The sequence below is a fragment of the Saccostrea echinata genome, unplaced genomic scaffold, assembly GCF_033153115.1.
Source record: "Saccostrea echinata isolate AGI-Se365-2 ecotype Australia unplaced genomic scaffold, CSIRO_AGI_Sech_v1 ptg000056l, whole genome shotgun sequence".
NCBI lineage: Eukaryota > Metazoa > Mollusca > Bivalvia > Ostreida > Ostreidae > Saccostrea > Saccostrea echinata.
Window position 1 is genome coordinate 19,760,152 of NW_026889805.1, and position 120,463 is coordinate 19,880,614.

The 120,463-nt window shown below is 33.6% G+C and overlaps 3 protein-coding genes across 3 annotated transcripts; 1 reads left to right on the forward strand and 2 right to left on the reverse strand.

Moving 5' to 3' along the window:
- Positions 1-418: 418 nt before the first annotated feature.
- On the reverse strand, positions 419-30,620 carry LOC133172876 (telomerase reverse transcriptase-like). The gene is made up of 31 exons (XM_061307709.1): positions 30,514-30,620; positions 27,984-28,101; positions 27,656-27,706; positions 24,834-24,946; positions 24,559-24,644; positions 18,728-18,781; positions 18,309-18,516; positions 17,079-17,146; positions 16,028-16,199; positions 15,799-15,934; positions 15,129-15,216; positions 14,882-14,952; positions 14,558-14,668; positions 12,253-12,349; positions 11,273-11,310; positions 10,977-11,105; positions 10,760-10,816; positions 10,441-10,541; positions 9,246-9,342; positions 8,011-8,190; positions 6,397-6,471; positions 5,722-5,929; positions 4,283-4,381; positions 3,326-3,406; positions 2,850-2,919; positions 2,686-2,728; positions 2,376-2,505; positions 2,161-2,222; positions 2,000-2,046; positions 1,160-1,274; positions 419-1,046 (listed from the first exon to the last, which is right to left on the reverse strand). Exons 1-31 carry the CDS (start codon positions 30,606-30,608, stop codon positions 972-974), a joined length of 3,075 nt encoding a protein of 1,024 aa, XP_061163693.1. The 5' UTR covers positions 30,609-30,620; the 3' UTR covers positions 419-971.
- A 16,738-nt stretch (positions 30,621-47,358) lies between these two features.
- On the forward strand, positions 47,359-54,793 carry LOC133172929 (epidermal growth factor-like protein 8). The gene is made up of 8 exons (XM_061307781.1): positions 47,359-47,548; positions 52,434-52,556; positions 52,665-52,783; positions 52,913-53,008; positions 53,111-53,230; positions 53,316-53,404; positions 53,534-53,726; positions 54,098-54,793. The coding sequence occupies exons 1-8, from the start codon at positions 47,463-47,465 to the stop codon at positions 54,145-54,147; spliced, it is 876 nt and encodes a 291-aa protein (XP_061163765.1). The 5' UTR covers positions 47,359-47,462; the 3' UTR covers positions 54,148-54,793.
- LOC133173938 (uncharacterized protein K04H4.2-like) lies at positions 54,707-106,516 on the reverse strand. Its single transcript, XM_061309004.1, has 45 exons — positions 106,441-106,516; positions 97,923-98,045; positions 97,563-97,691; positions 95,674-95,790; positions 95,374-95,490; positions 80,907-81,023; positions 80,607-80,723; positions 80,326-80,442; positions 76,094-76,213; positions 75,103-75,228; positions 74,000-74,155; positions 73,661-73,751; positions 73,314-73,441; positions 71,869-72,024; positions 71,190-71,216; positions 69,357-69,482; positions 68,923-69,042; positions 68,170-68,298; positions 67,760-67,888; positions 66,374-66,517; positions 66,072-66,206; positions 65,730-65,885; positions 65,380-65,535; positions 64,374-64,511; positions 64,123-64,257; positions 63,861-64,001; positions 63,391-63,549; positions 63,117-63,257; positions 62,796-62,939; positions 62,373-62,552; positions 61,877-62,047; positions 61,644-61,675; positions 59,417-59,480; positions 59,098-59,265; positions 58,970-59,011; positions 58,569-58,724; positions 58,189-58,371; positions 57,872-58,030; positions 57,332-57,568; positions 56,965-57,055; positions 56,589-56,652; positions 56,356-56,457; positions 55,939-56,145; positions 55,781-55,834; positions 54,707-55,667 (listed from the first exon to the last, which is right to left on the reverse strand). The coding sequence occupies exons 1-45, from the start codon at positions 106,499-106,501 to the stop codon at positions 55,599-55,601; spliced, it is 5,634 nt and encodes a 1,877-aa protein (XP_061164988.1). The 5' UTR covers positions 106,502-106,516; the 3' UTR covers positions 54,707-55,598.
- Between the last annotated feature and the right edge of the window lie 13,947 nt (positions 106,517-120,463).

Genomic DNA, 120,463 nt, shown 5'->3' on the forward strand with positions numbered 1-120,463 from the left:
AAGAAATTACTAACATTTTCATTGAATCTGAATCTTTCACAGCAACATCTGTAACACTGATTTGCTGTGAATACACATAATGAACACATTGTTGGTTTACAGTGTTACAGTTGTACCGAGCTCATATCATCTTCTCAAAATAAACTAGGTCATATAGAAATAAACAAGGAAATTTACAATAACCCCCGTTTTACTTAAATAAAAGATTCAGATGAGTATATGAACTGTAGAATTTATGAAATATCCAACCCGTTAATTACCTTACAAACTGTTTTTCGTAATATTTAGTTTTCTCCTTTGTTTTGGGTTGACACAAATCAAATTCTCCTTAAGTTGTGAATATTATTTGAATTTCGATCCCGACCGTATATAATTTCGCTGTCTCCAGTAGAGCTACTTACAATAGCTGGCAGCTGGTTATAATCAAGAATACTTACATATATTTTGGTATTATTAATATTTTTTTATAATGTGTACTTGGTCAATGTTTTTTTCCCTTGTCCATAAATTAACAATTTGTTAATGCGATAATATTCAAAACAAGTACAATACCAATGGGTGTACCTAGAACAGAAAATAATCATCATTGTTCTTTAAAAATAAAATGCAATACCTGCACACATGCAGTATTCAGTATAAAAGAATTGACCAGTGAATATAGTGCAATACCACTCATTCAGACTTCCATGTAAAAGGATTGGCCAATGAATATAGTGCATTTCCACACGTTGTCTTTCCATGTAAAAGGATTGACTAATGGATATAGTTCAACGCCACACATTATGTCTTCCATGTAAAAGGACTGACCAGTGAAAATAGTGCAATACCACACATACAGTCTTCCATGTAAAAAGATTGACTAATGAATATAGTTCAATACCACACATGCAGACTTCCGTGTAAAAGGATTGATCAGTAAATATAGAGCAATACTAGGATTGACCATCAAAGTCATTAAAATGTCTCAAAATTTAATTCCCAAATATCTTCAACTCCACAGGAATTTGTCCACACAATCTTCTGAGAGCAACACAGGCATGCTTATCCTAAAAATATAATTAAAATCTTTACAAACATTTGTAATGCTGTAGGTACCCATAAATAAACTTTTAATTATACTCAAACTTTATCAAAATCAAATGTCTCAAAGAAATTGTACCTCTGCATGAAGCAATTTTTCTGTACGCTTCAAAGACTTATTTATCATTTGAATCAATTCCTTGTAGCTTGATGAGTGACATTTCATCTTCATTAAAAATGCATACCAACATAACCTTCAATGGAAAACATCTACTAACAATAAAAATTATAGATCCTTAATTAAAATTAGAAGAAAAAAAATTCACGAATAAAGCTGTGCAAGTGTATTATATCTTCCAGTTTCAATTATTTTCCGTTGATAAAAAGTTGAAAAAACAAGTTGTGTCTGTGAAACACTGATGACGCCGTATGGCAGAGATAAAAGTTTTGCAAAGTTGTTCAAACTCCACAGTCAAGGTAATGAGATCAAAAATGTTGCTACCAAAAGAACGGTCTTGTCACAAGGAATAAATATGTGAAATATGAAAGTCCTAGCACTAACCATTCAGATGTTATGAGCAAGGTTAAAGTTTTTAAAAAATGAGTCAAATTTGAAGTTGATCAGCAGAACATAATGAAAGGTAATATATGAGTTCATATATTTATTTTAAGAAATATTATAAATTAATAAATAAAATGAAATTTGATTTTTTTTAACCATGAAAATTCCAAAATTTTATCACAAAATTGGGAAAATTGGTCACTTTTTGTCAATGGGAATGGGTCCGATATTCGGTGTAAATATGAGGGAAGTGCCAGCCCTTCATAAGGAATACACTTGAAATACGAAAGCCCTAACACTAACCACTCAAAAGTTATGGGCAAGGTTAAAGTTTTTGTGGACAAACAGACAGACAGATCAAGAACTATATGCTCCTGAATTTTTGATTACGTGGGCATAAAAAATTTAAAATTTTACCATTCCATTACTCTTTTAGGAACATCAAAAATGAAACTGTCTCTAAACTGTAGAAAGAAAAGTTACTGATCTTTAACAGACATGACTTTAAAATAAGTCGTTCACTTCTCACAATATTTTTAGTTTTGCAAGGTAAGCACGTCAAATTTTATTTGACAAACCTTTCTTTTACATTGCAGTGCTGCCTGAGAACAGATATAGGAACCTATATCATTGATCATGGCTGAAAAGGAAAGAAAGAGAATTTTTTTCCTCTAAAATTTATACTTGACAAGATAATTCAAAATAAAACTACAAGCATTTACAGATGGTTACAAAATCTACTTGTACAAAATCTACTTGGATATTTGTACTTATGTACTGCATGATTACGCACCATGGAAGAAGCCTGGATTATCAGTGACCCTTTGTTTCTCTGGCAGACAAGAAGCATAGCAATGGAACTTAAAGGCAGTCAGCAACAAAAGTCTGTAGCTGTTTGACAGGCAAACCTCCAGAGAATTTAACTGTGAAAATATGTCACAAAATTAAAACTAATTCATTCCATAGAGATCAAGTTTCTTAAAGTGGATATTTGGATTCTGTCACACTTTTGAAAAAAAGTTTTTGATGCATATTTGCCCCATTTTATTTTTGACAAAATGATTTTTGTTGATTTTAAATTTAATCAATCATAAGATATCTACCTCAGTATCAAGGAAAATTGCATGACATTTTGGTCGTAGGGACCTAAAAATAAAGAATATTTACCAGGTAATCTAGTTTTAATATATTTACAATCTAAATACAAGGGACTGAAAATGAGAACTCCTATTTAAAAAAAAAGACAATGCTGAATGTGAATCCTTACATCAATAATTTTCTTTTCATTGTAAGGCCTGGAGATGAAGAAACATCAACTGTCAGTGTATATCTCATTCCTATTGAAAGACATAGGTAAAAAAAGAACCCGGTAATTAAATCGGATTCAATAAAACAGCATTTACTGCAACCAATATAGAATCTAGACATTTATTGTGAGGTAAATCTGAGAAAAAATTCTTTGACTTAATGACTTTGCTCAGAAAATGACTAAAAAACTGAAATAGTACAAGATTAGAAGTTCATACTACATGTAGATGATAAGTGCAGACTGCACATCTTTTCATTCAGAGACATCTACTCACAGATGTACAGCCAAAAGAGAATAATTTTCACATCTTCAGCAATATTGCGAACATATGGTATGACTCCAAAGACAAAAAGATGGAAGTTATTTACAATGTATGTGTATCCATAGTGCCTTTAATGTAACACAACAATCAAACAGATGACAATAAGACATACTTATTCCTTCGTATCTTGTGAGATCATTGCCAACTTCAAGTGTAGCAGTGTTTAACAGCAAACCACACCATGGAAACCATTCTAAAATTTTGGAAATTTATCTAAGGATACACATTATGAACTTAATATGTTGACAGTGCATCAACTGTTGGGGTGAGCACAGTTTTGTATAATTTATTACTGGATACCTGGATACTGGATACAATAAAGCACGCTTATGACGAACAAACTAACAAAGAATTGACACTTACAATGAGGTGATTTTCATTCCCCTTGACTTTAAAATATATTGTAAACTAAACAGATATAACGCAAATTAGGCTTATAATGAAGCAAAATTTTCCATCCCTGACAGTTCTTTATCAGCATTTTCACTGTATAGTTTCTTTTAACATAGATTCACTTCTTCATTTGGAAGGTTTAGACTGTGGCACCACATGATGTTATGTTAGTTGCATTTCTATAAAATATAGGTATATGTAGGTATATTTTTTATTTGTGAACTTTTGTTTGGTTATATCAAGAGCTTGAGAAAGAGAGCAGTACTGCACTCCTGGAAACTCTATTTGTGGTGCATCGTGGATACATATTAGGTTTACCGAGGAAAAGAATTCTGTTAGATCAATATGCAATAATACGAATTTTCTCTTCAAAAAGGAATTGTCATAAGAGCTCACGGCGCATCGCTTCATGCCACTCGGTAAAATATATATATATATGTAGTACAGTAAAACTTGTCTAATCCAAAATCTTGCCCATTATGATGAAAACTTTCAGTCCCTTTTGGTAAATTCATTGTTTAAATGTAGTCTAATCAGGATTGTTGTCTTATTCAACCATTTTCTATGGAACCAGTGGTTTCCAGATAAGGTAAGTTTTACTGTACCAGTTTTATTAATAAATAAAATATAAATGTATACAATGTATAATTATCCTGAGATAGAAAAGTATATGTACCTCCAACATTTCTTTTCATAATTCCACAAGATTCATGTTCGTACACAAAGTTGACAAGGACCTTGTCTGTATTGATTGAGAAATTGTACTCAGTGTTTCCTAAATGAACCAATAAAAAGTATCTGTTAAAAATATTGTAAATTCATTTTAATACCATAAAATGTGCTAAAATGCTGTCATAAATTTTTATCTTTGTTGATGAACAAACATGTACGTATTCTATAAAAATACGGTCTTGGGGATTAAACATACTTCCCCTGTATCATACAGTCTTAGGTAATAAAGAAGCTTCCCCTGAATCATACAGTCTAAGGCAATAAACAAACTTCCACTGTATCATACAGCCTTGGGCAATAAACAAACTTCCCTTGTATCATATAGTCTAAGGCAATAAACAATCTTCCCCTGTATCATACAGCTTTAGGCAATAAACAAACTTACCCTGTATCATATAGTCTTAGGTAATGAACTAACTTACCCTGTATCATACAGCCTTGGGCAATAAAAAGACTTATCCTGTATCATACAGCCTTAGGTAATAAACAGACTTACCCATTACCATACAGCCTAAGGCAATAAACAAACTTCCCCTGTATCATACAGCCTTGGGCAATAAAAAGACTTACCCTGTACCATACAGTCTTAGGCAATAAACTAACTTACCCTGTATCATACAGTCTTAGGTAATAAACTAACTTACCCCATATCATACAGTCTTAGGCAATAAAAAGACTTACCCTGTATTAAACAGTCTTGGGTAATAAAAAGACTTACCTGTATCATACAGTCTTAGGCAATAAACAGACTTACCCTGTATCATATAGCCTTGGGCAATAAAAAGACTTACCCTGTATCATACAGTCTTGGGCAATAAAAAGACTTACCCTGTATCATACAGTCTTGGGCAATAAAAAGACTAACCCTGTATCATACAATCTTGGGCAATAAAAAGACTTACCCTATATCATACAGCCTTCAACCGAAAACAGACTTACCCTGTATCATACAGTCTTGGGCAATAAAAAGACTTACCCTGTATCATACATCCTTCGGCAAAAAACAGACTTACCCTGTATCATATAGTCTTGGGCAATAAAAAGACTTACCCTGTATCATACAGTCTTAGGTAATAAACTGACTTACTCTGTATCATACAGTCTTAGGCAATAAAAAGACTTACCCTGTATCATACAGCTTTAGGCAATAAAAAGACTTACCCTGTATCATACAGCCTTAGGCAATAAAAAGACTTACCCTGTATCATACAGCCTTAGGTAATAAACAGACTTACCCTGTATCATACAGTCTTAGGCAATAAACAGACTTACCCTGTATCATACAGTCTTGGGCAATAAAAAGACTTACCCTGTATCATACAGTCTTAGGCAATAAACAGATTTACCCTGTATCATACAGCCTTAGGTAATAAACAACCTTACCCTGTATCATTTTACATAGAAACATCTCTGCCCTCTCCCTAGAGGGTGTGACAAATAAAGAATCATCCACCATTCTCATTAAGAGTTCTTCTTTCTGTGGAGGTAAAAATGTTCTCTCCATGTGTCCATAATAGAGGTTACAAAGTAAGGTGGAGAGAACAGACCCCTGGCTGATTCCTGTTGTCTGCTTAAAGTACTGTCTCCCAATCTATGGGTTATTAAAAGGATACCTTAATTCATTAACTCTTCATCTTTTGAAGTAAAGTGAAAGTTATACATGTGCTCACACAATACATTTAAGGGGGAATTCTTGTCTGGTTTCTGACTAGATAAATATTCAAAATATATTTGCTTTTATGTTTTATAAGTTTAGAAATAAGGTATTTAAAAAGACCATATTTTTCTTTCCTCCTCATGATTGTACAGCTTAAATCAGAAATGGGAAGCTGAGTTTGAAATCTAGCAGGGCTTATATTTTTGGCGGAATGGCAACGTATGAAAATATCTCCTTTTCTGCTTCTCAAAATTACTACAGAACAATTTATGTAGAAAATCATAAAAAAGGACTCTCCTGATACTTGGTTCTGTTTTTTTTTTCCTCCCATATGCCGACAAAAGAAAATAATTATCTATTTTAAAAATAATCAATGACTGATTCTTATTTCCAAAACATACCTTGATAATATTGTTCAGTATGTGACACTTCAACTTTTCAAAGGTCTCTTCTAGATGCATCTGTTGGTTTATCATCTGCAAAATATGAGTAAAACAGGTAATCAAAGATTGCAAAGCTCACCTCAACAAATGCTATCTTTCAGTAAGGCAAAGTCCCACACAAAACTAAAAATCTAGTTGTGTGCATCCCTAGATGCAACATTTATTCAATTTTGGTCCAGGTAGGACTTGCAGTTACTTGGGAATGGACTTCTGAAAACTTTAAACTAGTCACTCATCCAGAAAATGCAGGTCAAATCTAGCATACAAAGCAAGTCTGTTAGTGTGCATCCCTTGATGAATCATCCATTCATGTTTGGTCCATATAAGCCTTAGAGTTATAGTTGTACTTGGGAATGGACCTGCTCAAAAAACTTTAACCTGGTCACAAATTCCGAAAGCATTGGTCAGATCCATCTTCTGAAGCAAGTCTGAGAATGTTCATCCCTTGAAGCATCACCATGCAAATTTGGTCTAAGTAGGGCTTAAAGTTACACTGGTATGAACCTGCTCCAAAAACTTAGTCACAACATACATGTTTGGCCCAGGGAAGACATAGTACTTGGGAATGGACCAATCCAGCATCCAAAGCAAGTCCAATAGCATTAAATAAAAATTCCATGCATGTCTGGTACAGAGAGGGCTTGGAAGTTACATTGGATTAAGCCTGCTCAAAAAAGTTTAAACTGGTCATTCATCTGGAAAATATAACTCAAATTCAGCATCCAAAGCAAGTCCGATGGTGTGCACCCCTAAATGCAAATTCCATGCATTGGTCCAGCTAGGGTGTGCAGTTACACTGGATCGAGTCTTCTCCAAAAACCTTAAGCCAATCACTCATCTGGAAAATGCAGGTCAAATCCAGCATCTGAAGCAACTCTGGTTGTTTGCATTCCTTGATGCATCATCCATTCAAGTTTGGTTCAGGTGGGCCTTGTAGTTTCTTGATAAGGGGCCTGCTCCAAAAACTTTAACCTAGTCATTTATCCGAAAAATACAGAAAGTCAAATCCAGCATCTGAAGTAAGTCTGGTAGTGTATCATCCATGCAAGTTTGGTCAAGTTATTATAGTTGCTTTAGAATAAACCTGCTCCAAAAACTTTAACCTGGTTACTCAACTGGAAAATGTAGATCAGATCCAGCATCCAAAGCAAGCCTTGTAGTGTGCATTCTTAGATGTATCATCCCTGCAAGTTTGGTCAATATAGGGCTTATAGTTACTTGGGAATGAGACCTGCTTTAAAAACATTAATCTGCTCCAAAAACATTAACCTGGTCTCCATTTCAGATCAAAATAGAGCAAAGAAGAACTTGAAAAGAAATCTGCTTCAAAAACTTTAACCTTGGGTGCCAACGGTATTAACACCATAGAGGAGAGCTAAAGACTAAAGGCCCGTTTGACAATGTTTAAAAAATTACAGATTTAATGTGCAAAAAATAAGCACTTTCAAAACTAATATAACCAGTCTGTCCACATCAGCCCCCACCCCCTCCCAATCTCTACCACACATGCACTATCCAACAGACAAAGCTAGCTTTAAGTTTGTTCTAATCTATAACAACAATTCTACATACCTGATTAACAAACACCATGTTACTGAGCTTACTGTCTTCTGCAAATTTTTTGACAAATTTTTCAAAGTCAGGAATATATTCCCCAAAGCTGGACGCAATCTTCTTAAACTTGCACACAACTTTCCCATCTGACACGTAGTGAGACACAAATTTTCTGATGATTACATCTTCATCTGGAGCCTATGTAAACCAGAAAAACTCTGATGAGACTGTAGCTCTACTGGTTTTTAATTTAACAAAAGTAGAACCAAGTTATATTAAAATCGTACTGAAACTGTAGGAGGAGTAGCATTTTGAAAGAATTTCAAAGTCATTTCTATTTTTGGTAGCTGTGGCAACAGTTCAACAAAATCAAAAACCAATAAACAGCATTATGATCTTAATAAAGTCTACTTGTGTACCAAATTATTCAGAAATTGGACTGAAACTGTAGGAGGAATAGCTTAACGAAAGAATTTCACAGAAAATTATTTTTTTAGTAACCATGGTAACATTGTTCATAGAAATGAAAAACCCATGTACAGAAATAAGTATCTCAGTGAAGTCTACTTGTGTACCAAGTTATATTAAAATTAACTAAAACTGTAGAAGGAGCAGCATTTTGAAAGAATTTCACAGAAAATTCTATTTTTAGTAACCATGGCAACATCGTTCATCGAAATTAAAAAAAAAAACCAATGTACAGAAGTATGTATCTTAATGTAGTCTACTTGTGTTCCAAGATATATTGAAATTGGACTGAAAATGTAGGAGGAATAGCATTTTGAAAGAATTTCACAGAAAATTCTATTATTAGTAACCACTGCAACAAAATTAAAAACCGATACACAGCATTATGTATCTTAATAAAGTCTAAAGTTATTCAGAAATCCAACTGAAACTGTAGGAGGAGTAGCGTTTTTAAAGAATTTCACAGAAAATTCAATTTTTAGTAACCATGGCAACACTGTTTATCAAAAGGAGAAACAGATTCACAGAATTATGTACCTTAGTGAAGTCTACTTGTGTGCCAAGTTATCTTGAAATCGAACCAAAAAAATGTAGGAGGAATAGCATTTTGAAAAAATTGTTTACAGACAGACAGACATTTATACAGCTTCAGACGACAGACACTTTACAATCGCATAAGCTCTTCTGGTTTCTGACCAGTAGAGCAAAAAATGGGCTGAAATATGCAAGATTTACAGGTATTTGTTTTAAAACTCACATCAGTACTTCATAAATTCACAAACTACCTTTGAAAGCATATTGTCCAAAATGCATAGCAGTTTTTCTTGTGAAATACCATCAAAGCAACTACTGATGTCCATTTTGACAAAATATAATGATTTCCTACAATGAAACAAAATTACAGAGTTTATATAATGACAATAAAAAAATTCACGAACATTTACATTATGTCAGAAATTTAAGCAAAATTTTTACATATACAGTTGAACTTTGATATCTCGAACATGGATGCCTCGAATACAATGGATATGTTGAAGTAATTTGGAAGACTTAACCACATATTTCTTAGGTATTTTACCCTCGACATCTCATACCCTCGGATATCTCAAAGTTTTTTGCTTGTCCCATCGACTTCGAAATAATGAGGTTTAACTGTATATAAATATATATATATATATATATATATATATATATATATATATATATATATATATATATATATATATATATATATAGAGCACTAAAAATGACCAACGACATAAACAATAATAATTGTCAAATTTTCGGGACGACGTGTCCCTTCCTCAGGACAAAGAAAAAAGTTAAAAAGTCATAAAAACAAAGGAAATAGAGAAGCAAAAACAACTAGCACTACTACTAAACTACCAAACAAATAAGACAATGTACGATTTACTGTTGGTCGTAATTAATTAGCGATAATTAATTCGTTCAATTATGTAAATCACACTTCACCAGAGTACACCCGATAGACCGGATGCAATTCATAGCGCTCCGGATTTCTTTGTTCACAACTGTTTATAAACTCCAAATTAAACATGTAACATTGTAAATATTTAGTGTTTGGTAGTTTAGTAGTAGTGCTAGTTGTTTTTGCTTCTCTATTTCCTTTGTTTTTATGACTTCTTAACTTTTTTCTTTGTCCTGAGGAAGGGACAGGTCGTCCCGAAAATTTGACAATTATTATTGTTCGTGTCGTTGGTCATTTTTAGTGCTTTATATAAATTTCCATCCGTGACCTTGTATCTACTTAGTAGATCCGACACTTATGATATACAGTGTTGTTGGTTTTTAGTGCTTTATATATATATATATATATATATATATATATATATATATATATATATATATATATATATATATATATATATATATATATATATAGATATATATATATATATATATAGTTAAGAGAAGGCATTCCAGTAACAAAGTTAATCAAAATAAATAAATCATGCAAACCTTTTGGGATTCCTTTTCCAGTCCATAACATAGTGTTTCCAAGCAGAAAAAATGTCATCTGTCCCAAATGCAGCAGATCCTAGGCTGGAAGGATCACACGACTGAAGAGGGAAACAAATGTGACACAATATTCTGAAAATTAGGATTTGTCTACTGTTCATAGACAACCTGCATATGAAGTTTGCTAATTAGCTAGACTTCTCAGTAGGAGATCATTCAGTGCACCACCATCCTAAACACATTTTGATTTACATTCTTAATTTGAAGCTAATTATGATACTGGTACATAATTTCTTTGTCAAAGAAATAAAACACTCACTGTAAGATAGGATAAGACAGTCAATACATTCATAAGTTGCTTGTTAATTGGTAAAGTCTGAAATTAAAAAGTATTATATCACCCCTTGCATTAATGTGCATGAAATCTCACAGTAACATCTCTAATCATCTCTGTAACGTTCAGAAATACTCAATTTATGCAGATGATACTTTATAAAACAACTATAGACTGTGGACCAAAATTCAGCAGAGCTTACAGATTTTGCAATGGTTGGTGGTTGTCTTCCTAAATTTGCAATAGGACGAAGTGACCTCAGTTTGGGTAGAAATCTTATTGTTGCCTCCCCTAGACAATCTCCTCTCTGTAATGCTGCTATAACTTCAGACTGCCAAAAAATATGGACTGATTTTTTCTATTGCAAAAATAGCCAGTTTTTCTCCTATAGTACACTAACACTACTATATTATCTCATGTGAGAGAATCACAGAAACAAGCAAAAAGAAATTACATTTGTAAATAAAATAACTTTGTGACACAGAAATGAAACACTACCTTTTTAATGCTAGACAGTATTCCTCTCCTCTTCAAATCTACAAGATCATAAAAATGAGTCCTCTTACAATACAAAAAATGATTACAAATATGTTTATGTCCCCCATTTCTCATATGTCCTTTCAATAAGGATTTGCTACTTGTCAGAGCCATCTGAATGCAGTTTGATGACTTGCAAGCAAATTACAGAATATCATGTCACAAAATTTGTTGCAGGTAGAGCAGAACATGCATCTCATTTTACATTTTTGTCTCTGACCAGTAGATCTCATTTCTTTTACATATTATTTAGCTTGGGTATAAAGTTTGAGGATTATCAAGCAAAGGGTTCTGAATATATTGGCTAGAAACCATTGGTCAATAAACTGATAGGTGTAAAGCAAGGGATGGCATGAAATATATCAATACACAATTCTTCAAATCAATCATCTCTTTATGCCAAAATATACATATACCATATATACTCCCCTTTAAGTCAGATTTTGGGGTGTTAAATTTTGGTCGAAACTCTATGTCTCAATGATAAGCAAGTCCTAGAAAATTTGCTATCTTTCTGAAAGAGGAAATCGGTAATTTTGTAACAACTCAAATGACGATCATTTATAAAGGTTTTTTATTTTAAAGAACTTGATCTTACGCAGAAAAGGGAGATCTAATGTTACCATATACATAAAACAAATGGGTTGCAGGTTTTTAATGATCTTATATTCGTTTAAATAGGAAATAAAAGATCAAATATTCATGTCATACTCCCAAAACATTCTTTGAAACACAGGTATATAAAACAGAGATTATTAATCTGAAATTGGCAACATATTTTGGCCAAAAACCGGGTCAATGGTAGATTCCTGCAAAATAATCTTTAAAAAAATACAACCTACTTATAAGCAAACTGACTTACAGGCGAGTATGTACGGTAGTTACTTTTTTCCACATTACAATCTGTTTTCACTGCTTGTGTTACTGTGGTAAAGATTTACCTTGTATACCATTATTATGTAATTTGGACCATACTTTCTTTCTGTAGAAGAACCGCTGATTTCTGTACACTGCTGTTTCAGTTACGTAAAAGAAAGCCTGCAATAACAAATCAGGTTCTAATCTTAACAATCACTCATAGCTTGTTTACAAAACAAGAGGCCCATGGGCCACATTGCTCACCTGAGTACATTGGCTAGGCAAAAGCACAAATCAGTTCAGTATTGAAAAGATTGGGGGGGGGGCTTGAATTTTAAACTACCTTCCATGTCAATATAACAAATGGCTTTGTTGTACTTGAAAAGCTTTAGAAAAAAATTTCCCATATATTCCTTTGTAAAAATTTGATCCCCCATTGTGGCTCCTCCCTATCCCAGGGTCATCATTTGAACAAACTTGAATCTACACTATCTGAGGATGCTTCCATATCAATATGACTAAACATAGTTTTTCTGTTCTTGAGAAGAAATATTTTTTTCTATATGTTCTTATGTAAAACTTTCGATCCCCCATTGGGTCCCACCCTACCCCCGCAAAGACAGATCCAGGGCCAGTGCGCCGTGCATGCTCCCCCCGTTTGAATTTTTTTCATGTAGAACTTATATGTCCATTATCCTAAAATCAATGAAAAACATCTCTTCTTTGTAAGAATTCGTCAGCTTCCCAGACCCCCACCAAGGCCTTGCTCTAGACCCACTTGGGCTTCAATGCAGCCCCGAGACCCACTGCCTCTACTCCCCCCCCCCCCCTCCATTACGAAATTCCTGGATCCGCCACTGCCCCCAGGGGTCATCATTTGAACAAAATTGAATTCACACTACCAGAGGATGCTTCCGTATATCAAAATGACTGAACATGATTTTCAGTTCTTCAGAAGAAGATATTTTTCTGTATGTTCCTATGTAAAATTTTCAATCCCCCATTGGGCCCCACCCTATCCCGGGGGTCATCATTTTAACAAAATTTAATTTACACTACCTGAGGATGCTTCCATATCAAAATGACTTATCATGGCTTTGCAGTTCTTCAGAAGAAGATATTTTCCTATACATTTCTATTTAAGACTTTGATCTTCCATTGTGGCCCAGCCCTACCCCCCCCCCCCCCATGATTTGAACAAACTTGAATCTACACTACCTGAGGATGCTTCCATGGCTTTGCTGTTCTTAAGAAGAAGATTTTTAAAGGTTTTTCCTATATATTTCTATGTAAAACTTTGATCCTCCACTGTGGCCCCGCCCTACCCTCGAGTGTCATGGTTTGGACAAATTTGAATCTACACTACCTGAGGATGCTTCCACATGAGTTTCATCTTTGCTGACCCTGTGGTTCTTGAGAAGAGGATTTTTAAAAGATGCTATTTATTTTTCACCAATTCTCTATTATCTCCCCTTGAAAGAGGGCATGGCTCTTCATTTGAACAAACTTTAATCCCCTTCACCCATGGATGCTTTGTGGCAAGTTTGGTTGAAATTGGCTCAGTGGTTCTGGAAAAGAAGATGAAAATGTGAAAAGTTTACAACGCCGACGACGACAACGCCAACGACAGACAACGGACAAATTTCGGCTCAGGTGAGCTAAAAAAAAAAGGTACGTCTCCCAGATAGACTATTCTTTTCCCTCCTGGAAACTTGTCTTTGTGTAATATTTGATCAGATTCATGACACATTTTTAGCCTTCAATCATTTTTTATGCATGTTGCTACCAATATATCAGAATTTCAATATTTATTGTACATTTTTAACCAGTGATCTCTAACCGACTGACTTGAATCAATGTAAACACACAATCTGGCACACGAACTGGTAACATAACTTTGCTTGATTTTATGTCATCACTATATATTTATACTGTTTATAGTGATCAGGTAAAACCAGACCCCTGTGAGGACTGTAATCAATATTTGAACATAGTTTCCAATCCATGAAATATAGCCTGATTTCACATGCATCTCTTTTTGCCTACCAGTGACTTTCAACTTGTTAAAATGACCTTTGGTCAACTTCAAAAGACATCTTCTGGTCAAAAGAAATCTTGAAGTCAAAAATATGAGCCTGTATTGTTCATTTATTACAATCTTATGGCCTAGACAAATTTGCCCTCACAGACAGACATGATTACTTACACCTCCCTAAAGTTTGTTTATGTAGGGAATAGCCATGATAAAATTGATGAATTTGATTGCAACATGCAACATTTTCAGTTTTTCCCTCAAAAGAAGGGGAGACAAAAATGGGAGACTTTACAAAGGGAGATAATAGAAATATCTTCTTAAGAAAAAAAAATGTCAGCCACAGAGATACTTACCTTAATAAGAGTTATGATGAAAGTATTCATCAACCAATACACTAGAGTAGACAGCAAATTAAGCTTCAAGCAATGTTGAGAATCCTTGGGCAACCATGATACTGACTTTGTCTAAGAGGAAAAATAAGAGTTTAAATTGAGTCAGAACATAAAAATCTTTAAGCAAATATAATACTACATAATTCCATTTAGAAAATCATAAGATTAATGTAGAAATTTTGATAATAATGAGAAATTAAATTTGTTTCAATTCCAAAAGCAAAAAAGCAAAATAAAAAAGAAAAAAAGAAAAAAAAGAAGTGAATATATTGTTTTATATTTCACCTTTATTCCTTTCATGATCTCCCCCAAGCAGATTTTCTCATACCTCCCTAAGTATATCAATTTCTTAACAGCTGTAAATATACAAGAAAATCATCAATAATTATTAAACATTAACATCTACCAGTGATTCTTAATAAAAGGTGATGTGTGAAACATAATACAATTGACAGCAGTTTCTTAACAACACTTTATCAGGTGATACACATACAGTGTACATTAAGTTCTGGAGAGTGATCTGTGATATTACATTTTAAGAAACAGTTCCTGTTCTGTTTACAACCAAGAAGCTTCTCAGGAATAACTGTGATGAAAACTTTCCTCAAAAAGATGTACACCTGTTCAACATACAAAAATACATCGTAAGATGAACACCTGTTCAACATACAAAAATACATGTAAGATGAACACCTGTTCAACATACAAAAATATTATACTTTCATGTAAATTAGTTGAATCTGATTCGTCGAGAAACATTTGTTAAAAATCACTATTACTCGCTGAATAATGAAGCCACGCCCTCCAGCGTAGCAACAGTTAACATTGCTTGACGACGGGTGATATTCTAAAAAAAATAGTGACTGCACAGAATATATGTGCACAAGGTTCACTGTTATATGTATTTGTATAAAACATTCAGTAATATATATTGCATGTAGTTGAGTGTAACATTGAAAATTTTCACCCCTCGAAAAACACTGTCATTTTCTTGGGGTGAAAATTTTCATTGTTACACTCAACTACATGCAATATTTATATAATACATCGTAAGATGTACACCTGTTTAACATACAAAATACATTGTAAGACGTGTGTACATGTACATAAAATTAATCTTGCCTATAAATTCAATTCTATACTTAGCTAGCTGGTAATTTTGTATATTGATGAATAGCTAATCAAATAAAGCAGCTGCTAACTTTTTGAGGAGGAGCATAGTCTTGGAGGAGAACATGCGTCGGGGTGCTTCGGTTTCTTCTCCCCGTTTTCTGGACTCTCTTTTTTGCTGAGGAAACTGGACAGCAGGTGTGCAGGAAAGCTAGATACCTACAGCTTCTAAAGAAGCATGGAACAAATATAGTATGATGCCATGGCAAATACTGGAGTCATTATATATAGACTTATAAATATAAGAAGTGTGTGATTTACTTGTGATTATCATGCATTCTTCCCAGCAGTTCCTCTAAAGATGGAAGAGGGGGAATGTCCATAGGCGTCATGGCCGTCTGCCCTTTGTTAGGAAGTGATACTTTAGGATCATCCCTAACATCCACTGAATAAATCTCTTTATACAGACATGGATCAGGATTTGACAGAGGATCTATGGAGGAATTTTAGTATAAAGCAGGGGTGTGCAATTAGCATCGCCCGACGCCCGGGGCTACCATTTTTTTGGGTCGGGCTAGTAGTTTTCTGCACAGAGGTAGCCCATTGGGCTAGTAAAAATTAAAACTACCATTGTAATACATGAAAATTACTATCGGTATTTTCACTCACTATTTGCTATTAAATTCTCAAAAAATGAAAAAAAATTTGGCAGCATGTTCCTACTCTTCGTTAATCTCCATAATCGCATCCATTTTGCAGTGCTACCTGACTTATTTACTTCCAAAAACAATCGTTTTTATCTAATCCGAATTTCCTCTATTCCTCTGCTTATGGTAAATACACTTGCATATATCTCTTTAAGTTATTTACGATCACTCAATCAACTGAAAGATAAGTGTTATGTGGTTTACATAAAATATATTTCCAGCGTATTTAATGATTAATTAAATAATCATTAAATAATCAATTAATTAAGATGAGAAAATGATTTTCATTTCGTTGTAGATAATTTATTTGAATTCATTTTTATTTTCTATCATAATTATTAATTTATACATGATTTAATCTTACTAGTGAGAATTAAACTTTAATTCTAAAAAGAATTAATGACATTAAAACCCTGATTTTTTCAACAAAAAACAGTTTTCTGTTACCCTCCTCCCCCCTTTACATTTGGGCTAGTAACTTTTTACTTGGGGCTAGTAACTTTATTGCTGCCACTAGCCCGTGGGCTAGTACTTAATTTTTTTAATTGCACACCCCTGTAAAGTATTGTGTTACTCTTTATGCAAACATGGTGGGAAATACATGTATAAGAATATGTAAATTTTTTCTGAGATTTTGATAAATAACATCATCAATGCCAACTTACGAGCTGCTGGGAATTTTTCTCTGTGATCTGCTGAGTACAGGTAGGATTGAGACATGTACAAATGATATCTGTAAGGTGAGGGAATCATTTTGAATAAGTTTTCCTACTGTATCATAAATATAATAAGTTTCACTATAAACCCTGAAGAATGCTAAATCACTTAAAAACAGCTATGTCACATGCCGGAAACAGGTATATCAACTGACGGAAAGAGTTATAACTACCGGTACCTCTCGATCACTTTCACGTGTTTCAAGATTAAATGACGTTGATTGCTAAGCAAACGTAAACAAAAGTGCGTAATTCTTAACGTCATGAAAGCTATTTTGGATTATTTGTCTAAATTTACACAATTTTAGACAATTTTTTAATTTTCAAAATGTTATATAACATTTACCACATGGCTTTTCGGGTGACTATACCCATAACACTCCAGGACTTTCCTGTCACTGAGGGGCAAACACTCTGTTATGTCACCCCTGAAGCCATGTGATATATGTATAATATGTATCTGTAGGATTGAGGGTGTGTTCCCGTTTTGCACACATTTGATAATTAGGTATAGAACAATAAGTGTGAAATATGTTTTGATAGCAATTATAGTTTGATCTCCATCTGGGATTTACCTGGTTACCTGTATTTAACCAATGCATTATAATATATATTTAAAGGAATACATTAGGAAAATTTTACTTATCCACCCGAAGATGAAGTTGATAGTTTAGACAAATATCCCTATCGCAGTTCACCCTTTTTATTTATTTCATAAAGATAAAATGAATAAGTAAATGAATTCAATCTTAATTCATGAAAAAAAATAACCCATCCAGTTAGTATCATGTGAATATAATTATAGTTTTGATTGGTATTTGTGATATTATTTTATGTTTTAAAATATTTTTTTAAAGAAATAAGTCAAAATGTCAAGTGTAAAATTAACATTTTTTCTTCCTTTTCTTTCCGTAGAATCTCTTTCTCCAAATTCACAACTATGATATAGACTATAGCAATTAAGTAATTATCTTACCTGGACAAATTCCCGTTTTGCACACATTCTTTTCAATACCTAAAATTCAAATGTGTGGAAAACGGGAACAAACCGGATTGAGACATGTACAAAGAAATCTGTCAGGCGAGGGAATCAGTGTTCAGTGTATCTGTCTTTATGTTGTTAAGAAATTGATATCTGTTAAAAATTCTTTATCTCTCTATAGAGGCATGCATACATACTTATAAGGGTTAAAACTGGGAGACTGCTCTTTCTGTTTAATTCCCTTTTCTGTTGGATTGACATATTCCTGTAATTTCACTTTCTTTGGTTTAGGAAGTTCAGAATCTTCAGTCCTCTTTCTTTTTCTGCACTGTTTCCTCTTCGTTTGCTCATCAGCTTGGGGTTCATGATGTGCTAATTTTGATTTCTTTGATTTTTCCAGACTGCCTATAAAACAAACTTGTTTATATTTATACTGTGATATCTGTTATTAATAAGAATTCATGTGTATTTTGTTTATTTATGAACCACTAAACAGGCCAAAAACCATAATTTCTTTTTTTAACTTTATTGAAAATAAAATAAACATTTGAAACATTACCCTCTAGTTTCTTACTTTTTGGAACTTTTATAGCAAACTTATTATTTCTCTTAATACCATTAGACACCAAAATTCCACCTGCAGATTTTACTTTGACAAATATTGGAATTCCTGGAAAAAAACAGCTTTGATTAGGGATCATGCAACTGATATTGCACTATTGGTTGTTGAATCATGAAATTTGTTTGAATTTTTGTGGATTGCTTAAATTTTATAGGTTCGTGGGGATGTAATTTTGTGTTTTCTCTTATACCTACAAAAGGAAATATGACTTTGTAATAAGAGTTTATTAATTCATGGAGGATGTTAATTTGTGGATGAGAGGTACCCATAAATTCCATGAAAATTGAGCTACCACGAAATCTAATGATTTCACTGTACCCTAAGGGCGTTATTATAAAAATGGTTGTCTTCCTTATGGCTTTATATGACCTTTAATCACTTAATTTGATATTAAAACTTTTAAATCCACAAAGTTGCATACCTTAATAAATTGTGCCCATTGACACTTTGAAGTTTTGCTTAAGCATTGTAAAAGAAATGAATGCTGAGCTAAACAAGAGGCCCATGGGCCTTGAATCGCTCTTCTGATAAACTGTACAACCTATCACTTCTATTTGAAGCCTCGAAGTATCCTGTATATTTACATGAACCATTGAAATTCCAATTCACACTCTGAGAACCCAAGATGATTCTAAGCCAATTAGTACCTGAGAGTTGGTCATGGTGACCTACTTATCACTTGTCATTCTCTGAGGACCCATCAACTAAGTTTGATGATTCTAAGCCAATTAATACCTAAAGTATTTTTTAAAATTATAATCATAAAATTTTATAAGTAAGTCAAAGTGACCTACTTTTCAATTGTTTTACTCCAAGGACCCAAGATGCATCAACTGACAAAGTTTGATGATTCTAAGCCAATTAGTACCCGAAATATTTGATTAAAGCCATAAATTTTCAAAAGTAGGTCACCGTGACCTACTTTTCAGTTGTTGTACTCCGAGGACCCATGACACATAAACTGACAAAGTTTTATGATTCTAAGCCAATTAGTACCCGAAATATTTTATTAAAGCCATAAATTTTCCGAAAGTAGGTCACGGTGACCTTCTTTTTAGTCGACCTACTCCAAAGACCCATGACGCATCAACTGACAAAGTTTGATGATTCTAAGCCAATTAGTACCCGAAATATTTAATTAAAGCCATAAATTTTCAAAAGTAGGTCATGTGACCTACTTTTTAGTCGATCTACTCTGAAGACCCAAGATGCATCAACTGACAAAGTTTGATGATTCTAAGCCAATTAGTACCCGAAATATTAAATTAACGCCATAAATTTTCAAAAGTAGGTCACTGTGACCTACTTTTTAGTCGACCTACTCCGAAGACCCAAGATGCATCAACTGACAAAGTTTGATGATTCTAAGCCAATTAGTACCTGAAATATTTAATTATAGTCATATAAATTGAAAAGTAGGTCACGGTGACCTACTTTTCAGTTGACCTTTTTTGAAGACCCAAGATGCATCAACTTACAAAGTTTTATGATCATAGGACTTAAAATGTCCAAATTATGCCTCTAAGACGCTTTGAAATCGAATGCCTGCAAAGTTCAAAAAGTAGGTCACTGTGACCTACTTTTTAATAAATATGTTTTATGGCCCCAAGATGCATCATCTTACAAGATTTAATGATTCTAAGCCTCCCCGTATTCGAATTAATGACCTTAATTGTTTTAAAAATGATTAGCCATAAAATTCAAAAAGTAGGTCAAGGTGACCTACTTTTTAGTTGACATACTTTGAGGACCCAAGATGCATCAACTGACAAAGTTTGATGATCATAGGCCTTAAATTTTTCAAAATATACCTCTAAATCATTTTGAAAAAGAATGGCCACAAAATTTAAAAAGTAGGTCACCGTGACCTACTTTTGAGTCAACATGATATGAGGTCCTTAGATGCACCAACTGACAAGATTTGATGATCCTAGTCCTTATAGTAAGCAAAATATCAACATTTTAATAAAATGTAATTTTTTGTCAACTTTGAAGTGACCTTGAGACCACGCCCTTTGCCCCAGGGTAAATCCCCGTGCAAATTTTAATCTACAACATATCCTCATCCTTTTGTTTAAGTTTGGTGATAATCTGCTCAGTGGTTCTTGAGAAGAAGATTTTTTAGCAACCAGTACTTTTGTTTCTATTTTCCTAATTATCTCCCCTTGTTAAAGGGTCACAACCCCAGTTTTAGTATAAAAGGAAGCCCTTGGGCCAAGGATACCCTGTGACAAATTTGACAATAATTGGCCAAGGGGTTCTTGAGTTATGGCCCATATTCTAAAAAGTTTACGCACACCGCACAAATGGCCATAGCATTAGCTCTTTGAGCCTTTGGCTCAGAAGAGCTAAAAAAGTAAACAAGAGGCCCAAGGGCCTTGAATCGCTCTTCTGATAAACTGTACAACCTATCACTTCTATTTGAAGCCTCTAAGTATCCTGTATATTTAGATAAAGCCTTGAAATTCCAAAGGTAGGTCATCATGACCTACATTAGATGAAACACTCTGAGAACCCTAGATGATTCTAAGCCAATTAGTACCTGAGAGTAGGTCATCATGACCTACTTATCACTTTTCATTCTCTGAGGACCAAAGATGCATCAACTAAGTTTGATGATTCTAAGCCAATTAATACCTAAAATATTTTTAAAAATATAACCATAAAATTTCAAAAGTAGGTCACAGTGACCTCCTTTTCAGATGACAGACTTTGAGGACCCAAGATGCATCAACTGACAAAGTTTGGTGATTCTAAGCCAATTAGAACCTAAAAATATTTAAATAAAACAATAAAATTTCAAAAGTAGGTCAGGGTGACCTACTTTTCAGTTTTTGTACTCCTAGGTCCCAAGATGCATCAACTGACAAAGTTCGATGATTCTAAGCCAATTAGTACATAAAATATCTAATTAAAACCATAAATTTTCAAAAGTAGGTCACGGTGACCTACTTTTCAGTTGACCTACTCTGAAGACCCAGCATGCATCAACTGACAAAGTTTGATGATTCGAAGCCAATTAGTACCCAAAATATTTAATTATAAATTGAAAAGTAGGTCATAGTGACCTACTTTTCAGCCGACCTACTCCGAGGACCCAAGATACATCAACTGACAAATTTTGATGATTGTAAGCCAAATAGTACCCGAAAATATTAAATACAGCCATAAAATTTCAAAAGTAGGTCAAGGTGACCTTCTTTTCAGTTGTCATATTCCAAGGACCCAGGATGCATCAACCAACAAAGTTTGATGATTCTAAGCCAATTAGTTCCTGAAATATTTAAATAAAGCCATAAAATTTCAAAAGTAGGTCAGGGTGACCTACTTTTCAGTCGACTTACTCCGAAGACCCAAGATGCATCAACTGACAAAGTGTGGAGATTCTTAGCCAATTAGTAACTTAATATTTAATTAGGTATAGTCAAATAAATTGAAAAAGTAGGTCACAGTGACCTACTTTTCAGTCGACTTACTCCAAAGACCTAAGATGCATCAACTAACAAAGTTTGATGATTCTAAGCCAATTAGTACCCGAAATATTTAATTATAGTCAGATAAATTGAAAAGTAGGTCACAATGGCCTCCTTTTCAGTCGACCTACTCTGAGGACCCAAGATACATCAACTGACAAAAATTGATGATTCTAACCCAAATAGTACCCTAAATATTTAAATATAGCCATAAAATTTCAAAAGTAGGTCACGGTGACCTACTTTTCAGTTGAAGTTTTTTGATGACCCAAGATGCATCAACTTAAAAAGTTTTATGATCATAGGCCTTAAAATGTCCAAATTATGCCTCTAAAATGCTTTGAAATCGAATGCCTGCAAAGTTCAGAAAGTAGGTCACTGTGACCTACTTTTTAATAAATATGTTTTATGGCCCCAAGATGCATCATCTTTCAAGATTTAATGATTCTAAACCTCTAAGTATTTGAATTAATGACCTTAGTTGTTTTGAAAAAGATTAGCCAAAAAATTCAAAAAGTAGGTCAAGGTGACCTACTTTTTAGTTGACATACTCCGAGGACCCAAGATACATCAACTGACAAAGTTTGATGATCATCAGCCTTAAATTGTTCAAAATATGCCTCTAGATCATTTTGAAAAAGAATGGCCACAAAATTTAAAAAGTAGGTCACCGTGACCTACCGGTACTTTTGAGTTGACATGATATGAGGTCCTTAGATGCATCAACTGACAAGATTTGATGATCCTAGTCCTTATAGTAAGCAAAATATCAACATTTTAATAAAATGTAATTCTAGGTCATCTTTGAAGTGACCTTGAGACCACGCACTTTGCCCCAGGGCAATTCCCCGTGCAAATTTTAATCTACAACATATCCTCATCCTTTTGTGTAAGTTTGGTGATAATCTGCTCAGTGGTTCTTGAGAAGAAGATTTTTTAGCAACCAGTACTTTTGTTTCTATTTTCCTAATTATCTCCCCTTGTTTAAGGGTCAAAACCCTAGTTTTAGTATGAACGGGAGCCCTTGGGCCAAGAATACCCTGTGACAAATTTGACAGTAATTGGCTGAGGGGTTCTTGAGTTATGGCCCATATTCTAAAAAGTTTACGCACACCGCACAAATGGCCATAGCATTAGCTCTTTGAGCCTTTGGCTCAGAAGAGCTAAAAATGTATTGTATGCCAATTTTAACAAAGATAAAGGTCAATTCTGAAAGTTGTTTTCAAAACATTTAAATATAAATATAACTTCTGACTGCCGGCTATATCTCTATGTCTGCCAATTCAATTCGATGTACAAATCATGTATTCCACTGTTTTCTTCTTTAAATTGGAGTAGCAGCCCTTTTAAGAAATGTTGTCAGATTTGTTGTGTCTGCAACACTTATTTGTTCAAACAAAAGGGGAAAACAATTGAAATTAAACAGCAACAAAAAGTTAAAAGTGAACAAAGGTGTCTCAAAGATTTTTCAAGATTACTTGTTTGTAAAAGATGAGATTGATAATTTTGAAGAGTTTGACTGTGTGAACTTGGACGAGACTTGAGGATCAAGACGTTTGGATACTTAATAGATTTAAATTAATGTAAAACTTTTTGTGCATGAGAACTTTATATTCATGTAATACATGAGACAACCTGCTTGCAAAAATTTTTATTCTCATGTATGTTTGTTTTGTATTGTTCAGATTATACCATTTGAAAATAACCATTATTTGTGAAAGTTTTAACTCGCTTATAAATAACAAATTGCTATATTGAGAAATTAAGGTGTGGCTTAAATTTGGTGATCTACAGTATGTTGAATTCAATAATCTTCATCATCACTTCTTGTGTCTATATCTCTCACACTATGATCCTCAAGAAAATAAATCACATACAGTTGAACTTAGATATTTCCAACACTGATATGTCGAATACCATGGATATGTACAAGTGATTTGGAAGTTCCAACCCCTTTTCTTTAAGTATTTTACCTGAATATCTCAAATCCCCAGAAATCTTGGAAGTTTTTTCTTGGTCCCATTTAATTTGAGATAACCAGGTTTAACTGTATTAGTTTTTTTACTGACTGTCTACAGAAATATATCAGGTTGATCAATTTCATAGACAGCGATGCAAAGCCAAGTAATACTAGTACACTATAATCATTAGTGGGAATATTCATTGCTACATACACGTACCACAGCTAGAAATAAAATTTACTGTTAGGCTGACAAGTATGACCAAGAATGTCTTTCTGTATGGAATAGCTTTTGAGTACAATCTAGCCAAAATTTTATCTGCAGCAGCTAATAATTATTTTGTCAAGGCTACATCAACATTGTCTAGTTTTAATTACAGGCAATAGCTTACCTGTAACTTGGATATAGCAAGATTCACTACACAATGTAAATATGGCTGTCTCTTCTAACAGAGCCCTCATCCAGACATCCCCTATACTGTACAAATATAAATCATCCATAGACTTATGAGGCTGCAGGATTTAGTACAAGGGCACTCTTGTTTGAAATAGAAATCAGAAATAAAAATTGTCACTTTGGTCTTACTATTTCATCAAATCAGATTAGATGTTAATTCAATTCATACTGAGATATTCCTATCAATTGAACACAATAGTTTAATTTTACCACTGATGTAGCCTTTTCCACACCCCTTGATGTAGTAAGTTGACACTGGAGTTAGGGTGTCTGTATTCTATGTTGGTGAAACAGGAAACCTGAGCGTCTGGGTCATCCGACATCTACCGAAAACAAACGTTATTACCGTAAATATCATATTTTCATGTAAATTTGTTGAATCTGATTCATCGAGAAACATTTGTTCATAAACACTATTACCCTCTGTATGATGAAACTTTCTGTTTTACATTGTAGTTGTATAAATACCTAGCATCATTCATTTATGAAATTTAGATTAAAAGCATGTATAATACAGTAAAACATACCAAAGCTGAATGATTCTGATTCATTATAAATGTAATTTGTTATAACTGATAAGTCTATAATATGTACGAAAACACTAGGACAGGAAAATCACTATCATAAGCGTGTTCGCTAGAACCATGTTTTTACTGCAGTATGAATCCCAGATATAACCTGAGCATTCCTACTTTAATTAGGGAATAACTGTCTTTTTGTTTGTTATTTGGAACTAGTAATGCTGATTTTGTTGAATGTGTTGATATGGGGTAATCAGCGCAATCACGAAATCAGATATGTAATTTTTAAATTTTGTTTTGACTTCATTTTATGCAAGTTTCTAAGAATTTCGACCAGAGATGTGGAGATAATAAAAGAAATAAAGCACAGTATTAAAATCTGATTACAATGACAAAATGGATTTTGACATCTAGACGGCGCAGTGAGCATCCCTAAAATTTTGTATAGCGCTGAGGAGAACTCGTGCAGACTAAACGACCTGCTAAAACGATGAAAGAAAAACTGAGCAAGCTCACATACCCCATGCTCCCCAAAAACTTGACAATTCAACACATTATGGATGGCATGGTGCATTTTAAATACACAGTATAATTCAAAAAGGGGCATTTCTTGCAAAAAATCATCACATCAAAACTTCTTGCATTTAAGAACATTCAAATCTTTAATGTTACAAATTTAATTGGGCGAAGTTTCTGGATAAATAATGGAATCAAAATTTCTTGGTAATATACAAATGTATACATTATGTCTGAAATACCTACAAAGTTTCAGGAAATTCAGTGATTTTGATTTGTTAATGAGTGTAAGTCCATGTCCAATGTATAAAAATTTACATTTAAATAATTGATGGAAACAAAATTATGATGTAGTCATATAAATTTGTTTATATGCTGTACTATGAAATTATTTAAGACAAAGCACTTATTTGAGGTTTGTGAGGGGGGAGGGGGAGGGGAGAACTTTTTGTGTACATCTATCCAAGATTTTGTGTGTATGTGTGTTGAATTATTCATATTTTGATCTAAAAAATCAATAGGGGTCTTTTAAGGTCATAAAATATTTCACATAAAATTTCATCACAAGCTAATTCCAGTGGATTTCCTTATTTTATGTAGCAGAAAAGTTTCTTCAATAATAGCCAAAATTCTAAGGCCAAAAATAATGGAATCGGAATTTCCTGGTAATATGCACATCTACACACTGTGTCCTAAATATCTGCAAAAATTGACAAAATGAAATTCTGCGCAGAGGAGTGGTGCTGACATCATCTCTGTATTCAAGATATGGCCAAAAATCTATGTTGAAAAGTGCTGAAATTCCCAGAAAAATAATGGAATCGGAATTTCCTGGTAATATGCACATCTACACACTGTGTACTAAATATCTGCAAAGTCTGACCAAATTCTGTGCAGGGTTTAAGAGGAGTTGCGCTGACAAGCTGTTCATCTCTATATTCAAGATATGGCCAAAAATCTAAGTTGAAAAGTGCCGAAATTCCCAGAACAAGAAATGTTTGTGAAACACTTATGCTTTTCCTAAGTCCAAGGGGCATAACTCTGTCAAAAATTGCTTGATCGTACCCAAAACAGAACTTGACCTAGATATTCTTATGATTAATCTGTATACCAAATTTCATTTCAATATGTGCAACTTATGCGAAGAAAATGAACGGAAACTGTTGGTGGACCGACATACAGGAGCAAAGCAATATGCCCTCCCTTCTTTGAAGGGGGGCATAAAAATAATGGAATCAGTATTTCCAGGTAATATGCACAACTACACACTGCACTGTCCTAAATATTTGCAAAGTTTGACGAAATTCTGTGCAGTGGTTTAAAAGGAGTTGTGCTGACAAAAAAACAGGACTGAGGGGTCAAAAACATCATACCTCCCGCTTGTTGCGTGGGGTACAATAACAATGCCAATAAATATGTCTAATAATGCTAAGTCAACCTGTATATGGCATTTATGTACTTCAACATTGGGGTACCAACAACAAACATTTTGTTTTATTCTTATTAAGAATCGTTTAAGAAAAGAAAAGATTGATTTCTAGAATGTTATATGTGATGACAGAGAAAGAAGAATTAATGCTTTGCACATCTGTTTTATTTGTTCTTGATAAAATGTTGCTGAATTTTTCATGAATTTATCGCTTTTTCTTTATGGAGTAGAAGTAAATGTTTCAATAATTTCCTAACAGCCGTCGTAAGTCTTCTAGAGAGTATTGGTTGTAAATACAGCATTTGAAGCCTGACTGGTACAATGAAACATACTAGAAGCATCATCCAGGCAACTCAATATAGGACACAGAGTTACTTAGAAACCTAGGATATACTGATGCTGATGGTATAGCATTAGCTTTCCCTGACTTCGTTGACTTGAGGTAAAAATGTAGGAGTAGCAATGATAAGAAACTGACATAAACAAATTGGGTTCAATAATGCATTTTTAAAGTGTATACAAGCTTTTTCATCAATGAAAATATCATCTCAGACTAAACTTCTTACCATTCCAAATCCCAGGGTTAAGACGTTAGTCTCACCTTGACGCAGCAATTTCTGAAAAATAGATATTCTCTCGTATATTTTTACATCTGTATATTAATTTTCATCCTGTATTTTAACCCTTTTGCAAAATATCAACCAACTTTCTTCTGTTACTTCTTTTTTAATTGCAACTCAAAATTATGACAATTTTATGTTGCAAATTTTATTGATTTTTCTGCCATCATTAAGTTCACAAAAGTTTTCTGCATTTAAAGGAAAGCTGGCATATCATTTTTTTCTTTAGCATCAACTTTGGAGATCCTTTAACCAATTGAAGACATATGCTAACCTCAATCACTCTCAGTACGAGTTCTTTTGTCTCTGAGGGTGGAGAGGAAGTGATTACAAGTTTGTCCCGCACATCCACATTGAAAGCTACAATGGTTGTTTCCAAATTCCGTAAATAGCTGGAAAATTAAAGAAGTATATGATGAACACCCCCACTTTTTTTCTGAATGTAAATTTTTGCTATAAATTTAGTTTAAAGGTGTTCGTTGAAAGTCTGGTTGGCCCCCAACTTTTTGATACAGTATTATATTGTAAGAAATCCACCCTAAATTAATGGACCTTTACACCCTCCCCCAAAACCAGATTTTTCAGTTAATGTATTTTTTACCCGTATAATCCCCCTTTTAAAATCGATGCTACGTGCCTGACAATTATTTTTTCTACATCGCACCAAAACAAGATTTCGAAATTTCCACATAAACTGGTTATGTTTTTTAGTCCCACTTCTCTCACTGCGTTTGCAAAGACTTCATCAAATGTAAACAAGATGGCATGGTCTGCTTAATGAGTTTTCATCATTTAATCCTTGAATCATGTAATAAAACCATTATTGCTGTTTTTTTCAGCAAGTCAATACAATGATTTAGCCATCTGAGGAGTACAATATTCCGTCGGGCTCCATGTGCAATATCCCTTCCCACTCAGTGAATGTTGTACTCCTATTTGGCTAAGGTGGCTAAATCATTGTATTGACCTCAAAAACAGCAGTAATTGTTAATTTGTATAATAATACTCTAAAAATCAAACATTGTTCATGCCCCTCTCTTCAATTTATAATATACTGAAAGGATAAAGGAACTCATATTTTTGATTGATCTACTACAATGGCATCTATAATCGTGATTAAAATAGCTAGTTTTTATTTGGACTCTAAATAATGTTCAGAAATGGGTATGTGATAGAAAATCACTAAACCATGACTCTGGCAAGCTCAACGTGAGCACAAGTAGTTTGCCTCTGGGCTTTGGGTTGAAAGTCATGTAGCTGGAATTTGGGAAGTTGAACCATTTTTGCAATCTCCGTTGATTTGAAAAAAGTCCGGTAAGAATTTGAACATATTTTGACCCTAAGAGATGCCATATCTTACTGAAATTCTAACAAGTCTGGTTATTGTCTTACTTATGCAAAGACATCATCAGAATGAAATTGCTGAGCAATTTAATGTGTCCCAATCCACTGTGTCTTTGCTAAAATAAAGATGCATGTCAGGTGGAAGTGTTAAAACTGTTCCAAGATGCAGACGTCTTCAGGGGGCAACATGAACTGGACAGAGAAATCTGTTTAATCCACCGAGGCAACCGGTTTCAAAACTGCAAATGAAACTGGTAATAACATTCCTGGATGCCACGATGCCAGAATCAGAGAGAAAACTGTAGGCAATAATCTCATACAGGCAGGCCTTGTAGTATACAGGCCATTCTTGTAAAGCCATGATCCACATGAAAGAATGCGAGTTGCTAAGGTGTGCCAAGATTTCCACATGATGATCACCTTACAGGCACCATTTAGTCACAAACCGTCTCCAGCTGAGCAATTATGGGATGAAATGGATTGATGAATTTGACTTCAATATCCTATTTTCAAATGCCACCACCGAGCTGAGGAAAGCACTTATGGAGGACTGGAGCGAAATCTTATCCCTATTTGAAGAATCAATATCTGATCAATTTATTCTCAAAATGATACCAGCTGCTGTGAATTCAGGATGATGACACAAGTGACATTGACTTTTGGAATTTGGAATTTTAAAAATTCAGACCCCTCATTTATGTATATTATTAATTTCTTTTTGTAACTATATTTCATTTCATTTATGCATTTCAAATTATTCATTCTATCCTTTATTTATTCATTTACTCATTCCTAGTCATTTTTTAAATTTATATCATAGGGCAGTATTTTGCATTTCAATACGCTTCCATCCATGTTTCCTTTCTTTCTCTTGTTAAAATTGAAAGAAAATACCTAAAGTAATTTTTTAAAAACTTTAACCTTTTTGTTTAAAAAAAAAAAAGGAATATAAAGCAATGGAAAAGGAAATTTGCAATAATAATAGAATGCTAAAAAGGGCAAACTTCGAAAAATAAATTGTAAAACTAAATATATAGAATCGCCACATAAAATTATGTACGAAATTTTATTTTTCACGCACTTTTTCACTAAAGTTAAGCACGAGGCCTCAGGCTTTTGAAAATTACCTGTGTTATCCTCCACAAATGGAGGATAACTACCCACAATGCATTGCGAATTTACCATATAAAGAAGGAAAGAATTTAGGCCTAGTTGTCATATTGAATTTTGGCTATCCTCCGAAAACGGAGGCCGCCTAGACCTGTCCAATATTAAAGTACCATGGAAATATTGGAACTCTCGAGTGTGCACACAGACACTTGTTTGATGTAGTATGCAGTAAACTATACTATATGAAACAAGTGCTTGTAAGTGTGCAGTGTACAGAGGGTCATTAAACTGTATCGCCGGGGAACGGGGTATATAATAGCCATGATGATACCCATTTAAGATCATTATACCTATTGGAATCACCTTCTGTGCATACACTTCCAAAGGATTTGAGCCATTCTTGCAATGGCAGTGCGAATGTAAACATTGACCGAATGATATCCATTACTCCGTCCAGGCCTTCCCTCCGTCCACGCTATTTGGCGCAATATTGTCACTGAGTATGGGTTCCCGTTAGAGTCATTATTAAGAAAGCGAGCGATTTTAGGGTGCTAAATAGTTTTACACTGTATAGGGACTAGGGAGGGAGTGAATCTTATCAAACAAGGAACATTCTCCCAGTGTCCAGGTTTTGTTGAAGAATAACCAACTTCAGGGCAAAATCTAAGAGATGCTGTAAACGAGGTAAATAATGTAAAAACAATTTTATAAGGAAAGCTACTGTACAGTGTGTAATTACTTTCTCCTTTTATATTTTTTTTAAGTTCAGTTTGTCTATCACTCCTAATTTTATTTTTACCGTACAATATTAGATTAGGTTCTAATAACTGTTTTTCATCACATTATTATTTTAAATTTTAATTTTCTATCGTCTTTTTATGACACCACCTTCTCGGGTGCTCCTTATATATAGGAGGGAATTCCTGATCTGAAATGAACTTGTGCCCGAAATTAACTGATTAAGGGAGACTCTACCGCATCGCTAGAAAAGCTCATGGCTGTAGGAACCGGGGGCACGGGGGGGGGGGGTAGATAGAATGTTCTATCGTTAAAATGATATTGTCCTACGGACCCGGTGAGGGCTTGTCCCGAGACACAGTTAGATTATTCTAACTAGGGGGGGGGGGTGCCTCCCCCCAAATTTTGCCGATATATAGATTATTATAGAAAACATAGCTAGGCCTACTATATGCTTGTGCCCCCTTAATAAAAACGTCTGATGACCTTTTTTTTTTTGCTTGTCAAGGAATTTTTGGTAGTTGATAGTGCCCCCTCCCCCAACTGAAAATGTATGGTTGTGCCCCCCCCCCCCCCCCAAATGAAATTACTTCCTACGGGCCTGAAGCTAGTTCACTAGCGATGCAGTATATAAGTTCCCTGTGTACTGTCCGCTACAGGGTGCGTCTTTTTACCACAAGGAACCACAAGGTACCACAAGGAACCACAAGGAACCCCAGGGATACCACAAGGTACCCCAGGGACACCATATACATCCTTAATTATTCTAAATATGGTTTATATGCACTTGTAAACTACAAAAAAATGTTTTTGAAGGGCAAATTAACACTTTAATTGTCCTAAACAGAGCAGTTATCCAAGATAAAAATTTAAAAGTAGTATACTTAAACAATTAAGCTCAATTATGCATGTATAGTTTTGAGGAACTTTAATAATATTTTATATGGTGTGAAAAAAATAATCCTGTAACTATGAATGGTGTATTTCAATACACAGAACCAATGGAAACTCACATAAACCCAAAGAATACCCTAGGCTTAAGGTACCACAAGAATACCCAAGGGTACCCTAGGAATATCTCAATGACACCCTATTTAACTATTTAAAAAAATGTACATGTAAATATGGTTTATATTTGCATTTGTAAATGACATAGTAACTGATTATTGTATATAGTGCAATACACAAAATAAAATGATACCCACATAAGAACCAAAGGATAGCCTTCAGTTACCACAAGGACATCCCAGGGTAACCCCCAAAATATCTCAAAATATCCCAAGGACAACCAGTTTGACCTTTATAAATCTAAAAATGGTTTTAATGCTTTTGTAAATAACTTAGTAACTGTTTATTGCATATTTTAATACACAAAAGGATACCAAGAACCCCAATTAAGGAAACTCTAGGTATCCAAATAATACCCTTAAGTATCCCAATAAATTTGAGCTATTTCAATAACATCCAATTCAGCTTTAATAAATGAAAATAGGTTTATGTGCATTTCTTAATTACATTGATCATTATCTGTTTATTGCTTAATTCAATACACAAATTAGAGGATTCAAAGGATGTACCCCAAGCGTACACCAATGACACCTCATTCAAACTTAATAAATGTCATATGCATTTGTAAGTTAGATATTAAGTCTTTCTGAGGTTTATTTGCATTCACTGTGTACAAGTTAATGATCATATTATGGTCATCTACCCAAAAATTTCAGCCAATCTGATAAGAATTTTTCACTCACGATTTCAGTCAAATTGTCAATTTATCTGTGTTACCTGCTATATAAATGAAACAAGTGTATAATTTATTATTATTAAATGTTATTATTAACCTGAATAAAGAAAATACAACAGTAAATCATCCTAAAAGTTTTGCAGTATGATGGCTATAACTTACAAAACTTTATGCATAAAAAAATATAACTCATGCATGAAAGGGTCATAAAACCTAAATAAATAAATTTTATGCAATAGGATAATTTTTGTCAATGTACCACTATACACCAGAATATCGGTATTATTGTACCCAGCCCAAGTAGCCTTTCGGTGACTTAACTTGCATGGATCATGCATCTATAAGGTTGTACATGTATACTACCACACTTGCTTCAGATGCTGGATCTGACCTACATTTTTTGGTTGAGTGACCAGAATTATTTCTTTTTTCTTTTTTTTTTTGTGCAGGTTTCATTCTAGCTGAAGTAACTGTAAGCCCCCCGTGGTGATCAATCTTGCATGAATGATACCTCTAGGAATGTACACATGCAGATCTATATGGTTTGGTTGCTGAATCTTAGTACATTTTTCTGTATGATTGAACAGTGTGATTTAACAAAAAAGATTTGGAGCAAGCCCATGCCTATATATTACATGTAGTACATACCTTTTAAAACATCCTACACGGGCGCGGATCTAGAAACTTTTCAAGGGGGGGGGGGGGGGGTGAAGAGGAAAAAGGGTTGTTATAACATACATATACATACAGTAATAGTTTAACAACTTAATAGGATACATGGGCATAGAAGCGTTTTCAAAAGTGAGGGTGAAGGAAGCCAGGGAAAAAATATGGATTTCCTGAAAATTTTTGTTAAAAAAAATTAAAGGAAAAAACCCTCCGAACCCGAAAATCCTAATTTGTAAGGGGGGGGGGCATTTTCTTTCAGCAACCAAATTTATTCATACATTACTACATTAGCCTTTCACTGAACAATTTCTATCGTAAAAACACAACAAAAAATTGGGTCTCCCCCCCTTCCCCCTCTCTCTCTCTGTCTATGTGTCTCTTGTTAGCAAATCCAAAAGGGATGGGGGGTTGCAAATCCCTGATACCCCCCCCCCCCCCTTTGGATCTGCCACTGCTACACAGACCAAACATGTTTAAATCTTGCACTAATTACTACCCTAATATTTATAAAGGTTAGACTTTAATGTTGTACTTATAAATAACATTTAGTTGACTTGTACATCAAGATGACCTATGTAATCTTTTGATTTAATACTTATGTTTTGATAGTTTCTCAAGTACATAACAGTTTTGCTGCATTTGATTGTAATATTTAACTTAATTTTTTAATAAGTGTTGTTTGATTCATTGCATCAATCTTAAAACTATAAATATTTTGGTACACAATTACAGGTACATGTAATGTTTTAATTCGTATCTGTATAAATTCATTAATACTTTAAAAAAAAAAATCAAAATCCATTCTCATGCAAGTTTATTACAATTTACAAATTCAGCACTGATTAATTTTCTCTCACAGGAATAGTAAATAAATTTATTTGAGGTAATCAGTTTCCAGTCAATTGAGTTTAATGTTAATATGTGATAACCCTTGGCCAACTTTTTCAAACATGTTTTAATTTATGCTATGTATTAATTTTACCAATGGCAGGTGTCATTTATGATTCATTGATGCAGGAAAGAATGGGTTATATACGATTTTTTTAACAGCATTCAAAATTATTGCCCATCTTTAGCAGCATGATCTGTAGAAATGTTGAAAGTACCATTATGTAGAATTATGGGGAAAAATGGGTCAGCTTCAGGTATTTTTGTAAAAAATATTTAATTCATTTAATTCACAGTATCCAGCTAAACATAGTGACACAATTTAATGTTTATACTTGTATGTAAATAATACAAGAAAAATTATACATGTATAAGTTTATTAATAATTATTACATTATACCAGGTATATTTTTTCACTAACCTTCAGATTTACTTTTGTTTATATACCTAAGGTATGGTGTAACCAGTCTTGTGTACCTTGTGTATACACAAGTTAATCACTGAAAACTTGATTATACTCCTAATAATTATCACTGTTGATTACCTGAAATGGTGGATCTATACAATGCAAACAAGGCACCCTATACACAAGAGAGTTCTCCACATGTCATTAAAATACATGCATGCTATTTTCCATACTTCTTTATTAATAAATGGATATTTATTTTTCTATGAACTGGAAAATAAATAATATATTCTGTACTATCTTTATAGACATCCATACAATTAAACTATTAATTTCATGATACATGTTTCAATCTTATATCATGTATATTGAGAAATTTAAGAAGTTTGAATTCATTTCCGTAACAAAAACTCAATTATGTTTGACATCCTTTTTACATAATTGTTTTTAAATTTGAAATTATTAAGGAATTAAATCTATGAAAACACTGAACAAAATATTTTTGTTGAGAAAAGTTCTTGTGTTTATATAAATATAAATTAACAAAAATTATTGTTGTTTACTTAATTATTTGGATATGGGTGAATTAAAAAATATCGACTAAAAAATTGAAATTTTAGAGAAAATTAAGTTTGTTTTTAAATTAATAAACATATATTTTTACAAGATCAGATAATGTATAAATATTCTAGTTAATTTTTTTTAAGTTAGCTCATAATGGGTATATATACAGAATTTATTGATCACATAATGTATAAACATTCTAGTTACTTTTTTTAAGGGTCAATAGAATACACAAATCCATGTAAAATTTCAGAATTTTTATTTACAGAACTTTATTTAAAAAATAACAATTTTTAATTATGAAAATAATTCAAGCATGCCTCCACCAAAAATATTTGACCATGTGCAGAGCATAAATTAAACCCATGTGGAACATTGATTAAAAAAAAAAGTGTTACAATTAATTCCCAACTTTGAATTACATTTATATGATATTCTGTTTCCAATCTGCTTTTTCATAAAGTTATTCAATTAAATTTGAAATTGTAATAAATTTTCAAAATTATTTACCTACCAACCTACCCAACTTGAGATTTTAGGGTCGGGTTAGGGGAAACAGAAATATTTTTAATATTAATGGCCTAATTTTTTTTTTTATAAATACAAGATTTTGAAGGGATCCTCTTTAACCTTATTTTGTTGCACTCTTGACTTCTGATGTTTATTAAAAAACATTAATCTTAAATTCATAACGCAATCATTTTAAGTTTTGTGAAGCAGTTCGTTGTTTGAAAATTGGAAAACATTTTATTTTTAAATACCCAGGGGCAAAGATTGTTTTGAAAGAAATAATTTTGAAAAAGGCATTGTTGCTCAACACAACTATAAGCATTTTATTTTGCTTCATACCCAGCAGCAGAGAGATTTACAAAGATTTTAATAAATGCTTAACACTATATTACATTACCAATAGATCCACAACCTAACACCAGAACCCCTAGCTGACCCAGGGGCCATCACACCATGCATTTAATATGTTTGCTGAATTAAATAGAGTAGAGAATAATAAATAGAGTAGAGAATAATACCGTATAACAGGTATTTTCTGCCGTTGTCCAATTTTTGCGGAATTTTGCGAATAGGACAAATCCGCAAAAATTACAATTGCAAAATATTTTTCAATATTCATATAGATATTTTGTATATGCAATTATGATAAGTGGTGCGTGTGTCTGACAGGGTTCTCATTAACGCAAGAACCTGCGTACTGGACGCAGCAAAATTATTTGGAACGCAAGGTTTTTAAAAGCGATGCGTCCGCAGACTCATGAGTGGTCATATCCTCGTTAGCAAGAAAATTCGGGTGTCATCGAAATTCGAAGATTTTAGATGTTAGGATTTATCCAAAACATATTGAATCAGAACCTTCCTGTAAATAATATCATAAGTTGATACAAAAACATCTTTACTTGTACCTATTTCGCAATTATTAATCCAAACTCCGATAGCTGCAAACAACACATGGTAGCTTTTCTTGTTTAAACACTTTTTTTAATCTTGTGTTTTATATTGAGACAATAATTACTGCTTGTATACACAGTGTGGCTTGATCGTCTCGTGAATTTCACCTAATGCAGACGACTGACAGGATTAGTTACGGCTCAATGCACATGACACCTGTGATTGTTAACTGTCAACTTTAGGGTACTAGATTATGCAATTGTTTGTTTTAGCTTAAAATATTAACACCAAATTAATTTTGATGGCAGTTAATTAGAAGCGTATTTTAGAATATGGCTTGGATGCATTTATTATCATTATCTATATATTTAAATATTTTAATAAATCGCATAAAACGTCTGTTAGAATAAAGATTTGTATTGTTGTTTGGGTGGACTGACACTGCATTAATTCATTGCAACTGGTATTCGAAATATTTTTACAAAAAATAACTAAAAGATAGTAGTTTAATTAAGCTTAATAGCTTAATACCAGTTCTCATACAGCTTTGATCAATATGTCTTAATGAATTTATAAACATAAACATGACAGCGTTCTGATAATTCATAAAGTTTAGTGATCGGACCCCGTAAATAAATTTTTGCAGTATAGTGCAACCGCAGAAATTGAAAACGCAGAAATTAATTTGCTACCTTTTAGGGGTTAAATCGCAGAAATTTCCAACCGCAGAAAATACCCGTTATACGGTACTTTTTCACCATATTTACCCTAAAACTCTGACCATGGGGCCATGAATATCACAAATGATAGAGGGCTCAATGTTTATTACAATCATGTCAACAGTTTGATTTCCAGGAGTCCCACCCTTCAAGCACAGAAAGGGGGAAGGGTTAGGGACCATGAAATTCAAAATTAATGTTTCACTTTCACGCTCCAAACTCCTAACATATAACTGGATTTGAATAAATTGAATCTACACTACCTGAGGATGCTTCCATATAAATATGACCAATCATAGCTTTGCTGTTCTTGAGAAGAAGATTTTTCCTATATATTCCTATGTAAGACTTTTATTGTGATCCAGTCCTACCCCCAGGGGTCATGATTTGATCAAATTTGAATCTACACAACCTAAGGATACTTCCATTTGAATATGACCAATCAAGGCTTTGCTGTTCTCGAGAAGATTTTTAAAATTTTTCCTATATATTCCTATGTAAAATTTTGATTGTCCATTGTGGTCCCGCCCTACCCCGGGATATTTGATTTGAAAAAAACTTGAATCTATTCTACCTGAGGATATTTTCATACTTTAGTTTCATTTTTGCTGGCCCAGTTGTGGTTCTTGAGAAGATTTTTAAGAGATGCCATTAATTTTTAAATTATCTCCCCTTGGAAGAGGGCGTGGTACTTCATTAGAACAAATTTGAATCCCTTTCACCCAAGGATACCTTTTGGTAAGTTTGGTTGAAATTGGCCCAGTTGTTCTTGAGAAGAAATCAAAAATGTGAAAAGTTTACAGATAGACGGACAGCTGGATGGACAGGTGCACACTGGACAACATGTGATCAGAAAAATTCAGTTGAGCCTTTGGCTCAGGTGAGCTAATAAACAGTTAATTAACAAATGCATTTAAACTATGATTAGATTTTTTAAAAGTTGAATTAAGTGGCATTTAAGTGTCATTTTGTAGGTACCTTGGCCTATCCTAGTGGTACAGGGGACATGACATTGTACAGGGGACATGACATTAGGGTTCTTCTTGGGTATTTACTTATGGTTTGTGTATTGAAATACACAATAAACCATTAACTTTTTATACATCATAAAAATACAATCTCTGCCTCTGAACTATGCATGCATAATTTAGCTGAAATAAGTGAATTTAATTTACCGGTAGATTTTTACCTTGGTTTAATAGCGCTATACTGTACCTATTTAAGACAATTAAAGTGTTAATTTGCCCTTCAAAACTTTTTTTTGTAGTTTACAAGTGCATATAAACCATATTTAGAATAATTAAGGTTGTATATGGTGACCTATGGGTTCCTAGTGGTATCCTTGTGGTTCCTTGTGGTATCCTTGTGGTACCTTGTGGTTCCTTGTGGTAAAAAGACGTACCCTCCGCTACATAAGTGTTGAGCGATTTATAAAATCTATTTTCATATTTGAAAGCATCTATTCTAATGATGTTTTTAAGCTGTTTAATGTTATCTACGAATATACTAAATCAGGTAAAAAAAAAAAACTGTTGTTAAATTTTTTAAATTTAAACATGCATGACTTCCAGATCAAAGATTTACATTACCATATTCAATGAGAGAGATGGGTACAGCACTCCTCCCCCCCCCCCCCCCCCCGCATTTGATTTTTCTTTTTCTTTCTTACTCTCTTCTTCTTTTTTTTGTTTAACTTGTATATATATTCTCAGTTAAATCCACAGATAAAATCACAAAATTAAATTATTTATATGTATTTTACATACACATTCACACCTAAATGACTTATGTGAGCATATTTGGTATAAACTGACATAAATATAGGATAAATGCTGGGGAAGAGTGGACTGAATAACATGCTGCCTCAAACGCTGGAAATGTATGTATATGTCTATAATACATAACAAGAGGCCCAAGGGCCTTAACGGTCACCTGAGTATAATACAACAATTTAAAGGATGCAAAGAGTATAAAATGAACTGAAAGGTGAAGCTTTGTTGCCCAAAAGCAAGAAAAATAGGGTGATCAGGATCAACAAAATAATTAGTCTTAATATTCATTAACAGTTCATATTTACATTTCCAATGTCTTTGTGCGAGATAAAATTACAAATTGTAAAAATACTTTATTTCTACATAAATCTACTGGTTCATCAATAGGCGCGGTTAAAAAAAACACGTGCGGGGCGGGACAAATAGAGACAGAAGCGGGGCTATTAGCACGGGAATTTGCAGAATCAGGAGCATGTAAATATAAGGAATAACTGTCTTATTTTTTGGATTCATGACGATGATCGATCGATTGGCTTGCATGATAATTTTATGCATAAACGCCTTTGGCTTTTATGCAAATTATCACGCAAGCCACTCGATTGATCACATCATGAATCCAAAAAATAAGACAGTTATTCCTTAAGTAGATTAGGTTCTAACCTGTTCCCCATTTATCACAATCCAGTATATAACAAATTATCAATGCTTCTGTACTATTTTAATCTCTTGTTGAAATTTCTTTAATTGGCCTCTCTTGGTCTTTGATGAACATATAATAAGACAAGTTTTTTTTGACTCATTTTTATTTATCTACCACTTACAAGTCTACCTGATCATTAAAACTAAGAAAGTACTTTTTGTATCATACAATAAAAATTCTTGCATAATTCTCTGTTCTATTTACCTTTCAAGTACATTATTTACAGTGATTAATTATCAAAAGTAAATGGCAAAGGGGAGTAACTCCTCTCAGTAGAATACAAATTAATAGAGCGCCAGGACCAGAACACTTAACTAAATGGTCCAGATGTTCAAAAATCTGGTAAAAATACCCTTCCTTATAAAAACTTTTACTCTGTTTGCCTCAGATATGCCCAGGTGCAGAGAAGATTTTTAAAGAAATAATGCATTTTTACTAAAGATTCACCATATTATCAATAGAGCCCCCCCCCCCCCCCCCCCCACCGAGAAACACCAGAGCCTCTGACCCTGCGACCATAAGTTTGCTCATCATAACTAATCACTTTGTTTATCTACTTAACACTAAGGAGAAAACAGGATTATTTAAACGAAATAAAGCATTTTCACTATATTATCAAGAGCCCCACCCTTACACCAGCACATCTGACCCATGGGTCATGAAATCATGAAATTCACTACTCTGGAAGAAGCACTCTTGCTCATCATAACTATACACTTAGCTTCTTTGCTTTTTAACCAGAAGTAGAAAAGAATATTTTCAAAGAAATTTTGCTTTTTCACTTTATAATCAATAGAAGCCCCCCCCCCCCCCCAACCCTTGAACCTGGGGTCATGAAATTCACAATTTTGGAAGAGGCATCCTTGCGTATCATAACAATGTACTTAGTTTGTTTATATAATACACAGGGGCAGGGAAGAAGATTTTCAAAGAAATAATTCACCTTCACTATAGGATTCATATAGCCCCGCCCTAGCACCAGAACCCCTGACCCCGGGACCATGAATTTCACAATTTTGGTAGAGGGCTCAATGCTTATTACAATCATGCCAACAGTTTGACTGCTTGATGTCCAGTAGTAAAGAAGAAGATTTTTAACGATTGCATTAATTTTGATGGTTTTGGCCCCACCCCTCAGCCCCCAGGGGGGCAGGGGCCACGAATTTCACAATTTTTGTTCCCCTTCACCCATAGATGCTATATGCCAAAATTAGTTGAAATTGGTTCACTGGTTCCAGAGAAGAGGCTGAAAATGTTCAAAAGTTTACGACCGACGAACGACGCACGCCGCACGACGACGGACGAAAAGAGATAGCAATAGGTCACTTGAGTAACTCAGGTGACCTAAAAATGGGATTAAAAAAAATAAATGTTGACCATTATTTAAACAATACAGTTCTTCAGTAAATACACTAACCCACCTCCACCCCACCCCCGCTTTCTGGCCGTGAAGAAGTGAAGTGATGTCGTTGGACCAGACTATGCACAGGTCTAGAGTTTTCAAAAATATTACGAGGTATAAGAACAATACCTGACCAATGTAATGCCCTGTTCACACGGATAGTTTAATTCGCAGTAAATTAATGCGAAGTAAAATGATGCGAATTAAACTAATGCGAATTAAATTGCGTTCACACGACAGCTAATGCGAAGTAAACTAATGCGAATTATAATTTTATTCCTACAACACGGCTATTCAGTGGGGCTATTATGACGTTATTTACAAATCACGTCACCTTATGCAGAGCAAATATACATTTGACATAATGTCAAAGTGTCTGTACACATTTTAGTGATTAACATAATTATGCCCCCGTATCGAAGATTCGGGGGTATATAGTTTCTGCCCTGTCCGTCCGTCTGTCTGTCTGTCTGTCTGTCTGTTTGTCCGCAAAAACTTTAACCTTGCCCATAACTTTTGATTGGTTGGAGCTATGGCTTTCATATTTCACATGTGTATTCCTTGTGATAAGAACTTTCTTTGGGTACCACCATATTTGACCTTTTGACCTTAACCTTGGAGTTTGACCCAGTTTTGCAAAATTTTACTAAACTTTAACCTTGGCCATAACTTTTAAACGGTTGACGCTAGGGCTTTCATACTTCACATTGTAATCCTTGTAACAAGGCCTTTCTTTGGATACCAATAACTTTGACCTTTTGACCTTGACCTGGGAGTTTGACCTAACTTTGAAAAACTTCAACCTTGGTCATAACTTTTGAACGGTTGGTGCTAGGGCTTTCATACTTCACATGTGTAATCCTTGTGACGAACCTCCCTTTGGATACCAACAACTTTGACCCTTTGATCTTGACATTGGAGTTTGACCTACTTTTGGAAACTTTAACCTTGGCCATAAATTTTGAACGGTTGGTGCTAGGTCTTTCATATTTCACGTGTGTAATCCTTGTGACAAGACCTTCATTTGAATACCAACAACTTTGACCCTTTGACCTTGACATTGGAGTTTGACCTACTTATGGAAAACTTTAACCTTGGCCATAACTTTTTAACAGATGGTGCTAGGGCTTTCATAGTTCACATGTGTAATCCTTGTGACAAGACCTTCATTTGAATACCAACAACTGTGACCCTTTGACCTTGACATTGGAGTTTGATCTACTTTTTGAAAACTTTAACCTTGGCCATAATTTTTGAATGGTTGATGCTTCGGTTAAATACTTCAAATATGTAGTCCTTGTGACTAGACCTTCATTTGAATACCAACAACTCCGACTCTTTGACCTTGACCTTGGAGTTTGACCTACTTTTGTAAAACTTTAACCTTGGCCATAACTTTTGAACTGTTGGTGCTAGGGCTTTCATAATTCACATATATAATCCTTGTGACAAAACCTTTCTTTGGATACAAACAACTTTGACCCTTTGTCCTTGACATTGGAGTTTGACCTACTTTTGTAAAACTTTAACCTTGGTTATAACTTTTGAAAGATTGGTGCTTTGGCTTTCATATTTCACCTGTGTATTTCTTGGGAGAAGGCCTTTCCTTGGGCACCATTAATTTTGACCATTTGACCTTGATGTTTGACATTCTTTTGAAAAAACGTTAACCTTTTCCATATCTATTCAATGGTTGCTGCTAGGGCTTTCATATTTCACAGGTATATTCCTCGAGACAAGACCTTACTTTGGGTACCAACATATTTGATCTGCATTTGAGAAAGTTTAACCTTTGCCATAAGTTGCCATACGGGGGCATCAGTGTTTCACAAACACATCTTGTTTCCCTTTGTTTTCCACTCAAAATAGCACAAGTACCTATATTTGACCATCGACATGTGGCCTGTGACTTAATTCTGCCCTTACGCATGCGTCAAAATTTAATTCGAATTAGCTTCGCTTAGCGTTCACACGGAGCTAATGCGAAGTAATTTAATGCGCAGTAAACTAATTCGAATTAAACTAATTTGCATTAAATTCTCCGTGTGAACTTATTTTTAATTCGAATTAAACTCTCCATGTGAACAGGGCATTAATTTTGATATATCCGTAAAAAGAAAAGACGCGACTAAATTGTGGAGGCGACGCAAGCAAATTTATTTCAAATCAATTTCATTATCATTATCAAGTATCAAAATGTTACATAAAATATTCTTAAATCTTATTCTGCAGTAATAAATATGCTGTGAAAATATAGCAGGCGCGGATCCAGGAATTTTCTCTTGGAGGGGGGTGTGAGGGGGTCCACCCCAGTCAACAACAACAAAAAATCAATCTAGAAATTTCTTGTATCAACCACAGGCATTTGGATCGCTTATATCCGACTTTTAAAAAATTGGGTGTATAAAAGAGATATTTTTTAATTATATGATTGAATAATACCCATCTCTCTGATTGACTGAGATCCAATAATGTTAGAAAAATACTACGTTATATTGACCTGCACGTGACCTTCCAGGTTAATATAAGGAATTATTTATTCTACATTGGACCTAAAATAGATAGGGAAATTCCAAATTGACGCAAATAGTTTTGGAAAGTTATTTCACTTGCACCTGACTTCCAGTCATATGAACATAACATTAAGGCACATAGATTCTTGAGTGAGAGGTAGGGTGGGTGGGTGGGGGGGGGGGGTTGCAGGAGGCCTCCCCCCCCCCTCCCCACCTTTTGAGAATGTGAAGTTTTAATTAAATTTTAAGGATAATTTTTTTTAAATTCAACGAAACCCCCCCCCCTCCCCTCGTTTATGGACCTTTACATCCCACCAAATAAAATTCTGAGTTGGGAGAATTCTCTTCCTTTGAGGGAGGGGGGGGGGGGGGGCTAGTAAAAGATTTGTTTTCAGATAAGTTGTCATTTTTTTCCTTTTAATCCCCCTTTTTCAAAATCAATCCTATGTATGTGCCTGACATTTATGTTTTCTACATTGCACCTAAACTAGAACTAAAAATTCCCAATTAATACAAATGTTTTTTTTAACCCGTTTCTCTCATTATGTTCGGCTAGTACTTCAGTAGATGTGAACAAGTAAGATGGCATTGATTGCTTAATGAGTGTGTGTCATTTAATCATTGAATCATATAATAAAACAATTATTGCTGTATATTGTATATTAACACCTTAATTTTTTTTAAAGCGATCTAAGGGCCTGTGGTATCAACGTATCAAACCCAGAAAATTTCTTGTCAAGCAAGTCAAAAACTACGAAAGCCTATTAGGATCAAACTACGGTAAAAAAAAATTTAAAAGGCGTTATAACGCCTTTTTTAAAAAGGCGTTATAACGCGAAAAAAGGCGTAATAACGCCTTTTGAAAAGGCGTTATAACGCGGAAAAGGCGTAATAACGCAAATAAAGGCGTAATTACGCCTTTCCAAAAGGCGTTATAACGCGAAAAAAGGCGTTATTACGCCTTTCCAAAAGGCGTTATAACGCGAAAAAAGGCGTTATTACGCCTTTCTAAAAGGCGTTATAACGCCTTTCTAAAAGGCGTTATTACGCCTTTCCAAGAGGCGTTATTACGCCTTTCTAAAAAGCGTTTTGCCTTTCTAAAAGGCGTTATAACGCCTTTCCAAAAGGCGTTATAACGCCTTTCCAAAAGGCGTTATTACGCCTTTCCAAAAGGCGTTATTACGCCTTTCTAAAAGGCGTTATTACGCCTTTCTAAAAGGCGTTATTACGCCTTTCCAAAAGGTATTATTACGCCTTTCCAAAAGGTTTTATTACGCCTTTCCAAAAGGTTTTATTACGCCTTTCCAAAAGGCGTTATTACGCCTTTTAAAAAGGCGTTATTACGCCTCTTTTTTTCAATACATGACTTACTTAGCCCACCCTGGGGGCTGATTATAATTAGATTTCTAGGAAAAAAGATTTTTAAATGTGTAAAATATTTTCAGTGTTAAACCAACTTAGTCCTTCTCTGATGCCAGACGCTTCTACCAAGGTGTATGGATTTCAGAAATTTTGTTGAAGGCTAATTGCTCATTATACCTATGCAAATACTTTCCTGTTTTTTACCAAGAGGAGAGAAAAATATTTCAAATTTGACATGAATTTTTAATATGTGGCTAGCAAAGCCCAAAGCTGGTTCTGCCTATATCCTGGATTTTCAATAGTAGAGTGCTGACTTCTCTTAATATGCATGCAAAATGCAAACAACTGTCTGCGAGATGTGCAGGAATATAGAAAATACTATAATTTATAATATAATTTATAATATTAAAACTATAATCTAAATATTGCATAAATAAAGATGGCTTTGGTTCAATCTTTCATATATTTACTATTTTAAAATAACGCCTTTCCATTTTTGGATACAACTCCTTTTCAAACAGGCCGGTAGTACGAATGTGAGTGGGGGGGGGGGGGGGGTCCCCACCCCATTTTTGGGAGAATAGTCTTGCTATAGTTTAAATATAAAAAATCATTAATTGATTGCTTGGTCCCTCAACATTTTGTTGCAGTATGGTTAAACTCGGGCAAGTCATTGCATTTAAAAAAAGTTTTACCGAAAAATTAGAAAAAGTTTCCCCTCAAGTTTAGGCAGTTTATTTTTTTCGGGGGGGGGGGGTTCTTGTTTGTTTGTTTGCTTGTCAAGTTTATGGGAACCCCCCCCCCCCAAAGGCATAATAACGCCTTTTTGAAAGGCGTATTAATGCCTTTTAAAAAGGCGTAATAACGCCTTTTGAATAGGCGTAATAACGCCTTTTGGAAAGGCGTAATAACGCCTTTTGGAAAGGCGTAATAACGCCTTTTTTCGCGTTATAACGCCTTTTGGAAAGGCGTAATAATGCCTTTTAGAAAGGCGTAATAACGCCTTTTAGTAAGGGGTAATAACGCCTTTTAGAAAGGCGTAATAACGCCTTTTGGAAAGGCGTAATAACGCCTTTTTTCGCGTTATAACGCCTTTTGGAAAGGCGTTATTACGCCTTTTTTCGCGTTATAACGCCTTTTGAAAAGGCGTTATACGCCTTTTAATTTTTTTTTTTTTACCGTAGTTTGATCCTAATAGGCTTTCGTAAAAAAACAAAAAATATATATAAAATAATTAACTAAAACACAAAAAAAAACAAGAACAAACCAAACCAAAAACAAAACAACGAGTCGTAAAAAAGAAAAATTAAGTCGTAAATCCCATTCCCAAACGTGAAAAAAAAAACCTATTTCGTGGTGGTTATGGTGAGATCATCGTTTTCTAGGGGGGTGGGGGTCCAAAGTCATTTTTTATTTGCTTCACTATATACTTTCAATAACTCTGCAAATTCTAAGGGGGGGGGGGGGAGTCCGGATCCCCCGACCCCCTCTAGATCCGAGAATTTATTTGGTTTATTGCATGCCTCAGGCTTTTTAATACGTGAATGAAATAAAAGTGGTACAGAGGGTTCTAGAGAGAAAGATCTAGAGAGAGAGAGAGAGAAAGAGTATACATATAGACTTCCGCTGCAAGAAGCAGGAAAACAAAACAAGTAATCATCTGTATCCGTGTAAACACTTCTTGCTCTTAAGCTTGTAGACCACAAACTTAAAGCAAGGAAACGTCGATTAAATGTAGTTTATTTTACTTTTATTTTATTCACCGAATTAAGTAGTACATATTGATCTATCAAATATTTCTCCTTTCTTTTTCCTACCTTCAACCAGCGGTGGGTAAAAGTTTTTTGATTTACTATGGGGCGGTGTCAGAAAAACCAAAAATGTGGGGGGAAAAAGTAAAGATAAAAAGTAAAATATTGAAGTATAAAAGAGAGGAGGGGTTCTCTGCCTTGAGAGAGGGGTAAAAGAGCGCAAGTGAGGCTAATGTGACTAAGTCCAGAGGGTGGGAGTGACTGTATGCAAATTAAATTCTTATTTTCAGAAAATCAAATAAGAGTATCATAAATTTGAGTTTGATAAAATTCATATTTTTATTTTGAAAGGATAGTTGCAGGGACGAAATCTTATAGTTAGAATTAAATCATGAAATCCAATTATAAACTTAAGAAAGAGCATTAATTTGTACGGTTGGAAGATTTTACCTAAAGACCACGTCACTTTGTAGTAGAAGTGGTTTTTTTACGCAACAAGATGTGAAAAAGCCGCTGTACAACCCACTCGGTCTCACTTCTGTCAAATCGAAAACAGTTCATCCAAGCAATTTGAGGACTTTTAATTTCAAGCGAAATTTTAAAAAGGGAGCCTGTACAAGGATAGAAGAAACATTGATAACAAGAACGAAGGAACTGTGCGGGATAGAAGATGCTGAATTTTGGATGTTTTGTTTTTATTGCAATCTTACTCCAATTTGTGTGCTGTTTACCTGGGAAAACTGTCCAGTCTAACGGGTAAGTCTAATAAGAGAAAATATCACATAATACTATTAATCGACAATAACTCTCTCATATAACCAAAATAATAACATTATTATTTATAATAAATGTAATGAATATTGATCAATTAAGTATGGTATTGCTTAGGTATTTTTGGAATCTGGTTTCTTTATTGGCTATTTTGAATGACCTGTTAAGTAAAATTTGTCACTAGGATATCACCGAGGAATGGATTTGAAATTTCCTTTGTTTCTACGAATACTAAATATTGTCTTATGGCTGGGGATAGATCAGTCTGATTAAAATCCAACCTTCCACTAGCTCCTTTATTTTGATGGTCGCGTGGAACCATCAAAATAAAGGAGCTAGTGGAAGGTTGGATTTTAATGAGACTGAGAATAGATGAAAGTCAAATAAAATTTCATTTTAAATAAAAAAATTAACACTATGTCATCAGCAATAATGCACACAGGAAACGCAGTTACAATACGTAGGAGTGAATACTTGTAGACCCTCATAATATATATTTGTATTTTTAAGATGAATAGATTGATACCTAATTACCAATTAAATTCAGTGTACATATTAAACTGCAAGGTTCTCTCATACTGATAAAAATAAATGAAGTAATGCATCGATTAATGACTCATTGGTTGTGCTGGAGGTGTTTCCATAATTATATATACCCCCTTCCTAATTTGAGGGGTTGCACTGCAGATGAATTTAAATATCACCTTTCCTATTTCTAGATTAGTTATATCCCCTCCCTCGTTTTTCAATCTTAAAACTCAAAAATTGCTTATGCAACTGTTTTCTTTAAGTATATGTTAAAGGTATATATGCGTTCAAGTATATACATTTCTCAAATCCTGCGCCACGTTTTTACAAAAGAATTTATGACTAAGACCAAAATCTACTTTTGCAATTTATTCTTTACATTGATTAGATTAGATTTTAATGAAATAAGAAGGATGCAGTCATGTTATTTTATATAGGCATAATCTCACAAAATTATTAAGTTGACAGGATTAATTTAAAATGTTAATTTTTTAGACTTACTCTTGAGTTTTTTTTTTTTTTTTGTTTTTTTTTTTTTTATTTTTTTTTTTTTTTTTGTAGAGCCCATGTTAATCACAGTTATATAAATTGTATAGATTTGTATCTGTATATCAATGCAGACCCTTTGGAAGCAAGGGGGGGGGGGCAAAAATATACTTATTAATTGAAAAAAAACTGCTTATTTAGGTTGTACCCCTTTGAACTTTTGCAATGGAATTTTATTGTCATAGCCGACTTAAGAAAACTCCTCTTTAGGTCAAAAGGTGAAAGGCCAAGGTCAGTATAATTCATGTTGATTTTCGTTCATTTCGTGGTATTATGAAGAGACCCATGAATTCATATTCATGTCCAGAGAGAGAGATCGAGAGATCAAATCAAAACTTCTTTTTCCACCATGAAATCCAATCTTCATCCCAACCCAACCCTCAAATCACGAAAAATTTACCCCCAAGAAAATACCGTATACAGGGAAATTTTCGCCCCTTTCGCCCTACACACAAGTGGGCGAATTTAAAACGCAGCGAATTCAAAAAACACAGTATAATTTCTTTAACAGAATTGTGACTGGGCGAATTTAAAACAGGGCAACATTGTTTACAAGTGTGAAAGGGCGAAAATAACACGGGGCGAAAATAACACTGTATACAGTATGCGATTTTTCAGTATTGCGTAACATGTTTTCCAGGGGATAACTTTAGTTCTCACTGACCCTTTGCAATGAAACTGAGGTGCTGAATTTCTTTAGCTAATGAAATATCTATATTGATTTTTTGCCTTCGTTACATATTGGCATTCTATTTTTATGCCTACAGTTAGTTATCACAGATGTTGATACTCCCCCCTCTCCAAAAAAATATTCCTGACATTTACTGACATAATATTTCGTTACCTGCCTGTTTTTTATTGATACTTAGGGTTACTGTTTTGGTTATACCCACACTTTCTAAAGAAAGTTCGGTATTTTGTTTTTATCCTGGTCCGTTCGTCACACTTTCTTCTTCCTCAAACTACTCTTACATTTTTAAGTACAGTAAAACACGGTTAAAGCTAACAAGCTTATAATGAATTTGCGCTTACACCTTACAGCGAAGTGATTTTCATTCCCCATAGTTTTTAAAACGTATTGTGGCCTAAAGGACATAACGAATTACGTTTACAGCCAATCAAATTTGTTGGTCCCTTGCACTTCGCTATAAGCGTGTTTTACTGTAGTTGCCATCTCATCTTCTGGAATATGATCGGTGGTGCCTTGAACATGTGCAAAAAGATTTTGAAATTTTTATTCTCACTCTTGGGGTTAAATGGGGGCAAAAAAGAGTGTTTTTCCACAAAAACCTGGTTCCCTGTATTCATTTTACATTTTTTGGCAGTACCCAATTCTTAGTTTGGATTATGGTTGGAAGTGTCTTGTAGATGTGCAACAAGGTTTCGGTATTTCGATTTTGACCTTGGGAGCGATTGGGGTAAAAAAAAGAAAAAAAAAGTTTTTCTGTAAAAAACAAAACAAAAAAAAACTTGCTCCTCTGACATTTTTTTTACAGTAACCAACTCACCTTTTGGAATACAATTGATGGTGTCTTGTAGATGTGCAATAAGGTTTCTGAATTCCTGTTTTCACCCGGAGAAAGGGGAATAAAAACTTTTTTTTCTTTCTTTAAACAAAAATACGGTTCTCTGCTCTCCTCTTATATTTCTTGCAGTAGTCCAATAATATTTTGGAATACATTTGGGAGTGTCCTGTTGATGTGCAATAAGGTTTTAGAATTTCTATTTTCAACCTTAGGGGCGACTGTGGGTCAAAAAATGATATTTTTCTACAAAAACCTGGTTCTCTGAACTTCTATTACTTTTTTTGCAGTAACCAACTCACCTTTTTTAATATGATAGTGGTGTCCTATAGATGTGCGACAAGGTTTTCACCGGGGGATTGGGGGTCAAAAAACGTCTACAAAAGCGTTCTACAAAAACCTTGTTCCCTGAACTCCTCTTTCATTTTTCGCAGTAGCCAATTCATATTTTAAAATCGGGAGATCTTGTAGAAATGCAATAAGGTTTTGGATTAATTTCGATTTTCATCCTGGGGGATGACTTCGGGTCGAAAGGAGATTATTTTCCTTTTGTTTCTACAAAATAACTGGTGACACTGAATTGATAGGAACTACTATTATTACCAGATAAAATTCACACCCTGTACTATATATGAGTAATGAATTTAAGAAAGAAATGATAAGTTATAAAGGTTATATTTTTATACAAAGATTTAGGAGTTATAGAAGACTTCACGCCTGCATCGCAATTGGGGTGTCAGAATTTAACGAAACCTATCTTATATTAGGTGAAGGGGGGGGGGGGGTAGAGTTTTTTTTTTGTATAAATCTTCCAGTGGAACACTTAAAAGCTTACTATAGGAACTGCCTGTTTTTGTTTTTAAGGATCCCCATCTATACGCGTATATTTCACACCTAAAGTGCATACGTATTTTGATGAGTTAGAGTTATCTACCCTCGTATCTCTATATCAATACGATGCATTACTCCTTTTTTTTTTTTTTCAATTAAAGCATTCTTAACACCTTATTTATCCAAATGCACTCATTTTTATTTACACGTGTTTTCCGCAATCACCAGTACTCCGTTGTATTTGAACATTTTTCAGCTAGGGGTAAATGGTGGGTAATCTATGTTGATTATTAACAAGATAAAATCATTTTTCCCAGCTTTTTACGATATACTTTCTCTATGTGCCAAAAATATTTTTCTTTTAGTGCATTTATAGAGAGTCTTTTAAATTAATGGATAGAAAATCAAATACATCTATTTCTTATATATGAAATAGCAATAACTAGGAAAAACATTCGAAGACAAATTAAATCTTTGCCGTGAGTGTCCATGTACTCGCTTTTACTGATTAAGAACGACGTGACTAGACACAGGGGGACAAGGAAAACGTGACATCAGTGCAGTATAACTGACCGAGCTATAGGTCTATCCCTTCCGGACTAAAAAAAACTAATTTAAAACAGTCAAGTGTTCAAATAAAACTCTGCTCACTCGAATATTCCAGAACTATTGAAACATTCAGAAGATATACATTTTTAGGCAAATGGCATCAAAACAATTAATTATATTAGCGTCAGCAAAACAAGACTCGTGTACTTAGATTTAGGACATATAAAAATAATGCAAGGAGAAAAAAGTCGGACAGTGTTTTAATGGAATGTTTGGAGTTTTGCACTTAACCTTGTGGTTAGAAGGTGTACAATAGTTAATATAACAGGCCGATAAAGGAGAGATATGCCCCATAATTGGAGTATGTCACCAAGCAGCCACTTATTTTTGTTTTAATTAGTTCAAGTACCTTTCTCTGTTTCGTCACAGAGCTGTCTAGAGGTCACAAAAGCCACGTGTCTATATTTGACACCAAGAAAAAAAGACTTACCGGGGTACAACTAAATTTTGAAGGAAATATTGTATTCTAATCAGTCTCGGCGGCTTATCAGATGGGAAAAATGCATTTATAGACCACTAAGGAAACCACAATCGACATGTGAACTCTTTTGTTAAAAATACCCATCTCTCAAGTCGTGCTGAGGACCCATGCTACTTTTTTCCACAAACTGGATACAAATAAAATATATATACAAATGTATTCAGATAAACAAAATGAATTCCATGAAAACTTTTAAAACCTGCATGGAAGGGGACAAACAGGACCCCCCCCCCCCCCCGATGATGCATTTTGTTATAATTCTAATGATCTTTATTTCGGGAAATTAATGCCAATCTGATAAAGTTTTCTTACCAAAGACTTTTTTTTAAATTATCAATTTTCTTTCTAACAGAAGACATGTCTGCACGTATAAAACTGGTAGAATAGAAATGGTACCCACGCGACAGACTTACAGAAGGCCATTTCACAATCCTCGACTGTGCTCGAATAATGATACCTGTGTCAACTCCACAAGGTGCCCAGCAATTGTCAAAGCATGAACAGTTCTGAGAAAAATATAAGACTCGATCCAATGTTCTCATTTTCCTTACCCACTTTGTCTTTTATCTGTATCTTGATTTAGGGTGTACATGAGGATAGCCTATCGCACGGTGTTTTATAAAAGAGTGGTGCAAGGTGAACATAAACGGTGTTGTCCAGGGTGGACGAAGAAAAACCCGCGAGACCTGGCTTGTTTGGCACGTAAGAAGAAATCTAAAAAATAGACTTTTTATAATTAAATTATTTTAATGTTACAAAATATAACGGACTTGGACTAGGTCTTTCCATCGAAGTAAATGTCTTCGTGAATAATCATTGCTTTATTTTCAGCAATATGCAGATATGGATGTAAAAACGGCGGAATCTGTGTGGGCCCAAACGAATGTGAATGTCCCCCATATTACACAGGTCATCGATGTGAAAAAGGTACGGCATCACGACGGCCAATGTATAAACCAAATGTTCCTTTATTTTGCATCCATGCAGAATAAGTAAGCATGATTTTTTTCTCTTATTTGTCTACTGCAGATGTAGACGAATGTTTAACTGGAAGAAGTAGCTGCCAACAGATCTGTAAAAATACCATTGGGGGATACGAATGTGGCTGCTTCCATGGGTTTAAATCACTAAATAAATACAAGTGTGAATGTGAGTTTTACTACTTATCCAATCTGATAGTAATTCATGTGGTTGTTACATTACCCCTGCTTATAAAATCATGCGTCTTTTTCAGTTTGTCCTTTGTGCTTACCACCTATAGAGGAAATGATGAATAAAATCACTGATTTACAAGGACAGCTTAACAAAGTAGAAAAAGAGAAAGTAAGCATTTTCCAATCAATCCAATATGTTAGAATTATTTACATAATGCCATTACACTGCCCCCCCCCCCCCCCCCCCAAATATTTCGTAAAAACGTTGCATTTTTAATCTCTAAGATTTTTTTTCTAGGATGAGATGCGTGGTAATTTTTCTGTTCTGGAGGGATATTATAATGATGCCATCACCCAAGTAGAGGAATTAAAATCTGCTTCGTCATCGACCACCGTACCACCGCGCACTACAACAGATGACCTGTATGACTTCGACATTATTTCCTCTCTCAGTGATCAGATTTCTCAGTTAGAGGAGAGAATTGGGTCGTGTGAGTACATTTTCTTTTTAATACAATTTGGGTCCCTATCACCATAAGTACCATCTACCACTATTTTTTTTATTCAAAGAGAAAGGAATTATCGTACATGCACATGCATGACTAGCTTATTAATATAACCCAATGATGTTAAGTGTAGCTCTCCAGTTAATTTGGTCCTCTTGTTTCTGACATTGAGAATGTCAAGAAAAAGTATCTTAATTAGTCCCGAGAAAATAATTACTTGTCAAAACTCTGACAAATCCATTTGGAATTTAACCAGTTATTTCAACCGACGCAATCAATGCTGCATTTCCCAAACTATTTGCTGTAGTAAAGTATTTTATTTAAACAAGCATGAACATTTTACGGTTATATTACAGGTGACTGTGGCAATTCAGGAAGGAGGTCGAGATATAGATACGGTGGCTGATGGTTATATGGTTATCTTAATGCCTTAATACAGAGTTTGTCATATAAAAGGCAGTGGAACTAAACACGAGCAAGTACATGTACCTGTTCCCACTACATTTTGGTTGACTTTTGATTTTCTTTTTGACTTGAAAAAAAAGTCTTACAGGAATCAAGGCTTATAAATTAAAATAGATATTACTACGCATTTTAAAGAGACTTTAGAACTTTTTTTTCTGTTTCAAATCATGTTATTTATGAGACTTCTAAAATATGTGTCCTTGACAAACAGATTTTTTTCTGTTCAGGTTAACACCGCTACTTTGAAGTAAAATTTCAGGAGGATGTCTTTATGTGTTATTCTGATGAATGGTATTAAAATATATCCAGATTATCTATATGTATAGTGCTGCATTTATATCCTGGTTAATAATGTGTCATACTAAGCAAGAAATATAGTGTATTACAAATCACAAGCAAGTCTGGATATATACACTAGTATTAACTATTTATTTAATTAGGTTTCATTTTTGTTGTATTTTGAACCCATGCATTGAGTACCATAAATCAATTAACAAATGTATATTGCTTTTAGTTTTTAATTTGATATAATATATACAAGATTTTGCAATTGAATTAAACATAAATTTTATTTAAAAATATAAAAACTTTTCCTTATTCTTCCCGTGTGATGAGAAGTTGAGATTCTGTACATAGATGAACCAGCAACCATGTAACGAAATTTAAAAAATATAGCACCATAAAGTGAGGTATCTATTCGTGATAGAGTCTACAGATCAAATTCTGACAATTAATGAATAGAAGTGGACAGGACAGAAAATAAGCTAATTATAGAGCACAAGTACAGGTAAGTAAAGCTAAATCAGAACATTTTGCATCAATGAAAAGGAATGTGCCAGTAAGAATAAAATTCTTCATCAATGTTCACAATTCAGTAAATTATTACAAAAAAATAACTTTACTCTCGAGTAGACTCAGACTATACCTAATTCTTAGTATTTGGTAGTTAAAAAACCCCCCAGATTAATAAGGCTTTCCTTATCTGACAACATACAATGTGCACCCTCATATTTTCACTTTTTTTTTTGCCCAAATAGATAAGTAATGTTTAGACATAGTTTAAATTTAACCAAAGCACTTATGTGAAATTAATTAGATAAATCCAATTTTAAATAAGAGTAAATGGGCAAAAGGAAAACAAAAGAAAGTTAACATTCCCTAGTAAACAGCTGTTTCTATCAAAACAAAAATGTTGGTAATATCTATTAAAAAAGCATGACTATTTACAATGTAACATGAAAAGTAAAGATAAAATGTTAGCACATGATTGGTGAGCAAAATACAATGTTATAGTTTCTTTGCTGGTGCAACATAAAAAAGGATTTCTAAGGGTTTCGTGGATTTCTTGAGAGTTGTGTCCCCTGACTTTATGATTTGTGTCTTCAGATGATATCACTTTTTATCGCAGGCCTGGTTATGGTAGTATACGGAGTTCTGTTTCATTGGAGGACTCTCAGGATCCTGTAAAAGTTTGATTCAACAATTTAATGAGTTTCTAAACTTTGAAAATTTTGATGAAACAACTGACTCTTTATTAAGTTTTCTTGACTAGCCTGAGATTGCAATATACTTACACTAGTATTCAGGGTTGTAAAATTCTTCTCCTGTTGGCCTTTCCTCTTTCGATACTAAGAAAAGTAAATGAAAAAAAAATCTTATTGACAGAAATTCATATGTTTTAGTATCCCATATTTACCTAGAAAGTAAAAGGTAATTTTAACAACAAACTTACAACAATGAATGCCACAATGGCTATCAATACAACAACACAAATGACAACGACAACAACTATGGTTGTTGTTGCACTATCATCTTTTTCTCCTGTAGGGGATTTGGAAATATCTCCTTGAGTTTGAGCTTGGAAGGTAAATGTGGTTTTAGTCTCGGGTTCTGCTGTAATGGTCTGGCCTTCAAATCTCATGTCCAGTCCATTGTTTACCTAATGTAGAAATTATTAATGTACACTCAAATAGTAAACCTTCTGCACAGAAATAAATAAATAACATTTTATAATTAAAAAATTAAACTTATTCATCATTTAATTAAATTAATATTTTGCTTATTACTCCTTACAACTGACTTGATGATATGACCATTTCTCTGGACCAATCATTTTTCTTCAATAAATACTTGGTTAACTTTGATTTACCTCATTTTCCAATACATTCACCAGACTGCCTATGTCTTCTGGTTCTGAGTTATCAGTAGTTTGTCCAAACTCAATATCAACATATACACTGCCCTTTCTTATCTACAAAAATTAGGATTCATTGACTACAGATATATGTTAAACCTATCTAACTCTTCTAATGTCCACAAAACTTTTCTGCTCCCACATCAAACACACTATCAAATGTCAGATTAATCTTCCCTTTCACTTACTTTAATTGTCTTGATATGTTGGATCATTTTGGATGATATTTCCTTTAGCTTGTTCATTACAACCCTAAATAAAAAGTCAATTTGGAATTATAAAGAAGTAGTGACATACACTTATACAGGTGTACAGGTGTCTATGATTGCTGCTTAGACAATAGTTTTCAGGCATTTCAATAATTTCTGGATGACCTATGATGCCATAGACAATTGACCTCAAAATGCAAAACACGAAAGATAATGCTTGCCCACCATAATCAACTGGTGCAAGAATGTTTCTATGTTTGTAAATTCATGTAGTTCGGGATAAGCATATACCTTAACACCTTAAAACATCAAGTTTTTTTAAAGCAATGCTCGAAGAACAGACTTAACCTCTTACCCTTTAAGCTTTTCTTCTTTCCCTTTGACATACACATCATAATCCAACTTGAATAATAATGATACCACAGCAGACACAGTCTTATTTTGATCTTTAATAAAATAAAAACATATACAATAACCATAAAGCACTGGAACAGAATTTTTATAGAACTTTTCTGTCACTAAAAGGATTCTAATTTTAACACAGTCAAACCTAATTATCTCGAACTCAATGGGACTGAGAAAAAACTTCGAGATATCCAAGGTTTCGAGATATCAGGGTAAAATACTTAAAGAATAAGAGGTTGGGGCTTCCAATTCACTTCGACATATCCATCGTGTTTGAGCTATCGGGGTTCAAGATACCGAAGTTCAACTGTACTTACTGCATCCAATGTCTTGAGCTGGACTGGAGACTTTTCTCTCTGATCCGGTTAATTTGTTTCCGAGGCCATCCACACACCAGCACCTGTTGGTGACCGTGTCACATTGCTGTGGAGAAAACTCTCCCCTGACATCACACACAGATATGGGTACGGACTCCGATACTTTATAGTTATACATCTCCTTCATCAAAGCTTTGCGCTTTTCTTGTGATCTTCTCATCTGGCAAAGTGGGGTTACTATCAAAATTGATCAAGATCATTGAAATACTGGTTAATTCTTAGAAGTGTGAGATTTAACTTCATGAGGTAGTGTACATCACTTTTAATTTGTGAAAAGTTTATTTTCACATAATTAAGCATTCTCGCATATATTTTTATTGGTATAGGACATATACGGCAATAATCAGCATTCGTGTCTTGCTTATAAATACCAAATGTTATCTTGCAAAGATGTTATCTACAGTATGCATGCATTAAAATCTAGGCTTTTCCACTTGCTATTTTCCTGAAATATGAATTTTCAAAAGTAAGTGAAAATACCAGAATTGCAGTTCACTGGAACATTGGAGACCAGGTCAAAGAACATGACTTCGCAGGTGCATGGGTGGATCTGACACTGAGCAGCAGGAAATCGACGACACACCTGGTCTGAACAGCTGGTGATGCAACTTTTAGGTCCGCTTCCATTACAGATGGTGCCTTAATATGTAAACGTGAATCTTTACTCATTAGATGGCTATGATATTCCAAAATAAATTCCAATACTATTTTTCTACTGCAAAAAACTTTAATTTACATACAGATAAAAACATCAAGATCTACATTCTTGGTAAATCATTGGAATCACTTTCACCTACCTATACACTTAGATCTACACTCCCACTGACTTTTGTAGTAATTATCTTCCCCGTCACACGGTGAATACAGAAAATGTTCACACTTCTTGGTCTTATGATCAAACACCCAGCGCTGTTCTAGATTCCCACACCCTCGTTTATTGCGAGATGTGGAAATGGGTATCTTAAGTGCACATTTATCAACTACGAAAAAAAGTTTTAAAATCATCAGAAGAGTGGATTGCAAGATAAAATATTTTTCAACACTATGGTAAAACAGCAAGTTTTTATAAAGATTAGGAATCTTTATTAAAGTTTAAAATTTTGACATATTCATTACAAAAAAAGGCATATTGATCATGTATGAGGTACATGTAATACATGAAGTTAGATCTGGTTACCATTGCATGTGACTGGTTTGTTATTGGTGTCAACAAAGGAGACCTTGCACTTATTACAGGGATCTACCACACAGGTGACGTCACTCTTCCCCTCACACTTAGCTGTTTCACATTCATTTTTATCACACAACACAGGAGTACTGCCATCAGCACATACTGAAATATTACAGAATGTGATTACTGAGGGCACTCAACATTATTATGTCATTTTTTAAAGCTCATAATTCTATTGCATTATAATTCTAAGTAATCATGTTCTGCGATGTTTATTTATCCACAGTAGCTATAGCTCTGTGTTATTTAAGTTCGTAGCTTCTTCTGCATGATAATTCTGAGTAATCATGTTTTGCGATGTTTATATATCTACAGTAGCTATAGCCCTGTGTTATTAATCCACATACCTGGAACTCTGGAGACATCACTGGTACCTGTCACACCTGTCACTGAAGAAAAAAGAAAATGATAACTTTAAAATAAACATAAACCAAAATATTTTCATAAGGATCTGAATATTCTTCAAAATGTCTACCTGATTTATAGCAGGGTGGTTTGCCTACTCTCATGGTGTTAGGCTGCATGACCCCGATATCATTGACGCACCAACATAGAGATCCCTGACACTGCATCGGCGCAAACCGTCCGTTGTCCAAACAATCTGGCACAAAGTTACCATTCACAACAGGTGGTACTTTATCAGCTGTGGAAATGTCAACAGTGGAAACATAAATGATGAAACTGCTCACTCAAAGAAAAAGATCATAACACTCAGCACTACCTTATACTTGTATAATAACTTCATGAAATTAACACAATACAAAAAGGTAATTGACATAAAAATGTAAACTTACAGATACATTTTGCTTCAGTACCACTGACAGGTAAACAGATGGTGCCTGCTGCACATCGGATTTTCTAAAAATGAAAATAAAGAATATGGTAAACATGTCTCAATACTAGAAATGTATGGAAATGGACTAGATAAATGCAGAAATGTTGACAGTATGGAAACACTGTTTAATTTGATTTTCATCATCCTGATACAGAAAAATCGCTCGTATAGGATGGTCAAAGTTTCTACTCTCTTTTCAACCTATTAATTTAACCAGAGAGAATAAAACTGAAAAGTACTACAGCTGTTTAAAAGAATTCAAAACACAAGTGGGAAATGGACCAAAATGCTCACCCAATTAAGTCACATTATAAAGTGAATACATGCATGTTTTTAGGGATGGCAATCGAAATACAGAATTGCCAATTAGTTAACGCAAGACATTCCCACCAGCTAATCATATCCAAATACACATTTTCTTGGCATATTTTTTCCAAATAAGCTCTATTCATATACACAGGTAGACTAAAAAAGATTTTAGTAATATTCTTTTTATGCTTGATCAGAAAACTATACATTTTTATTTCAATAGACAAGAAAAAAATTAAGAAAAACCATTAAAAATGCCTGAAAAATCAGTGACATTGATTAAATTAATTTTCAACCATTTGTAACACAAGTTCATTCTTCATTGTCACCATAATCAGAACTAAGTCTGAACTACTGTAAACAGGCAAATATTTGCCCCCGTTTTATTTTTTCCCCTTTCACCCTTATCAAAATTGAGCAAACTTAAAACAAGGCGAATTAAAAAAAAAAAACGGCATCATTTCTGAAACAGAACTGTGTCTGGGAAACCGTGATTCTATACTTTCAGATTCTTGCATATTTATTTGACAAATCAACCTCCTGTCTTTCTTGAGAAAAGTTTTTTGTATGTTTCCCTAGCATAAAATCAAAAGCCTGAAAGGCTTCAATGGTGTCCAAACCATCTTATAAGCAAGCTAAGGGTTTTCGGTCCGCTTCGCTCTCCACAAACGTTTGTGGAGAGTGAAGCAGACCTAAAATCCTTGGCTTGCAAAGATGCAATGAAACAAGAAAAACAATATTAAAAGTTCTTTTGAATAAAATTAAACAAAGTATTACAATTATAGGTGTAGGGCTTTATTCCATAGTCCCAATTAACCAGACATTGTTGAAAGTAAACAAACATGGAAACCTGTCCAGTTGCTGAATAATTTTTCAATCTCTTTTCAGTCGGTTAAGAAGTTAGGAAGGATTTATTTTATTACTATTCTACTTGTCAATGTCTAAGCACCACTTTTTAAAATATTTTTAGCTACATGTAACACAACATTACAGTTTTGCATCTTCACTATGAGTTATGATTGGGCATGGTATACTATGAAATCCACCAATGAAGCTTGACTCTTCTACGTTTACAATAAAATTTATTGGTTGTATGATTATAAGACTAAAGATTGAACTTTAAAAGTCAATGTTCCTAACCTTCTTGTTTGCTAATTAAAGTAGTTGAGTGACTTCTAGTTTGCTAATTAAAGTAGTTGAGTGACTATTTTACCAATTTGTTGTTTATATTTACTTTTTACTCAGTTTCCTGCCAAAAACCAATGATTCAATTGAAATTCAATGCATCGCTATTTAGAAATTAATCTGCAGCAACTATCAACAAGGCCCTGATTTTTTTTCTTTTGTTAGTATCAACACAGCATCTGTATTTTGTAACAGAATTAATTGTAGATATACTTGATGCAATTTTACTTTCAAAGTCATGTTCATTGTAACCATTTTCAAAGAAATCAATGTTTTAATTTCTTTTTCAGATGCATTGACTGACACCTTTGGTCGTGTAAAAACAATTTTTGATCCCTAATATGGTGGCTTTTAACTTCTGTCAAAGCCATAAAAACATCCCCACTTTGGTCCCACCCTTGTCCCAGTGGCCATGATTTGAAAAATTGAATAAAAGTACAAAAAATAAATTTTCAATTGATTTTTTTTCTGTCCAGTGGTTCTTAATGAAAAAGAATTAAATGACTTTTTACAGGAACAAACTTCAATTCCCTTAACCCAGTGATATTTTGTTGCAAGTTTAGTTAAAATTGGCCAAGTGGTTCAGAAGAAAAAGGAAAGTTTATGAGTATACATTCATACATGCATACATACTGGAAAAACTCAGAAAAGTTCACTTGAGCCTATTGTATGAAATGAGAATGATATCCTACCTCGCATGGTGCAGCCTGCACATCTTTAGAGCCTGCATGATAAATCATATTTGTCATTACAGAAAAGCATTAGAATTACATTATCATTGATAAGACTACTTCCTGACCAAATTTAGATCATAGAAACAATTAATGTACTAAGTGCTCATAAATCTCTTATTCTGTATATAATAAAGCCGGATTACTACAGTACTTAAAGTCCTATTGACAAGGTCGACAATACTAGTACTTACTACAGGTACTGAGGCACTGTGTAAGGGTTAGGAAGCGATTTCTGTTTCCTTCACACCCTCCATAGACAAACTTCTCACACTTGTTGCTGGTAATGTTGTAGAAGTACATGTGGATTCTGGCTCGACATCTGCCTGGATCTGGAGTAGGCAGGCACTGAGGAGGAAGTCCAGCTACAAACAAGACCAACTCACATATACAGTGTTCTAGCAAGACAAGATGCCTACACTTCACAGTTTATATTAATGAAGAATTTTAATACGGTTAATATAAATGGTTCAAAATTTTGAAAGTGACGCCATACAAGTATGAACAATTAATCCAAGGACAAAAAAAAATGGTTGGTCAAATCATCAAATGAACACTTATGATAAATATTTGCTCCTGTGCATAATATGACAACCCCCCCCCCCCCCCCCCCCCCCCCCCGAAAAAAAAATACAGTACACATAATGAACTTTCAACACATTGAACATACATAATTTTCTTCACTCTTACCTTTTGAGCAAGCCCTCTCACAAGCTTTCTGAGATCCAAAGTTATTTTCATTGCCTTTACATCCTCCATACACAAACTGTTCACATGTGTTACTGGTGGAGTTGTAGAAGTATCTGACCATACGACCCCTACACGGTCCAGTTACAGGGCGGTGGGCACAGGCAGTCTGGTGGGGCAATACTGGGAATGGATCAGGATAAACAATTAAAACAACTTATCATTTCCCTTCATAACTACATGTATACTCTGTGTAACCATAAATAGGAAACAGTTTTCAATTCAACCTTATGTTTGGTTCAGGTATTTCACTTTTAGCAATTTAAAAAAGCTTAGTAATGAAGCTTAAACAAATCAACAACTAAAGTATGTGTACTTTTTGGGGTGTACATATTTAAGATTCATATTAAATAACCAGTATCTCACCACTAATAGGAACCTGGCATTTGTTCAGACAACATTTACTGGTTCCCTGACAATCGTTATCTGAGGTACAGTCCTGAGTCTGAGCCTTGACAGCTGTAGGATGCAGTCCTAGACACTCCCCAGCCTTACCGGAGGATATCACTCCTACACAAAAAAAAAAATTACAGGTTACATTATTCCTGCCATAAGTAATAATTGATATGTTATCTATTACTCCCAACTGCTTTTAAAAACAAGACATTAAATTATATAAGCCAAACGTAATATAACTAAAATTTTCTTGTAAAATTTCAAGATAACAAAACAACATTGACAGCTTACTTTCTGCAGTAGGAAGGACACCCTGGGGTTCATTCTTCTTCACTTGTCCCAGGTACTGCCTGGTGAATCCTACATCTGTGTCCATCCAAAATGTACTCAACGAAAGGGCCTTCAATCTCATCTTCTCACATCTACTTAAACCTATGTAGGGACATAATGTAAGAAAGGCTCATTAAATTGTATAGAAAAGCCAGGAACATATTTTTTTTTTGTTTACTCTCTCTCTCTCTCTCTCAAAAAAAGGGAAAATCTGAAATCTTCATTGAAGGGTTACCTGAGAAACAATTCACTAGCGTGTTTTTGTCATCATAAAACTCGGCCTTACAGCCACCACAGGGATTGATGCGACACTTAGCAGAAGGATTAGCAGGACAGGAGTGATGAATACACAGGTCCAATTTACAGCACTTAGGAGCAGCTCCGTTAGGGCATACTGGAAGAAAAGAATTTCTTATAAATTAAACTTCTTTTCCTTGGATCATCAACTCATCCATTCCTCTCTGTAAATTTTGTTCCTCTCCAATAGCTGTATGATTTTACTGACCAAATTAAAGTCACATAGTTTTAGTTGGTGACTTTATTCTAGTCCAATCAGTCAGAGTGCAGGGTCATCTGTTGTAATAAAACTTGCCATCTGATATATAACTGGCTTATCAAAACTTTTTGAAAGGTATTCACTTTTACATTTACTGGTAACCAAGTATATCTAGTATTTCCTGTAAGAATGTATGTGGCCATTCTTACCTGTATTGACAGGACGAGGACAACAGTGCCCTCCCTGACACGACCAGGTTACCTCCCCACAATCTGCATCATTGACACAGGTCATTGGTTTGTTGTCAGACATTTTCACCATTCCATTATTGGGGCACACAGACAGGGAACCTGCAAAGTCAAATATGTACACAAACTTTAATATTTAATTGTGTAAAGAAGCTGATGACTGCAATGCTTCAAAATTATTTTACACTTTTTGTTTAAGAATAAATGTTAATGTCAAGTGTACCTGATTCTGAGCAGCAGTATCCCTCATTGCAGTAATAAGCCCCCCTTCCTGATCCCTGACATTCTATGTTGTCAGTGCAAAGTTTAGGTTGCTGTTTTTCATCTAATAGCAGTCCTCCATTATTGGGACACACAGCTGCAACAAAGGAAATTGACATTATGATTTTCTAAGCTGTAGACATGAATGTGTCTCTCTATTTGATCTCACAGACTACTTAGAACATATGATTTTTTTTCATTCAACTGAACAACCTTGATTGACATCCTTTGGACAACAGTAGTTATTGACACAGGAGAACTTTCCACTGGAGCCGATACATTCAAAGTCCATGCTACATCTTTTAGGATGACCTTCATGAACCATGACATAACCCCTGTTAGGACACATTTCTGCAAAGAAAATAGAAAATAAATGAAACATGGAATTACACTGCCTTATTTTTGAAGCACCTTCAAATCAGTACATTATAATCATGAACTGATATTATGCTTGTTTTGAAAATTAGCATGTTTTTTTTGTTTTGTTTTGCATGAGTATTTGCATTTCAAGACAAAAGCATAAAAATGGAAGAATTAACCAACACAATACTGAAGTTGGATATTTGCAAAAATTTACAGTATAGAATTTCAAATAGTATTGAGGAAATCAACTACCAACACAGTGCATATGACCTTGATTCAAGATCATGAAGGATCAAGACAAATTGTAAGATCATAAGGAGCAACATATTCCAGATATCTTCTAGTCAAATAGATCCACAGGAATATATTTAGCTTGGTCATATACTTATGAGACAACAATGGCATGGTGATTTTACATTTTTAGGACTAGTGTGAATACTGTAAAGCAGGTTTCTTAAGCAGTTGTAAAATTTGGCATTATGCTTGTTCAAAGGTATACCAATAATTTTGGTGGAACTTCTTTTTTTGGCAGACATGGACATTCATGACATTGCAAAGGAAAAGTAGCTCCTCTTCCAGGTGAATTATAAGTACATTTAGATATTGATTTATGAAAAAGTTTGAGTAAAACCAATACCAGATGAAAGATTTAATGTTTAACAACAAACTGAACAAAGTTAATTTCTTTGCTTTTAGTAAATTGTATGCAAGGGTGCAAATCTAGCAATTAAAATTTTGGCAGGCTACTACCAAACTGCTAAATTATTATAAAAATAAGCCAAAGTTAGCACCACTATGCAGTATTTCATACAATAGCTTCAAATAAAGTTAACATTAATACAGTAGTGTTGACTACCTGTGATGAGGAGTTTTGTAGGACAGCAGTACTTGTATCCGTCAATGTTAGAACTCTGACAACTGTAAGTACTATCTCCACAGTCCATGGTGGACGAGCACCTCTGAGCATTACCAGCAGAGGTCAACAGGGGCATGCCTTTGTTAGGACAAAGTTCTGAAAGAATCAAGAGAGCTAAATAAAACATCAGTATGTATATACATGTATATATGTGTCCATGACCCCCCCCCCCCCCTTTCCCTCTAAAATATGGCTTTTAGAAAAATACAACAGCAGAAGCATCCCATTAGTTAAATGACAGACTTTGTCCTCAAAGAAAAAAAAATTTTAAAAATCAATTTCAGACCTACCCATGTTATTATTCCTTGTAGGGCAGCAGTACTTGGAATCCCCTAAACCTTTACATGTATAGTCCCTGGAACTGCCACACTCTGCCAGTAAAACCCCCATACAAGCTTTAGGCTTTCCAATTTCCATCAGAGGCAAGCTCTTGTTGGGACAATAGTCTGAAAGAATATAAATATACATGTTTTACCCTTTATCGAAAACCAATCAAAAATGACTTCTTCAGTCAACATTTGAATTCTTCTTTTCCCAAAATGTTTCTAGTAAATACTTTAAAGTATGAATAAGCAGTTCCAAGTATTAAATAATAATGAATCAGCTTAAGTTTAACTTATAAGGATTCTGACCTTCCTGTATTGGTGTTGGGCAACAAATCTGGTTCTCACAAGTCGCTGGTTCCCCACAATCACTTGCCACCTTACATGTCTTTGTTAAACCATTCACATTCTTGGCAGGATTAGCCCCATTAGGACAGGTTTTCACTTCAATGGATGAAACAATTATTGTAAATTTGTATAAATTATAAACTCATCGCCAAAGAAGACAAAAAAAAAAGACAAATGACATTAATATCTTGATACTATTACACCCTTCAATCTTCTTGCGATTTTTTGCAGAACAATAATTTTCAGTGACAGGTATATTTCACCTGGAGCGACTGTAGTGATTCCTGCCTTTGGACAGCAGTGTCCGTTAATACAGCCGAAACTGATGACATCACAATCAGTGTCCATATTACACGTCTTAGGTACACCATCAGACATAAGGACGTTGTTCTGGTCAGGGCACAGTCCTGGTCAAAAAAAGGAAAAGAAAACACCTGGTTATATTTGTTTCATTTCAAAGTTAATACTTGTATATAAAGAATAGATGCATTTTAGTACACTAATTAAGGAATATGAATAATAATTTCCTAAAATATAAAGAAATCGTAGGTTTTCATATCATATTGTGATACAGTCTTACAAAATTTTTCCATTTTACCTGGCAAACATTTTTCAGGTTACCTATTTGAACATATATCTATGAGAAATATTGCCGATTTGTGAAAAAGGTTTGTTTGTGTTATTTATCCTTAAAGCCAATGACATAGAACTACATTGTAGCACCTCATGCAGCAAAATACAAAATGTATATGTAAAGAAACAATTTACAACATGGCTACATGCACACCAAAGATATGAAGCATGAAAGTATTGAGGAGCACTGACAACATTGCTTAAAAGAGTCTTTAGCAAAAGTCCACAATATGTAATGCTAAACACAATATAAATACCGTTTGTTCTCTGAAAAGATAGAAACCCTTGTAAATGTTCAAAGAAAAGTTAGTATCTGAAATTGAACTGTCACCAGACAAAGACTTAATAAACAAAGTTAAAGAATCAGCACATTTCACCACCAGAGAGGAAAGCAGAACAGTGTAGACTGAGGCAGAGGCTTCTTTACCTAACAACAGACATCTACATTGATATACCTGCAGAAAATTGGCAATGCCTCTCAAAAAACTCTGACTCAGAATCGGCCACTTTGGTTAAATGACTAGTGTCAGGGTACTTTGTACATTTTCCAGTACTTTGTTGATATACTACCCCAATACAATCACTAATTGTATTACGGTCACATGCTGCTTTACATGCCTCGACTGAAGGCATAGTTCCAGAGGCAACGGACCCTATATAGGTCACTGATGTTGCTATATAACGACGATATACACAAATTGTTCCTGTAATATAACATTCAAAGCACATTTAACTTCTAAGAAATGTATTTGGTTGACTTGACCTTAAAGCAAGTTCTTGCTTGCTTTGACATGTCACTGCTATTTTTCTTTTTTCTTTTTTTTTTGCTATTTATCAACACATATCAATAATAAAAACATGCAAAAACAAAGAAATGGAAGAATAAACATCCAATGAAATAAATTTGAAAAAAAAGTAAATCATGCATAAAAACAATGTGCATAACAGTAAAAGTCCATAAAAAAAAAATCCACATTCCCTTAAAAAACAGAAGTTTGTTTTTCACTGATAATTACCCTCATTCAGTCTTGTGGGACAACAGTAACCATTTTCACAATGGAAAGTATCACTAGCACATGCCATCTCACCATCACATTGAGTCGTGGATTTGTAGCCATCAACTTTACACTGATATTCTGAGGAATCTGAAATTGTATAGAATTATCTCCCCTTTATCTATCAACAATAAACTTGCATTAACTAATATTTTAAATATTATCTCTTGGATATTTAAAAGAAGTGTTGTTAAATTAAGATCTTTCTAAGTTTTGGTTGGTGACATTACATACAACCAGGTTCTCCACATACTGAACCCAGGGTTTCCTTTCAAATTAATTTTGTTTGAAGAGTAAAATAATTATAATCTTTACAATAAAAAAGTCCTGGCCTATTATTGTAGGTAAGTATATGAACTATATATACATACCACCTTTATTTAACCTTGTGGGACAGCAGTAGCCATTTTCACAATGGAAAAGTCCACTGGCACACTTTCCCTCTGTACATTTGGTTGTGGTGAGATAACCATCAGCTTTACAGGTGTAATCTACAATTCCTGAAATACAAGTACTAACTTAAACTTAAAAAAAACAATGGAAAACAGACTACAAGTCTCTTCCTTAAACATGCTGCAAATGTACTTAGTTTGGATTATTTTAGCACCTGTCTTAACCATAATTCATGTACACACTATTATGTGATTATAAACACTATTAAAAACATGTTTTTAAAAGACTCAACGTTCTTTATTTATCTACATCTACAGAAGGAAAAATAATGTCAATTGTTCTTTCTTTCTTTGCCATAGCTTAGCTTACATTTTATAGCTCTTTTAATTAGTTTCTAGTTTATAAAATGTTGATACTTGAAGAAATTAAATAAATTTTTTTATCCTTCCACATTGTGATACTTAGATAATTTCCCATGTCAGAACACAGAGACACAATTTGTATTCAAAAAATATATAAAATGTGAAATGTGAAATACATGAAATACTGCAGCATCAGTCTTAGTGTACTACAGTATATCATGGCAAGGATGCTGAACATTTCAGCCATATCGTTACACCACTAATATTGATGTTCTTTTTAAGGTACTAACTTTCATATGTTAACCACTTTAAGTTTACTCATGGACTGTCTCAACATTTACTTATATATTTGTTCTAAATGCTGCTCACCTGAGCCTGAATTGGTGGGGACATGACAACAGGAACCCTCTAAACACTGCAAGCCTGGTGGACAGGCCTTACCATTATTACAGAATGATGTCACCTGATATCCAACTGGACATTTGTTGACTGAAAGAAAATCAAACTGTCACTTTAACAGTATCATAACTAACCAGGTAAATCCTATTTATACAAGACAGTGACTGTTTTAACACTGGACTACACTTAACCCAAGAAAGGTAAGGGTTTAAGAGACAAGTTTGGAAAACATTTTTCATCAATTACTTTTGATATACTATGGTTTGCTGAATGTGGATAAAGTTACTCTGACTCCAGTTTCAGACCTTTATTCAGTCCAAAACAGCTTTATTTTTTTAAGAAAGACAGCACCATTGACTGACAGGATCCCTTAGTGACCCTAAGACAATAAACTCTTAGCTTACCTTCCATAGGTGGACAGCACCACTGAGTGACGGGATCACATATCGACCCCCCATCGCAGACATCGGCATTTGTCTTACACTCTGTACGTGGGACAAAAAGTGCATCATAGGTGCAGTGGGGATGTGCTGTAAAAATGAATGCATTTTCAAAATTAAAAAATCGTACCCAAGAGAGTCACTACACTTCCTGTTCTATGTAAACAGCCACACTTTGAAGTTGTACAAATTGTCTCAGTTTATAGTGAAACTAGAAATATGTCCATAGGACATGAATGCCCCACCGAGGGTATATTAGTAATGCAACATTTTAACACAAATTGAGAAAAGCGAGGTCAAGGTCAAAGGAAAGGTCAAGGTGAAAAAAATATTGATGCAGTTGAATAGCTTACATTAGTATGTATCAGCATATGAAGTTTGACACTAAATTTAAGAAAAGTGAGGTCAAGGTCAAATGAAAGGTCAAGGTCAAACATTGTTTATGCAGTTGAAAAGGCTACATCAGTATGCATTAGCATATGAAGTTTGATAAAAATATTTTGAATGGTTTTAAAACTGAGCTAAACACTAATTTAAGAAAAGTGAGGTCAAGGTCAAAGGAAAGGTCAAGGTCAAAAATATTGATGCAGTTGAATAGTTCTAATCAGTATGTATCAGGATATAAAGTTTGACACTAATTTAAGAAAAGTGAGGTCAAAGGTCAAAAGAAAGGTCAAGGTCAAAAAATGTTGATGCAGTTGCATAGCTCTCATCAGTATGTATCAGCATATGAAGTTTGATAACACTATCTTGAATGGTATCTTAACTGAGCGAAAAACTTATTTAAGAAAAGTGAGGTCAAGGTCAAAGGAAAGGTCAAGGTCAAAAATATTGATGCAGTTGAATAGCTCTCACCAGTATGTATCAGCATATGAAGTTTGTTAAAAATATCTTGAATGGTTTCATTAAAACTGAGCTCAACACTAATTTAAGAAAAGTGAGGTCAAGGTCAAAGGAAAGGTCAAGGTCAAAAAATGTTGATGCAGTTGAATAGGTCTCATCAGTATGTATCAGCATATGAAGTTTGATAACACTGTATTCAATGGTATCTTTAAAACTGAGCTAAAAACTTATTTAAGAAAAGTGAGGTCAAGGTCAAATGAAAGGTCAAGGTAAAAAATATTGATGCAGTTGAATAGCTCTCATCAGTATGTATCAGCATATGAAGTTTGTTAAAAATACCTTGAATGGTTTCATTAAAACTGAGCTCAACACTAATTTAAGAAAAGTGAGGTCAAGGTCAAAGGAAAGGTCAAGGGAAAAAAATTGTTGATGCAGTTGAATAACTTACATCAGTATGTATCAACATATGAAGTTTGATTACACTATCTTGAATGGTATCTTTAAAACTGAGCTCAACACTAATTTAAGAAAAGTGAGGTCAAGGTCAAAAGAAAGGTCAAGGTCAAAAAATGTCGATGCAGTTGCATAGCTCTCATCAATATCTATCAGCATATGAAGTTTGATAAAAATATCTTGGATAGTTTCTTTGAAACTGAGCTTTGAACAGAGCTAAATGCAAAGTGTGACGGAAGGACAGACGGAAGGACAGAAGGACGGAAGACGGACATGACAAACACTATATGCCCCGGCCATATTCATGGCGGGGCATAAAAAGGTCTTTTAAAAGGAACATTCACATTTAAATACTCTTTGTCACTGAAGAGCAGTACATCTACCAGGAAAAGTCTACAAATTAATATAAATGGTGTCTCCTGCAGAATAAAACAGGGAAATAATTTTTCTAAAATGGTCAGTGTATTTATCCCTGGTAACAAGGAAAAATTCTCTACTTACTGTCTCTTTTCTTTCTTGTTGTCAAACCTTCAAAACAAAATAAAAAAAATTACATCTTTTTACCTGTAACACTTGTAAGAACAAAATGAGATAATATAAATTTATTGCATGATCGTGAGGGAAACATGAAGATTTACTCAGCCAAGAAAAATCATATTTCCCAAGGACTTCGCCCAAGGGGAATATGATTTTTCTTGGATCAATAAATCTTCATATTTCCTGAACATTCATGCAATAAATTGTTTATCATACTGAAACAATCCAAGTCCTTAAAATTAAACACAAACTGTTCAAATCTGGCACTGTTCTCAAATTCACTTTCATTAAAAAAGTTACTGAAACACTTTACTGATGTCCCTTGGAGACTTCACAGATAATTGTCTTCGATTTCTTTGTTTTTTAGAGCATCCTCATTTGAAAGAAGATCACAATTACATCACTGCTTGAGAGATGTAATCTTAATAGTGGCATTAGCTGCTCTCAGGAATTTTCATTCAATGAACGATAAGTATTGCGGGAAAATGCACGAGGTCTCCAAAGAGGTTGAATATGATGAAAAGCATGTCAAAGAAAGGGAAATATGAAGTTTTATGGCCCTGTCACATGACTGTCTAGAACCAATCAGATAATGTGTTGCATAGACTAATTATAATGAGATATAACAAAATGTTTTACATACTGTTTTTACCAACAGGCCCCATACAGTGGTAACCACAACCATTGGAGCAGCATTTCTGGTCGCCTTGGCAACTGTCATCTGTTTGGCATGTCTCCATACAGCGGAGGTCTATAGCTGGTAGACTTGTGTAGTGTGGACACACACCTGGTTTGGTTGCTGCAATAACCAGAAGTCTCTGACAAGACTGTAGCTCTACTGGTTTGTACTTATAACAAAGGAAGAGAAAAGTAGCACTTGGACTTGAAACTTTGCAACAACAATAAATAGAATAAAGACGCTTGGTTTAGTCGCTTTTTGTGGCAAGATTTATTGCAATCAGACTAAAACTGTAAGAGAAGCCTTTTAAAAGAATTTTACAGAAATTTCAATTTTAGTAAACATGGCAACATCATTCATAAAAATCAAAAACCGATAAAGACAATTATGTATCTCAGTGTAGTCTACTTGCATGTCAAGTTATATTGAAATCAGACTAAAACTTTAGGAGGAGTGGCATTTTAAAAGTATTTCACAAAAGTTTCTATTTTTAGTAGCCATGGCAACACTGTTCATTGAAATCAAAAACCGATAAACAGAATTATGTGTATCTTAGTGTAGTCTACTTGTGCAAAGTTATATTGAAATCAGACCAAAACTGTAAGAGGAGTATTAATTTAAATGTATATCACAGAAATTTCTATTTTTAGTAACCATGGCAACACCATTCATCAAAATCAAAAACCTGTAAAAAGAATAATGTATACCCCAGTAATAGTGTAGTCTACTTATGTGCCAAGTTATACTGAAATCAAACCAAAACTGCAGAATGAGTAGCAATTTGAATGTATTTCACAGAAATTTCTATTTTTAGTAACTATGGCAACATCATTCATCATAATCAGAAACCTATAAAAAAGAATTATGTATTATAGTGTAGTCTACTTGTGTGCCAACCAAGTTTTACTGCAATCAGACCAAAACTGTAAGATGAGTAGCAATGTGAATGTATATCAAAGAAATTTCTATTTTTAGTAACCACGGCAACAACATTCATTGAAATCAAAAACCCATATAGAGAATTATGTATCTTAGTGAAGTCTATTTATATGCCAAGTTATAATAAAATCAGACCAAAACTGTAGGAGGAGTGGCATTTTGAAAAATTGCTATCAGACTGACAGACAGCAACACAGACAGACGACGACACCCTACTATCGCATAAGCTCTTCTAGTCTCTGTCCAGTAGAGCTAAAAATGTCGATACAAAACTGATTAATTCTTTATTCTTAAAATAAACTCAAAATCAAAGTGATACATATAGTGTACAGTCCATTTATGTTTTCACAATTGTCCAGCATCCCTACCATGACCTAAACTTGATATAAAACTGTTTCAAATCCAAAAAAGTTGACATTTCATGCAGCATTTAAAATGAAAAGTGTTTTGAATGTAAAAAAAATGCATACCCCTGGAACAATCTGGATTTCCTCTGACTTCAGTCCCTGGAATTTTTGTTCCATTTTGGAAAACACAAAAGCACATGCCATTATGATCATAGCATTGTGTTCTTTGATAATTCCCTTTAGAATCACACCTATAAAGTAATAATTTTAACAGTTCATTTAATAATTTACTGGTATTAAAAATTTTAAGAGATGAAAATTTGAATTATGATAAAAGATAAAATACATTGTACATATTATTTTAAATTCAGACAATTAATATCAAAGTAATATGGCTATGAGATGAAAGCTTGAAGTTTTCTGTGATAACTTTGGCTAAAAATTTCAATCAAAATCCATGACAAACTGACCTTGGAATAAAGACTGGGTTACAACTGTCCACCTGAGATAAGACCTGAAGAGAGGCGGCCTCTAGTTCTCTCTGACATGGGGTCTTCTCTTCTGTTAAATAGAAAGTACAGTAAACATAAGAATTGCCATTTCTCTTCTATTTTTCCCCTTCAAGTTTTTACGACATTTTTTCATCCATCTACCCATCTGAATAAAGAAATTATACCTTTTTGCTGTGGAACTCAACACCAAAGGAAGTCAGACAGCAATTTCTTGCTTATTTGTAAAGCTGAACTAGTGTTGCTTTTAGAAATTCTAACACATTTTTTTTTTATAAATACAGGGTATACTGGTTGTACCTGGAGGTGAGCAGACATGTATTCCACAGTCACTCCTACAGCACAGCTCTGATGTTGGACAGTCATTGTCAGTTTTACAGTTAGGGACATCCTTCTGTCCAATACACAGTCCTCCAAGGTTCTTCAGACTCGCTGGGCATTTACCTGGCTTTTTAACTGTACATAAATATTGTAAACATGTAGCATCCTCTGGGCAGGTTATTTTTACATACCTTGAGTAAAACATATTTTACTTTGTGTCAGGTTTTAAAATCAAATTTCATAGTAGGATTAATTTATTGTTTTTGATCCCCATTGTTTCTAATCATAAGATTTATTGCTTAGTTGATTAATTCATATTTGCTATCTTCTCCATTGCACAAACTGAGCAACAAATAGCATTAATATACCTGAAATAAATCTTACAACTCTCTGGAATATTTTATCTTCCATTTTAATGTAAAATGCATGCATTTGTCTATTGACTGTTTGTTAAGTTATTAATGTACTAAATACAGACTATACATTAACCAACAATCAAGACTTATGAATACTTTGTCAATCAAAATATTTACTAATATTTACATTTTCAAATGTCTTTCTCTGAGATAAAACTACAAATAAGGTAATAGCTTTATAACCCCATAAAGCGATTTGCTCAGCATGTGACAGAACTGCATGCTTTTTTGCTGGGTGTTGCTTAGTAACACACCTGGCGGGGATGCTAAGATTTCTTATTATTGATTTTTTTTTTTATTGAATCAAGGATCCGGTAAAAATGTACAAATATAAGGAAAAACTGTAAGTTTTTTTGGTTTTATGATGATGATCAATCAATTTGCTCACGTGATAAATTTACGCATAACGTTTGGCGTTTATGCAAATTATCACACGAGCAAATTGATTGAACACATCATAAAACCAAAAAAACTAAACGGTTATTCCTTAAATATATTTAATACATTGTGTGCAGTAATCAGTGTTACATATACATGTATTATGAAATGAATTTTATTTGGACACTAGAACACTCAGTGGCTGCACTATGTTTAATAAATCAAATTGTCAGTTATTAAAATCAAGCCATGTTAATCCCATCAATTGAGTGTATCTGTACTGCTTACCTGGTTTTTGACAAGTGTGACCACACCCATTGGAGCAGCACTTTAGATCCCCTCTACAAGCACTATCATCTGAACACTGCTCTACACATATCCCTACCATACCCCTGCGCACCGCTGGGCATGATCCTGTAAAAGTGTACAATAGCGTTCTACCATTATCTAATGATGTTTTCTATGTCAGATTTATTAAGACTCATGACTCATGGTTGAAATAGAATTCAATAACATGACCTCTTCCAAAGTGACCTTGGCAGATACTTATTTGCAATACATGAACATCTTCCTTTTTTAGCATTTGTAGGACAAATAAGAATTCATCAAATTCAATTGTAGTAAAGGTAAAAATCAATTTATGCTGTGCTAGTGAACTAAATCTTGCAAATATTAACAAAGGAGTCTTCCTCGAGTTATTCTCGGTCTTTGGTTTATGACTTATTACTAAAAAGATTTGTATTCAATTATCCTAATGGCAAAAATTCTGTAATTTAACTTGTGATATCTGTATGTCAACAAAACTATTGACTTCAAAATCATCTGTACCCATCCATCCTCTTTTACAACTCCCAATGCATTGTTATGAAATGATTGAAAAAAAAAATCAAACATTGAAAAATGTCTTTTTAACAAAATATTGAATTCAGTTACTTTGTCAAATTAGGAAGGTTTTCCCATGGCTTTAGCTTCTAAAATTGTGTATTCTAAGTTGTTTGCATTAGGCAAGTAACATTTCATACACAAGTTGTAAATGTTTGGGAAGCATAGTTACTGAGAAAGTCATTTTTTTCTCAAAGTTCTTTAAGGACTTGATACCCCACCCCTTACCTAGACAATTGTGTTTTGATTCATGTTTTTTTTTTCCCTGAATTACTTAAGAGTATTTATATGAATCATAATAATTATGTCAACTTGAGACTGACATAACTTTATTTCCTAATTTTCCCTTTCATTCCCAGCACTATAGTTTTTTCCTACTGATTTTAATTGGCCATACCTGGTTTGTTGAATGCCTTTGGACAGCATGTCCCTTTATTACAAAATTCTGACACAGAGCATGACTCATTTGAGACACAGTTCTTCATCTCAGCAGGGTTTCCACCTGGACATTTGAAATCTGAAATTATAACAAAAGGTGTGTGAATTACCAAATGTGATTACATGAAACAAGAAACTAAGCTGTGTAGGTCTAATGTTAACCTTAAATTATGATTAGATATAGGCTTGGGTTTATTTAACTTAGCAACAACAATGCACTTATCTATAAAATTTTAATACTGACTAGAATTATTTCAAATCTAATAAAGTGCACCGCAACGGCACATGATACGCCCATCAAATACTGTTCAATTATCATAAACAGACAAGAGTGCGTGGTAAAGGTATTTTTTTATGAATAATGCTACAGCCTAATAAAACTTCAAACACTAATCATAATTTTTATTCTTATACAGTCAAACTAGTTATCTTGAAGGGACCGAAAAAAATACTTTGAGATAACCCATGGTTCGAGATATCCAGGGTAAAAAACTTAAGAAATAAGTAGTTGTGTCATGGATTATCCGCGAATTCATGTAACGTAAACTTTGTTGTGACGTCATAATACTTTCGTTTGTTTCTATAGATAATAACAAGTCTCAAATAAACCACTATACGATCAAGATGTCTTTTATTTCTTTCCACAACATTTTGGTGCCGTGACCGACGGAATTCTACGTAGTACATACAATGGAAGGAAGACTAAAAGCTATACGAGCCGGCAACAGATCAGCAGTTACAAAGCTATTTGGACGGTTTTTGGACTTGAAGGAAAATTCAGCCAGTGAAGAAATTACCGAGGAAATCAACATAATTAGAAAGTCTCTCGCGCTGAAAAGGCAGACCCTACAAGAATTGAATGACCGCATATTGGATATCCTATCTGAAGAGGACATCGAAACAGAAATCGCAAATACAGATGAGTACATGTATGAATTAGACTGTAAAATTAGGCAAACTGAAAAATTTACAGAAAAAATTCCATGTAAAACTTTGAATGCCAATGCTGAGTGTTTTACACCCGCCACAGAAATTTATGATAATAACGTTAACACGTCAGCTACAATTAACTCAAGTGAAACGGCTTGTGAGAATATTTTGAACAATTATCCTGCCTCTGATCTCAATGCACAAAGTAGCCAGGAAAATGTTTTGTCATTAACATCCCAACACGCTACGAATAATCACAGATTACCAAAGCTAGATCTTCCGCATTTTTACGGAGATGTATTAGAATGGAATACATTTTGGGATTCTTACGAATCAACGATTCATTGCAATCATACTTTAACGCCAATTCAAAAGTTTAGCTATCTCAAAGCTCAATTACGCGACACAGCAGCACAAACAATAGCAGGATTTGCGCTTACAAATGCTAATTACGAAACGGCAATAGACTTGCTCAAAGAACGATTTGGTCAGCCACAGAAAATTATTAACGCTCATATGAGAGCACTCATCGAACTTCCTGCCCCCAGAAATGATGTCATTAGTTTAAGAAAGTATGGAGACTTCTTGGAATCTCATGTCAGGAGTTTAGAGTGTCTAGGACAAAGACAAGAGATGTTTGGAGCATTACTTATTCCAGTCATAATCAACAAGCTACCAACTGAAATTAGGAAAAACATTGCACGTGAGTACGATGGTGACAACATTTCACTACAAAATCTTCGTAAAGCTATCAGCAAAGAAGTCAAATCCTTGAATCAGGCCAGATTGAAAACAGCGATGGATTTCACGCAACAGCAGTGTTTTTTACCAGTGCTTCACAGAAACAACACAACGTTCGTTATTCACATAACCAGAAAACGAGAGAGTCAACTCCTCATGTTGAAACAACAGAGATGAAGAGCCGCCCATGCATTTATTGTTGCACAGAGAATCATTTTCCAGGGGATTGTAAGAAAGTTACAGACATAAGTGCAAGATTTGACATCTTAAAACGGAAGAAATTATGTTTCAACTGCTTGGGAAACCACCACGCCTCAGATTGTAAATCCCGCAACAGGTGTAAAAAGTGTCAGAAAAAACACCACACAAGTATATGCAACATGAAACTAACGAGGGACAGAGACGAGCCCACCAAATCAACAAGTGTCAATATCGTAGAAACGAGTAAGAAGCCAGAAACCACAGTACTGAACGTTGAACATCGACCTACAAGTGTTTTACTGAATACAGCTAGGCCTATCTCTTCGATAAGTCGGACCATGGACTCCATGCTAGAAGAACGTAACAAGCTGACTAACGAGATACAAAAATTAAAATCAGAGCTGAAGACACAGACACAAAGGAGGAACGCGTTGGAGAGTAAGAATGCCACCCTGTTAGAGAGAGTGTCACAATTCGACCAACAAAAGGATTTTCAGACTCGTGTAGAGAATGTGATGAAGGAAATGATGGAACAGAAAAATAAACTGGCGTACGAAAACGGACGTCTGCATAAGGAGATTCAGGAATTAAGGGGCCAAGTTGACATACTCAAAACCGCCACCTCTGACTCGGAGCATCTCAAGGCTAAAAACAACAGTCTTCAGTCACGATGTGATTACACTCGAAAGGAAATAAGTGATCTAAAGATCAACGTACAGAGGTTGGAAAATCAGCTGCAAACTTTACAGGGCTCCGTAGATAGCAGGAACAGAGATTATAGGTTCTCTGTAAAGACTCGTGATGAGGAACTAAGGGAGAAAACTCAGCTGATAGAAAAACTTAAAGTGGCCGAGGAGAAGGAAAAAGATAAGTCACCGAAAAAGAATTTCAGGGACATGGCAGAGATAAAGAAACAAAACAACAACCTACAGACTCGGAACATGGAGCTGGAGAGAGCTAACACAGAACTACGTCACAAGCACTCGGAAACTGAGACTCTGATACAAAACCTGAAATATAAAGTGTCTGAAAAGAAGATGATCGAGTATCAAAACCAAAAGCCAAAGAAAGAATTCTTGAATGGACCTCTTAATTTAGTGATTATGAACTTGCTTTTTATTTCACTGGAACTGTTAATTTAATATGAGCTTTTTCAAATTTTACTATTCATTTTGGTGCCCGGAGTGTCATGGATTATCCGCGAATTCATGTAACGTAAACTTTGTTGTGACGTCATAATACTTTCGTTTGTTTCTATAGATAATAACAAGTCTCAAATAAACCACTATACGATCAAGACGTCTTTTATTTCTTTCCACAACAAGTTGGGACTTCAAAATCACTTCGATATATCCATGGTATTCGAGATATCCAAATTTGAGATACCAAAGTTCAACTGTACTTTAAAACTGTCATCTTAGTGAGATATGACACTCTGAAATTCGTTGTTGAAATTTAAAAATTAAAGTAAAAATAATACATAATACAATATCAAATTAATTTTAATAACTTTATACCAAAATAATTTTGAAAGCAATGGCCAGCCTTTATTGAATAAGAACTATTTTAATTTGACAGATACTATGAATTGCAATAAAGGAGCCAGATTCCTCTGCCCAGTTCCCAAGAGATAAAGATAACAACTGCTTGATCAGAGATGCTCTACAAGGAATCTTCTTACACTGAACTCATCAATTAATCACTACTTCACGATGCTCTTATCAAAATGTTCCTTGAAACACCATTGCTTGATAATTACACCCATGGTACATGTAGAATTTTCTCTTGTGATTAACACAAAAGAAATATTATGTTTTTTATATATTGCTGTATACCTTATCTTAAAAAAAATGTGTATTTTCTTGATTTAAAAATTTTTGATAAGATTACTGCAATTCTCTAACATCTGTTAGGATTGTGTAATTTAAAAAGTTTTTTTTTTTAATTTCACCTCAATTAAAAGTCACAGTGACTTTTAAGTAAGATGTGACACATCATCCACCTAAGATGCATTAATTGACCAATTTAATTATTCTAGGTCTTTTTCTAGGATTTTGCCATATTTAGCCATATCACCTAGTTAAAGGTCACAGCAACCTACTTTTAATGTGTGACACACCTTCTACCCAAGATGTATCAGCTGACAAAGTTTGCTTATTCTAGGCCTCATAGTATTTTAGAAAGTAATGAGCCGGACACGAAAAAGCTAACATACAGACAGTCAGACAATCGCAATACCACAGTATGTTCCCATCTTAAAAGACAGAAATCTTTATGTCATAAAACCAACCCCTTGTGAAAATTTCAAAGTTGTATCACCTTGGTTAATTGTTTTTGGACAACATATTCCTTTGTTACAAAATTCTGTCACAGAGCAGGACTCATTTGAGGCACAGGACTTAATCTCAACAGGGTTTCCACCTGGACATTTGAAGTCTAAAATTACAACAAAAAATATGTATTGTGAATTGTAAAACGTGTTTAAACTATACATATTCAAAGGCTGTTTGACAAAATTGGCAACCTTAAAGCCTAAAATTTGTTAAAATCAAAATATTTTAGGATTTTTAAAACAAGAATATCAAAGTTGTATCACGTACCTTGGTTAATTGTTTTAGGACAACATGTCCCTTTGTTACAAAATTCTGTCACAGTGCAGGACTCATCTGAAGCACAGGCCTTAATCTCAACAGGGTTTCCACCTGGACATTTGAAATCTGAAATTATAACAAAAGGTACAAATAGTGAATTGTGAAGGTACTTAACTCATAAATATTGGAAGGTTGTTCAACAAACTTGAAAGACTTTAAAAAATACACACATGTACAACTAACTACGATGTTTTAATTTTTTTAAATATTCCAGAGATTTTTAAAACAAGAATATCAAAGCTGAATCACCTTGGTTAATTGTTTTAGGACAACATGTTCCTTTGTTACAAAATTCTGTCACAGAGCAGGACTCATCTGAAGCACAGGTCTTAATCTCAGCAGGGTTTCCTCCTGGACATTTGAAATCTGAAATTATTATAAAAGTTACAGAATTATGTCAATGACAATAAACATGATAATTTGACCAAAGATTAAATGTTTTGTTTTGCTAAAATGTTTCTTTATTCTTGTGTTCATGTTTGAATACTTTCCATTTTACCAAGTTTTCCTTCCTGTTGATTTAGTCAGTAACAACAATATTGTATCAATAATAAATCATGGATCATTCAATCATTGATAGCTAAGTTTTCATTCTTTAAGTATAAAAATTGTCCATACATGTAAAAACAACAACACTTCAAGATTGTCTATAACAACGATATTATTTCAATCTTGTCTATAACAACAATATCATTTTAATATTGTCTATAACAACGATATTATTTCAATATTGCCTATAACAACAATATCATTTCAATATTGTCTATAACAACAATATCATTTCAATATTGTCTGTAACAGCAATATCATTTCAATATTATCTATAATAATTTAATTATATCATTTTAATATTGTCTATAATAACAATATCATTTCAACATTGTTTATAACAACAAATTCATTTCAAAATTGTCTATAAAAACAATATCATTTCAATATTTTCTATAACAGCAATATCATTTCAATATTGTCTATATACTATTCATGGTAGCTCAGTCGGTAGAGCGCTCACTCCGTGATCGGAAGGTCGTAAGTTCGAATCTCGACAGCGACTGACCTAAGTCGATAAAAAATAGGTAGCAACTGTTCCTTTGCCAGGCGCTCGACACATGAAAGTTGCGGGTCCTTCGGATGAGATATTAACATGCATTCTCTGTAAGCACCAACAAATTTACTATAGGGCTTGGAAACGACATGTCTCGGATTTTGATGAAATTTGCACCACAGGTGTGTCTTGGTACAAAACTAGCAAATATGGTGTCGGAAGTTCCACACGTGCACTTGGTTGCCATGGAGACGGATTCATAGAATTTGGCCATTTTTTACCCTTTTTGACCAAATGAAAACATGAAAATTGAGGAAATGTAAACGAATATTTATCGGTATCTAATACACTCAAACAAAAATCATTGGATCATATGATAACGTGAACTTTTAAGGTACACAGGGCATATAATCATTTATTCTAGAAATATTCCCACTCTAAGAAAAAGGTCATACAAACTGACATGGTTCCTGAAAATGTGAAAAATGGAAAATTTAGTATTTTTTGAGATCTTTAAGGCTAAATAAGAAAAATTGTCCGTGGAAAATTTTCAAATCTTATGTGTGTTTTTATACTTGAGAATTAGTAGTGTCATCTCATGAAAAAATATCAGTGGGCTTTTAATGCTATTTTTAGTAACATGTATCTATAAATAGATATGTTTTGGTAAACTGTAAAAAATCAAATTTTGGCAAAGTTTTAGATGTCATTGCTGGAAAATTAGGAAGTATCTTGCAAAATTTAAGATGTTAATGACAGTAGCTGGACACCACTAGCTGGAGTGGACAATGGTTGAGAGGGATTCCCATTTCTATTTATAGTATCAAGCACCTAAATATAGATATGTCTCTGAAAATTAGGAAAACTGACAGTTTTGTGCTAATTGGAAGCTTAATAGAAAAAGTATTAACAAATATAAAGCTTTCTACAATATGCCTTCAAAAAGAACAAGTGTTTGTACAATAATTGATACAATCTTGAGGATGGACTCTTATTTCTCTTTATAGCAATAATGGTCTAAAAATAGATTCCTCGAATTATCGAGAAAATGTAGATTCTTTCAATTTTTCAGGCAATGTTGGATGGAAAAAATGCAGACTAACTGTTATAAACTTAGTGTGATTGACAAGTACTAGAAACCATTTACTGAAATACACACTATCTGAAGGGGGTTCTCTTTTCTATTTATAGCACCAAACACCCAAAAATAGAAACATCTCAGCATATGAGGAAAAATGACAATTTTCCACCAGTTGTAAGCTTCATTGAAAAAGTATTTACAAAACATACTGCTGTCTACAATATGTCATGAACAAGAACATTTGGGCAATTAATAAGTGACACAATATTGAAGATGGACTCTCTTTTCTTTTTATAGCAACAGTGGTCTAAAAATAGATGCAGTGAGTTATTTAGAAAATATACATCCTTGCACTATTTCATACAATTATGGATTGAAAATTTGAATACTTTCTACTATAAACATAATGTGACTGATAAGTACTAGAAACCAATAACTGAAATGCAAAATATTTCAAGGGGATTCCTATTTCTAATTTTAGCACAAAAAATAAAAACTTAGAAACATCTTAGTATATGAGGTAAAATGAAAATTTTCCACATACTGGAAGCTTCATAAAGAGTATTTACAAACAATTTGCTATCTACAATATTTCAACAACAGGAACTGACAAGTACTAGTTACCATTTACTGTAATGCCCTGTATTTGAAGGGGGTTCTCATCTCTATTTCTGGAATCAAACACCTTAAAATTTCCATGTCTTAATATATTAGTATAAATAACAGTTTTCCAGTAAGAAGCTTCACAGAAAAATATATTAAAAAAATAAACTGCTCTCTACAATATATCATTAACTAGAATACTTAGTCAACTAAAAATTGACACTATTTTGGGGGTGAACTCTTATTTTTTATAATAGCAAAAATTGTCAACAAAATCAAAATGCTGTGAGCTATTCAGAATATGTAAATTCCTGCATTATTTCACACGTAACGGATGAAAACTTTGCATCCTAACAGTTACTGTTATAACCATTATGTGACTGACAAGCACTAGTGACCATTTACTAAAATACACACTATTTGAATGAGGTTTCTTTTTCTTATTTATAGCATGAAACACCCAAAAAAAAAATTCTGTCTTAGCATATGAGAAAATAATGACAACGATCCACCAATGATAATCTTCATCTAAAAAGATATTTACAAAATAATACAACTGTCCACAATATGTCATGAACAAGAACATTTACTTTCATTTGTTTTTATAGCAACAATTTTCTAGAAATAGAAGCCCTGAATTATCAAGAAAATGTAGATTCTTGCACTGTTTTAGACATTGAAGATAATTTTCCACCAATTAGAAACCTCATAGAAAACGTATTTACAAATAAACTGCCCTCTACAATATGTCAAGATCAAGAACATGTGGTTAGATAACACTTTGTATATTACAGAAGGTAGGTTCTCAAGTCTTTTTATAGCTATAATTGTCTGGAAAAAGATGCTGTGATTTATGGAGAAAATGTAGATTCTTGCACTATTTCAGATATTGTTTAGGGCAAAGAAGAAGGTACAGTTTAATACAAATTTGACCCTGTAGTTTCTTTCTTAAAATATGAAATTGTGGTCAGAAACTAATGCTTTTAAATTCACATGCAGAAAGATTATACAGTTTTTATCTCAATTGGTCAGAGACCAGAAGAGCCTATGCGATAGTAAGGTGTCCGTCGTCTGTCCATCTATCTGTCCGTCTATCTGTGAACAATTTTCAAAACGCTACTCCCCTTACAGTTTTGGTCTGATTTCAATGTAACTTTGATCACAAGTAGACTACTTTAAGTTACATAATTCTATTTATCAGTTTTTGATTTCGATGAACGATGTTGCCATGGTAACTAAAAATAAAAATTTCTTTCAAATACTTTCAAAACGCTACTCCTCTTACTGTTTTGGTCTGATTTCAATTTAACATGGCACACAAGTAGATTACACTAAGAAATATAATTCTATAAATTAGTTTTTGACTTCGATGAACAGTGCTGCCATGGTTACTAAAAAAAGAAATTTCTGTAATTTTTTTTTTCCTAAAGGCTACTCCTCCTTCAGATTTATAGTCTGATTGCAATAATTCTTGCCACAAAAAGAGACTAAACCAAGGATCATTATTCTACTTAATGCTGTTCCAGTGTCTCAAGTCAAAATGCTTCTTTCCTCCTCCTTTGTTATAAGTACAAACCGGTAGAGCTACAGTCTCATCAGAGACTTCTAGTTCATATATGAACTCTTTATTACAAATTGTGACGTCATGAACCTGTGCATTTTCCTGTATTTTCATTAAAACTTGCAGAAGACATCAAATATCATTGGAATTTTCTTTTAGACAATATGGACCACATGAATCTACTTTCTGTGTTGTTGCTCATTACTAGACTAATTATTTTGCTCATTCCTGATTGTCCTTACTCTTGTCTTTGAGAAATGTATCATCTACAATTTTATTTTGTCTATATAGTTTTTAGCTCACCTGAGCTGAAAGCCCGTCTGTCTGTAAACTTTTCACATTTTCGACTTCTTCTCCAGAACCACTTTGCCAATTTCAACCAAACTTTGCACAGAGTAATTTAGGGTAAAGGGAAGTTTGTTCAAATGAAGGGCCAGGCCCTCTTTTAAGGGGAGATAATTAAGAATTAAAGAAAATTTGGTGGCATCTTTTAAAAATCTTCTTCTCAAGAACCATTAGGCCAAAAAAGTTGAAACTTATGTGAAACCTTCATTACATAGTGTACATTCAAGTTTGTTCAAATCATGACCCCCGGGGTAACATTGGGGGATCAAATTTTTACATAGGAATATTAGGAAAAAATCTTGAAAAAATCTTCTTCTCAAAAACAGCAAAGCCATGATTAGTCATTTCGATATGCAAGCATCCTCAGGTAGTGTAGATTCAAGTTTGTTCAAGTCATGACCCCCGGGGTAGGTGGGGCCACAACAGGGGATCAAATTTTACATAAGAATATATAGGAAAAAAATCTTAATTGAAAAATCTTCTTCTCAAGAACAGCAAAGCCATGATTAGTCATATTGATTTTGAAGCATCCTCAGGCAGTGTAGAATAAACTTTGTTCAAATCATGCCCCCCCCCATGGGGGGTAGGGTGGGGTCACAATAGGGGATCAAAGTTTTACATAGGAATATACAGTAAAACTTGTCTAATCCGGACACCACTGGTTCCACAGAAATTGGTCGGATTAGACAACATTCCGGATTAGACAACATTACAAACTATTGAAGTTACTGCAAGGGACTTAAAGTTTACACCGTATTAGACAAGATTTTGAATTACACAACATCCGGATTAGTTTCATTGCATAGGGAAAAATCTGCCGATGAAGAAAAACAGGGTCATATTGACTCAGGTGAGCGTTGTGGCCCATGGACCTCTTGTTAATTCCTTTTAGCCAAAGACTCAAAGAGCTTATTCAATGGCAGTTTGTGTGGTGTGCATCAACTTTTTTGAATATGGACCGTATCTCCAGAACCTTTTGGCCAATATTTGTCAAATTTTTCACAGAGTATCCTTGGCCTAAGGGCTCTTATTAATACCAAACATGGGGATGTGCCCTTAAACAAAGGGATATAATTAGGGAAACAAGAGGCCCATGGGCAACAAAGCTCAGCTGAGTAACTTTGTCCCTCCTGTTCCTCACCAGATTCCCCCCTTGTCACACTTTTTGTTGCCCCACCCCACCCCTGGGGGTCATTATTTGAACAATTTAGAATTTACACTACCTCAGGAAGCTTCCACATAATTTTAAGATTTTCTGGCCAAGTGGTTCTTGAGAAGAAGATTTTTAAAAAGTTTCCTATATATTTCAATGTAAAACTTTGATTCCCTATTGTGCCCCACCCTACGCCTGGGGGTCATGATTTGAACAATTTAGAATCTACACTAGACCAGGATGCTTCAATATAAGTTTCAACTTTTCTGGCCCACAAGTTCTTGAGAATATGTTTTAATGACCCCAATCTATTTTTGTTTTTTCTTGATATTCTCCCCTTGTAATGGGCCTTGGTCTTTCATTTTAACAATTTAAACTTCCCTTTACCCAAGAATGCCTTGTACCAGTGGTTCTTGAGAAGAAGTTGAAAATGTGAAAAGTTTACAGACGGATGGACAGAGTCAGACAGACAGATGAACAGACAGACGGACGACGGACAATAGGTGATCAGCTTAGATGAGCTAATAAAAATAAAAGCAGTGGTTGCTAAAAAAATCCTCCTCTTAAGAACCACTAGGCAGATTATCACCAAACTTTAATTATATGCTAATATGGATTAGAATATGATGTAGATTAAAAAATTTTCAAGGCATCACCCTGGGGCATTGTTATATTGCCCAATGTAATGACTGGAATTAAGATTATTTCAATTGATGCATCTTGACTCAAAGGTACACTCTGTAGGTCACGATGACCTTTTTTGAATTTTGCCGGTATTCATCTTTCATTTGATTTTGATGCATATCTCGGACAATTTGAAGCCTCTTATCATCAAAACTTATCAGTCCATGCATCATGGGACTTTAAAATGTGTCAATGAAAAAGTAGAAAAGTAAATCACTGTGACCTACTTTCTGAATTTTATGGCTAATCATTTTCACCAAAAAAATTACTGTCATGATTTTAGATACTGAGAGGTTTAGACTCATCAAGCCTTGTAAGTTAATGCATTTGAATTTGGCAGGTATTTATTTTCAAATCATTTTAGAGGCATATTTTGGACACTGTGAAACCTAGAATCATCAAACCTTGTCAGTTGATGCATCTTGGGTCCTCAGAATGTATCAGCTAAAAGGTAGATCACTGTGACCTACTTGTAGAATTTCATGACGATATTAAAATATTTCAGATACTAATTGGCTTATATTCATCAAACTTTAAGGGAATATCTAAATATTTGAAATAATAAGAGGCTAATAATCATCAAACTTCCTCATTTTGGGATCACAGACTATGTTAACCTAATAGTAGGTCACAGTGACTTAATTTTGGAATTTCACAGCTATATCTAAATATTTCTGATAATAAGACGCTTAGAGTCATCAAACATTGTCAGTTAAAGCATCTTGGGTTTTCGAAAAGTGTGAACAAAAAATAGGTCACGGTGACCCTACTTTGGCGTTTTAAGGCAATATCTAAATATTTCAAATTATAAGAGGCTTACAATCATTAAATTCACAGAGTTGTTATCCAAAAAGTAGGTCACAGAGCTACCTTTGGGATTTCAAGGCTTTATCTAAATGTATAAGATACTAAGAAGCTTAGAATAGAAGTGATATGGTTGTACAATTTATCAGAAGAGCGATTCTAGGCCCTTGAGTCTCTTGTTAAATTGCCATTTCATTGATCAGTTACAGGGTTATTCTCAGATGACTGTTAAAGCCCTCTGGCCTCTTGTATAATTTTGTTGCTATTAATAGAAATGGAAATCCTCATTGGTTTAAGGTATTTCAGTTATAAATATCGATTCACCACGGTATTTTTTCTCGGTTTGATACGCGGTGCAAAATCTCTAATTTTCGGTTCGGTTCACTTTTCGGTCAGGATCGTTATTCAGTCGGGTTTGGCATAAGGTAAAACATGTTACTCATTATAAATAAGTATAGAAAACGAAATTTTTGATGACTGATAGCTTGTAAAATAATTTTTGACAGTCAAATAATTTTAATCAATTTCTTCTAGTCAATTTGCAAATAAAATTCGTAAAATATGTGACTAGATTTAGAAAAAGAAAGCATAAAACAACGTTGAATTTGTTTCCTTCTATCAAAATGTATCGTATTGAAAATAACCGAACCGAGACAAAATTATACAATACGTATCGAACCGTGAAGGAGGTGTATCGTTTCACCCCTATTTCTAACATTAATGCAAATCAAACATACAAATCTATAGTCTTTTCTCAGTTGTCAAATATCATATTGTCACCGCAGTAAACCTATAGGACTTCTGTCACACCCCTCATAAACTTTTCAGAATCTTTTATTTTTCGGTATTCAGCAAATTACAAGATCTGAGGATTTTGGACTAGTTCTGGCAAAGTTATGGAGAAAATACAGTGAGACATTCAATGGATCAGCTAAAATAAATTAATTCACAGAAGTGCACATGAGACATGAAAAAAAGAAAAGTTGTATAATATTTTTTTTTCAACGCACTTCCAATTAATATATACGTAGGTGGAAAAAACGTACCACAATATCTCTATTGAAAACATATTCAAACTTCCTCAATCTGTAGTATATATATCTTTTTATCCTTATGTTTTCTTTCTGAGCATGCTAACTTTCAATATAATTGTAGAAAATACACATCTTTCCCATAGTATACACATGTAAAATACACATGACAATATTCTGTTTACTGCAGAATTTAAAAATTTAATTGTTGAAAATGGTTCTAATCCACAACTGTTGAATGAAAAAAGAAACCAGGTCTTGAATTAAAATAATATTTGTAAGGGCGTATCATTTACAACAATACTTTTCCCTAGTGGTAAAAAAAAGTTGTTTTACTAAACAAGAGCTATACATATACACTACATCAGCTGATATGAATACACTGAACAATCAATGTACATTAATTTGTTACATAGCACGCAAAATTCCATAAAGCGATAAAAAAGGAGATAATGTCTTGTATCAATCAAGCATATATACTGATATATCTTCGTAGGTAATTCTGAATTCCAATATTTGTCATAAAACGAGTGAAAGTTGTGACTCGAATTTCCTCAGTCACGCCACTTTCTACCAGTTCTACATAGTTCTAATGTTCTGTCGTTACTTGTAAAAGAAAACATTCCTGTCTTAAAATTAAGTTTAAAAAATCTTCAAGACGTATTTCAATGTATTGAAGCAATTGTCAAAGATAATACGTATTCAGAACCTTTCAAAACAAGCGGTTGACAGAACCTCGATTTCCACGTGGCCCTCCGCATGACATTTGATCAAGATCACTGATTCGTCTATTTCATTCAATCTTTCATTAAAATTTATACTTTTTCTAATATATAACATTGACACGTCACTTTTTTAAACTGACTATTTAAAAACACGTGAAACCCTCCGATTCTGACATTTTGGCGCTGTGCTGTGCAGTGACTCTTCACGCAACGAATACTGTGATTGGATGAATCTATTTACCTCAGCCAATGACAAATCGCATTTTGAAAGGCTTGTAACAAGAATAGATATGTGTTACCCCATATCCAAGATATTCGACTTTTAATTTATTCGACTTTTCATTGTGTTCAGATATGATTTCTAATAAAAAAAAACAAGTATTTACTGACAAAACGTCAGAGATACTCAAGCTGTAGAAAGTCAACTATAAAAGTGCCATATACATAAATATCCTAAAATGACATAATATTTAGGCTACTGAGTTTCAACATCTTTTGTTGAATAAAATATGCATATAGTAGGAAACAAACTGCATGTACATATATAACGTTACATGCATGTAGTGACTTTATCACAAAGTTGCACATGCATAAAAGTAGTTTTAATTTCACATAGAACATAAACTAAATATAATTAATCGTTTAATTTTAAAAATGTATTTAATGCCTCACTCATTTTCAGGAATATTTAATCCAAATAGCATGTTACAGGCCTATAGCAACGTTTTCAAAGTGAAAGGGGGGGGGACTCCCAAAAAATCCCGCGTACTATGGGCCTGTGCTACATGTGTACCATCTAACTTTCCAATGATAGAATCTTCTGTAAAAAAAAATTCAAAACAAGTCCAAGCCGTTATGGATTATCAAAGATAGCACATTTTCATAAATAGCAAAACTTTAGATCTATCAAGGATAGATTTTAATTTATTTTTTAATTTTGTGCTATTAAAAAGTACTATCACTCAAAGTATAGGCAGATGTTAAAGATGTTCCAACCTGTCACCTTTTAGAGTAATCAATGAACTCGTCCATTGATGCATTGACGGCCGTTGTTAAACGCAAACGAAAGCACGAGATCGGTTGCGGCTATGGAGCATCACTGAATATTCCTCCACCATATACTGATTTTGAATATACAGACGTTTTGAAGATAAACTTCATTTTTGTTTCTAGAAATGTTTTTATTTACAAAAATAGTACATTTTCGTGTTAGATCGATGACCTTAACTCAGCCCTTCTAGCCCAGTCTAGGGCTTCACCTTGAGTAAAAAACCTGCACTTGTTATGAAACTGGTGTATAGTTCTAAACTTCTTTATGTCCGTAGCAAGTACTAATACCCAGTCTACTGATCTAAGCGTCACTAGGGAACGGTGCACACACCTGTTCTTGCAAGACCAAATAGCCTAGGTCTACACACGTGCGAAGATCTTTCCGAGCTCGGAAAATCACGTTGCTTTGCCGAGAAGTGTTTAGCCATAATAACCATTCCGTTATTTTAAAAAAGAGAGAAAAAAAACACACACACACACAGTTAATGATTAACATTCTAACTCTCGAAAATATACGGCAATTAACGAACAATAATCATGACGGTAATATAATTGGTGAAAAGATTTATCATTATCAATCGAAGTGTGACCTATATATGTTCGTGAAAAAGACTGAGGAGGCAGCGAGCGTAGGAATATGAAAACTTTTTATTTGCTTTTCTGGGGAAAAAGTGATTTTCTTAAAATCTTTTAACGTTAATTTTGTTTTCTTTAACGTATTAAATATACATGATTAATCTTAATATTTGTTGTAATGTTTTATCTACTGATCATGAATGGAACTATTTTCTTCGGAGCAATTGTGTAAAGAGTACCTGACTTTAGTAATATATCTTGAATAGATAATATGCACTGATCGAATATATTAAAAAGGTTATTTATATTTCTTTTATTTTTTCAGAGACTATAAATAAACTATCGGCGGGAGATGAATTGGGGACTTTTATTTTTATTTCATTTTAGCCCAAATTAGGGTCGGCGCTCCCGTAAAACAGAATATAAAAAAAAGTTGGCCTAATACAGCATCTATTTTTAGACAATTGTTGCTAAAAAGAATTGTGAGCCTACCTTAAATAATATGTAAAATGTTGTCTAAACAATTGTTCCGTTGTAGATAGCGAATTGTTTGTAAATACTCTTTATGAAGCTTCCAGTATGTGGAAATTTTTTATTTTACCTCATACACTAAGTCTTATCTAAGTTTTTATTTTTTATGCTAAAAATAGAAATGGGAATCCCCTTGAAACATTTTGTATTTCAGTCATTGGTTTCTATACAGCTAGTACTTGTCAGTCACATTATGTTTATAATAGAGAGTATTTAAATTTTCAATCCATAATTGTATGAAATAGTGCAAGGATGTATATTTTCTAAATAACTCACTGCATCTATTTTTAGACCACTGTTGCTATAAAAAGAAAAGAGAGTTCATCTTCAATATTGTGTCAATTATTAATTGCCCAAATGTTCTTGATCATGACATATTGTAGACAGCAGTATGTTTTGTAAATACTTTTTCAATGAAGCTTACAACTGATGGAAAATTGTCATTTTTCCTCATATGCTGAGATGTTTCTATTTTTGGGTGTTTGGTGCTATAAATAGAAAAGAGAACCCCCTTCAGATAGTGTGTATTTCAGTAAATGGTTTCTAGTACTTGTCAATCACACTAAGTTTATAACAGTTAGTCTGCATTTTTTCCATCCAACATTGCCTGAAAAATTGAAAGAATCTACATTTTCTCGATAATTCGAGGAATCTATTTTTAGACCATTATTGCTATAAAGAGAAATAAGAGTCCATCCTCAAGATTGTATCAATTATTGTACAAACACTTGTTCTTTTTGAAGGCATATTGTAGAAAGCTTTATATTTGTTAATACTTTTTCTATTAAGCTTCCAATTAGCACAAAACTGTCAGTTTTCCTAATTTTCAGAGACATATCTATATTTAGGTGCTTGATACTATAAATAGAAATGGGAATCCCTCTCAACCATTGTCCACTCCAGCTAGTGGTGTCCAGCTACTGTCATTAACATCTTAAATTTTGCAAGATACTTCCTAATTTTCCAGCAATGACATCTAAAACTTTGCCAAAATTTGATTTTTTACAGTTTACCAAAACATATCTATTTATAGATACATGTTACTAAAAATAGCATTAAAAGCCCACTGATATTTTTTCATGAGATGACACTACTAATTCTCAAGTATAAAAACACACATAAGATTTGAAAATTTTCCACGGACAATTTTTCTTATTTAGCCTTAAAGATCTCAAAAAATACTAAATTTTCCATTTTTCACATTTTCAGGAACCATGTCAGTTTGTATGACCTTTTTCTTAGAGTGGGAATATTTCTAGAATAAATGATTATATGCCCTGTGTACCTTAAAAGTTCACGTTATCATATGATCCAATGATTTTTGTTTGAGTGTATTAGATACCGATAAATATTCGTTTACATTTCCTCAATTTTCATGTTTTCATTTGGTCAAAAAGGGTAAAAAATGGCCAAATTCTATGAATCCGTCTCCATGGCAACCAAGTGCACGTGTGGAACTTCCGACACCATATTTGCTAGTTTTGTACCAAGACACACCTGTGGTGCAAATTTCATCAAAATCCGAGACATGTCGTTTCCAAGATTTTTTGGTGCTTACAGAGAATGCGTGTTAAAAACCAAGGCCCAGTGTCATGGCAGGCTTTGGCACGATAAAGATCCCTCACTGCTCAATGGCCCTAAGTGCTGAGTAAAGGTTAAAATTTGAAGCCCTTCATCGGTATATGGTGACGTCTCTTTATGAGTGAAAAATTCTCGAATAGGATGTAAAACAACATACAATCAATATTGTCTATAACAGCAATATTATTTCAATATCTATGTCTATAACAACAATATCATTTCAATATTGAATCACTGTTATTCAACAGTTGCTTGTTATTGTCCTTGTGACTTGTTTCTCTCTACTTGTGTTCACGTTTGAATACTTTGTTGTCTATAAAGTCTGTCTTACACTTGATTCTGCATCTTTAACAAATCACGATCATTTTGAAGTTGATCATTATATACTGATACCCCTTGCTGCCGTGTTTTTTATCCTCTGCCTATTTGTTTGAATACTTTCCATTTATGAAGTATGAAATTTGCCCTACTGTCAATATCAACATGATATCAATATTGAGTCACAGTCATTCAATAGATAATGGTTAAAGCTCTTGTTACTTTGTTTTACCATCTGACACTAACCCTACCCTCTTAATTCCTAACCCTTACCCCCTAACTATGACCCGTAAAAGTTATGTGTTAACATAAATGTATATTTACATATGCATGTCAGTATCTGCTTACATTTTGATATGATTAACTATTGCTGCTGTTCTCGAGAAGTACCGGTTATCTGGTATAAATTAAAAAAAAAAAATCCTAAACTAGAAATGTGTCCATAGGACATGAATGCCCCGCCGAGGGTATATTAGTAATGCAACATTTTGACACAACTTGAGAAAAGTGAGGTCAAGGTCAAAGGAAAGGTCAAGGTGAAAAAATATTGATGCAGTTGAATAGCTTACATCAGTATGTATCAGCATATGAAGTTTGACACTAATTTAAGAAAAGTGACGTCAAGGTCAAAGGAAAGGTCAAGGTCAAAAGTTCAAAAAATGTTGATGCAGTTGAATAGCTCTCATCAGTATGTATCAGCATATGAAGTTTGTTAAAAATATCTTGAATGGTTTCATTAAAACTGAGCTAAACACTAATTTAAGAAAAGTGAGGTCAAGGTCAAAGGAAAGGTCAAGGTAAAAAATATTGATGCAGTTGAATAGCTCTTATCAGTATGTATCAGCATATGAGGTTTGTTAAAAATATCTTGAATGGTTTCATTAAAACTGAGCTAAACACTAATTTAAGAAAAGTGAGGTCAAGGTCAAAGGAAAGGTCAAGGTCAAAAAATGTTGATGCAGTTGAATAGCTTATATCAGTATGTATCAACATATGAAGTTTGATTACACTATCTTGAATGGTATCTTTAAAACTGAGCTAAATACTAATTTCAGAAAAGTGAGGTCAAGATCAAAAGAAAGGCCAAGGTCAAAAAATGTTGATGCAGTTGAATAGTTTACATCAGTATGTATCAACATATGAAGTTTGATTACACTACCTTGAATGGTATCTTTAAAACTGAGCTAAATACTAATGTAAGAAAAGTGAGGTCAAGGTCAAAAGAAAGGTCAAGGTCAAAAGAAAGGTCAAGGTCAAAAAATGTTGATGCAGTTGAATAGCTTACATCAGTATGTATCAACATATGAAGGTTGAATACACTATCTTGAATGGTATCTTTAAAACTGAGCTAAACACTAATTTAAGAAAAGTGAGGTCAAGGTCAAAGGAAAGGTCAAGGTCAAAAATTGTTGATGCAGTTGCATAACTCTTATCAATATCTAGTAGCATATAAAGTTTGATAAAAATATCTTGGATAGTTTCTTTGACACTGAGCTTTGAACAGAGCTAAACGCAAAGTGTGACAGAAGGACAGACGGAAGGACAGAAGGACGGAAGACGGACATGACAAACACTATATGCCCTGGCCATATTCATGGCGGGGCATAAAAATGTCAAAGTTGTATCACCTTGGTTAATTGTTTTTGGACAACATGTTCCTTTGTTACAAAATTCTGTCACAGAGCAGGACTCATCTGAAGCACAGGTCTTAATTTCAGCAGGGTTTCCACCTGGACATTTGAAATCTGAAATTATGACAAAAAGTACATATGGTGAATTGTGATGGGTGCTCAACTCATACACACTGGAAGGTTCTTCAACAAATTCGAGAGACTTTAAAAATTACATACATGTATAACTAACTACGATGTTTTAAATTTTCAAATATTTCAGAGATTTTTAATACAAGAATATCAAAGCTGAATCACCTTGGTTAATTGTTTTAGGACAACATGTCCCTTTGTTACAAAATTCTGTCACAGAGCAGGACTCATCTGAAGCACAGGTCTTAATCTCAGCAGGGTTTCCTCCTGGACATTTTTGTCCTAAATTAAATTACAAGAAAATAAATAATTGTGAAATATCTTTTTCAGAAAAAAAGGAGGTTTGCCTTTACATGTATCTACTTAAAATCAAATGTGCCTACGAATGAGGGATTTGGTCAACCCAGGTCAGACCTAAAAAATTTCATACTTGTAATAATATGTCCAAACAATATGACCTAAAAGTGAAACACAATTTTGGATAAATGGCAAAGTTTTCGTTGACCTTTAACCCTCATCATCATGAAGATTTAATGTTATCCCCCAACTTGACCAAATATGAAATTTTTATTTTGCATTCTTATTTTGTGTTTTGCAGCAAGAGGCATAACACTTACTAAAGTGACATCATTCAAGTTTTTTTTTTCTGAGCCAAAGCATTTTTTTGTTTTATCTACACTCTTGTAAAACTTAAGAACCTTAATGCACCACTACTTAGTTAAAAAAGCAATGATTTTGCCAACATTTCATTGATACTACTAGCAATAGATGTATTTTATCATTAATTTGATATAAACCCTTATTCATTAAGGTTGTGAAATTAATCAAAATTTAGTAAACCGGTTTTAAAATTCGTTATTTTTCCGACTGGATACTTGGTTACTGTACTCAATAGAAAAAACAAAAATACATGTATATTGACTTATGTTACTACTGAACTCATAGGTATTTTTTAAATATAACATTAATACAAAATAAATACTCTTTGGATTTACAGTAGTGTCTTTACACAGGTAAAGGAAAGCATAAATTTCTGTTTATTGCCAAAAATTTAGATTTCCCCCTTTTTAACAAAATTGTGTCTGAGGAAATCTAAAAATCCAGGAAAATTGTTTGCAATAATAGCATGGGGCAACAAGATGTGTTTGTGAAACACTGATGCCCCTGTATCGCAGCTCATAGCAAAGGTATGAGCTTCTCAAATGCAAGTCAAACTCCTAGGTCAAAATCAAGAGATCAAAAATGTTGGTACCCAAAGAATGGTCTTCTTACCAAAAATATACCTGCAAAATATGAAAGCCCTAGCACCAACTGTTCAAAAGTTATGGCAAAGGTTAAAGTTTTTTTCAAAATTAGATCAAACTTCACAGTCAAGGTCAAATGATCAAAATTGTTGGTACCCAAGGAAAGGTCATGTCACAAGAAATATGCCTGTGAAATATGAAATCCCTAGCACCAACTGTTCAAAAGTTATAGCCAAGGTTAAAATTTTTCAAAAGTAGGTCAAACTTATAGATCAAGATAAAAGGGTCAACTTTGTTGGTATCCAAAGAAAGGTCTTATCACAAGGATTACACATGCAAAGTATGAAAGTACTAGCACTTACTTTTCAAAAGTTAAGGCCAAGGTTAAAGTTTAGTAAAATTTTGCAAAAAGGGGGTCAAACTCCAAGGTCAAGGTCAAGAGGTCAAATATGTTGGTATCCAAAGAAAGGCCTTGTCACAAGAAATCACATGTGAAATATGAAAGCCCTTGCTCCATTCAATCAAAAGTTATGGGCAAGATTAATGTTTTTACAGACAAACTGACAAACAGACGGACGGTCAGAACAATCTCCCATTATGGGGGCATAAAAATAAATCTGTGAGCAGTTTGATTTTTTTAGGTGCCTTCTAGACCTGCCAAGAAAAGAATAATTTTTTTCCAAATTTGAAACATGCATTAATTTATACATGAGTTAGAGCTTCATATTAGCTGCAGAATTAAATACAAATCATAAATAATTTATGATGATAAACCTTGAAATTTGAAAAGATCTCAATACAATACTTTACCATCTAAATTATATTTCTTAGGACAGCATGTCTGTGTATTGATATTACAGAACTCTACACTAGGACTGCAGGATTCATCAGAGTTACACGCTTTGGTTTCAGCTGGATCACCATCAGGACATTTTGGACCTATGTGTGAAATTTTAAGCAGGAAAACAATTAGTTATAACTATTTGCATGTCACTCATTCATTTATGCCCAAACTGAATGTTTGTATTTCAGAAGGTATTAACATTTTTTGCTTATTTATGACACAATTTTATTGATCAAATATGATACCTAGATTTTAAATATTACTCTAACATAGAACTTGCTTAAATGCCTCACAAATATCTTTTTTTCAATTTTATCAATACTAACCACTATTGAAAGTTCTTGGACAGCAAGTTCCATGATAACACTGCTCTGACAACAATGAGCAGGCATTGTCATCCGAACACTTCTTGATGATAAAGGGGTCTCCATTTGGACATAGATTGTTTCCTGAAATAAAACATTGTACATTTAACAAGGTTAAATTCTCAAATTTCACCCAATCAAGTTTTCTAAGAGCATTAGAACAAGTGATTAATTTTCTAATTAGACTGACTGTTCATAACAACAACCCCAATGTCCAAGATAAAATAATAAATTTCCCAAAAGGAATTTTTTTCATCATGATGATTTTGAACACATTTTTGTGAATTATATTGTCAATTTTGACCAAAAGTAACAGAAGTAATTATTAATCTACTACACTACATGTAACACTTTGTTTTTTAAATGAACAGATCTTTCTCATAATTAATGCATCATTTAAACTCAATGCTGGCAGACATATAAAAAATAATGCAGAACTACTAGCAGGCACTAATAGATGAAGTACCTTTAAAATCAGAAATAACGTGAAATACCAAATCAATAGATAGTTCTGGACTCTTTGACCTGAACCTATGTTGAAGAGTCAAAATAGTCATCTTCTACTAAGCATATTTTCACAAAAGGCCCAAGAGCCTAGAATAGCTGATAAATTTTACAACCATATCACTTCTATTCTTAACCTCTTAGTACCATATATATTAAGATAAAGCCTTGAAATTCCAAAATTAGGTCATCATGACTAACTTTTTGGTTAACACACTCTGAGAACCCAAGATGCATCAACTGACAAGGTTTAATGATTCTAAACCTCTTATTATCTGAAAAAGTCAGATATAGCCATGCAATTCCAAAAGTAGGTCATGGTGAAAAAAAATGAATCAACTAACACATTTTTATGATTCTAAGCCTCTTAGCATCCTCAATATTGAAATATGACTATGAAATTCCAAAAGCAGGTCACTGTGACCTTATTTTTAGTTGACACACTCTGTTTATCTAAGATGCATCTATTAACAAAATCTAATTATTTCAACTCTAGTATTATCCTAAATATTAGATAAAATTGTGAAATTCCAAAAATAGGTCACTGACCTACCTTTTGTAGAAACTCTCCAAGGACCAAAGATGCATCAACTTGAAAGCCAAAAATTCAAAAGTACATGTAGGTCACCATGACCTACTCTCTGGTTAACACACTCTGAGAACCCAAGATGCATAACCAACAAACAAGGATGATTCTAAGCCTCTTATTATTCAAAATATTAGGTATAGCCTTGAAATTCCAAAAGCAGTCACAGTGACTTACTTTTTGGTTGACACAATCTGAGGACCGAAGTGATTCAATTAACATTTTAAAGTTTGATGATTCTAAGCCTCTCAGTATCCTCAATATTCATAATTGAAATATGACTATGAAATTCCAAAAGCAGGTCACTATGACCTACTTTTTAGTTTTTTTGACTTAGGATGCATCAACTGACATAGTTCATAATTCTAAACACTTATTTTCTGAAATATTTAGATATAGCTGTGAAATTCCAAAAGTAGAAAAGTAGGTCACATTTGACATACTTTGAGAACCCAAGATGCATCAACTGAGAAAGATTGATGATTCTTAGTCTCTTATAACTTGACATATTTAGATATTGCCTTAAAATTCCAAAAGGAGGTCACAGAAACCTACTTTTTGGTTGACACAATTGAAGGACCCAAGTGAGTCAATTAACAAAGTTTGACGATTCTAAGCCTCTCAGATACAATGAAATTCCAAAAGTAGGTCACAGTGACCTACTTTTTATTTGACACACTGTTGACCTAAGATGCACAAACCGACAAAGTTTGATGATTCAAAATCTCTTATTATCTGAAATATTTCAATATAGCGGTTAAATTCCATTAAAAGTAGGTCACCACAACTTTTGTTTTATTTCCCTAATTATTTCCTCTTGTTTAATGGTCACACTCCTATTTTTAGTATCAATGAAAGCCCTTGGGCCAAGGATTCTCTATGACAAATTTGACAAAAATTGGCCAAAGGGTTCTTGAGATATGGCCCATATTCTAAAAAGTTGAGGCATACCTCACAAATGGCCATGGCATTAACTCATTGAGCCTTTGGCTCAGAGGACCTAAAAATGCAATGCTCTTTGGCTAAAAATAATCCAAATCAATCTGAGTAACCTAGTGATTAGGACTCTTGATTCATGAAAGAGAGGCCCAGGTTCTGTGAATTCTTGATCCCAGAGCAGCATCAAACCTGAGTTATTTAACATGGATAGTGACTATTTCTTTGCCAGCACCTGTCATCGTCTCATTGGAAGTGAAAGTCATTTGTCTTTCTGATATGAACTTAAAGCATTACAAAGAACCACTCACTACTATGGCTGTAAGCATCATGCATAGGTTAAAATTTGTGGCAATTCAACTAAAGCTGGTGGTGTCTCTACATGAGTGAAGTGAAAATTCTCCAATGGAAAGTAAACAACATAAAAAAACAAACAAACAAAAAATTGCCTAGTGCCTGGCATTAGAAGTTATAGTCAGAGGTCTTTTTGGTAAGGCCATAAAAAATAGATCCTGTGTCACAATAAAGAACTCTCATTCCTATGGCCATAAGCATCAAAATTTGTGGCTCTTCACCTAAATGAGTGAACAATTCTCTAATGGGACAAAAACCAACATAAAACAAACAAAAATATTCCAAGTTACAATGGTCATATAAATAATTTTGGCATCTGACCTTGACATTTGACAACTTTATCCCTAAATCTGAAGGTGTCTTTTCCAATACATTTTTCACCTATGTAATCAGTGTGTCAAATCTAAAATTATATCCTGCTCTACTGCAACATGAAAAGATGTACCTTGTTTCTTCAGTCTGAGCAAATAGTAAAATATGATAAAATAAAGAAAAATATTCATACTTTTTATTCCGTAAACAGAACTAGGGTGAATTCACCATGCATCGGACACCCTTGCACTTCAACAAGTTCTAGCGATATCGCTACCGACCGAATATTATCAAAATGGAACTTAACATGTAATATGTGGTTAAAATATAAATTTTTGACACAATCGTGCCCTATTTATTGAGAAAATATCATTAAAAACCGATTTTTTCGAAATAAGTCAGAATTCACCATGGATCGGACAATATTCACCATGCATCGGACATACGATATATTTAAACCAGAAAAATATCATACCTTGATTTCGGTGCTTTAAAATTAGTGATATCGAAACATTTTTATCATTTATTTAAAAATTAACCTTGTAATTAAATTTGAATGACTATTTCGATCCACAAATATGAAGAGATTTTAGTTGCATCACATCGCCTTAGAAAGGCTTTACAATGCTAGTAATATTTTAACTCGCGCCTTTGTCTCGTGGTTTATAATCATCTAGTTTAAAGAAATAAATTGAGTCCACTTCTAGTCGTCATATATCGATAATTTGTATTTTTACTGAACATTTAGAGTATCTATTTTCTATTTCCGTAAAAAACAGTTGTCATTTGAGTTTTTACATGAAAATGAAAGTGATTACCCATGCATCGGAAAGTGTCCGATGCATGGTTAATTTGTGTCCGATGTACGGTGAAATAAACATACTAGTTAAAAACAACTCTAAAATATATTATAGAAACATTGAAGTAAAATTTTTGAAAAATTTCTGTAATATTATCAATCATTGACAAATTTTACCAAGATCCGACCCGTTCCGTTGACGTCTGTTTAAAAGAACGACAACTCTAAAAATTGCAAAATCGTAAAATTCTGGTTACTCCCCTTTGATGATGCAAAATATGACGTAATTTCAAGGCCATTCTTGTGGTATTTTTATCACAACATGAAAATAAAAATCGGCATCAATAAAAAGTTTAATTCTTCACCTTTAAGACAGAAACAAGTAAAAACACGGGGAGACTCAGGTTCAATGAAAGTTTATTGCTTAAAGTTGTCCGAAGCAAGGTATGTGTCCGATGCATGGTTAACTCACCCTAATTCATTAAATACAGTTGTTGCCATTTGAAGCATGGTATGTAGTATTGACTCATTCTATTTTTTTTAAACAACTAATAAAGTCTCATTGTTTTAGTAATAAAGTAATTGAAGAATAAAATAATAAGGTTAAAAAGTTCTCTGGGAAATGAACTTGGTTGCATGGTCACATAATCAAATCCTGTGACGTGGAGGGCTTCTCAGTAGATTTGATCATGTACCAACCAAGTTCATTTCCCAATGAACTTTTTAACCTTGTTATTTATTACTTGTATTTACATTTGAAATGAACATTCAAATAAAAATCTTACACAAAGAACCTGCTGCATCATTAAGTTGTGATATGCAATGACCTAGAAGTTATTTGGCATGAAAGTTAATTCACCTAGCTCCAACATTTGAATGTTTACATTGATGTTTAGCAATCAACTTCAGAGAATCTCTCTATAATGACAGAACAATGATCAGTATTGAGAATAATCTTACAATTTCATTAGTTCTTTATATATGTGAAGTCAAAAGTGGTGGTATCATCTGTTTCGATCAGTTTACATATCTTCAAAGACATTTTGAGATTTAAACAAATTTTAATACTTTTATTTAAACCTTGCATTCCTCACACTGAAGGAAGATCTAATGGACATCTGTTGATTGAAAAAAATATCCACATAAATGTTTTGTAATGGTTTGCGCCATGGATACCACCCTGGGTAGCTTAGTTGGCAGAGCACCTGACTAGTGATGCAGGGGTTCCGGGTTCAACTTCTGGTCTAGCCATACATTTTCTCCTTTCCTGTTACATAATTTGGTGCAATTGACCACCCCTGGACTTGAAGGTGAAAGTCCTACCAGGGGGTAATAAGAACTTGAGTTGTGTCTTCGAGGGTGAAGACAGTTTTAAGGAGGGAGGAATGTTATGGTTTGGGCCATGGATATCGGCCTAAGTAGCTCAGTCGTTAGACAACCTGACTAGTGATGCAGGGGTCCCGAGTTCGATTCCTGGTCCAGCCATACATTTTCTCCTTTCCTGTTACAGTTTCAATTATTTTATCTTTGTCCCAACTATCAAGTTAGAAGTTCTGAAACCAGTTTCACTGTGGCAGAAATATGTAGGTAAGATATCATCTTGCTGTGTGATTAAGTCATGCTATGACCTCTGACCCCCCTAAGTTCATACAAAATTGAACATATTTTCTCTTCAGTAAGTTTATCTAAGGTAAATATTTGAAAATGTAAATCTAAGTACTGATCTTGGATATGATCTTAATGTTAACTTGCCCAAGTAACCCCAAAACGGTAGACGTTTCACTATAATCATGAAATCTGTGGGTTAAAAGTACTAAATTTATTGGATCACATTAAAATGTCATAGTCAGAAGACACAGTTTTTATGATAGGGCACCAGCAGCTTGAGGTTCGGCCCTATTTTGTCTAAATTTTAACTACATGTACATTAATATTTGCAAATGTGAGACTTTGGTTCAATGGCAACAAAAATTTAATTAAGTATTCTTGTAAATGTGTATCTGCAATCACACTGTAAAATAAACTTTACATCATATGAATATTTTTCCTGAAATTTCTCTCCAACCATGCAATTCTATCCAATCATCTTCAAGACAAAGAATCTGTCAGACAGAAAGACAGAGGGACTGATAGACAAAGAAGCAAACAGTCAGGCAGGCAGAAAAAGAAACATTCAGACAGAGAGACAGACAGACAAAGAAGCAGACAGACAGGCAGGCAGACAAAGAAACATTCAGACAAAGGGACAGTCAAACAAAGAAACAACAACAGACAGAGAAACAGACAGAAACACAGAGGAACTGATAGACAAAGAAGCAAACAGACATGCAGGCAGACAGAGAAACAGTCAGACAGAAAGACAGCTAAACTGACAGACAAAGAGACAGACACACCTTATGCAATTTCCAACTAGAAAGTGACACAATTAATAAAATACATGTACAGGTAAAATTCAAATGTAAAGTAAAAAAGTTAAAAAAAGTATATAAAATTTTTGAATATTGATGGTTAATATGTAAGTGATAGTGTAATGCAATAGAAACAGCAGCCATGACATTCAGTCAATTCCTCTAGGGTAAGAAATTAATGTAGTATGTATCCATTGTTATCTGGATTTAGCCACAGTATTTTATGACATGACTTCCCTACAGGCAAGCTTTAACTTTACATTTTTCACCAAAATCACAAAGTTATGATCAAATAAATTCTAATGTCAGATAATTTTTTTCATAAGTCGTGCCATAAGCAATTTTATGTATAATTTTGCTTGTACATCTTTTAAATACCAAATTTTGCCTTTTTAATATTAGAAAACAAATATGTTCTTCTCAGAAATTAGATATTCATTATAATAGGTGTAATATCATTATTGTTATTTTTAAAAATAATCAGATTTTACACATTAATTTCTCTTAAAAGATAAGTTTATACCAGTAACAGGAACAGGTGCTTCATTATTGGGAGATGGTCCTTAGATGGACAAATGATGATAAATATATATTAAATCTTTTTTCTTTTCTTTATAAACTATTTGGAGTTATCAAAGACATACATGTGATAAAGAAGAAGGTATGATTTGGACTTAATTATGCCCTAAAAATTTAATGTTTTCAAAAAGTTATGGAATTGGCTTTAATATGAGTTGAGTATATGAATGTGATAAATCATAAAAAAAATATGGCATGAAAGAGGACCATTCTGGAAATATGACATCATTAATTTGGTACATTTATAAGTTTTTAACAGAAAAAGCCTCAAAATGACTCATTTCTAAGGTCATTTTCCTTAAGAAAATAGTGTCCACAGCCGTCGCCCACTGCAATTTTTGGATATGTTGTGTAAAATCCTTTGAAAAATCATATTTCTGAAAATCTTTGTGGGCGATGCATGTGCTCTATATTATCTGAGATAAAATTTCACTGAAAATTGATGTCTTCTGCAACTTTTAAAGAAAGTACGGGAAAATGCACAAGTTTATGACATCACATTTAGCCTTCAGGAAGTCATAGGAGAAAAAAGATTTGTATGTTCTTACTGCATGGAATTTTAACCACTCAGAAGCATGAGATTTAATTTCTTACATCACTTTCATATTTTTGAAAAATACTGGGCAAGATTCGTATTGAAACCCTACCTTGTTCTTTCAGACTCAAATACTGTACAGGAGCCTTGGGGAAGGCTTTCACAAAATGCTACCTTAAAACTCCTTGTCTGAATTTGGCTTTCAAGGAACAACCAAATCAGAAATACCCCTCTTATTATATACAATGAATATGACCCCTTTTTCTTAAATTGCATAACCTCTGTTTTTTAAATGTGATATTTACCTAAATTTCTGACACATAATATATAAAGGTGTCTCTCTGGACTCTAGCTATGTATAAATTATGGAGACTTCTGCTTTGATCATGGGGTGTTTTTTTTTCTCATGAACTACATTTCCAATGTGTCATGATTGATGAAGATGGAGGGTTTCTATGCTTGTCAACACAAGGAACACTCTCTTATTTAAAATGAAATTCTTTCACTTGTCATAATGTCATAACTACTTATGGTACACAACATAAGACTTGATGAATCTCTGTCAATATTTAATATGTGTTCCTATGAGGACTTGAAAACCTTTGAAAGCTAGCTAGCACAGTAAAGGGGTAATCAAGAAGAAAAATCAATTTAAACAAAAGGTCTAGGGGCACAAAGCTCAGCTCAGTTTCATGGCTCTTTCTAATGAAGGAATCTAACAAATTTGTACCCCTTAATGTGGTCCAATACAAAGTCAAAAGGCAAAAATATACTGATGACTACACACATGTTATTTTGTCAAAACAATAGTACATGTATTGGCATTCTCCAAAAATTTTACAAATGCCTATTTAATTCTTTTTGTACTAAAGCTAGTTTAATTGTCAGTTCTGGAGGGGAAGTTGAACATGTAAGAAGTTAGGTGACACCAGACAAACAGATGACAAAATTTGATCAGAAGTAAAGCTTACTAGAGACTTTGGCTTAGGTGAGCTAAACAGAGTTGCTTGCAAAGTCAGCTCTTTTATATGAATCTGAGGAAGAATTTAAGGAAAAATGTAAAAACTGATTGTCTTATACTGATCAATTTAATACCTATATAAAGACAAAAGTACCACCTACAAATATGTGTAACTCCAATACAAAATGGACATGGGCTTTCTTGTCAGAGGCATGGAAACTGCATGGTCTCTGAGAACACATTTTTAAATTCTTTTCAATCTGCAACTCCTTAATTACCAGTAATTAATTAAAGCCTTTCATCAGCAGAGTACACAGATATACTCATAGTGGTACTAGAGATCATAGTATATAGTCTTGGAAACTACTCAATTTCCACAGTGTTGTACACTCCCTATATGTGTTCCATAGTGATAAATTCATGTTTCACCTATTAATTCTGTCAATTGTATTATATTGACCAAAAACGATTAAAAATTGCTATAAATCAAAGAAATACAACTTACCATAAGCAACTGAAATGAAGCCAATGAAGAAACACCCCCAGGCTGCTCCTCTCCACATCATGATCTGTGAAGAGTTCTCTCTTTCTTAGTACCTGTCAATAAAAGTAGAAATATTCTCTCTAGTTACCAATATTTCACAGCCGTTAAGTCATATCACAGAATTAATCTCTGGTCATCATAAGATCCAATTACATTTATTTCACATTATTATATTGTTACTTGTACATTGGAGACTGAATTGTTATGTACGTATAGGGAGTGTGTATAGGGTATGTGTAGGGAAAATTTCATGTTTGAATCACCACTCCTGACAAAGTCAAATGGGGAAAAAAACCTCAAAAAGGTTTCATAACAAAAAATTTGTGAGACAATTAAGCATCTTTAGACAACACTTTACATTCAGACCATGACATTCCTGCATCATGAAAATTAATAACATGTCTTGTAAATCAGCTTTCTTGCAATGCTTCTAATTATTTTCACTTTCAAGAAGGTTGGTCACATGCACAGGTTTAATCTTTTAATAATGATATATTTGTTTTTTAAACCAATTTATTCATTTGACAAATGAGATAGGATTCTTTCCTTCACAATCTGACATCCACATTCAGAATAGATGAGGGTTCAAAATAGGATCATGCTGATACAAACGCTAAATTCTCAGAAATACCACTAACGAAATTTGTCTTCTTTTCTTATAAAATTATAACACTATAATGTTCTAGAAGTTACATGGAAATAGTCCAGGATCTATTTCACCTGACCCAGCCACTGCAAGGAGGACATACCAAGATAATTCACAGAAATCAAGAAAAAGTGCTGCAGTCCTTGACAAAATAACAATAGTACTCACATCACTAATGGCAATATATCAGAAATATGATATTTTTGACTCCTAAAAAAATGATACATATATATACATGTACTTTAAGAAAATTGATATTTTAAAAGAACTAGAAATATATTCAAAGGATGTAAATGCTTCACTAGTGATGAAAGGTTTCATTCCACAATTATATCTGTTCATACATTCTCTGCAGTGTTCAAGAAAACAACTAAACAGAACAGAAATGTAGGGTGACAGTCAATGGCATCAAATTTTGACAACTCTAAGTTACATTGCTTATAAATAAATTAATATGTATGTGTATAAAATTCTGAAAAGGAATCCTTTATGGTATACAAAAACTCAAAAGCTGTAAATAGTAAGGTCAAGGAGAAAAAAAGTACATCAGTATAATGACAAGGTCATAATATTTTGACTTAAGCTGGGTTATGATCAGGGGAATGTAGCACTAAATGTCTGACACCAATGCTTTGTAAATATGATGTGAGGAGATGTTGTGTTTTGGGGCGATGAAAACATCAAATCCATTTATTGATGGAGTATTTATAAGGCTAATAAAGTATTGACCAAAAATATTTCTTTGTATACAAAGTTATGAAGCCATATCCTCTATCTGTGTTGTGCAAAAAAAAAAGAAAAAGAAAAAAAAAAGCAAAATGGGTAAATTGGAATAAAGGCTTAAGCCAACATGATGTGTTCACAAAGATATAAAACCCCTTCACATGTAGTATTCTAAAGAAATTATCAAGGTATTCTTTTTAATGAAGAAATTTAACATCAAGGTCAACTGAAGGTCAAGGTAATATTATTCTGATATAATACTGTAAAATATCCCTAATTCACAAGGGGTGAAATTTTCATGGTTTGAGCAACAAATATTAGATCATGGGGATTTGATTTTGTGGTAGAAAAGGAAACATGATAGGTTGTATGAAATATTAACATTTAGTGGAGTACATGAATTTGTGGGTCACTTAATACTACAAAACAACAAAAATGAACCCCCACAAAAATTAGGAAGTTCATAGAATGTCAAAGTTGTTTCTTTATCCCCACCCCCACACCAACCCTAACCCCAACAAATGGTTTGTATGTTTAAATGCTTAATAACGAACAAAAAGAAAAATGAATGAAAATTTCTTTTCAAGATTGAAATGATGATCAAGGCAAATAATTATCATCATAAAATTCTAAAAATCAGTAAATTGCATACTTGATTATGACACATGCATACAAATATAATACAATGTTCAAAATGTTTACATCCAATGACAATTATAATTATTCACAATAATTAACATCTCCTTACTGTGTTTGATGACAAATCCTGCTTGTAGCACCCAGGAATTCCTAAACCTGATCTGGACTATGATAAAAACTAACACTATCCAATGTATGACCTTAGGCCAAACTCAGATGAGAATCAGAGAATTTAATCACACATCCATTCTTTTACACCGGTTGTGTAACACCACTTGTGAAACTTCTGTCCAAAGCTTATCAAATGATGACATCAAATTGATAAATTACCATAACATGTACAATGAATCATTTGAAAAAAAAAAACTGTTTCATCTATTGCGTCTACTGAAATGTATTGCTTGGTTTTCTCTCCTATATGCTAAGTTCCATGTGATTAAAATATGATTGGTAATTTATTCTAACAATTCATCATCTGAATTTTTCCTTCCTAAAGAAACAATATAATTAACATCTATATATTTCTACTCATTTTGATCAAATATTAACATATTTTATGAACATGATAATTAAAAAATACCAAATAACTTCATACATTAATTAAGTCTTCTGACAATAGATAAGTTCGTGGAATTGCAAGGTTTCGAGTCACCACATCCTCAAAATCAAACACCACCATCAATCATTCCATCCACACAATGTAAAAATGAGATTCTGTATCCTCACCCCTTTTCTTTAATTACCCACCCCTGACATTACACTGCATCAACTCAATCTATATAGCCTTCATTAGCACCTAAAACTTCCTACTGTATTTTATCAAGCAGATTCCCAGAGTTTTCAGCTTAAGGAAGCTCTAAACACTGCATACTGAAGAGTTATACTTGTAGGGTAGTTTTATGCAGTTAGAGTGATCTGCCCTTAGAAGTAAGATAGAAAAAAATGTTTTTTTTTCAGTTAATTACATAATTTGTAATAGATTTAAATATTTTTAACATTATATTAGACCAAAACTAAGTAATTTAATTCATTATTTCCATTAATTTTCACAATGTAAGTAAACAACAGTGATTTCTGTTCATGGATAGTCCGTTGTCTTTGAAAATTTTTCCTGCAGAAATAAGGTAGGTACCTTATGCTGAAAATGAACTAAATAGGAAAGTTGTAAAGGGGAAAGTTGGAGGGGGGGGGGGTATTAAACATTTATGACTTGACATTTGATAAAGGTTTGATATACTTTTAAACTAAAAAAAATTATATTAATTTACACTGCGTGGTTTTTAATCTTAATCTAAGAGAAAAATTAACTTGCCAGCAAGAGGACAAATTGATTATTTTTCGAAACTCAAAATGTTATGTTAATTAAAATTAACACATTTTTTTCTTTTAAATCAGCAATGATAATAAAATTAATAAACAAAACATGATCAATGCAGGTGTTTGATAACTTCTTTGCAATTCTCCTCTTTTGTACCTGATAATTGAATTACATGAACAATAGTCACTATGTTAATATTTAATGGTCACTATTTGCTGCTTCTGTATCTACCTGATACTTAATAATTATACTACATGGTCAAAATACTTCAATTAAGTCTGCAATGTAACATTATGGGGGGGGAGCTTAAATTCAATTTGAAAATATTGTGCTTGAATGAAGAGCTACTAAACATATCATTTAAAAGAATTCTACTTATCTTAACTCAAAATTGACCAACTTGTTGATCTCAAAACTTATATAATTCCCTCTCCCTTTAAATATATATCCCTCATGACTAATTCACAATGAAACTATTATTAAGCAATCAAATGACATAATATTTCTGAGAACAGTTCATCAACATAATCTCAAATAATGCATTCATTAGTATTTCAGAAGTAGAAATCTGAATTTAAAATGCAATATATGTTACCTGATTAAATACGAAACACAAAAAATAATCTTTCCTATAATCTGAATAAAATCCAGGGCCACTCACTGTAAACACATAAACAAATGTGTAGTAAACACGGACATGTCTTCTCTCTACTTCTGTGGTTATGACCAATTCATTTACCTGTGACCATTATGTTCACCAATGGGCAGTCAATCCTCAGCAACCATGCATGACTGATTTCTATATTTCTCTTTGCTGACTAAGACAGGAAAATCTGACTCTTGGCGGGTCTTAATTAAAACAACAGAAAATATATTTTATGCATTATCAACTGTAATGTATTTTAACCTCCCAAAGACAAGTGAAAACAGTTTGCATTCTATAATGTGCAGCTGAAATTCACATGTCATTTATATAATTAATTAACATAAACATGATAATTTTAATGAGTATATTCATTTACATTTCAGCACCTTGACTCCTCTGTTAATTAAATATACCATTCATAAATTTTCATTTTCATTCAAGGAAACTCTGAGACACAAAAGTATCTTTTTATAATCAGTTATATAACCCTCAAAATATATATCACGTGATTTTCTTTTAATTTAACTTGTACAGATTTAAAATAATCCGATTTAAAATAATACATGTATTGTTTTATACCTTCCCAAATAGGACTTGTATCTCCTTCCCCAAAATGGGCAAGTTGAAAACAACATCAAAAGAAACTGCATCTCAGAATTTTATAAGAATTTTTCATGCTCACTTCTTGAATCAGCTCAACTTTGTTCCAATGTAACTGCATGGTTGAAGATTATGAAACATTCTTTGATTATAAGACAGACAGTCAGATGGACAGCTATAGACAGACAGTCAGACAGACAGACAGACAGACAGACAAACAGTAATCCTCACACACCTTCATTAACTTTGTTTGCAGATCAAAATATAAAAATTGAATATAGAATACTGTACTTTTAAAATGTTTTTCCTTCTTTTAGACATGTATGCATAGGATTTCAGGTCATTTCCCAAATTCTGCATCTTTGTTGCAAGACAGATAAATTCTCCTTTCCATCTGAAAAAGAGTTAAATTCATAATTTTTTTTTTAATTAAAGCCAAAGTAATGTTTGTTTTCTTTTGCATCAGGTTTTCTTTTCAAATTAACTTATCTCCCATCTACTGATAACAAAAAACAAACAAGAAAATTTAACAATATAATATGTTAAAAATATTTGGAATATGGTACTTTCTGTCATATTTACACAATTCTTTGTCCAGAAGGTGAATTACTGTAAGCATACTATGAGTTTCCCTTATTCAACGACATATTCTAGCTGGCATAACAGGCTTCACAATGACACAATAAAAAACATACTTCATAAACTTAAATAAAAATACATTGTATATGTTATATGTCAACTTTTAGTATCGAAACTGTATAGTGACACATTCAAAGAGGGAAAATAGTAACAAAAGCACATGAATTTTACAGACATTTAATTTATCAACTTGAAGGCATGCATCTCTGAAAAACTGCATTTCTTAATGCCATCATTAGTAATAAATACATGTACCATTTTATAAATTTTTTTAATGTGCACTTAATATTTCATAAATATTAAGCAAAAACCATTAGTCATAAGACCAAAAAAAAAAAAAAAATAGAGAGAACAAGCCATGTTCAAAATTTTAAAGTTTTTCCAGAATCAAAATTTTGACTAGAAAAAAACAACAACAACAACAAAATTTATGTTCAGTTTTAAATACGTCATTATATCTTTAGTGACTGTCACCAGAACGAAATCAACAAACTCTGAGAGCCTTGTTTGGTGTTTATCTGAACAATCTCAGCAGGAGGACCTGCGGGCCAGAGTTTAGGGACCAGATGGACGTACCACTGCCAGTATACAATGTAGCAAACAATAGCCTCCTGGTTTTAAATTGATCATTAAAATACACCTATCTGTGATCAGGAAGATTAGCTCTTTGTTATCTGAATAGAGGGAAAATGGTTTGGTAATCCTTTTCTCACGATGGTCATCATCATATTTTTCTTGTATTCATTATAGATATAAGATGTAAATGTGTATTTTATAATATGTGTGTGGATAAGTTTTGTATTGGTAAAAAAAATAACAAGAGATCAATTGGCTATAATGCTCACCTGAGTCACAATTTGATATATACATAGATAATAGTGATGTTCTAATGAATGATTGGATAATATAGACTTGCAGTGTGAAAAGCTATTGATTTTATGACCATGCAATGCCAATAATTCATAATCAATCAGATATGAATAGATATTAACTCATATCAGTGAAAAATAAAAGAGATTCGCAACACTGTCATTAACATGTTTATTTACTAAAATATGTGAAGGTTACAGGAATTACTCTTTATTGGTTGTGTATTTCAATCTGAGTTAAATTAACACAATCAAATTAAAATCCAGATTTCTTAGATACGCGCTGAATACACTATTACGTAGAGTGTATATGACACAGATCTGAGAAGTCTGATTTTGATTGGATTGAAATTAACATTAATTCTAATACATATGGTGTATGATTTTTAAAGTTTTAAAACTATATATTGATTATTATTAAAAGCAAAGTAGGAGCTAGAAGTTAAAACTATATATTGATTATTATCAAAAGCAAAGTACTACAATGATCAAAAGTTGGTGAAATCTTGGGTAATATTTCTCCTTTGTCTAAATGCTTTTGATGAGGAGTAGTAGGAGTAAAATGTCTAGATCAAAGAAAAGAATCTTAAAAGATTTTTTTTGACATACATGGATATATGTAGATGCACAAATGCACTCAAAGACTGAAAAATAGCCATTTCTTGTGTTTGTCAACAAAAAAACATCCAGATTTTTCTTTTACTTCGTGTCTAAAACCCATATGAAAATCAAAAATAAAGCAATCTTATGCCCCGTTCACACAGAGATTTAAATTTGCAGTAAATAAATGCGAAGTAAAATAATGCCAATTAATCTAATGCGAATTAGACTGCATTCACATGACACCTCATGCGAAGTAAACTTAATGCTACTTAAAATTTTATTTCTACAGTAAGGCTATTCCGTAAGGCTTTTATGGCAACATTTGCAAACCACGTCACCTTATGTTCAGAAAAGATCCATTTGAGAAAATTTCGCAGTGTTTGTACATATTTTAGTGATTATAATAATTTTCCTTCATTTTTCACTAAAAAATAGCACAAGTACCTATATTTGACCACCCACACGTGACCTTTGACTTAATTTTGCCATTACACATGTGTTAATAAAAATTTAATTTGAATTAGCTTCGCTTAGCATTCACAAGGAGCTAACACAAAGCAATTTTATGTGCAGTAAATTAATTCGAATTAAACTAATTTACATTAAATTCTCTGTGTGAACGTGATTCAAATTTAATTTGCAGTGACTTACATTTAATTTGAATTAAACTCTCCGTGTGAACAGAGCATTAGTAACAAGTGACCATTGGTTTTGAAATGGCATTGGAATATATGTTCTTAATGCTATTACCAAGAAAAAAAAATTATCCTGTAATTAATTATGGGAACAATATTTCAAAGTTCATTCTGTAAATAAAATGTTTTTTCTTCTTTGCTATCTAAAATCAGGGGTATCACATGAAAATATAGAAATATGTCCATATGACATGAATGCCCCACTGAGGGTATATTAGTAATGCAAAATGAAAATTTGTATTAGTGTATGAAATTTGATGAAAATATCTTGAATAGTTTCTTTAAAATTTAAATTTAAAAAGTTGGATATAGATGATAAATTCTCACCAAATTATGTACAATTGCATAAGCTTACATAAATAAATCTTAAATAAACAGCTCATTTGAACCATCCACCCCTATAGTGGCACCATCTTTGCACTTGGGCATTAATATAAAGAAAGAATAATTGGACTTAATGCTGAAAGCCATAAATTAAAGTTTTATTAAACATCTTTTTCTGTCTTTAATATAATCTCAAATACTTATTAGTGTTTATTCTCCATACATATATCATATGAGTTTAAAACAAATCAAAATAAAAATCAAAGGCGTGAGGCCTGAAGATTTCTTCAGTATCAATAGATAATCAGGGCCACATCTTTTTTTAATGATCTTCATCCGAATCAGCATACATTTGTTGGCTGTTCTTAAGAAGAGAGACTGCATGATCAGTGAAGTAGCAAGTTTGCCTTTACTGTGTGCTCAAATGAATTACAAATATCATTTCAAATATAATGTACCTTAAATTCTTCCAAGCTGGACATAATATAGTTATTGTTACATTAAATGTTCAAAATACATGAATATTTCTTATAATAAACAAACAAGAGATGTTTGTGAAACATTTATGCCCCCCCCCCCCCCCCCCCCCAAATAATTGGAATTTTTCCAAGTCCAAGAGGCATAACTCTGTCAAAAATTGCTTGATCATACCCAAAATAGAACTAAATCTAGATATTTTTATGATAAATCTGTATACCAAATTTATTTCAGTATGTGCAACCTCTGCGAAGAAAATGAATGAAAACTGCATATAATTGGAATTTTTCTAAGTCAAAGGGGCAAAACTCTGTCAAAAATTGCCCGATCCTACCCAAGAGAGAACTTGGCCTAGATATTTTTATGATAAATCTGTATACTGAATTTCATTTCAGTATGTGCAACCTCTGCAAAGAAAATGAAAGGAAACTGTTGGTGGACCGATAGACCAACCGACCTACCGACCGACAGACAGCAGCAAAGCAATATGTCCTCCCTTCTTCGAAGGGGGGCATAAAAATACAAATTACAGTTGAACTTCGGTATCTCGAACACTGATATCTCGAACACCATGGATATGTCGAAGTGATTTGGAAGTCCCAATCCCTTATTCTTCAAGTATTTCACCCCGGATATCTTGAATCCTCAGATATCTCGAATTTTTTTCTCAGTCCCATTGGGTTCGAGATAATGACGTTTAACAGAGTAATTTTTTGTGTATTTGTTGTATTGCTCTTCAAAATATCAAAAAATATATACGTAAGTTTTCAATTAAAATCTGTCAGAGAGAGAGAAAGATTTCTAATGCTGACAAGACCAGCCTGTTATGATTTAAGAAATAATTCCCATGTCAGAGGAATTGTTGGAGAATATACCCCGATAGTCAAGAGATTTTGTTGGCAAATAAAAAAGGAGCCTGAAGGGTTTTTATTTGCCAACAAAGTCTGGAGACTGAGGGTATATTCTCCAAAAATTCAGACGATGAGGAAATTCTTTCTATTCTGCTATGGCAAATATTTAAATTTCTCTATAGAGAAATGCAGAAGCTAGATTTGGACATCATCAGCAGCATCTCTATGTTCTTAGCAATAAAAGTAGTAGAATATTGATTTGTTCACATTAAAACCATCTGGATAGATGTCAACTTTCGGATGGCCGGTTTGTTGTACTTCATTACCTTAAAAATTACTGGCAAAATTATTGAGGAGCCACAACTGTAAATTAGCTTTGTTTTCTACAGTAAAGTACTGGCAAAGTAAAGCCCTACGGCCATGAAAAAAATAACCCCCCCCTTTTTTCAAACCTGGGGATCATGATTTGAAAAAAAAAGGATCTACAGCACATATGTCTGTGCGCTTATATCTATAACCAGCAAGGAGAAAAAAATGAGATGGACCAGACCAGGATTCAAACCTGGGCCCCCTAAACAACTAGTCAGGTGCTCTACCAATTTACTGAGCTATCTGGCACACTGGCGATCAAACCAGCTTGATGGCCACATTTCTCCCAGAGACCTTAAAAGTCTCAATTGCCCTCAAAGACATCAACCCAAGGATTTCTCTGGCAGATCTTTTACCTGTCATTTCCAGGGCATGGCACTGCACCAAATGTAACATGAAAGAGAAAAATGCAACTAACAGACAAAACCAGGATTTGATCCTGGGACCCCTGAGTTCACTAGTTAGGTGCTCCATCTATTCTACTAAGCTATCTGGGAACCAGTGATAGAATCTGCCTGAGTGACATATTCTACTCTCCTTAAAAGTCTTATTGCCCAAGGAGACCAATCTAGGCTCTTCCCTAGCAGGTCTTTCAGTGTAATTTCCAAGCATGGCACATACAGCACTAAATGAACCCTGCAAGGAAGAAAAATGCAATTGACCACACCTGGATTTGAGCCTAAATCTGCTTTTAAAATTCACTAATCAGGTGCCTCTCCAGCTAAGCTATCTGGTCACTATCTGATGCAATCTGCCTGACTGCCACGTTCTACCCCGAGTACCCTCCTTAAAGGTCTTTGCCCTCAAAGATACCAACCAAAGCTCAGCTAGCTTCCATGGCAGGTCTTTCACCTGTCACTTCCAGGGCATAGTACAGCACCTGTGAGGGAGAAAAATGTGATGGACCAGGCCAGAATTCAAGCCTGAGCCCTCTGAATCACTTTTCAGGTGCTGAACTACCAACTGAGCTATCTGGCCACCCTTAACTGTGGCCCTGCTGTTCTTGAAAAGATGACATTTTAAGATTCTATTTTTTCAATAAATCTGAATCTTAAGTGATCCTTTGAGAGGTCTGCTTATTGGTACAAGTTAAAGTAGTCCTGCTGTTCATGCACAGGAGATTTTTTATTAGTCCAACAAATACATCATTTATTTTTAATATATTTCATCCCCTACCGGGGCTTCAAAATAATCCCAAGGAAACAAATTCAAATCTACATGAACAAATGTAAATCAGTTTGGTTGAAATCAATTGATTTTCAAGTTCAACCAGAATCTCGTAAATGGATTCATCACTATATACACACAAATGCAGATTTTGCATGTATACCACTACTGCTTCAGCATGCGTAGTGGATACAGAACCGGGCATAAAATGTCAATGAGTTTAAAGTTCATATACACACAGCAGGCTTGCATTAGTTTAAGTTTGTTTAAGTTATAAAACGATGGACAACTACTGTTGGTACATTTCAGACTGCAAAGAGAGTTGTCTTCCTTATGTTATGGTCTGCATTCCAAAATCCCTTCATATTTTAAAAATATTGAATTCAAGGAAATATTTTAACTTATTTGTAATACATGTACAATAAATTTCAAGGCTTCAAGAAAATTTAAATAAAGGTTTGTGAATTATATTATAATTATAAATTCTAAATGTCTCAAATTTGAAAGTCAGATAAACTGAGATATTTGCTAAGTCTGTCAGTCAAGTGTTGCATAGTTCTCATTTGCATAATTATATGCCCTATGCATTCCTAATTTCCACTCAGTGTTGCTCAATTGAATCTTCAAAAATTGTTTATTTTATCGTTGTTTGTGTATCCAAGAATCTTAGATTCCAGGAGAGGTATTTGGCCTGGATGCAATTGTAGCCCTAGGAGAGTGGGATGGGGGAGATGTTACCATTTCTTTCTCCTTTCATCCCTTCTTGCCTTTCACTCATAACCTCTCCCCCTAGTCCTAACCCATCTTTTTCTCATTTCCTCTTCTCATCCTCCCACATTCAGTCCTTCTATAATCACTCATCTACCACCCCCCCCCCCTCCTCCCAATACTTTGAAACAGCTCTGTAAACCCTCTTGCAGTTACTTTTCTTGCAATTAAAAAATACTGATTTACCTGGGGTATAGGGATTTAATAGATAGTTTCTGGCAACTGCCCCAACTAAAGTGGAATTCCTTGCCTCCACCCCTATTCACAAATCGCCCAATGGCCAATTCAAAAGGACAAACTAGAATGACATACACATGACTGATGGGGAAATTGTATATTTTTGGAGAAATTTCATTATATTTTGATAATTTATAAGAGGGGTGGGGATGGGAGTGGGTTATGTAGATATTTGTTTTCCCCAATGTAGGTGCCTCACTAACAGTACCCATACTCAAACTTCTGAATCATATCTTTACTTTCCTACTTTCTTTAATTTTTAATAATTTTGAGTAAGAATTTTTTTTCTTAAAGGATGACTGCACTTAACATCAAATTCTGGGTCTTTTTCGGTTGCTTCTGTTGCTTTTATATCATAATCTTATTTCATTTTTATATATTTATGAAAGAATCCTGTCAATTTCAAACCAAATTTAAATATTAAAATGATCTTAGACTTAGATACAATAAAATGATTCTATGTTTTCTGTTCTTACTCTTTCCAAATATAGAGAATTTACACTTACCTGCCTTTGATTAAATATTAGGTATGCATGAAAGGTGGAGCTAACATTGTAAGAATGGGTCTAAAATTAGACTAAGTAAAGAATCTTTTAAGGTTTTGCCAAAGGTCAACGTGTCCAAAAATTTATTTTTACAATAGCTCCAAAACTATGTGGTTTATAAAGTTAAAACTTTTACAGTTTATAAATATATTATTGATTAACAGATAGAAAGTATCACTTGATAACAAATACTTTAAAAAAATATTTATCGAGAAAAATTCATTTTAAAAAATGCATATATTCTTTAAAAACTACATCTAATTAATTCCGTACTTTTAGTGAAAGCCATCATTGCAGAAACAATATATGTTTATCAATGAAGGGCAAGTTGGACTTTGATAGCCTCTGGAAAGTTGTTTTCTCTGTTTATTTTGTCCAAATGTTAAGATTTGAAACCGAAAGTACATTGCAAATGGCAGATTTTATAGGGGTCTTCTCTTTATACATGTCATGCTTTCAATAACAGCCTTTCAGAGACCATTCACGTCCAACTTGCCCTTCATTGATAAACATATAATATTTCTGCAATGATGGTTTTCACTAAAAGTACAGAATTAAGTGGGTGCATTTTTTTTAAAATATGCAAATTTTTTGAAAATTTTCTCAAAAAATATATTTTTTTAAATATTTGTTTTCAAGTGATACTTTCTATCTGTTAATCAATGATATATTTATAAACTGTAAAAGTTTTAACCTTATATCTCACATAGTTTTGGAGCTATTGTAAAAATAAATTTTTGGGCATATTGACCTTTGACAAAACCTTAAATCAATGCCAAACAGTTTAACGTTTTCGAGCACTTTGTCCTAGTTAGCACAAAACATGCTACTTTACAAGTCACGTGATGGAATTTAGTATTCACAGGGTTACCTGAGGTAAGAAATCATGTGGTAAATTATAATATTCAACATCACAAACCTTGGTTACAACACAGAGAGCGAATGTAAGAAGAAACAGTTTTTTCTCGTTTAAACCATGAGCGCATGTTTGTCTATTAATCTCCTTCTGACACAACATTATTAATGCAAATATACAACTACTGTTAAACAGAGAACAATAGACAAACATGCACTGACTATGTATAAAATCAGTGAAAAAGTGGGCGTCCTCATTATCGTACGGAGATTCAAGGAATTGTGATGCCCCCGCCTTAGAAAACAGCTTCGTACTTCGTAAATATGTACTTTTATTTAATGTAATTACATAAAGTAGTAGATTAGATGTTGACCACTCGTGCAATTAAAAGAAAAATGCGTGTTTTGAAAGTTTATTTTGTCGCAATTTTCGCATGTTCTTAAGTGCAGTCATCCTTTCTTCTAAACCAACATTCATTTTTAAAACAATATCAGATACTAATACTCCTTCCCCCTTCAATTAATTCTGGCTCCTACCATGTATCACTATATCAAGTACACAAGCATGTCGTTTGTGAACATTTAGCTTTAATGAATATGACTTGAAAATATGGGCCTTAATTTTTTCAAAAACAGAGCATATTTTTCATGTCTTGATTCATGTGCTAATATTGTAACACCTGTGATACATATGTATTGAGTGCTTTCAAATGATCCCTGAAATTGATATATATATATGATAAATTCAGCACTAATGAAATAATTAGTATAGTTACATTCATAAATGATTACATGTTGTTAAGTAGCCATACACTTTTAGTATTCCCTTTAACTGAAATAGTACAATATATTATTGTTGAAATGAGTATTGTCATTTACAAATTGTTATACTATCCATTGGCATATCTTTTCTTTATTATTGTAATAATTTCATACTTGTCTGTTATGGGCTCTAAATTAGAAAATAAATGTTCTGTTCTGTCCTGTTCTGTTCTACAGTTGAACTTCAGTAT

What these genes read in the sequence shown, in the direction of transcription:
- LOC133172876 (XM_061307709.1), bottom strand. Translation starts at nt 30,608, where the DNA reads ATGGATATCATTCGGTCAATGTTTACATTCGCACTGCCATTGCAAGAA. An exon ending in CCCAGTTTTAACCCTTATAA is followed by an intron (nt 17,147 to 18,308) that starts GTATGTATGCAT and finishes CTCACCTTACAG; the next exon opens with ATATCATTTGTACATGTCTC. An exon ending in TACTGTCTAGCATTAAAAAG is followed by an intron (nt 11,106 to 11,272) that starts GTAGTGTTTCAT and finishes ATTTTTTGGCAG; the next exon opens with TCTGAAGTTATAGCAGCATT.
- LOC133172929 (XM_061307781.1), top strand. Translation starts at nt 47,463, where the DNA reads ATGCTGAATTTTGGATGTTTTGTTTTTATTGCAATCTTACTCCAATTT. An exon ending in AGACCTGGCTTGTTTGGCAC is followed by an intron (nt 52,784 to 52,912) that starts GTAAGAAGAAAT and finishes CTTTATTTTCAG; the next exon opens with CAATATGCAGATATGGATGT. An exon ending in AGGTCATCGATGTGAAAAAG is followed by an intron (nt 53,009 to 53,110) that starts GTACGGCATCAC and finishes TGTCTACTGCAG; the next exon opens with ATGTAGACGAATGTTTAACT.
- LOC133173938 (XM_061309004.1), bottom strand. Translation starts at nt 106,501, where the DNA reads ATGATGTGGAGAGGAGCAGCCTGGGGGTGTTTCTTCATTGGCTTCATT. An exon ending in TCCAAGAACTTTCAATAGTG is followed by an intron (nt 97,692 to 97,922) that starts GTTAGTATTGAT and finishes TTTCACACATAG; the next exon opens with GTCCAAAATGTCCTGATGGT. An exon ending in TCCAAAAACAATTAACCAAG is followed by an intron (nt 81,024 to 95,373) that starts GTGATACAACTT and finishes TAATAATTTCAG; the next exon opens with ATTTCAAATGTCCAGGAGGA.